Source organism: Sphaeramia orbicularis, chromosome 13, assembly GCF_902148855.1.
Source record: "Sphaeramia orbicularis chromosome 13, fSphaOr1.1, whole genome shotgun sequence".
Classification (NCBI taxonomy): Eukaryota; Metazoa; Chordata; class Actinopteri; order Kurtiformes; family Apogonidae; genus Sphaeramia; species Sphaeramia orbicularis.
Window position 1 is genome coordinate 50,878,012 of NC_043969.1, and position 131,070 is coordinate 51,009,081.

The 131,070-nt window shown below is 39.0% G+C and overlaps 2 protein-coding genes across 7 annotated transcripts in view; both read right to left on the reverse strand.

Moving 5' to 3' along the window:
• Positions 1 to 6,717, reverse strand: part of chp2 (calcineurin-like EF-hand protein 2) — a 38,580-nt gene extending 31,863 nt beyond the window's left edge. For 2 of the 6 annotated variants that reach the window (XR_003937180.1, XM_030153153.1), the window contains exon 1: positions 6,538 to 6,708. The gene's annotated coding sequence lies outside the window, so the exon portion shown is untranslated. Of the gene's footprint in view, positions 1 to 6,537 lie in introns of all 6 variants that reach the window. The other 4 variants (XM_030153148.1, XM_030153150.1, XM_030153149.1 and 1 more) reach the window with 4 other exon arrangements.
• A 41,732-nt stretch (positions 6,718 to 48,449) lies between these two features.
• Positions 48,450 to 121,187, reverse strand: dlc (deltaC). The gene is made up of 10 exons (XM_030152792.1): positions 120,910 to 121,187; positions 120,276 to 120,509; positions 119,177 to 119,237; positions 109,000 to 109,257; positions 94,526 to 94,717; positions 76,436 to 76,605; positions 76,123 to 76,339; positions 53,798 to 54,530; positions 53,557 to 53,671; positions 48,450 to 49,767 (listed from the first exon to the last, which is right to left on the reverse strand). Exons 1-10 carry the CDS (start codon positions 120,958 to 120,960, stop codon positions 49,762 to 49,764), a joined length of 2,037 nt encoding a protein of 678 aa, XP_030008652.1. The 5' UTR covers positions 120,961 to 121,187; the 3' UTR covers positions 48,450 to 49,761.
• Positions 121,188 to 131,070: the final 9,883 nt, after the last annotated feature.

Below are 131,070 nucleotides of genomic sequence, written 5' to 3' on the forward strand. Positions count from 1 at the left end.
TGGGGGATTCTCTTCTGCAGTGCTGATTACAAAAATAATCAACTGCAGCTCTAGAATTCCTGCCCTGAAATGTTTGTCGAGTCCAGCCAGAACAAAACAAGAATTAGTACATTAGTATCCGAAGGTCCATCACCAGTGACAGAACCAGTAACAGAACCAGTGACAGAAGCAGTGAGATCACCAGTAACAGAACCAGTGACATCACCAGTAACAGAACAGTGACATCACCAGTGACATCACCAGTAACAGAACCAGTGACATCACCAGTAACAGAACAGTGACATCACCAGTGACATCACCAGTAACAGAACCAGTGACATCACCAGCGACAGCTCCAGTGACATCACCTGTCACATCACCAGTAACACAACCAGTGACATCACCAATAATAGAACCAGTGACATCACCAGTAACAGAACCTGTGACATCACCAGCGACAGCTCCAGTGACATCACCTGTCACATCACCAGTAACACAACCAGTGACATCACCAATAATAGAACCAGTGACATCACCAGTAACAGAACCTGTGACATCACCAGCGACAGCTCCAGTGACATCACCTGTCACATCACCAGTAACACAACCAGTGACATCACCAATAATAGAACCAGTGACATCACCAGTAACAGAACCAGTGACATCACCAGCGACAGCTCCAGTGACATCACCTGTCACATCACCAGTAACACAACCAGTGACATCACCAATAATAGAACCAGTGACATCACCAGTAACAGAACCTGTGACATCACCAGCGACATCATCAGCAACGTCAACTGTGACATCACCAGTGACATCACTGGTGTCAGCTCCAACCCCCTCCATATTTGACTTCAAAGTGATTGATTTACGACAGCTGATTTATGACAGCTGATTTACAACTGAGTCCTGGCTGGATGTTTCCTTTGGCACCTGCCACGGCTCTGATTTACTGTCACATACTTTACAGATGATGTCGTTCTCACCTAAGTGTTCAAAAACGGGACTTTTACTGAGGTAAGAATCAGTATGAAGGAAGTACAGCTGGCACTACACCACTGTAATATGTGATTGACAGCTCACGCTTCTATGGGTTTTTTGGATTTTCCCAAACACTTGACTGAACAAAACTAAGGAAATGATCCAACCCAGACAGGCCCTCCCCCTCAGAGACCATCTCACCTGACACTAATGTTTCTGCAGCATTTTAAATGATGACGGCGTCCTACGTTTACAAATAAATGCTCAGAAATAAACAGGAAACCCTTTTCCTGAGTATGTGATGCCTTCCCAGAAGCAGACAGCAGTTATTCCTCAGGCCTGTGCTGATGTAAACAGAGCAGTTTTTGTCACGACTCTGTAAACTCTATCATACGTCAAACTGATCCTACCGTTAAATGTTGAGTCATTTGAAGACGTTCTGTTGAGTAGTAGAAGTAGAATGGGAACACACAGACAGAAACATGATAAAACAGCAAAACAATCACCATGGGCTGAATTCTAGGATGTTTTTTGTTTTTATTTACATTATTTTAGACTTTTTTCTTTTGGGGTAATAATTCTAATAATTCTACCTGGTAACTTTAGGCATGAACACCATAATGACGCCTGAAAAAATTAACCCATAAAGACCCAGAGCTCCTTTTATGGCAGTTCTCAAAAGAATTTTCCCTATTTTTAACATTTAATAAGTGATTTATTAGCATTTATTATAATATTTCCCTCTGTATTTTACATTTTAAGTTAAATTAATATATCTTCCTATATTTAATTCACTGATCATGCAGATGTTCATTAAGCTCAGAGTAAATTCAAAGGTTATTGAATCAAAACAGAGAAAACTGAAGAAAAAGTCCGTTTTTCAGTCCAATCATTAACTAAACATAAATCAAGTGACTTTTTATTCATTTTATATGTTTTTGTTCATTTCGTTGCCTATCTTATTATTTTTCTGTCTTAAATTTTGTTTGGCTTATTGCTTATTTTCTTAGTGTCACTTATTATTTTGTTGATTGTTCATTTTATTGATGACTTTGGCTGTTTTTGTTCATTTTGTTGCTTCTTTTATTTTTTTTAACTTCACATTTTGCAGATATTTACACATTTTTTTTGCAGATGTTTTCATTCATTTTTGTTCATTTTATGTCTTATTGATCATAAACCCAGTGTGGACATTTGGGTCTTTAAGGGTTAAGGATGGACGTTTGGGTCTTTAAGGGTTAAAGGTGGACATTTTGGTCTTTAAGGGTTAAGGATGGACGTTTGGGTCTTTAAGGGTTAAAGGTGGACATTTTGGTCTTTAAGGGTTCAAGGTGGACGTTTGGGTCTTTAAGGGTTAAAGGCGGACGTTGAATCATGTGTAAAAAGACTCATTAAATCGTCTCCATCAGTATCAGTCTGTTATTGTAGTTAATGTTGCAATAATTAGGTTCTAATAAAGACAAAGAAGGTGATAAAAAGATTAGAATTGGAGAACTTGTATATTTGAGGGAGATAATACTTCATATCAGTTGCTTTGAATGTGATAACGATGATACAACATGTTGTAAATATGCAGAATGTCTGACATATAAATAAAACGGTCCTTCTGATAAACATCCTCCGCCTTAAAGCAAACACTCCAAATGTGACCTCATTTCACAGGAAGCGTGCACTCCTGCTGTTTCACAAACACTGAACGGCTTTTATGATTGTGATTCTTAGCCTCGATCAACTTCACCCTTAACTGTCAGCTCGTGTTTCAGTTTGTCGTCTTGTCAAACCAGACACCGTCCTGTCCTGCAGCCAACGCTCATGACATCATCAGTTCCACCTGCGACAACCAAGACTGACAGAAAAAAGCCCAAGAAGCTAAATGCTACTAAACTAAACAGCTAAAATACCAACGAGTCAAAGGTAAAACAAACAGAAACACTAAATAAAAAAAAAAAACAGAAGTGAAGTTTCAGGAATGAAGGAAGGCAGGTTTAAAGACAACATGAAAGTGAAAGTGGAAGTCTGTGCTGTATCTGTGTGACCTTTAGCGCTGCTTTTGTTGGATAATTGGAGTAAATTTGCACAGTGCAGTTGAATAGACTGGTTCACACCCTCATACAATCACTGACCAACAAAAAAAACTATAAGTAAACATCAAGTATTTGATCAAGTGTTAGTGGGCGGGGCCAAGGCAGTGATTGGTTGAGAATGAAATGACTCAACAAGTATTGGAGGAATTATTAATCCTTTATCAGGCAAGTGACTATTTTTGGTAATTTCCACAACCATTAAATATGGGGCCAATCTCGTGCCTCAGTGAGGTTGAGAGGCATGTTGATTTTTCTAACATTATACCATGATTCAGACAGATTTTATAGACATTTTGAAGCTGTAAATAGTGAATATTAGCAATTTAAGTCAGTTTATGACCTTATAACAGTTGTTTCATTGCTTGTGTTTGCTTTTTAGCAAGTGCTGCTCGGAATATTTTAGGGCAAGAGGAGGAATATAATGATTTTCAAGAACACAGAAAGGTTGAAATTTTGAATTTCAGAGTATTTCAATGAGTGCCCTATCAAGGGTTAAGGACTGGTGTTCAAAATATGCATAAATAAAGAATAAAAAAACAAATAAGAAATACACTACTGGATTTCCACTCATGTCAGGTGTTCAAATCGCAGGGTGATAAAAAAAAAATGCCATAAATGCAGAATTACTTTTTTTTCCCTCCTTCTTTCTTTGTATTATGAATGCTGCTTTGTGTGTATACATATATATATTTATGCATCCTTTTTTTTTTATTTTGTCTTGTTTCCTGAAAGTGTGGTTGGCTAAGTGTACAAGTTTGTTAATATAATTTTCACAATTCATTTTTTACATACTTATTTAATTTACTTATACTACCATTTTTTCCCCCTCTTTCTTCCTTTTCCTCCCTCCTCACAGAGGGTGAGAGTGGGTCCCCACACTTCAACACTCAGCCTCAGCACTGGCTCCCCACAGGGCTGCGTGCTGAGCCCCCTTCTCTACACCCTCTACACTCACGACTGCACCCCCTCCCACCAAAGCAACTCCATCGTCAAGTTTGCTGATGACACCACAGTGATGGGGCTCATCTCGGGGGGGGGGTCCACCTACAGGGACAAGGTGGAGAAGCTGGCAGTGTGGTGCAGGGAGAACAACCTGCTGCTCAACACATCCAAAACCAAGGAGCTGGTTATAGACTTTAGAAAGAATAAAACGGACAGGTCACCACGAATCATCAACTGGGACTGTGTGTATAATGGGACTAGTACAAAGGCTGAACCCAAATGCAAGACCAGAACGCAGATGACCAATTGAAAGTGTTTATTAAACACAATCACAGTGGGAAAAACACAGCACAGAATAGTTAACACGTCTGTGAAGGCGTGTGAATCAGGACTCTTCGTCCGGGCTGTGAGCGGGGAATATGGATGGTCAGCACGGCCGAGCCGGAGGATTCCCGACAACACCCTGACTAGGGCAAAACAGAGGATAGTCAAAAAACAAGCCAGGTCATACACAGGAGAGCAATTCAGGAGGCAACGAGACATGAGGGATAGGCTACTCACCGTCAAAGTCCAGGCGAGGGTCGAAACACAAGGTAACACGTTGGAGGCTGAGGTAAACAGGGAACAGGCAGAATCAGAAGTCGGATGAACGAACCAGGTCAGAACCAGACAAGCAGGCAGACGAGGAACAGGCAGAATCGGTGGTCGGAAGGCAAAACGGACAGACAGGTATCCAAAAACGCTGGTAAGTGAGCACACAAAGGTAGAACACAAACTGGCAGAGAAACAGGGGAAGACACAGGGTTTAAATACACAAAAGGGCGGGAAGACAATTGGACACAGGTGGAGACAATCAGGGAGGAGTCAGGTAATCAGCACAGGTGGAAACAATCAAGGAAGGGAAGTAAAGACACCAGACATGACACATGAGGGAAACTTAACAAAATAAAACAGGAAATGACAGACAGAACAGAAAAGACAGACAAATCCAGACACAGTCTGGGAGCAGTATTGACAGTGTGGAGAGGGGGGCAGACTTCCACTTCCTGGGAGTTCACATTGAGGAGGGCCTGACCTGGGGCGTGAACACCGCTAAGCTGCTGAAAAAGGCCCAGCAAAGACTATTTTCTGAGAGTGCTCAGGAAAAACAACATTGCACAGAGGCTGCTGGTGTCCTTTTACCGCTGCTCCATTGAGAGCATACTGACCTATTGTATCTGTGTTTGGTACAGCAGCAGCACAGCAGCCCAGAAGAAGGACCTCCAGAGGGTCATCAGCGCAGCCCAAAAAGTCATCAGCTGCACCCTCCCCAAGCTGGAGGAACTGCACAGTTCCCGCTGCCTCAAAAGGGCTCAAACATTATCAAGGACCCATTTCATCCTGATCACAGCCTGTTTGAGCTGCTGCCATCAGGAAGACGGTATAGAAGCATTAAAGCCAGAACAAACAGACTGAAAAACAGCTTCTACCCCACTGCAGTTAAAGCACTGAATGCTGCTAAAAGATAGTGCAATAGGATGTGACTGTGTCTGTGTGTTTTTGTCTTTAATCTATTTTATGGTAGTGTGATTGTGTCTGTTTTTTTATGTCAGGGATTGTACCTTTTAGGATCACACTTTTTAATTTCGTTGTACAAATGTACAATGACAATAAAGATATATTCTATTCTATTCTTTTAATGAGCATTATTGATACCCTTTTTTCTTCTTAAAAAAGTGAACAGTGTACTTTGTATGATTGATGTCATGTATAATATTTTAAAACTGTTCTGAATTAACATTTGAATTATTAAAAAAAAAAAAAAAAAAAAGCAGATTTACTTAAAAGACAACAGCAGGAAAGTCCACCAAAACTAGTCCCAGTGTCCCTGTCCATCAGCATCTGTTCTGTGTGGATCAGAACCAGGTAAATGTGTGAGGTTGTCAGGTTCTGTTCTATGTTCCAGTCCTGTGGTCTGGATGCACATAAATATAGAAGTGGGCGGGACTTTGACTGGAGGAGAACTCTACTCATCCAATCACAGTCCATATATGACTTCTATCAGTGACCAATAGGAACTAGACTGATATCTGGAACCATTTACATGTTCTAAACCATCAACAGATGGACCAGTAGAAGGAAAGGAACAGTTTCAGTATTTCTTCATCTTTGCCATCATCAGTCGTCGTCTTCGTTGACTTTTATAAATGACAGTGGATGGAGATGCTTGTTTTTATATTTCATTACTGACAGATTTTGCTGAAAAACTCCCTTTTAGTTCATTTCAACATAAAAACCTTGAACATCTACATTATCAGTGAATTATATCTAAAAAACACAGGATTTACACTGAAAACATGCAGAGGATGATGTTAATAAATCAGTGAATAAATAATAAAAGTAAAGGTTCTGTGTGGGTCCAACATTAGTTTGTAGTTTTAATGGTTCAGTAAAGTGGACTCCTGAACCTGCTTCAGATCTTCCACCTCTGGTTCATGGTTCATCTTATGGACGTGGAAACCCAACCCTAACCTCCACAGTGGAAATGAGAGCAGACGGGCCTCCTTACCTCCCTGCTGTCTAATGGACTCAGAACCAGCAGAACCTCCTGGACGCTGATGTTCCCGTCAGGTCCAATCACACACTGACAATACAGACGTTTTCCAGCGGTGGTCCGAGCCTGGACTGGAAACAAAAGCCACGTCAAACACACGCCACAGTGGATCAGCTGGGTCTACCATGACACGTCTAGACATGTTGTGTACATGTGACAGGCAGAGTCCCATTAACCCTTCATCCACCACAGTCTGGAGCTCCACAGACAAACAAGGGTCAGAACCAGCCCCGTTCAAAACAGTGTGTTTATGACACTGCTGTCATTTAATCATGTTACAAATAATTATCTATATTATAAGAGAAGTGGACTGTGTGTGTGTGTCTCAGGCATCACACTAACTCAGTACACAGCTGACTCCTTCAGTTTGTCATACTTGAGGGCATCCATGGCTCAGGAGGTAGAGCGGGCAATAACCGAAGGGTTGGCAGTTCGAATCCAACTCTAGTCAGTCTGTTGTGTCCTCTGGCAAAACACTTCACCCTCCTTACCTCCAGTGCCACTCACACTGGTGTATGAATGTGTATGAATGTTTGGTGGTGGGAGGGGTGGTAGGTGTGAACTGTCAGCCAGGCTTCTGTCAGTCTGCCCCAGGACAGCTGTGGATACAGACGGAGTTGAACTCCACCAGAGGGAGAATGTGAGAGCGAATGAAGAATGGATCAATAATGTAAAGTACTTTGGATGCCTTGACAAGCACTATAGAAATCTAATCCATTACTATGAACTAGTGAAAACAGTATGTTGACCAATACTTTGGCAGATATTAGTAACTAGCTTGTTGACTGGTGGAGAACCACAGGTTCTAGATCCTCTGATCCAGTTCATACCTTTCCTTTCTTGGAAAATTCCACAGTCATTTTCAGCTGAATAACCTCTCAGCTGACGTGTCTGTTTCTGCACAGGAAATCTGAAACCATGGCATGGGGCGGCCATGGCTCAGATGGTAGAGCGGGTCGTCCAATAACCGAAGGGTTGGCGGTTCAAATCCCGCTCTGTCCTTGTACTGTTGTGTCCTTGGGGAAGACACTTCACCCCCCTGCCTCCAGTGCTGCTACTCACACAGGTGTGTGAATGTTTGGTGGTGGTGGGAGGGGCCATAGGCGCAGACTGGCAGCCACGCTTCTGTCCGTCTGCCCCAGGGCAGCTGTGGATACAGTTGGAGTTGAACTCCACCAGACTGAGAATGTGAGAGCGAATGAATAATGGATCCTCTGTACGCGCTTTGAGTATGCTTTCATAGAAAACTGCTATATAAATCTATTCCATTATTATTAACGTGGTCCTATTGTTTATCTGTTGCTAGGTAACACTTCAGCGATGATTCTATGATGTGATTGGCCAGTGGGAGGACACTTTATTCCAAAATTACTAAAATCTCCCAAAACATTAGTCCATATTGGTTTCACTAGTCTGTTTGGGTCTAAAGAGGGGCCAAATGACCTGGTCAGGTGGTTTTATTGTAATATTTTTTAAATGAAAAGTTGTTATTATTTCGTATTCCAGGTAATCATCAAAAAACATAATAGAGGGTATGCACATACATCACTTCCCCCCCAGGCCACGCCCCTCTAAGTCAGGCTGAGTGGCAAAAACCAACCTGCTCAACATGACGGAGTATAGCAGTAAACACAGCATTTTAAACTTTTTAAAAATATTTAACAAAAATAAAAAATATTTAAACATGTAGTCATTCTTCTTTTGTGGACCAAATATAACACAAAGGATTATTTTTAACATGAAAAAATAACAGAAGTGTAATAAAAACAAAAACCCCTTGAACACTTAATTATTCACTCAGTTTTGATAACGAGGCTGTGGGCGTCGACAATGACTGTTTCCTCTGGTAAATCAACGCGTCACATGGGAGAAGATTCACTGAAACTCAGAGAACATTGAGGGAAACCTGATGAGTTTCACTGAGTCAAACTCAAACCCAGATCCAGACCTGAGCAGCGCCAACAGGAAGACCCCATGATCTGACAGGAAGTGGACCGCATCCTGGACCACTTTAAATAGAAACACCAGCATTAAGTCTGAACAGACAGAGAAAGGACGGAGGTTTACACAACAGGCAAAATACAGAGAATACTAGGATACAGGACAAATACTAGAGTACAAGTATGAAGAGGATGCAGAGTACAAGTACAGTATGTATGTGTGTAATGTACTAATACTGTGGAATTAAAATACTGTGTTACAAACAGGATGTGACTTTAACCCTTAAAGACCCAAACGTCCTTGTTTAACCTAAACCATCTACTGATCTACACTGTTTAATTCCTGTTGATCCACTAATCCTATCAATCCATGTCAATAATTGGTGTAAAATACAGTTCTTTATCTTTTCACGGTCATCAGATATGACCATATTTGGACATTCAGAGGCTCCATAGTTACTGTGGAAACACCATCATCTTCTACAACATTGATTCACCAGTCAAACCCATGGAGTTGGATCAATGACAGTGGATGGAAACACTGGGTTTATGGGTTCAGTTAATGATAGATTTGCTGAAAAAGACACTTTTTCATCGGTTTGCTCTGTTTTTGATTTAATAAACCTCAACTTAGAACTGAGCTTTAATGAACATCTACATGATCAGTGTATTAAATACACTGCTCAACTATTTCGTAGTAAATATCTGCGACAGACATTAAATGTGTTCAATCTGACATATTTTAATCAGATTAATTGTTAAACTAATGACCACAGTGCTGTTTAGTTCATGCTTTAATCTGTATGATTGTCTATTCTTCCACATATATGTTTGTTTGTGTCCATTTATCCAACAGATGTCTAAATGTTCCGCTAATAGAACCTGTCTAGTCCATGTATTGTCTTGTGCAGACAGTGTTGGAAGTAGATCTGGTAGATCTGACACTAATATTCCTTTGGACTTAAACCCATTCTATCACTCATTTTACTATTTCACACTTGGAGCCCAGACTGTATCTGTGAAAGTACAACCAACCAGCATTTAGGACTGGATTAGTCTGGATCAGAGAAAGGTAAAGTTTAAGTACTTTTATTCTGGAAATATTTAGCAACATTTAGATATAATTACATACATGATTTTCACTGAAAAACACAAAATACAAGCTCTAACCCTCACATAGGTTTTAATGTACATAATCTGTTTGCTTTCATGTTTACTAAGGATGTCAGCTGTAAATCTGTGGAATTTAGAATGTCCAGAACACAAGCGTCAAACGTACGGCCCCCAAAGGGTCCAGTCCGGCCCTTGGGATGAATTTGTGAAATGCAAAAATTGCACAAAGATATGAACAATCCTTTTAGTTCAGGTTCCACATTCAGACCAATTCAATCTTAAGTGGGCAGGACCTGTAAAATACTATCATAATAACATATAAATAATGTAAACTTCAAATGTTTCTCTTTGGAAATGTAAATATTTTCATGTATTTACTCTAAAACAAAGTATAATTTCGCAAAATGTGAAAAACCTGAACAAATATGAACAACCTGAAATGTCTTAAGAGAAGTACGTGCAATTTTAACAAGATTCTGCCAGTCAGTAAATGTTTTGTGTTTGTAAATCTACTGTGATCTGTAAGGTATAATGTACATGTGTAAATGATAAACTGAGGTATAACATTGTTAAAATTATACTTATTTTTTTCAGTTTGTTCATGTTATTCGCATCTTTTGAAAGGATAGTTTGTAGAAGTAAACCTTTTCATAATATAAATTATATATTTTTTTGCTCTAAAACATAGTGAAAAGTTTGGAGTTGACATTATTTATATATTACGTTATTATTTTAGTGGTTCGGCCCACTTCAGACCAAATTTAGCTGAATGTGGCCCCTGAACTAAAATGAGTTTGACACCCCTGGTCCAGAATGTACCGGAACAACTAATGTGTTTAGGCGACGTAAAGACAAAGGAAAGAAACGAAAAAAAAAAACGCAAAATACAGCTGACAATACGGTAATGAATGGAGATAAACCACCTGAGGAAGGTTACATCTGGACAAAAACCTCATTTGGTAGTGCCATAAAAGTAGGTCTGGGTCTTCATGCGTTAAAAATAGGACCTGTATCTCACCAGTATGTTGTAGAAAAACTCCAAACAGATGATGTGAACCCAGAGCTCAGGGTCCTGGTTCTGCTCAGTTTGACTCAGTGTGTTTGGACCGTGTGAGTGACAGGTGAACAGGTGAGTGTGAGGAAGCAGCAGGACCATGTCCAATCAGCACCTCCTCCTGTGGCCATGGAAACACACACTAAAACACACACACACATACACACATACACTAAAACACACACACACACACACTCTCCACCAGTGTCTCTGAACGTCTACACATCTGTACAACACAGAACTCCATCTAACCCTTCGTTATCGCGCCCACACACATCCTTAATCTGCAAATGTGGAGACGGAACTAGTTATAAAACAGAACAAATCTGGCAGGAATTCAAACAGGTTGTAGAAATCCACTGGATTTTTGTCCAAATTAATCTAAAGATAGTTTTGCAGCAGCTGGAGGGTTCAAATTCAAACTGTATGAACTATTAGGGTCCAAATACACAAAGAAATGAACCACAGACTAAGAAAAGTGGATTTAGACAAACATGAACCCTTTAAAGGATGAGTTTAGTGATTTAATATAATTACTGACAAATGTTCAGTCCAGATGAACACACTGCAAAAAATCTAAACCTTAACCAAGTGTATTTTTCTCATTTCTAGTCCAAATATCTCATCACGCTTAAAATCAGACAGAATCACCGACAGAGGAACTTTTCAGTGAGATATAAGAACTGATTTATAGACAATAGATCTGGAAAATCTGATTTATAGAAATCTGACCAAGATCATTTTCACTTGTTCCATTGGCAGATTTTTTTTCTTAATTCAGGATTTTTTTTTTTTCTTAATTCAAGATTTTTTGCTTAATTCAAATTTTTTTTCTTAATTCAAGATTTTTTTGCTTAATTCAAGATTATTTTTTTTTTATCAATTCAAGATTATTTTTTTTGCATAATTCAAGATTTTTTTTTTGCTTAATTCAAGCAAAAAATCTGCCAATGGAACAAGTGAAAATGATCTTGTTCAGATTTCTTGGAATCAGATTTTCTAGATCTGTTGTCTATAAATCAGTTCTTATATCTCACTGAAAAGTTCCTCTGTAGGGGATTATGTCTTATTTTAAGTGTGATGAGATATTTGGACTAGAAATGAGAAAAATACACTTGGTAAGATTTAGATTTTTTGCAGTGTAGGTGGAATTCTCTCATGGTTTAAAACCATTTAAACCACATCATGGCGCTTCATCGTCAAACTGAAGAAGACGTTTCTCCCTAAAAACCTCCACAGTCTGATCATGAACCTGACTTTTCACCGGCACAGTGCAGATACATGTGAAGGAAAACAGTGTCACTATTCATTCCTCTGTCAGTGGAAGTCTTTTTTCTGCACAATGGGATCAGATTATCATCGCCGCGGCAGACAAAACAGTGTGAACACATGCTGAAGACATCAGCAGCCTATAAATCTAAAAGGTGGAACACAACCCAGGCCAAAGGTCAGTGTTAGAGCAGTCAAAACATCCTGGGCCATCTCCATCTGTAACATCAGGACTGGTTTACGGTGCTAACCCACCACCGCAGGGCCATGGATGCTTCAACTCACATTATTCCACTGAATACACTGGTCCACAATCTTTTAGAAATGATCTGCCTCAGACATTAAATATGGTAAATCTGACATATTTTAATCAGATTAATTGAAAACTAATGACCACAGCGCTGTTTAGTTCCTGTTTTCATATATATAACCGTGTGTTCTTCCACATATATGTTGGTTTGTGTCCATTTATCCAATAGATGTATAAATGTTCCACTGATAGAACCTGTTCAGTCCATGTGTTGTCATGTGCAGACAGTGTTGGAAGTAGATCTGACAATAATACTCCTTTGGTCTTAAACCCATTCTATCATTAATTCTACAGTTTCACACTTGGAGCCCAGACTGTATCTGTGAAAGTACAACCAACCAGCATTTAGGACTGGATTAGTCTGGATCTGTGGACCCTTTTCCTCCGCACTTCTGTTGTGGGAATATTCTACCTTTATTCTGGAACGACATCTGTAAATGAAATGGTGGATCATTCGGTTCCACGTCTGTATCAGAGCCCTATAAAGAGAGTTACGACACACTTTGATGTGGTTGCTCTGGTGATCACATGGTTCACGTCAGCCTGAATAGTTCCAAACAAACCCAGCGCTGTCATGTTCTTCTGTGGGACAAACAGCAGTGAGAGTGTTATTACAGGTAAATATAAACCAAATAAGCCCCACCCACCCGTTGTGTCCCTACTGCGTGTCCTGTTGTGTGTGTTCTACTTCTGAGTAGTGGGGTTGACCACTGAAAAGACTGATTTTATTACTATGAAAACTGACATTTAGGCTAAAGTTTGGTGTTAGCTTGGGAAGGCTACTTCAGTGAGTGGTGCTAACTTTACCTGTTCATTCATTCTGTAATTGAACTGGACTGGTACGGAGACAGACCATGGACCAGTTGAACTATTCTAGGACTCTGGTCCAAACAGAAAACAGTGTTTATCTGTGAACACTGTGTGTCTGCCAAGCTCTGCTCTGACAACACACACAATAAGGCATTAACCACAAGATAGCATACAGGCTAACTTAGCATGTTAGCATTAGCATGGACACTAAACTCATCAAAAAGTCAACATTAGCAAACTCAAACTCAGCAGAATTCTTCTAGGATGAGTCAGATCTTACAAACACAGTGACAGAAGTTTGCCCTCCTTTAACTCATGAAAAATAACTTTAATGAACTTTTATTTATCAGAGCTCAGCTCTACAGGAACTGTCCTCCTAATGATCACATGACCCCAGCTGACAAACTGCACCCAACACCAGCAGGTTCAACACAACAACTAAAATAAACCCACAGAACCACATTTGGACTTACAGTCCCTTACTTTAGAACCTCCATCATTGTAGTTCTAGTGGTTCACTGTGAACAGCTGGATTGGTCCAACTATCTAATGCCGCGGTTCCACGATGTGGAACCGGCTCGATTCGACTCAGGTACCAGGTCCTATTTCTGGAGACCATTACCATTACAGGATACTACCCACTTTACAGTACCTGGACATCATAGCGATGCGGCGCATTACTTCCGTGTCGTCTGCTCAGAGTTGCTGATAAACTCGCTCGTTGCGTGTTGTCTCGTCAAGCTCATGCTGAATTTTTACATCTGAACCTCCTTGACAAACCATGGTGTAGCTTTGCGGGCTGTCATCATGTGGATTAACCTACCGCTATATTGACTGTAAACTTCCGCATCTGTTTTTTTGTAAAATGGTGGGTCACGGAGACGAATCTGACCAATCAGTGGTCTGCAGTGTCTATACGTCACCTTTTAGTATCTGGTCCCCAGTCCTGGAACCTCGGCGCAGGTGATACCAAAAAACTAGTACCGGGTACCAGATTCCAGGTCCTTTTCCGTAATGGAAACGCAAAAAGGCCAAGTCAAGTCAAGTCAAGTCAAGTCGAGCTGATACCACGTAGTGGAAACGCACCATAACTCTAGGACTACAGCTGAAAATCCACCAGAACAGTTGGATCAGACAGAAATGAATCCAAACGCTAACACAGACCAAAGAAAACCGAATTTACAACAGAAATGTCACTAATACAGGAAATACACTGGATCAGTGGAAAGATGACCATATGTGATCAACTTAGAGCTGGAGTTGGTAGATCAGCAGAAATCCAAATGAATGTGTTCAGATGGTGTTACAGTCTGACTCCGATGATCTTGGAACATGTTTTCACGATGGCGTGCAGACTGTTCTTGTCTTTCATAGTTAAACCATTGAACCAACGGATAAAAGAAAATGGTAGAAGGCCTTCAATGAATGAACAATAAAAGTTCCTTAAAATCTTCTCACTGATATTAAAAGAGTTCAGTCTCCTCATCAGATGGATTCTCTGTCGGCCCTTCGAACCACAGAGTCAGTATTTTGGCATCAAACCTGAGCTGAGAAAGTGTCTAATGACCCACACCTGGTAAAATTTCACTACCTTTATTCCAGAAGCATTTACTTGCAGACCAGTGTTATCTGACGGACAATCATTTCCATAGTTTTCTGGCAGCTTCATGATTCAACTGCTTCAAGAGAAAAAAAAACTGTAATCAGAGGACATTTACAGGAAACACTGGAGGAAGAATGAAAGTTAAGATGCCATCGAGGCAGTTGATATAAAGATGGGAAAGAAACAGAGGCAGAACTCCTACACATGTAAAAGGAGGAGGAGGAGGTGTTGAATTAATCAGCTGATCTGCAGACAGAGGTGGTGGAACAGTAGGAACACATACATCTGACAAAATATCCAGGCTTTACAGCAAGAGTGAACCCCCCAAACCTCTACTATATAATAAAGCAAATAACAGTCCCTCCAGGATTTCGCAGGCTTTTTTTTTTTTATTGTTGCGGGCTAAAATCGCTGATTTTGGGCAGCTTTTCCAAAGAATTGCGGTGAAAGTTGCGATGATTTGAGGCTTCTTTTACTAAAGTCACAGGAACAAGGGAATTTGCAAATTAACTAGAACAGTCTTTTTGAGTTTTTAGCCTTAAAAAGCTCCAAGAAGTAATGATTTTAAACAAAATAGGCTTTATTTCCAAAAAGCCACAAGTGCAAAGAACAGCGAAAATATCAGTGACACATCCAAACATGTTCCTTAGGTACATGGTAAATAAAAGCAGATGATAAAATAAGTACATTTGGAAGTATAATAATTTGTTTAAGAAAGTGCAAAACCCTAACCCACACAGAGACACACACACACACACACACACACACACACCGTCTGTCCTCTTCCAGTTTTGGTCGTTCTCTCTGAATGTTATGCGGTTTCAAAAGTGTCAGTCGAGTGACAACTTCCATTTGTGTTCCACCTAGGGGTGTAATGATTACCGGTATAACGATAAACCACAGTAAAATTCCCAACGTGTTTGATTACTGCACTTTCAACTCCAACTTGATCTGGAAAATGGTCAAACAATGGCCATAAGGTTCCATCTTTAATGCACATTTGTATGTTTGATGTTTACATGTTAATATTTGAATGTTTCTGCCAACAGAAAGTACATTGTGCCTATTATTTTGTTTAGATTTTTTGTTTGTGTTTTTTTCCAAAATACAACTTGGTTTAATTATTTCAGTGTGTGTATACTCAGTGCCAATGAAAACGCAACACTTGAAGATTCTTATATATTTTTTTAAATCAATGAGGATTTTTATTCCATAAGCTCTTTGGAATTAATCATAGGCCATTTCTATACAATAAAAAAAAAAAAAATCACATCCAAATTTGTTGACAAAAAATAAGGATAAAGAAAGAAACTCAAGGACCCCCAAAACCAAAAGTCACAAAATTCAGTTCTAGAATTCAGTATGGAATATGACCTCCGTTTGCATTCATACAGGCTGTGATACGCCTTCTTATGGACCTCACAAGCCTTCTGATGTTGTCCTGGGGTATACTGACCCACTCTTCCTCCAGAGCCGTAACCAGTTCCTGTCTGTTCTGTGGAGCAGGAGTCCTATTGGCAACACGGCGCCCAAGCTGGTCCCTGCAGTTGGGCCAGTTTCTTCATGCCTCTGTTGCATCCTGACTATGTTCGACACATTGCATCCAAAACGGCGCGCCACCTGCTGAGCAGAGATTCCAGCCTCCAGGAGCCCCATAGCATGGCATCTTTGGTCACGTGTCAGTCTAGGCATTGCTGAGTTATTGCAAATGATTTTGGTGCTTTTCAGCTTGTCTTTACATACAGAACATGACCACTCCTGAACTGACCACAGTTCCTTAAGTTGAGCAGTTCATTGCTGAGCAATGAGAAAAACAAGTCTTATGAATGCAGACAAGTTCATTCAAGCGTGACAATAGCTCAACCCGTCTCAGGTTGTTAAGAAATTGTCTGGGATTATCTTATACAGGTGAAACTTAAACATATTGATGCAGCTCAGGAACAATACAACACATTCAAGTGTTGCGTTTTCATTGGCACTGAGTATATTAGTACTTTTTGATCATTTTGAGCACATTTCAATAATACCACGATAATAATGATAACCACGATAATTTTGGTCACAATAACCGGGATATGCAATTTTCATATTGTTACATCCCTAGTTCCACCACAGTACAGTGCAGAACAGTTTACCTCCACTTTCATTTAACACATCTGGAAACTGACGCCCACAAATTTTGGTGTGATATTTGTCGATAAATGTGAGCGTTTTGCGTTGCATGTGTCTTCATCTTCTCAACCATCAACTAGGAAGTGAATGTGATGACGTACATGTCACATAGAGGGGGTGGGCAAAAGGGGGCTAAGGTGATTGGTCAAATTTGCTGGACGTTTGCGGTGACTGGACGCAATTGCAGCGCCTCTCAGAATTCACGGTAATTGATTGAATTTGTGTTAATTGTTGCGATCGCAACATCGCAAATTCCTGGAGGGACTGAAATAAACGACACAATGAACAAAAGCCACCAGTTTCACTGTTACTCAAGAAGCAAATTTTGGGTAGATTTAATATGAAAGGTGACATTGTACAAAAACTGTTCATTAGATATTTTCAGAACATTTTAAACATGAGCTGATGGGACAACGAAAAAATTACTCGTTATTTCATTATTCATGTACAAATCAAAAATTAAAAAGCAAGTTCTTTTGATTGTACGCACAAATTAAAAATTGAAAATAATCAAATGGACCAAATGTTGGGTTTCATGTTGATATTTTTGATATCTGATTTGGTTTGACCTGGAAGTTATTATTGATGATTTATGTCCAAAAAACTGATGTTCGACTACAAAGCCCCCATGTGGATTACTTATAATACTGATAGAAGCTGAAGTCCATAGGGTTCTTCCACTAGGGGTCCACTATGTTGGTTACCAAAGAGAAGAAATCCAACCACATCTGTCCAAGTTATCAACAAAACATCAAGGAGATCTGACGGTGTTCAGGGTAATACCAGTATATCCCTGAGACTCCATTAAAGGAATATAAAAACAAACAAAAAACCCAAAAGATGAGTAAAAGTACAACTGATTCTATGTCTTCACTGTAAAACCACTGAACCCGTTTACATCTACACTAATAATGTGATTATTATCTGATTTGTGGAGCCTGTTTGAAGACATTTCGCACATGTTTAGGTTTGTTTCGTTGTTTAGAACCAAACAGATTCGACTGACATGGTCGACTGTAGGGCTAGCACTGGAACTGGAAACTCTGACACCAACAAGGCTAAAAGCTTACAGTTTATAAAATTATGACTTTTTATCGCACTATTGTGAATTTATCTTCAAACTAGAAGCACTCGGAGAGCGCAGACCTCCGCCAAGGCTGATCAGTGCCCCCCCCCGTGGGCCCCCCCACGCCAAGGAGGTTATGTTTTTGCCAGAGTTTGTTTGTCTGTCTGTTTGTTTGTTTGTCTGTCCGTTAGTGTGCAACATAACTCAAAAAGTTATGGACAGATTTTGATGAAATTTTCTGGTCTGCGCCCCCCCCGTGGGCCCCCCCACCCCCGATCACCACCAAAATTTAATCATTTCTTCCTCATCCCATTTCCAACAAACCCTGAAAATTTCATCAAAATCTGTCCATAACTTTTTGAGTTATGTTGCACACTAACGGACAGACAAACAAACAAACAAACAAACAGACAAACAAACCCTGGCAAAAACATAACCTCCTTGGCGGAGGTAACTATTATGACTTTAATCTCATAAGTACATTATTTTTGTTAAATTATGTTGTTTTTTTTAACTATGACTTTATTCTCATAATATTATACAACTTTATTCTCATAGTGACTCATGTTTTTATTTTTCCTGTGGCACTAATACGCCTTCGTAGATTAAAACGAAGGAGCTAAAGGAAAAAAGGCATCTTAAAAATAACAGATGACAGAAATAATACAGTAAATGTCAACTGTAACGTATGCAAATATATTTAATTTCAACATGTCTGTGAAAAGAACATGAGTCACATCTAAAGTGATGAATGATGACATTTAATGGGCTGTGAAACCACAGGATTCTGTCATGACTTTGTTCATAGAACCATTTACTGATCGGACTGGGTCTGAATATTTGTTCTGTTAAAAGGCTTTGTCTGGTTGCGCTTAAAATACTTTAGTTTCAGTTGTTCTGTGAAGGTTTCTCCCATGAGGCAGAAGTTAACGGTCATGAAAGAGTGAAATATGGAAGGATTTACAGTAAAACACTTGGGCTGAGGTGAAAAGGTCGTCGTAAACAGATACTCGGAGGTTATTTCGTAATAATCCAAGAACAAACAGGATGAAGGTCAGAGCAGAAGGAATGGGTTTAATCTGTTCCTGTCAGACGAAGGAAAAAAAAAGCCACAGAGTTACTGCTATTGTACATTTGAGGAAATGCACTAAATATAATAAATAAATAAATAAATAATCTAATATAATCTAATATAATAATACAATCCAAGACACAGCTTTATGTTTTTAGGCTTGGACAACAAAAGCACTTAAGTGAGGGATTAATTAACTGTGAAATGGTGAAACTATTTTTATCTTTATTTTTAATTTCAGATGCATTCAAATCACCTGCCATGGTGACTTGGTCCAGAGGTCAGAAACATGTCATAATAATAAATTAAAACAAGTAATCCTTTAAAAGACTGTAAAACAGTTAGATTAATTAAAGTGCTGTTTCTGGTTGTCATAGTAACAATTTAAAAACAAAGGCACCGTCCAATGGTGAGTGGACGAAGGAGGCAGAAATGACAACAATTAAAAGAAAAATGGAAAATGTTGATAAGAGACAAACAACTTATTTTTAAAATTCCATAAAAACTTTGAAATGGATCCAGCCGGTAGTTTTATTGAAAAAGATGTTTGAAGAAATTCTTAATGAAGACGACGACAGAACCCAACGATAAACCATAAAGGGAAAAAAAAAGAAAAAGAAAACCATAAAGGGAAATTAATTAATCAATTAATTAATTAATTAATTAATTAATTAATTAAACATAAAGGGAAAAAATTAAATAAAGCATAAAGGGAAAAAAACAAAGGAAAAAAAAACATTTTTAAAAAATATTAAGGGAAAAATAAATAAAAAAACAAATAAATAAATAAATGAAAACCTTAAAGGGAAAAATAAAGAAATAAATAAAACCATAAAGAGAGTAAAAAAAAAACAACCTAAAAGTAAAATCAACTATGAATGAAAGGAGAAGTCATTGTTTTGTGTTCAGTGTATAAAACCTGAAACGCTGATATTACCCAGAAAACCTCAGGTCAAAGACAGAATGAACACAGTCATGAGTCTCTGGTTTCAATCACAAAACCACAACAATGTTCACTTCCTGTTTAACCACGGTCCAATGGGAAACGGCGCCATATTCATCTGATTAATAGGGTCTCTTATTTCCTGTATTATTATTATTATTGCATTTCCTGTATTCCTGCATTGACACTTTTTACGTTATTGTATAATTTTTAATGTAACTTTGTATTTATTTATTTACTGACACTTTATGTTTATAAGATATTTACGTGCAGACAAACACAGACCAATGAAGCTGAAAAAACCCAAATTTAAAGATTCAACATTCACAGTGTTTTATTGTCATGTGAACAGTAGAAACAGGTTTCCCAGTACAACGGAAATCTGACTCTGTGGTTCAAACTGAATGAACAAGAGAATTTAAGATTTTTTTAAAATTAAAAACTGATAAATTTGACTAGGAAATGAAAAAAAAAACAAAAAAACAAAGTGGCATTTTACGACGGCGTATTAGGGCAGCATCGGAAAAATTAAAACACTCATCACTATGAGAATAAAGTCGTAAGATTTCAAGAATAAAGTCATAATATTATGAATAAAGTTGTAGTTGAAAAAAAAAAAACAACTAACAACCAACAATTTAATGAAAATAAAGTCGCACTTTTATGAGAGTAAGGTCAAGGTCAAGGTTACTTTATTTATACCCGTAGGTAGAATTGTTTTGCAGTCTAGGTGATTGCCTTGGCATTACAACAACAGTAAAGTAAAGTCGGAATATTTTGAAAATAAATTCGCAATTGTGCGACAAAAAGTCATAATTTATAAATCATAAGCCTTAAGCCTTGTTGATGACAGAGTTTCCGGTTACAGCGAACGCAGCAAGTGAAGTGATGGTGGGCGGGCCTAATAGGCTCAGTATTTGGTGGGCGGGGCTAATAGGCTCAGTATTTGGTCTTCGTGCGTAAACCCCAAATGAAAGTAGAACCTCACAGAATGTTCCAGTTCTACATTATGAGACCAGTGGGTACAACTGTACTCTGGTAAATTACGATACTACTCCCGCCTGTTTTTAAATTATGACCTTATTCTCATAATATTACGACTTAATTTTCATAAAATTATGACTTTTTTGTATTCAACTTTATTCTCATAAAATTATGGGTTTTATCTCAATATGTTACGACTTTATTCCCGTAAAGAAGTGTTTTTATTTTCGCATGTTGCTCTAATACACCGCCATACCATTTCAGAATGGTGTGCAAAAGCAAATTAAATCAAATATAAAAATATAAAATACTATTACTAGGTAAATAAATGGAATAAATAAACTGTCAGAGACGATATTTGTGCAAAATCATCATGTTATAATCAGATTAAATAAACTCAGATATGTAAGAGTTGAATATTTCAACAAATATCTCATATAGAAAACAGTAAATATTTAATCCATTCAAAAATGAGGCAGCAGAAAAATGCACCCAACAGTTATTGCTGAGTCCAGTAGAAACAGAAAAGTGCAAACAGAGTTGATCCAAAAATAGACTGATTCAAGGAACTAAACGCTGGCTCAAGACTCTGGTTGAAACAGGAACAAAAGCAGATGTTTTTTTTTTTGGAAGTGATCGTATCTGAAACAGTTTTACTGACGAAACTGTGAAGCAGCTGAATCTGTGAATCAATCGTGTGTGATTCAGTTTTACTGGTACGAAGCTCCAAGGAAACTCCGATCTGTTGTAAGAGGAGAGCGGACGTCCACCATCCAAAACAGGAAATAAACAAACCAAATATTTACAACAGATCCAACGAAACCACAGGAACACCGTCTGAGTTGTGGAGGTGGACTGGAACCGATGAGGACACACACGAAGTCCAGTCTGTCACTCACTTTATTCTTTTTTGTCCATTTTTTTGCTTATTTTTTTCCATGTTTAATAATTTTTTGTAAATTTTTTCATTAATTTTTGTTAATTTTATTTCTTATTGAACATAAACTCAGTGTGTCCATCCACTGTCACTGAATCCGTTTACATCCACACCAATATTATGATCATTATCTGATTTATGGAATTATCTGATTATTACTGATCATGTAAACAGGATAATCTGATTGCCTTTATCTATCCTATAACGACAGTAATCTGATTAGGAGAAACCAGATTAAAACATCTACATTTCTCCCCAGTATTCCGATGTCTTCACATATGTCAACAGGTTCATCTCATTTATATAGTTTTTTTTTTTTTTTTTTTTTTAACATCTGTGCATGTGTCAAAAAAAACAAAAAAAACAATTCTATATAAACACAAGATACACAGCGATGCCATGAGCTGAAGGAAAAAGGGAAACAATGAAATGAAAAATAATGGCTAAAAAACCCAGGAGATGCCCTTCTGTCAGATACTGAAGCAGTATCATCTGCTCAGTTTAGATAATGTTATAAAATGATCAAACCTAAAACTGGTTTTTAACCCTTTGATGCATGAATTATGAGAACCTTAGTCAAGATTCTTTCCTGAGTTTTTTTTATTCCTCTTTAGGCATGAAAAAAACATTGAGATTGATTTTTTTTTTTATTAACCTATTTTTTCATGGAGTTAAAAAACTATCCACTCATTTGGACGCCATGTGTTTAATTTTTGAAGCAAAGAAACATGTATTTAAAGCGCAATATCCGAAAGTGATCAACTGTGTGAAAACTATGAAACAAAAGCATTTTTAATGCAGTTAATCTGATGTTTTCTCACCTTTGATCAAACTTTAATACTAGATCTTACTTCACGGAGATATTATATATATATATAAACATATAAACTTTTTGTTTAAGAAAACTGTTAATTGCAGTCTAATGACAATTAGCAGTTGATTTATACTCAATTTAGTGCAGATCAGGTTTATCAAGAACATAAAGTTCCAGTCATGGTATGAATGTCAGTGTATTATGGGATGGTGAATAACTGTCCACTGTGTCGGCTGATATGGAACTAAAACAACCAAACCCATGAAAATAAAAGAGAACAGCTGTAGAATATCTGTCCACTGGCATGACCAGTATGAATGAAAGGGTTAAATGTTTACACAACTTTGCATCAGACATTTTCTGCAAAGTTTTCATGAAACAGAATAATGTCAGAAACAGCAGAAGTGCAGCCGGTGGTCATTAGAAAAGCACACATGGACAGACCTCTCGGGGGGTGGGGGGTGACACAGATGTGAGCATTTTTAACGATTCTGAATTTACTGTTTTAATCTTTATGTGACTCATCAGTTTGTTTATAACAGAAGGTTATATGACGTCATCTGCTCTGTCCCTGTCAAATAAACTACAGAAATAAATAAGTACAATAAAAAATAAATGACGGATAGCAGCCACATGGGACCTGTTTTGTCATCTTATTAGCTCCTCCCACATTAGGACAGCTAATGCTGACACCATAGGCATTGCCAGGGTAACAAGACAAGACCAGATGTTTTGGAAATGATGGAAGTGTACATCTGACGTCATAACGCACGTACGTACTCCAAAAGAAATCAAAAAATGGACTGAAACATGTAAACCAGGGTTTTTAATTATTGCATTTCTGAAGTGACTGTAAATGCATCACATCTGATTACAGTAATTATGGGATTTATATGGTCAAGTAAACGGGCTCAGTGTTGTAGAAGACAGTGTAACAGTGTAACTAAAGAGCTCTGAACGTCCAAATATGGTCATATCTGATGACCATGAAAAGATGAAGAACTGTATTTTACACCAATTATTGACATGGATTGATTGGATTAGTGGTTAGGTTAAAGGTGGACGTTTGGGTCTTTAAGGGTTAAAGGTGGACGTTTGGGTCTTTCAGGCTTAAAGGCAAACGTCTGGGCCTTTAAGGGTTAAAGGTGGACGTGTGAGTTTTTAAGGGTTAATATTAACATGAAATTAAGTAGAAATGGGAGTTTGCATTTCACCACCATGATTCATGGTTCTTACGTGGAATGTTGTGTGAGTTTCCCGACAGAACAGCATCTATAATAAACATGTCCCTGCAGGTTAACCAGAACATTTATGTAAACAAATCAAAACAAAAGCCACGTTTCACCTGTCAGTGACTCAGGACATTCTATTCATTCAGTAAACACTCACAAATAACTGCACTGCATCAGCCACAGGACTGATGCTGCGTTTGGACACACATGTACATGATGGGAAATCCCAGCTTCTTACTAGGAACAAGGAAACAATGTGTTCTTTGTTTGGACTTGTGCTGAAACACTTTATCTCAAACAAATAGTTCTAATCACTCACTGCACATATCAATCAACAGCAGCTCTACAGTTTATTAGTATTTATTGATAAGCCCTATTTCCAGAAAAGTTGGACGTTTCCTAAAATACAAGACCTTCTTGTTTATACTGATGCATCCTCAAACCACCACAGATGCTGTTTTTGACACTAATAATGTTCTGGAGCACAGGTGTCAAACATGCGGCCCGGGGGCCAAAACCAGCCCGCCAAAGTTTCCAATCCGGCCCACAGGACGAATTTGCAAAATGCAAGTTAGGGCATCACACTCAAAAATAATATCATAATAACCTATAAATAATGACAACACCAATTCTTTCTCTTTGATTTAGTGCAAAAAACATTAAATTATGAAAATATTTACATTAAGAAACTATCCTTTAACTATCAACAAAATGTGAATAACCTGAACAAATATGAACAACCGGAAATATCTAAAGAAAATCAAGTGTAATTTTAACAATATTTTGCCTGTTACTAAATGTTTTGTGCCTCTGTAGATATGACCTGTAATATACATGTATAAACGATAAGTCAAGGCATAATATTGATAAAATTGTACTTATATTTCTTAACAAATTTATTTTTTCAGGTTATTCACATCATTTTTGTTTGGATAGTTTGTAAATGTAAATATTGGTATAACTGAATGTTACTTTTTGCACTAAAACAATTTGGAGTTGTCATTATTTATTGGTTATCGTGCTATTATTTTACTGGTCTGGCCCACTTCAGATTAAATTGGGCTGAATGTGGCCCCCTGGAAGAAAACGAGTTTGACAACCCTGGTCTAGAGGGTCATTTTGATCTTTAATTTGTCAAAGTTTACGTCCATTTGCCCGAAAACAAACAGAAAACGCTTCCACTGTGTTTCAGTTCATCACCTCAGTTCCAGACAAATTACAAACATTTCTGCACATAGATGATAAACATTCACTGTCACTGTTCTAGTTTACATTTTTGGATACAGCTGTGGATTATGTAAGCAGCAACTGTTTCCAAAAGTCTTCATGAATCCATGTGTCTACAGTCATCATCATATTACAACAGGTTTGTGGTGCAGTTCTGTCTGAGGGTCAAATGTCGTGTCCATCCAACAGTTTCCATCCTTTTCCTGTCCACACTGAGTCAGTCTGATACGACTGGATACTGATTTACAAAATACTCTAAGGTTTTAATTGGTGTTTTGTGTTCAGTCATGATCCTCTCACTTGTAACTAATGAACCTGTAGCTTTTGAATCTGACAGGACACTTTTGCTGCGTTTTCACTGTGTTATCGGCTCGACTTGACTCGACTCGGCCTTTTTGCGTTTCCATTACGGAAAAGGAACTGGAATCTGGTACCCGGTACTAGTTTTTTGGTATCACCTCCACTGAGGTTCCAAGACTGGGGACCAGATAATAAAAGGTGACGTATAAACACTGCAGACCACTGATTGGTCAGAGTCGTCTCTGACCCGCCCTTTTACAAAAACAGATGCGGAAGTTGACAGTAAATATAGCGGTAGGTTAATCCACATGATGACAGCCCATAAAACTACACCATGGTTTGTCGAGGAGGTTCTGATGTAAAAATTCAGCATGAGCTTGACGAGACAACACGCAACGAGCGAGTTTATCAGCAACTCTGAGCAGACGACACGGAAGTAAAGCGCCACATCGCTATGACGACCAGGTACTGTAAAGTGGGTAGTATCCTGTAATGGAAATGGTCTCCAGGAATAGGACCTGGTACCAGAGTCGAGTCGAGTTGAGCCGAGCCGGTTCCACGTAGTGAAAACGCGACATTTTACTTACTATCAACTTTTCAGTGTCATTTTGTTTGTCCAGATTTGTTTTGAGTGTATCACACGTGTCAAAATGTAGATATTATGTTTAAAAATTACTATTAATTTGGAACAGGACCAACTTGCATTACAGTGAATCAGGTTCATAGTTTTTGTGTGAATATCTGAATATCTGAATAATAAATTGATATACTGAACTTAATCTCTTGTCCTTTGAAGGTTACTCTGGCCATGACAAGTTTAAAAGGAAAGCTGGAATTGGAAAAAAAATAAATACTTTTGTTAAATTAACAGTGGATTCTCAAAAACATTCTATTCTTCTTGAGAGCTTTGAGGCATCAAACTGATTTTTTTTTGTTTGTTTAAGAAGTTGCCATGAAATCAGACATTTAGAGGCCGAAACAACACGAAAACAGTCTAAATATGAAAACAGTCTAAACATCTGTGACGTCACCTCCAGGTCAAACTTCATTTCCCAAAACGACTTCACTTACTCAAACATGAACAACATTCTCTTTTCCATCGAACATCTGCGCAAAACTATCCATATTTACTATATGTCAAAAAAACTGAAGTGTGTAATGTTGGTTTTTCCATTCAATCCTAAATGTGCTGATTAGTTTCTTTCTTCTGGTTGATGTCAGTGTCAGTCCTTCCATAAACAGGAACATAAATCTGTGTTGTTTTGAATCTAGAATGCTGGTTCCTCCTCTATCTCCTACTGAATTCTAAACTGATGTGGTTTCCTGCTGTGTCCACACATACACACAGACGTTTGGGTTCAACTCTTCTTCTCTTGTTCTAACATCCATCCACATCTGTTTGTTTGGGTCATGTGGCTCTAGTTGGACTCAAAGGTCTTTCCATTACAGTTTTGGGTCATATACCAATTTAACTACGAAAAAACACCTCTAACAACAAAAGCAATCCATCAAAAAATGAGAGTTTTGGCAAAATTGTCATTTTTTTCAGTAGGCAAATTTTTATGCGAAAGTTATATTCGTGCAATTTCAGGATCAATGGAAAAGAGACTAATGACAAATGTTTACCTGTGTGAACTTAACGAACAGATCTGTTGCCATGGGAACTAAGACCAATAACTCATCTGTTTAATGTCACTGTTGTATTTTTATTGTCTGTTTATTGTCTCCTCAACACCTGCTGTTTATAGTTCTATTCTATTCTATTCTATTCCATTTTTTTGTGTATTTTTTCTACTCTGTTCATTTTGCACTGCGGGGCCATAAAGTTTTGTCATTTCAGTTTTCTGTATGTGATGTACATGTAACGGAGTTAATGTACGTAATGTGTGATTCCACTCGCCATCTCTCACACTGTTATTGTATTAATTCTAATTTTATTTCATTGTCATTGAACGCAGCACCCCTGCTGACCAGGGTTGTGCACCCCAGGAGGATAGCACCAGTTTAGCTGCGCTGTCTACCTGGTAGTAGGGCTGTGTATCGGCAAGAATCTGGCGATACGATACAAATCACAATACGATGATCACAATATGATATATCACGATATATCATGATACTGTTAAAAAGGCAATTTTTTGTTTGTTTCTTTTTTAAAAATGATTATTTCCTTGAATAACTGAATTACACCAGAAATATGAACAAATACTAAACACATTTTTATTTGATCACAACAGGATCTAATGCTATATCACCTAATGTTCCTGTGTTCAAACTGAAATTCTGTTTTACAGACATTACAGTTTAAGATCCTGTTCAAATGTTCATGTTCTATTAGTTCAGAACTAACATCATAATATTATTTTTGTCCCAACAAAGGAACTACCATCTGCCTCTCAGACAGTAAAAAGTGCTTTTAGGATGTTTCAAATAACCATTATTTAATAAAACAGTTTTAAATAATAATAAATAAGACATAAACAATAAAGAAAACCAAAAGGCAAAAATAAACCTCCGCCATATCTGCATTTGAATAAATACCTAAAAATATCGATACAATACTTTTTAATATCGATACAGTATTGTGAAATGAAATATTGCGATATTGTGGAATCGACATTTTCTAACACCCCTACCTGGTAGGTACACTTATTGTTAGTCCCGTCATTATTTTACATTATTTATCTTAATTTCATATTTAAGTGATTGTTTCACATTATTATATTTGTGTAATGTTTCGCTCCCTATCGGTTGAGCATTTTCTTGAGTGAAAGTGACTGTTTTTACTTATTTGTTCATAGCACGGTTAACACGTGGTGAGTTAGCTAACTTGCAATTTTTTATTTTAGCTGAACAGTGTGAGAAGTCGTTGGGGTTTTACTGATGACACTGTACGCTCTTCTGCCAGGAATAAACAGCGAGTGTCTGAAGTGGTTCAGTTTCTGTTCTATTTAACACAACGCACTAATACAACTGCTACACACATATGGACAAACTGACAGTGAAACGGACTTTGACTACTACAGATGAACAGTTCATGGATGACTGTGACCAACAGAGATGGAAAACACAGAAACTAAGAGACGGAAGACACTCAGATCATAAACATAGAACTCTACAAGAGAAACTTAAAAACCTCAGTGTGTCCCTAACACCCCCACCCCCCAGGAAAAGCCCCTGATTGGTCTGTACAGATCCTTATCAGTGGACACAGTCAGGCTTCCTCTTCCTCTTTTCTCACAGGCCTGTTTGTGCCGCTCAAACACTGCAAACGTCAACATGAAAATGACAAATGATGTCTCAGTTCACGAATGATGGTGCGTTTACTGAACAAACCATGTGATGTAAAATAATACATCAAAGCCATTTCAGGGAGAAAACGACAAAAAGATGCTCTGTGGCCGTTTCCCAGTACACGTTCTTGTCTGTTCTTCTGATCATCATCATTTGCAGCCCAAGTTATGTCCCATTTAAAACTTAATACAAACCTAGAACTAGGGATGCAAATTATTGATTAATTCATTAATCATTAGTTGGTTGACCTTATCAATCGATTAACGATTAATTGATAAGCGGCGATTTTCCTGAGAACCTGAATTTCTTTTTCAATATGGTCTATAAGAATAAAAGCTAAATATTGTTTCTATATTTCATGAAAAAAATCATGTCATATTCCTTAATGACTGATTTACTGAACCAGTGGATACAGTCAGTGTTTCTTGTGGAATTCATCTGTTGATGTGGCGGTGTGTAATGGGGGGGTGCACGCGCGTGCTTTTCGTCGGGCAGGGGGGGGTTACTCGGCCGCACACACGCAGTACGGCCAGGGGATGTGTGCGTGTTGGATGGTAAGTGCACGCGTGCTTGTATTACTTTCCGTCCTACTTCTAATACTCTGGGGGTACGGGGTGGTGTAGTCCATGCCCCCGCAGAAGTGAAAGTGACACTTTTCACTCATTTATCTTTTCCTCCTGAAGCTTCGCAAATGCCTCACATACCTGTGGCCCAAATCAGGAGCCTGGAGGATGTTTTCAACTTCTGTCTCACTGATCGTGGACTACACCAACCTCCAGGGAAAACGATACTGACCCCTCATTTGTGCGTGTATTTATTCGGGGGTGCACTGCTCCCACAAACAGACAGGTCGGTCTGTGTTTGGCTCCACCGTGTCCATAAAGACATTCTAACTCATCAACCCCATGATCCAGTTCGATGACTGGCTATCCCAGCCACAGCATCGCAGTGCGGACAAACTGGCAGCCTTCGGACAGGTGTGGACGGGCGGAAAAGGGCAATTAACCGACAATTAATAATTTAATTGAGCAAATTCTTATCGACAATTAATCGTTAGTTAATTAATCATTTACATCTCTACCTAGAACCCATAGAATACCCAGATGTTGTTGTCTGCTAGCTTAAACCAAGAATGCACTGGTTGGTGAATGATGTAGACTTGACTGTAAATATCCCAGGATGCATTTCATGTTACTGTTACTGTTTCTTCCAGGGTACATTTAGGGGTCTAGGGAAAAGGTTTTTACCTGGTGAATTTAAGTGGAAATGCACTAAGGTTTTTCTAAATCCCAGGTAAAGTTCAACATCCAGGACCAGAATTCACTGACTACAACCAAGTCCACAACAAACGCATCTTTTCTGATCGATCTTTTTCTTTGTCATTTTCAAAAAAGTGCTCCATAAACACAGAGTCATTTCAGGAACGTGAAGCATGAGCATAAAGTTTACTTGGTTCTACCGGGTCTGATCCAGGATTACCTCCTGGTTTCCCATCTCCATGGTCGATCCAAGAGCATGTAGTGAAAATTGTTGCTGTGAGGTTTTTTTGTTGCTCATTGTAATGAAAGAGGAAAGAAAGAGGAGTGTTCTTGTTATTGTTGTTGTCGTTGTTGTGAAGTGGCGGCTTGCTTCTAGGGTAAAAGGTTAGAGAGGTGGGGTTATGACATCATTGTTACAGAAAAGTTGCCGTTTGCCGGTGTCGAACAGACGAAGGCGTGAAACCGGTGTTTTCAAATGTATCCACTCTGGACCCATATCCGTCTGTGTCTTTAACGTTACTTTTGTCACTGTCATTTATTTCATTAAATCTCCACACTGCTGACATTACTCCTCCTCCTCGTACCTGCTGCACTGTACTGTGAATGTCACGCTGCCGTAAGTGGTATCGGTGTGGTTGTATCGAAGTACTTTTACGAGTACAAGTACACACGCTGAGTATCGGACCCGATACTCGATACTGGTATCAGTATCGGTGCACCCCTAATATGTATACTAGCAAGGAATGGATGACAATATAAGTGTAAACCTTGAGACTGTTACTTGTTACTTGTTAAACACAAGCTGTAATTAAAAATAAAGTTGTCCTCTAAGAGGGGGGTGGTGATGGGTTAAAAGAAAAAATTATCAGTGTTTTTCCATAAAGGACTGTTAATAAAATGTGTTTGTCATGTGGTTCTATATCAATAAACACATACATGAGTGAATCAGCTGTTTTTTTGGTCTGTAATGTAGCCGTGAACTGTCGATTTCCAGTTATGCGAGTTCAGCAGAACCGCTGACACAGGAAGTTGCTCCGCCCACTTCTGTCCACAGATAACCTCTCACCTGACACTCATCAGATTTAAATTGCGGATTTGCATTGTGAAATATGGCAAAGGTGTCTGGGAGAGGGTCCAGAAAGGGAAGTTTGTGTGGATGAACTGAGATAAGATGGATGATAGGAGGAAGAGAACCATCTGATGTCAGCACATAGACATGGGTTTGATCCAAAGTGTGTATTAAACTTTCATTTTTGTCTTTAGATATTTGGAACAGCTGACAGGACGGGGAAAGGTGGAGGTCTGGGTTGAACAAACAAACTGGATCAAAAGGTTAGCATCACTTCTGTCCTCTGAGCAAAACTGGAGCCAAACTTCAGCATTTACAGAAGCTGCTGACATACGAACCCATATTCACCTCCTCTGGAACTTTTTATAGTGTTGAATCAGTAGTTATCATGTACGGCTGTATGGAGTTAAACAGATGTCCAAAAAGCACCTGGACTGATTCAGAAAAAAAAGAAAAAAGAGCCCAAAACTAAAACTACTGGGCCCAAATTCAAATCCTCTTTGTTTATAACTTAATTTTTTCATGTCATTCATTATTTTGTAAATATTTCATTCTTTTTTTTTTTGCTTATTTTGTTTATTTCTCTACATTTTGTTTTTTTTTTCTTCTTAAATTTTGTTCAGTTTGTCTCTTATTTTGTTCATGTTACTTATCATTTTGTTGGTTAATTATTCATTTTTGTTCGTTTTACTAATCACTTTGGCTGTTTTTGTTCATGTTGTTGGTTATTTTATTCTTTTTTTTTTTTTTTTTTTTTTTTTACCGTGAAACTGCTTTATGAAGTTAAACAGGTGTCAAAAAGCAGCTGGACTGATTTATTAAAAAAAGACCCCAAAACATAAACTACTGGGCCCAAATTCAAATCCTTGTTGTTGTTCAGTGTGTTCCAGTTCACAGTTGATGTTCAGCATCCTAAATCTCTTATTGATGTCCATTCTAGTGCCTTCTTTAGTCCAAACCTGTCAAACTTCAGTTCCTCTCTTTGTCTTTCTCTGTTATTCCACCTGTTTTGACCCTAAAACACACAGTAAAACAAAACCACTGAAGAAAACGAATACAAGCACATACTCACAGCAGCTTTATAATGGACATTAAAAGGCAGTCCTGATAACCCAGAAGGTCTATGGTGGGCTCAGCTTCATGTGTTGGACTTAAAGCTGGTCCAGACTCCTCTGTGGACACGCCTGGGTTCACCAGAGTTGGAGCAGACAGAAAGAAAAAAGGGAGGAGGTCTAGTTCTATATGTAAACAACAGGTGGTGGAACCCTGCTCATATTAATGTTAAAGGACAGATCTGCTGGGAGGACACGGGACTGTTAGCAGATGGTCTCAGACATTACCATCAACCAGGGACTTCTCACACATCATTGTCCTTATTGTTTACGTCCAACCCACAGCAGTGGACCAACGAACCAACATCTATTACAATATCCGGACATTTCAATCACACCCTCTAATGGCTAGCAGCTAACAGCCAACAGCTAACTGCGCTACTGCTCCACCACCACTGGGTCGTATGTCCACCACTGGTTATGTCCTTTATGCACCTTCATCCTTCTGAAAATTTACATTTGACTTGAACATGACTTCTTATTATTAGATCTTACTGTTTAATTATCCAGTTTTTATATTTATAATTTATTATATATAGTGTTTTTGCTCTTGTATTCTATTTTTACCGAGTGTCAGGATGCTGCTGCTGCACTGTTTGGGATCAATAAAGTCAGTCTGTCTGTCTAATCAGGCAATTATAGTATGAGGCTAATGATATATAAGATCAAAAGAATTGGGCCCAAAATGGAGCCTTAGGGTACTCCAGAGGCTGGAGAGGGGCCACTGCAGGGTCATAGGGACCTAATTTATCACTGACGGACCCCTGAAACAGACACACCACTCCATGTGACTCCAACAGTACAATGTGGGGATGCAGGAAGCACAATTAGGCCAAAAATATGACTTAGGTAATTATGCCAAGAGGCTAATGACACGCTTTGACAGTGTGTAAATGTAAGACAGGGACAGTGAGACAGTGTAAATGTGAGATGGGGACACTGAAACAGTGTAAATGTGAGACAGTATATATATGTGAGATGGGGACAGTGAGACAGTGTAAATGTGAGACAGTCTTTGGTGTCCAACAGCTGGGTCCTAAACTCCACTGTTCCCACCACATTCCTGACTAACGATAAACAAACACCTATAAATCACAGCTGATTGGCTGGTGGACGTTCCACCTGAAACACACAAACACACAGGATTTATGGCAGGGGTCAGACATACAGCCCATGGGCCAAAAGTGGCCCTCCAGAGGGTCCAAAAGCGGCTCTCCAAAGGGTCCAAAAGTAGCCCTGCAGAGGGTCCAAAACCGGCCCTCCAAAGGGTCCAAAAGCAGCCCTGCAGAGGGTCCAAATCCGGCCCTCCAGAGGGTCCAAAAGTAGCCCTGCAGAGGGTCCAAAACCGGCCCTCCAGAGGGTCCAAAAGTAGCCCTGCAGAGGGTCCAAAACCGGCCCTCCAAAGGGTCCAAAAGCAGCCCTGCAGAGGGTCCAAAACCGGCCCTCCAGAGGGTCCAAAAGCAGCCCTGCAGAGGGTCCAAAACCGGCCCTCCAGAGGGTCCAAAAGTAGCCCTGCAGAGGGTCCAAAACCGGCCCTCCAAAGGGTCCAAAACCGGCCCTCCAGAGGGTCCAAAACCGGCCCTCCAGAGGGTCCAAAAGTAGCCCTGCAGAGGGTCCAAAACCAGCCCTCCAAAGGGTCCAAAACCGGCCCTCCAGAGGGTCCAAAAGTAGCCCTGCAGAGGGTCCAAAACCAGCCCTCCAAAGGGTCCAAAACCGGCCCTCCAGAGGGTCCAAAACCGGCCCTCCAGAGGGTCCAAAACCGGCCCTCCAAAGGGTCCAAAAGCAGCCCGCCAAAGGGTCCAAAACCGGCCCTCCAAAGGGTCCAAAACCGGCCCTCCAAAGGGTCCAAAAGCAGCCCGCCAAAGGGTCCAAAACCGGCCCTCCAAAGGGTCCAAAACCGGCCCTCCAGAGGGTCCAAAACCGGCCCTCCAGAGGGTCCAAAACCGGCCCTCCAAAGGGTCCAAAACCGGCCCTCCAGAGGGTCCAAAACCGGCCCTCCAAAGGGTCCAAAAGCAGCCCGCCAAAGGGTCCAAAACCGGCCCTCCAAAGGGTCCAAAAGCAGCCCTCCAAAGGGTCCAAAAGTGGCCCCCCCAGAGGGTCTCATGGGATGAACTCGCACATACAAAAATGACACTGAAGACACAGTGGACAGCATCAGTGAGTCTGAACTAGCTCTGTTTCATCTGTCACTGTAATCTCAACTTAATTTATCTGAACTTAACTTAACTTGTTTGTCTTATCTAATGTGCCTTAACTTAATTTATCTTATCTTACCTTATCTAATACTGTCTTCACTTCTCACTTAAATATAACGTGTAAAATCCTCCGTGTGTTTACTTTACTTCCAACGCTGTGTGATTGATGTGTGTGTGGTTGATGTGTGTGTGCGGTTGATGTGTGTGTGCGGTTGATGTGTGTGTGGTTGATAACCCAGGGTTAACTGTAGTGTAGATTTTATTCTAAAGGGAGTTTTTCAAGTACTGTGGGTACATAAAAAAGCTTTTATGAAGCATTAACATTAGAGGAAAATGAAACTGTTTGACTGCACTTGTATTTCATTTTAGTTTGTGTTGAACTGATCTACATCATCCATGAACATTTCAACAACTTTAGAAAAACAGGGGTTTGTTGTTTTTTTTATTTTATTTTTGTTTCATTGAACATACTTTTTTAGTCCTTGTGTTTTGTTTTAGTTTTACTGTTCAACCTCCTCTGTACTCTGAGGTGTGTGTGTGTGTGTGTGTGTGTGTGTGTGTAAGACAGGTGTTGGGGGTCTGTTAGACTCATCATTGCCGTGGTAATGTCCTCCCCGTTGTCACGCCAACTCATCCTCCTGATGGCGTTCCCACGATGGGCGGGGTCAAAGGTCAGCTCCTGGACGGATGTAGGAGGAGGAGGACGGTGGGAAACACACACAGGAGATGGACGGATATTTAATTTTATTTTACAGATAAAATGTCATAAATATCAACCAATGAGCTCAGAGTTCACATATGATATCACATCAGATCAATAATAAGAGGGTGGGGTTAGGATGGGGGGGTCACCCAAATCAATCAGATAAACAGGTTAATTTAGTTTATTTTTAATTATCCAAAAATCTATGGTAGGGGTACCCATACCCCCAGGGGTACTTGAAAGAAGCCCAGGTGGTATTTAAATCCATTAAATAAGTCATCATGTACCGAATATAAAATAAATAAATAGAATTAATGCAGAAATATAAAACACAATAAATACATTCATATAATAGTTTTATTGTCTTTGGTAACATTTGAAAAACATTTATATTTTATATGATTCAAAATGAGTTCATTTGAGTAGATAAGGAATTATTTTATGTTGATGAAAGGTTCATTTATTAATTAATGACCTTTTTTTTTTTTTTCTTATCAATGACAGAGGGCACTTTTAGTTTAGATTTTACACAAAATTTACTGTAAAAAATGTCTATATATATATATATATATATATATATATATATATATATATATTACAGTTAAATACATGTTGTTTGTTTACAAAGTTTTGTAAATATAAACAGACACCTTTGGTACAGGAACACATTTGGACTAATTTTATTCAATTAAAAATGTTGAAGTGAAAGTTGGGGGCACTTGGATAAAAAAGTCTATTTCAGGGGTGCTCCACTGTAAAAAGTGTATTTTAGGGGGTACTCCACTGTAAACAGTCTATTTCAGGGGGTACTCCACTGTAAAAAGTCTATTTCAGGGGGTACTCCACTGTAAAAAGTCTATTTCTGGGGTACTCCACTGTAAAAAGTCTATTTTATGGGTACTCGCTGTAAAAAGTCTATTTCAGGGGGCACTCCACTGTAAAAAGTCTATTTCAGGGGGTACTCCACTGTAAAAAGTCTATTTCAGGGGTACTCCACTGTAAAAAGTTAGAGAACCACTGGTCTATGTGAACCACAGAGCACCCTTCAGTTGTCCAAATGGAGTATTTAACCCTCCGGTGTCCAGGTGAGTATATAAAACACATTTAAAATTTCCTGTTATTAAAGGTCAGATTATTTTGTTTTAGGTCAGAATTCAGAAGTTGTTCATTTTTGCATGATTGTTTAAAATTCAGACCCAGCCACTAAAATCCTCACATTGTAAACCACAGGTGTCAAACATACGGTCCACGAGCCAAAACCGGTCCACCAAAGGGTCCGATCTGGCCCCTGGGAAGAATTTGTAAATGCAAAATATTTCACTTAAGATATGAACAATGATTTTAGTTCAGGTTCCAGTTCAATCTGAAGATGCTCAGATCAGGAAAATACAACTAAACGGGCACCTCTGAGGGTTTTTTTAAAAACTACAACTTTATTCTCATAATATTCCGACTTTATAATTAGTAGTGACTAGTGTTTTTATTTTTCCTATATGACCCTAAAACGCCATCATAATATACTGTATGAAAGGGCAAAATTTTAATGAATGAATGAATGAATTTCGAACGAGCGTGTCTAAAATTTAGAAAAAAAAAACATATTAAAAAAATTATAAATAAATAAGTAGATAATAATAATAATTATTATTACTATTATTATTATTACCATTATTATTATAAGCATCATCAAATCATAATATGAACAAGTTCAAAAAAGGAGTGGGAAGAAGTATGTAAAATTTAGAAAATATAATAGAACAAAAATGTGCAGATGCAGTAGTAATGTAAACAATGTAAACAAACATGTACCAGCGTAAACAGTGCAAATGGACAGTTTGCCAATGTAAATATTTTTATCATTTATTGTTATTTTTTGCTCTAAAATAAAGAGAAAATCTTACAGTTGTCATTATTTATACGTTATTATATTATTATTTAACTGTAGCTCATATTGGTCTGAAAGTGGAGCCTTCGACCCTGGTTTAATGTTTGTTCTTTGTTATTTATTGTCTAATAATGAATCAGTTTAATCATAGAAACCATGACATTTGTGGAATATTAGCGTCATATGGGAGACATGGCACTAAACCTCAGACGCCGGTTTGAACTGTTGACATTCGTCCTCACCTTTCTGTCTGTCTCCCAGGTCCACTTCCTCCTTAGACGACCTTTGACCCCCAGGGTCACAGCGGCTGGTTCTGGGAGTTTTGAAGCTCTTTGTGTCAACGCCGTCCTGCTGTGATCCAACACAGACCGGAACCACTTTGGCTTTTACTCAATCTGCGACGAAAAAAAGAGCAGTCAGTGAAACAGCAACAAAAGTCCGATCCACAACCAGAAGAAAAGCAGGTCTGGGTCTAAACCAAGGTCTGTATTTAAACCAGGGTCTGTGATTAAACCAGGGTCTGTGTTTGAACCAGGGTCTGTGATTAAACCAGGGTCTGTGTTTGAACCAGGGTCTGTGATTAAACCAGGGTCTGTGTTTGAACCAGGGTCTGTGATTAAACCAGGGTCTGTGTTTGAACCAGGGTCTGTGTTTGAACCAGGGTCTGTGTTTGAACCAGGGTCTGTGATTGAACCAGGGTCTGTGATTAAACCAGGGTCTGTGATTAAACCAGGGTCTGTGTTTGAACCAGGGTCTGTGATTAAACCAGGGTCTGTGTTTGAACCAGGGTCTGTGATTAAACCAGGGTCTGTGATTAAACCAGGGTCTGTGATTGAACCAGGGTCTGTGATTGAACCAGGGTCTGTGATTAAACCAGGGTCTGTGATTAAACCAGGGTCTGTGATTGAACCAGGGTCTGTGTTTGAACCAGGGTCTGTGATTAAACCAGGGTCTGTGATTGAACCAGCGTCTGTGATTGAACCAGGGTCTGTGTTTGAACCAGGGTCTGTGATTGAACCAGGGTCTGTGTTTGAACCAGGGTCTGTGATTAAACCAGGGTCTGTGTTTGAACCAGGGTCTGTGATTAAACCAGGGTCTGTGTTTGAACCAGGGTCTGTGATTAAACCAGGGTCTGTGATTGAACCAGGGTCTGTGATTAAACCAGGGTCTGTGATTGAACCAGGGTCTGTGATTGAACCAGGGTCTGTGATTAAACCAGGGTCTGTGTTTGAACCAGGGTCTGTGATTAAACCAGGGTCTGTGATTGAACCAGGGTCTGTGATTAAACCAGGGTCTGTGATTGAACCAGGGTCTGTGTATAAAACAGGATGGACAGGATTTACACTGAAAAATACACAATATCCAGAGGATAATATTATAATAACTGGTGATGAAAGACTAAAGGTTAAAGAGACAATCCTTCATGTGTGAACTGATATAAAAGTATCTAAGGGTCTTTAAGGGTTCAATCCTGTTAAAGGTACCTTTGGGTGTTTAAGGGTTAAATTCAGTTAAAAGTACCTTTGGGTCTTTAAGAGTTAAATCCGGTTCAATCCAGTGTTTTTTTTTGGGTTTTTTTTGGGAGGGGGGGGGGGGGGGTCTGCTCAGTCCTGGATCTGTGTCTTCATCATCTTCATCACAACTCAACGCTGTGATTGATGTTCTCTGGGTTCCTCTCACTGTTCCGTTTCTCACACACGTCGGTTCTCACGTCAACTCGTGGACGGACCCAGTGTATCCAAAACAACCTGGGAACGGAGGGGGGCGGGGCCGGGTCAGAGGTCGCCACGGTGACGGACTGATGACAGCTGTGGTTTCATGTGTGTGTTTGAAACCTGATGGATGTTCACACCGCTTCCATCCCTGATGCTTTTATTTATGCAGAAATAACCTGATTTAACCCTTCAAGACCCACTGTTACTGCTGCTGTTTCTGGTGTAGTCCTCTATACTTAACCTTTTAATCCCCTTCTATTCTAATACTATCCTCTGCATTCTTCAATTTTCAGTGTAAACCCTGTATTTTCTATGGGGATGGATAGTGTGACATCATGAATCACTTCTGGGTCCAAACCCCTGCTGCTAACGTCAACAGCCAACGAACCAGTCACCTTTTTCAGCCACATCCTACTCTACTGACTTCCCAAAGTCACTTAAAAGGCTCATATTTATCTAAACCCACTGTTATTAGTCTTTGGCACTGGAAAAAATCTAAATTTTACCAAGTGTATTTTCCTCATTTCTGGTCTAAATATCTCATCAAACTTAAAATAAGACAGAATCACCTAAAGAGGAACTTTTCAGTGAGATATAAGAACTGATTTACAGACAATATTTCTGGAAAATCTGATTTCAAGAAATCTTACCAAGATAATTTTCACTTGTTCCAACGGCAGATTTTTATGATGAATTCAAGATTATTTTTTGCTTAATTCAAGCGGTGGTTCGTGGGCTGTTAACGTTAGGAGCAGGGGTTTGGACCCAGAAGTGATTCATGACGTCACACTATCCATCCCCATGGAAAATACAGGGTTTACACTGAAAACTGAAGAATACAGAGGATAGTATTTGAATAGAAGGTGATTAAAAGGTTAATTATAGAGGACTACACCAGAAACAGCAGCAGTAACAGTGGGTCTTTAAGGTTAAATCACGTTATTTCTGCATAAATAAAAGCCTCAGGGATGGAAACGGTGTGAATGTCCGTCAGGTTTGAAACACACACATGAAACCACAGCTGTCATCAGTCCGTCACCGTGGTTTTTTTTGCTTAATTCAAGCAAAAAAATCTGCCAATGGAACAAGTGGAAATTACCTTGGTAAGATTTCCTGAAATCAGCTTTTCCAGATCTATTGTCTAAAAATCAGTTCTTATATCTCACTGAAAAGCTCCTCTTTAGGTGATTCTGTCTTATTTTAAGTGTGATGAGAAATTTTTACTAGAAATGAGAAAAATACACTTGGTAAGGTTTAGAGTTTTGCAGTCAGTTCATTTATTTGTGCATTTGAACCCTAATAGTTCAGACAGTTTGAATTTGAACCCTCCAGTTGCTCCAAAACTATCTTTAGATTCATTTAGACAAAAATCCAGTGGATTTCTACAACCTGTTTGAATTCCTTCTTAATTAGTTGCGTCTCTAACTCGTTCCGTCTCCACATTTGCTCATATCAGATCCAGACTTCAGTCCAACATTTCTCCTGTTTTTCTCCATAATTGTTTGTCGTCATCAGCGGTTGTAGTCCAGACTGAAAATATGTCCAAACCTGGAGCCCATTACCTCAAATGTTCAGTTGTTGGTTGAACGGGACAGAGCAGCACAGCTAATAACCTGGAGGGGGCGGGGCCTGAAGTGGCTCATGTGCATTTAAAGGGCCAGCGCTCCAAACCACCTTTCTGGTGTCATTACTCAGAAACAGGGTTGAAGATGGACCTGTGGAGTTGAATGAATGAAGAATTCAGAGCCAAGCAGAGCATTTACAGTTTATGGAGACCACAGGGAAACGTGGGAAAATGAAGAATTCCATTTAAAACTAGAAAAGCACTCAGAAAGCGCAGACCTCGTAGCCCATCAAATAACAATGGCAGTCCCACGGATGTGGTGTTTATAAGAACTGTTTACTAAAACAAGGTGTTACTGTAACATAATTTATCCCCAAATGTTCTGCATAATCAGCAGCTGCTCTAGCGTTAGCTACACTACCAGTCAAAAGTTTGAACTCACCTGGTTTGTCTTTATTTTCATTTCCATTGTAGATTCTCACTGAAGGCATCAAAACTATGAATGAACACATATGGAACTAGAAAACCACTTGGAGAGCGCAGACCTCTGCCAAGGCAGATCAGTCCCCCCCCACCCTCTCCCCCAATCACCACAAAAATTTTATCATTTGTTCCTTGTGCCAGTATCAACATTTCCTGAAAATTTCACCAAAATCCTTCCATAACTTTTGGAGTTATCTTGCTAACAGACAAAACAAACAGATAAACCCAGAAGAAACATAACCTCCTTGGCGGATGTAAAAAGACAAAAATCACTGCTTTAATTGAGTCATAAGAATTAGTTTAATGGTAGGTGGAAGGCAGACAGGAAAAGTTCAGTTTTAATGTAAAAAGAACGACGAGGTTAAAGTGAGAGGGAGTAGCTAGCAAACATAAGGGTGTAGCAATAAAGCTAACGTTTCTGTGCCCGGGTAACGTTAGCATTTCATTAGCTATATTAGAGTAAGTAGCATATGGTTAATGGGCAACGTAACTGACAATACACACACACAGAGCATTTTGCTTTAAAGTTACATACAGACAGGTAACATTATATAAGCTAACGTTTAGCGCTAGTACAAGCTAGCGAACGTTAGCTACAGATGCTAGCTGACACTAAACTGTATTGTTCATTATTTTAGATCCGACTTACCGAATGAACTTCAGACATCTTCTCTTCTCCGTCGGAAGAAAGTGATAATAGGAGTTTGTTTTATTGACATCATTTCTGCTGTTGGAACACCGGACTGCACCATTTTACAACAATTGGAAATATTCTGTCACTGGACACGGAAGTAACATTTAGACTATGATGAGGCAGAGACCAACCATCCCATAATTTAATTCACTGATCATGTAAACGTCCATTAAAGCTCAGAGTAAATTTAAAGGTTATTATATATAAACAGACAAAACTGAAGAAAAAGTGACTTCTTATTTCAAACCTTTCATGAACTGAACATAAAAAGAAACATCTACAACCTTGTTTTCCTCGTTTTTGTTCATTTTACTTACTATTTTATTTGTTTTTGTTCATTTTACTTACTATTTTATTTGTTTTTGTTCATTTTACTTACTATTTTATTTGTTTTTGTTCATTTTACTTACTATTTTATTTGTTTTTGCTCATTTTAGTTACTATTTTAGTTGTTTTTATTCATTTTACCTACTACTGTATTTGTCTTTATTCATTTTACTTACTATTTTATTTGTTTTTGTTCATTTTGTCTACTTTATGACTTTTTTCCCATTTTTGTTCAGTTTGTGCCTTATTTTGTCCTTGTTATATATAATTTTGTTGATTTGTTTTTCATTTTTGTTCATTTCATTGATCACTTTAGCTGTTTTTATTCATTTTGTGGCTTATTTTAGTCTTTTTTTCTTTTTTCCACATTATTAATTATTTTGTACCTTTTATTTATTCATGTTTGTTCATTTTATTTCTTGTGGATCATAAACCCAGTGTGTTCGTCTACTGTCATCGATCCAACTCCATGGGTTTTACTGGTGAATCACTGTCATCATGTCTTATGGAACCAAGGGAACGTGAAGTATTGTGACTTGGACATGTTTTGCTGAAATGCATCATGGTAGTTACAGTCTCACATAGTTTATGTTTGTAGATATACAGCAGGGATTCCCAAATGTTTTCATCTCAATAGTCCCTTTTCCATTGTCCATGTGAGCTAAACTTTCCCCATATTTATTAAATGTGTTCCAAACAGAAGTGTGTAATGTTGGTTTTTCCATTCAATCCCAAATGTGCTGATGAGTTTCTTTCTTCTGGTTGATGTCAGTGTCAGTCCTTCCATGAACATGAACATAAATCTGTGTTGTTTTGAATCTAGAATGCTGGTTCCTCCTCTATCTCCTACTAAATTCTAAACTGATGTGGTTTCCTGCTGTGTCCAACCGACTCAATTCCGCCAGTACTACTGAGTATTGATTCATGTAAAGTCAAACGGGACCGCATTTTGGTACTTGAATGCATCCTCTGTCTGTTGAGGAGAGAGTGGAGGAGTGTCTGCCTGATGAGGTGACGACGACAGTATCTGGGATGGTAAACATAAAGGCAGCAGCAGTAATAAAGATTTAATGAAAAATAAATAAATGTAGCCTTGGTAATAAAGATATAATAAATGAATAAATAAATAAATAAATAAATAAAGGTAGCCACGGCAATAATGATTTAATGAAAAAAATAAAAAGTAAAGGTAGCCACGGTAACAGCTCCAACCTGAAGAAGAAGAAGAAGAAGAAGTGGAAAAGTAAAAACAAACAAACCAGTCAGTCAGTGTGGAGCGGTCTGGGCTCAGCCACAAAAAGGAGATCCTGAAAAGAACTGAGCATGTGCAATACAGTTCATGAAGGGGGAGGGGTTTGTTTTAGTTTGGAATACTTTACTTTGATAAATGTTATATCTGTTATATTTATTTTGAAGTTATTTTCCCTTCCCACACACACCTTTTTTTTGTTTTCTCTGATGTTATTTCACTTGTGACGTTGATAAATAAATATTCAGAATTCAGAAGTTTTTACTATTTTTTTTTTACAGACAAAATGACTAATCACCACATATACACACAAAAGTAATGAAAACAGAAAAACAGGTACTGTTGTATATCGGTACCAGTTCCCAGGAACTGAGTATCAGTTTAACTGTGAAAGCTACCGTTCATATTCACGTTTGAAAGTGAAAAAATTACTTCAAGAAAATGTTCACATCTACAAACTCTCCTTTAAAACAATGTCAATAACATGAACCACCATGAAAAACATGACATTTTAAAAGAAAAGTAAGTGTAATTGTACCAATATTCTTCCTCAGTTGATCATTTCTACATGTTCATTCTAACGTACAGATACAGTGGATCTACAAATACACACAACATTTAATAACAGAATATTGGTACAAATACACTGACTTCTCTTATGAATTCCAGGTTGTTCATGTTTGTTCATATTTGTTAAGGATATTCTCTGTTTTTTTGAAAGGATGGTTTGTAAATGTAAACATTTTCATGTAATTTTACTTTAAAACATTTTTTTACCGTGAGAGAAAATGTTTGTGTTGCATTTATTTCCAGGTTAATGTCATAGTATTTTACTGATCTGACCCATTTGAGATTGAACTGGGCTGAATTTTACTCCTGAACTAAAATGATTGTTAATACCTTAAGTGAAATTTTTCGCATTTCACAAATTCATCCCATGGCCGGAGTGGACCCTTTGGCGGGCCGGTTTTGGCCCACGGGCTGTATGTTTGACACCTGTGCCCTGAACAAAAGACAATACTCAAAGTAATGACTCATGACTAAAGGAAAGTTGTTTTAAATTGACTATAAATTCTTTAAATACCGCTCATAAATATTCCCAGTATTTATTTCCACTGTTTGTCCAATCAGCTGCTGTTGCTGTGCAGAGGAAGCCAATCAGAGCCGAGTATTCAAAACATGACAGACTTTCAGCCGACGACAGTAACATCAGTTTTCTGTTCAATATGATCATGATACTCTGTGACTGGATGTAGGTCAGTGAAATGCATCCTGGGAAATAATACATACTAACACAAGTTCATATGCTGCAACTGCTTTTCCACAAGTTGACGCACACAATGTGGACAAAAGTATGTGGACGCTTTGAATCCAGGTGTTTCTTATATAACAGGGGACTGGGATCCAAAACAATAAGGATTAATTTCAGAATATAGTTTTATATTATGGGATAGATATCAGTGCATTGGTTAGTTTGGTTTGGGTTTATGAAAAAAATGACAAAAAAAAGACCAAAATAATCAACAAAATGAACCAAATAATCAGAAAATGATTTAAAAAAAAAAAAAAAAGAGAGACCAAAATAATCAACAAAATGAACATAATAATCAACAAAATGAACAAAATTACCCAAACAGTTATTTAAAAAAAAAAGACAATCACCAAAATGAGTAAAAAAAAAAAAAAGACTTTAAATAATCAACAAAATGAACAAAATAATAAAAAAAATTAGTGAAAAAAAGACCAAAATAATCAACAAAATGAACAACATAATGAACAAATGAATAAAATAATCCAAAAAATAAGTTAAAAAAGACCAAAATAATTAATGCAATGAACAAAACAATAATAAGAGTAAAAAAAAAAATACATAAAAAATCAACAAAATGAAGAAAATAATAAAACAATTTGTTTAAAAGAAAAAGACCAAATTAATTAACAAAATAAACAAAATAATTTTTAAAAATTGGTAAAAAAAAAAAAAAAAAAAAAAAGAACAAAAATGAACATCATCTTTGAAGGTGTTCACCGTGACGGAAGTGAAGCACAGAAAGTCTAACGGATCAGAGATAATTAGGATCTGACGGGTTGGACACATATGAACAAACATCTGGGATCAAAGTCAGACGACGATTTGAGCGAATACTGATGTTTCTCTGTCTGATCCTCATGTGATGAAAGAAGACGGTTAGATGAGGAAGAAAATGATTATTTACAGTCAAAACAGGAAAAATATTAGAGAGTTTAGAGGAAGAATATGTAAAATCAGAGTCAGGGAGAAAAAAAATAAATCACTGTTGATATAAATTCAGTCCAAACCATCTGTAAGCCATTTTACAAACAAAGATAATAATTGAACCCAAATGAACCAATGCACTGATATCTATCCCATAATATAAAACTATATTCTGACATTAGTCATTATTGTTTGTAAGAAAAGAACTGGATTCAGCGGGTCCACAGACTTTAGTTCATATCGTGTAGCTCCTCCCACTCAGTTTGCGACACCGCTGCAGGCCTCTGTGACCTTTGACCTTTGTTCAGCTCGCTCCCTGGTTTCTGTTTCCACAGGTGAGTGTGGGCGGAGTTGACGGTTCAAGCTGAGGACAGGTGTGTGTCTGAGACAAAGGCGTCCAGGTGAACAGACGGTCAGCCAGAGTCCAGTCTCTACACTGCCGGGTTTGACCGTTCGACACGTGGCCACGGTTACTCATTAACCAGGAGACGGCGTATCGATGATCAGCACAGCGAAACTGGAAACGCACACAGCGAAGGGACGCAAAAACGAGATGACTTTAGGGAATGAAAGACAGAAAGAAAAGGAGGAAAGTGGACGTTTGGACAGAAGAGGCTGAGTTAAACAAAGGCCAAAGTTCAGAGAAGCATGTAAATGGAACTACTGTTCTGCTCTGTCTACGATGGTTACGACTGTTGATATTAGTATTATGATGCATGTCCTGCTTGTTTGCAAATATGTTCAATTTCACTTCATGTTCACAATAAATCACTAAATCAAAGTCACATGTTTATTAGAGTCTGTGAGGCTCCGCCCACAGCAGGTCTGAACGCATGATTCAGATATTTTTGGTGAAATCTGATTTTTTCATGTGTTGGTTCATATTCCACATTAAATGCGACTTCTATCAGTTTTGAGTCTGAACTGAATGTGACCCTGAAGTGACCCACATGCACTAAAGAGGTCCTGAAGTGACCCACATGCACTAAAGAGGTCCTGAAGTGACCCACATGCACTAAAGAGGTCCTGATGGAATACGAGACCACGCAGACACACACTGTGTTTATGGAAGGAAGTATGGTTTTCCTCCGCTCCTCCTCCTGGGATGAACAACTGGGACGTTTGTCGCATTTCAATGATGTAGAGGTCGGATAAATGCGACCTGGACATTCAGACTGAAGTCACACTGGAAAATATCAGATCTGGATCAGATTTAGGACCACATATGAAAATGGTCCGGGTTGGATTTAGGACCACATATGAAAGTGGTCTGGGTCAGACTAGTGCTGTTCAGACTGTAACAGATCAGATCCAGGTCACATATGGACACATTTACCTTCAGTCTGATCATTTAAAACCAACCTCAACTCTAAGCAAACATCATGCATCAAAGGTGTTGGTTTGGTTCGGTTACGTTTCCAACAAATTCAAAATCCAGCAACTCATGGACAGAGGTGGCAAATTATGGAAACGACACAAACTGAACAAAAAACACAAAAAGGAGTCAAAGCGATAACAGGTCCTTTCATGGGTTCTAAAAGGACAGTTTATAATCAGCCACTGAGTCCATCACAGACACAGGATTCAAAACGGGAGTCAGCAGATAGGATGGGGGGTGGGGCTAACTGAGGGACAATCTCCTTTTAAAGACTTCAACTGACCAATTACAGGCAGGTGAGGAGGACCATGACAGGTGCACCTGAGAACCACTAACGACCTGTGGACCAGAACCAACCAAGAACCAACACAACTGTGGGAGCAGTAGTCTCTTTTCCAAAACTGTGTGAAAATAACTCTGGGGCACTGATAAGGGGGTGGGGGGGGTGGGGGGACATGACAAATTCATGGGGCCTAGCATTTGTGTGTGTGGGGGTGGTTCCAGTGTACACGGGTTCAAAGTTGTGAACATTTTGTGTAAGATCTGCTGAGAGGCACAGAAGTCAATAATTGGATGTTGAAGGCATGTTAAGTTTAAGTTTCAGTTTCATTTTCACGCTTGCGTACACGACGTTACGTATGGACCAAGGTTCTAATAGTTTTGGATTTTTCATTATATTTTAGTTTTATTTAGTTTTGACTTTTTTTTCTCTAATTCAGTTAGTTTTAATTCATTTTTAGAGCAGGTTTGCTAGTTTTTATTAGTTTTCATTTTTTTCTAAATGCTTAGTTTTAGTTTAGTTGTAGTTCAGTGGTCTCTTTTCTCTTCTTCTCTGTGGTCGTATTCAAATCAATCCCAGACAGGACTCTGCTGCTTTAGTCTCCATGTTTCCAGGTAGAGTGGGGACCAGAAGACGACTGGAAACCACAAGTGAACACAAGTGATGGACCAAAAAGGGTCATATGATGACAGCAGAGAAAATCGCTCGAGTGAAATAAATCGATTTTGTATCAATCCAACATTGACAAAGATGAAAATGAGGGGAATTTCATCCATAATTTGTATACGTTTTAGTTAGTTTTGTAAACACACAATACAGTTTCAGTTAGTTATCATTATTTTCTTTCAAGTATAGTTTTAATTTGTTTCAGTTAATGAAAATGTTTTTTCAGTTCAAGTTTTCATCATTTCCTTAGTTTTCGTTAACGATAATAACCTTGGTATGGACCCCCCCCCCCCCACACACACACACACACACACACACACACACACACTCTGACAGATTGACAAGATACTGAATTTTATGAATGGGTCCACAAAGTTTAGCTTTCATGGGGCCCACAGTTGGTAGCGGCGCCTCTGATATAACTTGTGCAGAAAAGTTTGTCTTATGGAAAAATGACAATTTCACCAAAACAATCATTTTTTGATGAAAAGCTTTTATTCTTGCAAGAGATGGTTTTTCAGGTGTTGGGAAATTGATTTATCGCACAAAACTGCAATGAGTCTAGTCAGGGATTAATTTGAATATTAAATTAAAGATAATTGTGAAATAGATTCAACTAAATCACTGTTTTTTCAGTCAAACATTCAGTCCAAGTCTTAACTTTCAAACTTTTTGAAAAATATTCAAACATTTGCAGAATCCAAAATTGTTAATTTAGCCACTAAACTCTGCACTGCACACCTTCAGGAGGTGAAGAAAATGTTTGAAAAGAAAAAAATCTGAAAAGAATCAGGTGACAAAATTCTTCTTCTTTTTTTTTTTTTTAATTTAAAAAATCAGTTGGACAAAAATCTGGGACGGACAGAATTCCTGGTATAAACTATTTGAAAAAAAAAAAGAGTATGAGATGACACATCAGAATACTTTTCTAATTTATTTATGAAAAAATATATTTCTTGATTTTGACAGAAACAATAGGCACATAAACATAGACATATGTACAATTCTCTTTCATAAATACATTATTTACCAAAAAAAAAAAAATTAAATAGGAAAAACTATGTTCTAGAGGATATGTACACATTGCATTGTTTTCTTAAATTACTGACGGTGTGACTACACAGGAACACATATTTTTGGTATCAACTGGAGGATTAAAAGAGGAGGATGAATAAACTCTCTTTGGAGTCCTTCGCTCTTTTAAATATTGAAGCTGGGACGGTTCTGGAGTCTGAGACCCGGTCCGAACGGTCTGGGTTTCGGACTCATTTTCCTGTTTACGTACTTCAACAGCAGTGGTTAATAAAGGCAGCTGGTTTAGGTTTGGATTAATGATTCATAAAAAAAGAATTTAAAAAAAAAAAAGGTGGGAATGGCAGGAAGTACATGTACACGAGAAAAAGAATTACAACATAGAAATTGTCAAAAGCAGATTATCTTTTATGATGTGAAAATGGGATATTGATGATTGTTGATGCTTAAGATTCACTAGAAACTGTTTTTAAGACTGAGACCAGGACTTCCTGTTCCACTTGGACTTTCTCTAAAACTAGTCCCTCGTTGTTTCTTTGTGAACGTTTGCTTTAAGTTCTGTTGCAGTTGTTTTTTTTTTCTTTTAGAGGCACTTCAGAGTTCACAGGTTTGGACGGTGATTGTAAGGCTCATGTTCAGGCCACAGCGGGATGCTTCGCTTTCAAAGAATCCACACAAAGAAATCAGTGTGGGTTAAAAGCACTGACAGCGGAAAGTCACGCAAAAAAAAAAACAACAACAATAACAACAACAACAAGGAGCTGTAAAGTCTTCCTTTGATGATTTGATTGACATCTTTTTGAGAAATCTCACAGGAAACAGTAGATTTGTAGTTTTTCCTAAAGGTACCGGTCTTTCCGATTGGTGGATAATTCCAGTTTTTAATTCCTCTGTTTCTTGTTCGATCCCAAAAAAATCAGATGTAGTTACAAAAATTATATTAAGATTTCAGGTATAAAAAAGATAAATAGTGCAAATAATGCCAGACATTCAGTCTGTCCTTTTTCTCTCGTCCACCACTGCCTTTTTTCAGACTCATCCAAAGATTGAAGCAGAAAAGAAGGAAAAAAAAAAAGTCTCTTCACTGAGCAGCACCAATAAATATTAAATAAAAAAAAGTCTGTAGAATCAATCCTCTGGCTGAACTGTCCTTCAGCGTTCCTCCACTCTACTGGTGGGGCTGAACGTTGGACAGTTACACCTGAAGACGACACAGAAATACAGCAGTTAGTCATCTGCAAACACACCAGCACTTCTTTATTTGTCACACTTAAACCTTTTTCTGCGTCTTTCCCTTTGTTGAGCTGATGCTGCGTTCCAGGCAGGTGTTTGAGTCTGCAAGTCACAACTTCAAACCACAACTCATGAATTTGTAACGTTCCAGGCAAGTCATGCCAAACTGCCTGAGCGCAAGGAATTGTGGGAGCTACATGTAAACAAACCAACATGGTGGTTTTGTTCTTTATGTTCATTTAAAACAGGGGTCTCAAACATACGTACTGGGACCCAAATGTGTCCCTCCAAAGGTTCTAATCAGACCCCTGGGATGAATTTACAAAGTGTAAAAATTCCAGTCAAGGCTGTGGAACTCATTTTAGTTCCGGTTCCACATCCAGACCAATCTGATCTATAGTCAAGTAATAACAGCAGAAGAACCCACAAAAAAGAATGACTGCAGATTTTCTTCTGGTTCGATGTGAAAAAAAAAAAATTCCATTATGTCTATAAATAATAACAACTTCAATTTTTTTGTCTTTGTTTTAGTGCAAAAATAACATTAAATTATGAAAATATTTACATTTACAAACTATCCTGAAACAATAAAATGTGAATAACCTGAACAAATATGAACAACCTGAAATGTCTAAAGAAAATTAATAAATCTTCAAATAAGTAAAAAAAAATCTTGAATTAAGCAAAAAAAAAAAAAAAAAAAAAAATCTCAAATTTAGCAAAAAATCTTGAATTAAGCCAAAAAATTTTTCAATTAAGTAAAAAAAAAAAAAAAATCTTGAATTAAGCAAAAAAAGTATTCAATTAAGTAAAAAAAAATCTTGAATTAAGCAAAAAAAAAAAAAAAAAATCAATTAAGTAAAAAAAAAATCTTCAATCAAGCCAAAAAAAATCTTCAATTAAGTAAAAAAAAAAATCTTGAATTAAGCTAAAAGAAAAAATTCAATTAAATAAAAAAAAAATCTTCAATTAAGCCAAAAAAACTTCAATAAGTTAAAAAAAAAAAAAAAAATCTCAAATTAAGCCAAAAAAAAAAAAAAAAAAATCCAATTTAGCAAAAAAATCTAGAATTAACAACTTAAAATTTTTGTCTTTGTTTTAGTGCAAAAAATAACATTAAATTATGAAAATATTTACATTTACAAACTATCCTGTAAAAAGAATGTGAATAACCTGAACAAATATGAACAACCTGAAATGTCTAAAGAAAATTCAGCCCTAATTTTTAGTCCTTTCTTCCTGTTCCTCAGTGTTTAGTGTCTTTGTAGATCTGATCCATAATGCACATGGAGAAATTAGAAGTTGAGGCAGAATATTGTTAAAATTGCACTGATTTTTCTAAAGAAATGTCAGTTTTTTCAGGTTATTCACATCTTTTTTGTTTGGATAGTTTATAAAAGTAAGTATTTTCATAATTTAATGGGTTTTTTTGCACTGAAACACAGACAAAAAGTTGCAGTTGTCATTTTTTCTAGGTTATTCTGTTATTATTTGACTGGTTCGGTCCACTGCAGATCAAATCAGGCTGAATGTGGAACCTGAAAGAACACGAGTTTGAGAACCCTGGTTTATAGTCATTTCTATCCCAGAGGGGTTTGTTCTTTGCTTATTTGAGGGAAACAGGAGGAAAAACAGTGCATAAGGAAAGAGAAGCTGTTCTACCTTTTATGTTACATTATTTGTATATTTGGATACATATTTGGTATTAATTTATTCTTGTCCTCAATGGACTGAAAACTACTCTACCAGTCCGAAGTTTGGACTCACCCTGTTCATTTAACTGACATTAGATGGACCTCAGATGTCCAACCAGTGCTCAGCATCACTGGGAACTCCTTCAAGACTTTTGGAAAATATTTCAGGTGAATACCTCATGAAGCTCCTCAAGAGAATGCCAAGAATGTGCAAAGCAGAAATAAAAGCAAAATGTGGCTATTCTGAAGAATCTAAAATATAAAACATGCTTTGAGTTATGTCACAGTTTTTTAATCTATAATTTCTTCCGCCCAAGAGGTTCTGTTGTCTTCTGGGTTTATCTGTTTGTTTGTTTGTCTGTGTGTAAGATAACTCAAAAAGCTATGGAAGGATTTGGGTGAAATTTTCAGGAAATGTTGATACTGGCACAAGGAACAAATAATCAAATTTTGGTGATGATGGGGGGGGGGGGGGGGGGGGGGGGGGTTCTACTTGTTGTAGTTCCATATATGTTCATTCATGGTTTTGATGCCTTCAGTGAGAATCTACAATGGAAATGAAAGTAAAGACAAACCAGGTGAGTCCAGACTTTTGACTGGTGGTGTAGCTAACACTAGAGCAGCTGCTGATCCTGCAGAACATCTGGGGAGAAATAAAGCTAGAGCAATACTTTGTTTTAAGTTGTTTTAAACATTGTGCATAAACACCACATCCATGGGTCCGCCATTGTTGTTTGACGGGCTACATGACGTCACAACTCCGAACTGGGAGAACATGGATCTAGTATGAGTTCCCAGGTGGGAAATCACAGGTTTGACTGACATTCAGTTCATTTTCACTTGTAGAAGTTTGGAAAAACACGAGTTACAGGTTGTCTGGAACGCAGCATAAGCATCCAACTGTATTTCTTCAGTAAATGCACCGCCCAGCCAAAAAAAAAAAAAAGTCACACATGTAATATTTGACGGCACCACCTTTGGTTCTGATTCCAGGAGACGTTCACTGTCACATAATGTTTATGTAGCGTCACAATAAGGTTGATAATATTTTCTCCATCCATAGTCGTATTATTTTTGATTATTGATGATGGAGAATCCACCGCTGCATCATGTCTAAAGGATCGGACGATACCAGGACTGATCCGGATCATCAGGTTTGTGACAGAACGGATCAGGGAGGATCAGACCTTGTTAAGTCTCCATGAAGGCCAGACTCTATTATGGGATGTGATGAAGAGTTGATGCAGCGGTTCGATTCTCCATCGTGAATAATGGATGATGTCACACATTCAAATACTGCATGTGTGACTTCTCTTTTTTGTCCGGGCTGTTTATGATCATTTCTTCACAGCTTGAGCTAATTTCCTTCATACTTTAAAGCTGCGGGAGACTTTCATGACCAATTTTTCATCATATCTGTCAAACCTCAGTCATATCGTCAGTATCATGAATCTGTAAGTCTGTCTGTCATTACTCACCTGAATCGCTTCCCTCACACTGAACAGTTTCTTAGTTCCATCCACCAGAAACAAACCGTGTGTTTACAAACAGACCCGGGACATCACTCGGGCATCTTTGGAATTTTGTCGCTACGTGCATTGTGGGAAACGGAGGTTTGCGCAGCCACCTGAGGGCGGCAGCAGCAGTGTGACGATATGGTATTATATGGATGAAAAAAACACGCGGAAACGGCTGGAGGAATATGCATAGAAGGAAGGGAGTTCCTGCAGTTTCCGATCATGTTGCGACAAAATTCCGAAGATGCCCGAGTTCCCTCCCGGCTCATTCGTAAACACATGGACCGCACTAAGAAACTGTTCAGTGTGAGGGAAGAGTTTCAGGTGAGTAATGACAGACAGACTTACAGATTCATGATACCGAGGATACGACTGAGGTTTGACAGATCTGATGAAAAATTAGTCCGGAAAGTCTCCCGCACCTTTAAAGTTGTCAACACCATCAGTCTGTCCGTCTCAGAGTCTGAACACACTGAACACGCCTACTTTGTTCAAGTCACCATCACTTCGTTTTGCTGCTGATCGTCTACATGAGTTGATTCTTACCTCGGTTGCGAACACACACTGTTCCATCTGCTCAGGAACGATGAAGACCGGGTGGTACAGGTTGTCCTTCGCAAAACTGAGAGGAGGGACGATGATGGACGAGTCAGATTTCTTACTGTTTTAAAGAATGAGAGAAGGTTAAAACATCGGCACATTTGACCGAATCCTCAAATGTTGATACAAGACAAACAAGACAAACAACCACGACACACGAAGTCATCAAATGGAATGAGATCCTTACAAGTCGAACTTGTTCTTATCCATGTGCTGTTCCTCCTTCACCAGGTTACAGTCGACCATTTTGTTTTTGTAAATGGCTGCGTTGTCGCCGCCCTTCTCCACCAGCGCTGCATCCTTATTGGACATTTTCAGCTGCCCTCCAGGGATGAGGAACGCCTCCTTCTCCTTTAAGCTGCCCAGCGGTGCTCCCGGTAGGCCCCCGTTCATGGCTCCGCCCCCGCCAATCACAGCATTGCGGTTGTTCACTGTCTCCAGGTCGTTTTTAACCGATGTAGAAATGGCCGTCAGCTCCCTGCTGCGGCGGAGTTGACGCAGAATAAAGACGGTGGCGCACATCAGCAGAGCGAGCGTCACCAACCCGAGGGCGAAGGCCACCATCACCACGGGGGGAGGGGGAGTCGGAGGCATCTTGGTGGTCGGCTTGAGCTGGTATTCGCAGCGCGCACCCACGAAACCTGTCGGACATTGGCACACAGGGCCGGTGAAGTGGGTGTAACACGTGCCGCCATTTTCACACGGGAACTGGGAACAGAGGCTCGTGCGCACCGAGCAGTCTTTGCCGGCGAAGCCAAGGGTGCACGTACAACTGAAGTCATTAATCCCGTCAACGCAGGTGCCAGCGTTGCGGCAGGGGTTGGAAGCACAGTCGTCAATATTGGTCTCACAGCGAGAAGCGGTGAAACCCGGCCGGCAGCGACACATGACCCGACTGCCGAGGTCCAAACACTGAGCACCTGCACAAAGATAGGACGGTTAGCTTAGCAACACAAAACCCCGATGGAGTTCATAATATGAGCAATTCAAACCAAATACTAGAAACAGACGTTTTCAGTGAATGTTTTGTCACAATCAATTCTGAAAACTTGCAAGTGTAGTGTAACTGAATACCCGAGACAGAATCTGGCATACGATGGGAGGAGTTAAGGGGAGAAATTAAGACATGTCCATCCAGCATGTCCATGTGGGCCCCAGAAGGGTCCCATGTGGGTTTGTCCACAGTTTCCATGGTGACCCCACGTGTTTGACCAGATCAGAATCAGAATCAGAACATCTTCATTGTCATTGTACCAAGTACAGCAAAACTGAGGTAAAGCTCTCTGGTTCAGCACAAGAATTTACAGACAGACAACAAATATCAGTAAAACAATAAGAATTATCAGTAAAACAACAACAAGAAAAGCACTTGGAGAGCGCAGACCTCCGCCAAGACAGATCTGCCCCCCCGTTCACCACCAAAATTTAATCATTTCTTCCTTGTGCCAGTATCAACATTTCCTGGAAATTTCATGAAAATCCGTTGATAACTTTTTGAGTTATCTTGCAAACAAACAAACAAACAAAGCAAAGCGATCACAATACCTCTTGGTGAAGGTAAATAGCACTAAAACAACAAATATCAGTAAAATAATAACAAATATCAGTAAAACAACAAATATCAATAAAACAACAACAAGAAAAGCACTCGGAGAGCGCAGACCTCCGCCAAGACAGATCTGCCCCCCCGTTCACCACCAAAATTTAATCATTTCTTCCTTGTGCCAGTATCAACATTTCCTGGAAATTTCATGAAAATCTGTCCATAACTTTTTGAGTTATCTTGCTAACAAACAAACAAACAAACAAACAAACAAACAAACAAACAAAAACACACACAAAGCAAAGTGATCATAATACCTCCTGGCAAAGGTAAATATCAGTAAAATAACAACAAATATCAGTAAAACAACAAATATCATTAAAACAACAACAAATATCAGTAAAACAATAACATATCAGTAAAAACAACAACAAATATCAGTAAAACAACAAATATCATTAAAACAACAACAAATATCAGTAAAACAACAGCAAATATCAGTAAAACAACAACAAATATCAGTAAAACCACAACAAATATCAGTAAAATCACAACAAATATCAGTAAAACCACAACAAATATCAGTAAAACCACAATAAATATCAGTAAAATCACAACAAATATCAGTAAAATCACAACAAATATCAGTAAAACCACAATAAATATCAGTAAAATCACAACAAATATCAGTAAAATCACAACAAATATCAGTAAAACCACAATAAATATCAGTAAAACCACAACAAATATCAGTAAAACCACAACAAATATCAGTAAAACCACAACAAATATATAGTAAAAGGCAGTTATTTACATTAAAAAAATAAAAAGTATTGCAAACTAAGATATTTGTAAAACATAGAATTTAAGTAGTGCAAATGACATGAAAGATAAATATCGTGGGATAAATAGTGTGAAGAATTAATAATATGAGATACTCAGATCTCTGATTCTGATCTGGTCAAACACATGTGGGGTCACCATGGAAACTGTGGACAAACCCACATGGGACCCTTCTGGGCCCACATGGACTGGATGCTGGCTGTTGACTTAAACTGAGACGTACCCACAAGTTTTTTTGCACATGTTGTCAGTGTTAGACCTCAGGATACGAGGAGGAGGATAATTTGAACAGAAGATGGCTACAGTAAGAGGTTTTGGGAAAACCAGTGGATACTTAATGTTTGGCTGCATACTAATAAAAACAAGTTGAAAAAAATGATGCTACGTGGACATAGTCCGAAATAGTGCCCCGCAATCTGAAAATATTAATCTTATCATAACTGGTTAGTAAAAGAGGACCCAGAATAGAGCCTTGGGGAACACCACCAGCTAATGTGTGTCATTAATTGTATGAGACACTTTAGTAAAAATATATCAAAACTGTTAAACACTTTGTGCATTTAGCTTTAAGACAAAGACAGGGTTTCTGCAGATATTGGCAAATCTAATTTAATGCTTTTTAACGCTACTTAAAACTAATGCCCATGTCCAACTGCAGATACAGTTTAATATATACCCTACAAACAAAACATTAAGGATATTTTTAATTTTTGGGCTTTTTTTTTTTTTTTAGTTGGGATTCTTGCACAGTGCTTTTTACTTTTTTGGGTGTGAATTGAAGCAGATTTTTTTTGAGGACCAGACATAGTTTTATTTACAAATGGCAAAAATGACCAAAAAAAAAAGACAAAAAAAAAAAAAAGAAAGAAAGAAATATCCTTAACTTTTTGTTTGCAGTCCAGTTTAATATCTACATTTACCGTCCACAGGCTTTAACCAGGGGTACGTTTCTGGGTTCAATAGTGAACGCAGCCGTTTGTTCGCCCTTCAGCGCAAATAGAGAGTGAACGATTGGTCGGCGAACGCAGAGGCTTAACGAACTCAAAATCCGTTTCTGCACTCGTTGCGTTTGCTAAGCCATCGTCCGCTCACTATTTGCGTTGAAGGGTGCGCTAAACAGGTGCGTTCACTATTGAACCCAGAATGAACGCCTCCGCTCCCAGTGTTTCCAGTCATCTGATCTGACAGCATTATGGGTAGAATGAAGAAGTATTAGAGGATATCTGTGAGCTCCTCCCTTACCCTCACCTGTCTGGATGGACCTCCTCACCCTCACCTGACTATAGATGGACCCCCCCAGCTGTCTGCACCCCCCCCCCCCCACACACACACACACACACACACACACACACACTCTGAACTGAATTATTTACACATATATATCGTGCGTCTAAGGATGAGCCCAGTTATTCCACTGGTGACTTTATGAACAGAACTCTAAATGGTCACTGTTGATCGTAACCACGGCAACAACAGGACAAACAGATTGTAGAAAAACTGAACGCTGTTCCGTTCCTCTGCATCACACGCTCATATCTCATTAGGTGCACGCACAGACCCCCCCCCCCCCAGCTGGTGTGTGTGACACCAGTTCACTGGCTCTGGTCCCATATGGTTCTCATTCATTCATTCATTCATTCATTCATTCACTCATTCATTCATCTCTCAAAGCCACACACACTTTGTCCTGAACTAATCTATATTTACCTCCGCCAAGGAGGTTCTGTTTTTGCCAGCGCTGGTTTGTCTGTCTGTCCGTGTGCAAGATAACTCATAAAAGTTATGGACAGATTTGGATGAAAATTTCAGGAAATGTTGATAGCGGCACAAGGAACAAATTATTAAATTTTGGTGGTGATGGGGGCGGGGGGGGCTGATCTGCCTTGGCGGAGGTCTGCGCTCTCCGAGTGCTTTTCTATTTATCCATAAATCCATAGAAAATAAAATTCAGTGAGTGGATCAGTCCTCATTCGGTAAATTAATTTTTATCAGTGCAAAATGTCCGTGGGAAAAATCTGATATCATTACAGATATTGTCAGACTTGTGTTAAAATCTTCTTCTACAAATGTAAATAATATTTCAAAGGAAATACATGACAGAAACGAAGTGAAATGAATCTACAAGAATACATCCTCCTTCTAACGCAGACCTCTGAGGTTCGCATTAAAATCAGCTCTGTAACGAGGAACTGGGCGAGCGCACACTTTTAATGAACGAGCCCAGAAACGGGATAGCACATTTTGCGTTGCATTGGGGTTAATGAACTAACGAATGAACGCATTTTGCATTGCACTAGTTGTGAACGAACAAAGAGCGAGCCCAGAAACGGGATAGCGCAAAATGCGTTAAATAGATGCATTTTGCGTTGCGCTGGGCTTAACGATTTAACAAACTAGTGCAGAAACGGGCCCCAGGTTCTGAATAGTTCTTCCTCCAACCACTTCTGCTGAAACTTTCGTTTTCCCATTTTTCCCACATTTGCTAATATTCCCTCCACTCCTTCACCACACCATGAACACACTCACAGCACATTACATTCCAAACATCTGGTGTTGGGACTTCATGTATCAGCCATAAACAATAGATAATTAAAGGATTCCACTTGCCAATCATCACACTATACTGACGATCAAAATTATTAAATGTTTATATAATCAAAATAAATTGTGAATAACAATGTTTTTTTTCCATCAAGTGTATTTAATTTTTTTTAACACCTCTGGACATCGAATTTAATGCTTTTTAATGCCATTCAAGGCTTTAATTTTCACAAAATCTATTTAATGACTTTTAATGCTTTTTAATGACCCGCAGAAACCCTGAAAGAAATAAAACTGAGATAGTTCATGTGTTACTGATAACTGCAAAAGCAACACAATTAATGAGCTATAACAGTTTAAAAGAGGCAAAGTTTAATAGAAATGCAAGAGGAGGGGTGGAGGAGGGAGCGGAAAAGTTGTTTATAGCAACTTTTCCTCACAACAGATGCTGCCCGTCAGGATAAATGTTTGTTATTAGACACATCCTGTGGAGATGTTTTCAATCAGCAGCTCACAAGTGGAAAAAACCTGGAGATATTCATGAAAAAAAAACAAAACAAAAAAAAACCAACAACAAAACAGATTCTATATGGTTGTTTCCTGAAGACTATCCACGGTCAGTTGGTAGTGACAGTAATCTGCTGCTGGGGCAGATGAGGGGCTGTTGAACCAGGACCTTTGGGGGTATTTGGTGCAACACACCGCAGGGTAAACACTGTTGGGTGGAATCAGCTCCATATTTGGTGGTTGTTCGCTGCTGCTGTGTTGCAACAGTCCAAACAGAGCGGTGTCAGGCTCACTGAGAAGCAGGAATGAGTGCAGATTGAAGATAAGCTGGCGGCAGTTTCTACACACTAATGAGGACCTGAGGGAGGACTGCAGGCTGGATCGGATCCCACTCGTAGGTCAACGATAACAGCATCCACGTTAATGTCATATTCAGTGATAAGGTCTGGTTTTGTGTGTCTGTGCAAACTTTAGATCCTGATTATTAGTGTGATTTTCTGTGCAAACACTACAATGTTACAAAGGTCCTCCAAAAACAACTTCCATGTCTTCAAAATATTCAAACACACCGTCACTCCAAGCTTTTCTAGTGAGAGGGTTTGTGTTTCTTCGGTGCTGTTGTATAATCTACTGCTGGGCCCTTTTCCAAACCCACTGTGTTCTTCCTTCCTGGTAACCTGGCTTTGAAGTCCATTTCACTGTTGATAAAATCAACTTGCAGAGACATGAAAGTTGTATGAAATCCAACGTCTACTGCACATTCACAATCTTTTAAAATGATCATGCAAGAACTATTTTGAAGAGTCTGATGTCTTCATCCAAAAATTCTAAGACCATGTTCACACAGCGTATCCGAGTCCGTACCGTACTTGGATACGTTCTCACCTTTCTTGCAGATGTTGCGTTTACAAGTGCATACCGTGGCCCGAGTACAAGTGGGTGTTCCAGGGCTGAAACAGTAGGTGGCGCTGTGGAAGGAATTCTGTCACTATCTGTCGAATGTGAGCGACTGTTCTGTTCATTTGTCTACAACGGCGGTAATACTTTTCTATCTGTTTGAAGCAAAGTGAAGAAAAGAGACCTTCGTCATCTCTGATATTTCACCGAGTGGTTCAGTTGATAAGGTGAGCCTGTGCCGTGTGGATCTGAGGCTTTTTCAGGAGACAACAGGAGCGCCATCTATGGTCTTGTGGTGATTAGGTCACTTCTGGTCTTGGGCATGGATCGCATTCACACGGCAACGTACCGTACTGTAGTCCACACAGTCTGGACCCAGGACTACCCTCTCAGCTGGACTCGGGTACTCGAGCACGGAACGTTTGCTTTCACATTGATAAAACTAGAAAAGCACTTGGAGAGTGAGACCTCCGCCAAAGCAGATCAGCCCCCCCGATCACCACCAACATTTAATCATTTGTTCCTTGTGCCAGTATCAACATTTCCTGAAAATTTCATCCAAATCCGTCCATAACTTTTTCAGTTATGTTGTTAACTAACCAACCAACAAACAAACAAACCCTGGCAAAAATGTAACCTCCTTGGTGGAGGTAATTAAGTGGACTTCGGGGTCAAACGGACTCGGGTACGCTGTGTGAAAACGCCCAAAGTTCTCACTAACCAACATGACATCATGACTTGCGTAAATATATTCGCTACTTTTAACTGAAGTTAATTAGTGTGTTATCTGTTACGCATTATAACCTTTCCACGTGTATGTTCACGCCGCGTCAACTACCACGCACTGAGGGTTAGGGTTACGTGGATTGGAGATCTTGGTGTAAATTGACACGTGATGGGACAAAAATGCGTACGTATAACACACCAAACGCCATAACAACTGGCGTGACATACAACACGATTTCATGAGCTCCGTCTGCACTAACAATAACCAGTCCGTTCTGAAAGTGGTGACTGTTAGCGCTCCAAGAATCTGAACTCGTCCAGGCCAGTTTCTCTAAACAGTGTTGAGTGTGATGGATTAGCTCTGCACAAACTTTCTATTCTCTGCGAGTTGATGGTATGTTTTGGAAAGTGGCCGTCAGGAATATCAAGTGTACTGCACCATAAATCCAGCGAACAGAGATTCAGACGACTTCATGTGCTTGTAAAGTAAAACAGAAGGTGGTCTTATAAATACAAGATGGGACCGGCTCTGTATTGTCAGATAGAAATGAGGCGTGCATCTTCCAGTTGCTGCAGCGGCAGACGACGACTGAAGGGTTTCTGCTAAAACAGGCTTGTTTACCTCCGCAACACTGAGCAGCAGAATATTTTTGTCGTCAGATGGGAGGTGATAAGACATGTTTGGAGGCTGTTTTCGTGACAGACCCGGAGATTATCTGACCTCTGACACATAAACCTCAAATATGAGCCGGTAAACATCCACTTCTATCCCAAAGTGTTTGTCCAGTGAACCTCCTGGTAGGTGATTTGGTCGGTCAGTCCTTTGTTTTTCTACCACAGGTTCCTTCGTCCCACAGTGACCTTCTTTAATATGAATTCACTCTAGACCAGGAGACCCTTTACTATCATATTCAAACCTGGACTGAATAAGGAACATCAGCTTTGGCAGTTGTTTGGATTCAGTGGCATGACTGATTCTCCACCTGAACACTTTTATAAACTCTTCTAGTTCCATTAATCAGTACCTAATATGGATCTGCTCCAACACCTTCATCCCTGTTTCTCACAAACGGCCTTTAAACTGAAGCGTTCAGCTCAAGGTTATTATTGTTGATGAAAACTAACGAAATGACGAAAACTAGAATTGTAAAAACATTTTCATTAACTGAAATAAATAAAAACTATAATTATAAGAAAAAAAAGAAAACTAACTGAAACTGTATTGTGTGTTTACAAAACTAACTAAAACGGATAAAAATTATGGATAAAATTCCCTTTGTTTTTGTCTTTGTCAATGTCGGATTGATACGAAACCAATACATTTCCCTCAAGCAATTTTAGCTAGTGGCACCATATGATATCTAACGGTCCGTCACTTGTGTTCACTTGTGGTTTCCAGTCGTCTTCTGGTCCCCACTCTGCCTGGAAACATGGAGACTAAAGTTGGGAGAAAGCAGCAGAGTCCTGTCTGGGATTTATTTGAATACGACGGAGAAGAAGAGAAAAGAGACGACTGAACTACAACTAAACAAAAAATAAGCATTTAGAAAAAAATGAAAACTAATAAAAACTAGCAAACCTGCTCTAAAAATGAATTAAAACTAATTGAATTTGAGAAAAAAAGTCAAAACTAAATATAACTAAACTATAATGAAAAATCCAAAACTAGTAGAACCTTGGTTCAGATCTCGTTAACCTCTAAGAACAAAGCATGGCCTGTACATCCAACCACTGTGCAAATGGTTCTGTCTTGTTCTTTTGGACTAAACATCTGTAAAGTGTGTAGCATCTGAAATATACACGTCTTCAGACAGCAATGGAGTTCAGCAGGGATACACTCTGGAGCCTTATTTCTTTTGGCTTGTATCAGGAGGTGTGAGTTTAGATGTAATTATCGGTGGTGGAATGTAACAAAGGTAGGGCTGGGCGATAAAACAATAACAACACTGCATATATATCGTGGTATAACTTTTCCTCGATAGAAATATGAGACACGCTCAATACAATTTCGATAGAATTAATTGGTCTATGTTTTGACACACATCAGAACAGCCAATCGTAATTAAGTTGTGCCGCAATGAACCAATTACGCTGGAGCCACGGCAAGTTAGGTCGACGCCCACAGCACAGGCGTAAGAGCAGCCGCAGAACAGAAGCTAATGTTTAGACTGAGGCAGGAGGTGATGAGTGTTCAGGTGACCGAGTGGATGAACAGTCGGGTGGAATCGTTTAGGTTCAGGACCTTCACTACACAGATACATGTAGACTATGAAGAACGCAAACACTCACCGCGGTAAAGTTAGCAAGAGATTCACACATTCACACTTCACAGCTCAACAGATCATCAGTCAATAACCATTAAGACTCAAATGACGGCTCTATGTGTCTTTGGTAACACAGAGGAAACTACAGTCGTTTACATCCAAACTAACGGTCCTCAACGATCAGCAGACGGTATTACCTCGAATGTGGAGCCAGTTAGTGAGTGAAGGTTTAGGGACCGTCTGCAAAGTGCGAACTGGAAAATTTATACATATTTAAAATTCAATAATTTTGCTTCTCCTCAGTGAAATGGCACCAGATTTCTGTGACCTACCCATGAACCCCTTCTGCACACACTACAGCACTGAGACTGGACAAATATCAAACACAGATTAGAGAAAATAGAATATGAACTACATCTGTATTTAAATATGGGTCTATATATTCTGTCACCAAATGAAGGACTGTTTGATTATTTGTTTAAACAGTTGCATAATGTTCTTCAGCACATCTGTCATGTTCAACCACTGACAGAAGATTAATCAGATTTAAATTAAAAATAACCTTCTGATGTCTTCACAACTAACTTATGAGGAACAGAAAATTGAAGCTTGACAAAAAAGTGATTTGATTTATTTTGTGATACATATTGATATCATCTAATATGAAGAAAAAAAAATATTGTGATATTATTTTTTTTTCCGTATCGCTCAGACCTAAACAAAGTATTTGTACTTTGTTACTGTACGTAAGTTAATTTTTACGTATCTGTACTTTACTGAAGTAAAAATAATAATAATGCATACTTTTGATTTTACTCTTTAATCTGTACTTTCTACTCCATTACATTTCTACACTTTATGCCGTTACTCGTTACATTTTATGAACATAATTTCCTCAAACTCTTGCATGTACAGATATTTATCCTACTGGTTGCATCGTTTCCGTTGCATCAGGTGACTCTATTCGCTTCAATGACGGCAGAGCATGTGTTTGTCTGAATCTGTGTTTGTGGAAAGTGCAGATGTTCAACTAATTCTGTCAAGTCAATCATGTTAAAAGACAAACAAAACCAAACTTAGGACATACAATAAAAACAGGATTTCACAGTGATAGTGTCATTATGTTTGGTTCGACTTCAGAGCAGGTAGAGATTTGTTGCAAACAGGAAGCGCTTGCATGAAAGAAAACATATCACCGTGTTTCTATTGGTGGAAAAGTGCATGACATGGACCAATCAGAGACGTCCATACTGCGTTGTGGAAGTAACAGCGACGGAAAAGAGACGCAATAGAATTAAACCTTCAAGATTTCAAGTGTTGTGTAATTAGTGTGTAGTTCAGTGTGAGTCTGTGTGTAGTTGGGTTTTGTTTTTGTGCGTCTGAAAAATGCTGCACTTTTACTGCTCTGAACACAACGCAATGTTTGGAATAATTAAAGTAAATATACTGATTTACAGATATATTATCTCTGAATTAGTTTAACTTAATGGTAAATTAGTGGGTAACACCTGTAGATAACTGGTCATCCACAGAGTTATAATTTTAGAGTACGTACAATACTGCAGAGAAGTATGTACAATAAGTACACCACCCTTTCAAATACACATCCACTGTACAGCTGGTGGTAATTCTAACAGCAGTGACATGGGCAGAGGTCAGAGGTCAAAGGTCAGAACATCTACATTCAGCCCAGACACTGACACAACCCACTGAGTCAGTACTTTTACTGTAAACAAATATTTTAAAGTACATTTAAAAGTAAGTACTTAGTACTTTTACTTAAAGGAGTGATATTTTGCTTTTTTTTTAAATGGGATTTGTTCTTTTATTGAAGCTTCAGGGGTGAGTCTGGATTCATCTCAGTCTCAAAGTTGACAAAAGTTATTCAGATCACAAATCAGATGGACACTCAGCACCGAGGACTCAAAGAACAATGACCGAACATCAGATGGACTGTACATTTATTTTCCCTATGGGGTGGGGTTCTCCGAACAAATGGGTTGGTCTTTAACTTAGGGTACGTTTACACGGCAACACTAGGATCTAATTCCGCAAAGATTTCTCTTTTGCGTTATAAAATCATTCCGCGTTAAGATGAAGCCGCTATGATAACGATCTGCGTTAACATGAGTCCGCGAGGACGGCTGAATACGCTGTAGTGGCCATGTCAGACCAGTAGCTGGCAATGTAGAGCTGTAGTGAAACAGTGGCGGTAAAACACGCACCTGCACACAAACGATTTCCGGTTTAGACAGCCTTTAAATGAGGAGAAGAAGAAGAAGAAGAAGAGGCAGTGGTAAGAGTGTAGACGCAGTAAGTCTAACTTTTGGTGGAGAAGCGACAGCAAACTGAGCACAGTTAGCAGCACGTATGTTGTTCTGAAACCGGCCATTGTTGTTGTGGTTGTTCCTTCTTTTTCTGCAGCTTTATTGTGTCATAGAGGCTGGCAAACCAGCTTGGAGGCGCATTACCGCCACCAACTGGCCCGGAGTGGGTTAACTGGCGGTTCTTGGCTGCGCGCGCATGCGGTGACGTCATATTTTACCCCGGAACGCTCCGATTCGCGTTAACACGGAGCTGAAATGCGGAGCGTATCGATAACGTTCCACCCTGGACCCTGGTATCAAAAGTTTCCGGATTCAGGCACTCTAGGCACCGTTTCCATGTTAACAGAAGGCTAATCCGCCATGAAATCTTCCCGGAGTCGACTGAATCCTACGCTGTGTAAACGGCCCCTTAGCGTCATCTGAACAGGTCAAACAGAGGAGGGGCCTCAACTCTGAGTAAACTTACACCAACAATAAGTTGACTTCTTATCACCTATGTTTGACAACACTATGTGTGTGTTTAGACGTGTATCTAAAGGAAGAAAATACTAAAATCCTGTGCAGACAGATGTTTCAGATCTTGACAAGCTTAATCTGCTGACCAAACATTTTAGAGCTGCAACCAATTAATCGACTCAAAGTGATCCAAAAAAATCATTCAACCACAATTCTCCAGAATCAAAGCTTAGTTTCCTTCATTTCTCTGCTGTTAAACATTGGTTCCACTGTTGTGTTTCACACAGACGCTTATTGTGACGCACAAAGAAGCTTCAGTTCAGGGAAACTGCAATAGAATATCTCCCTTCAATCAGTTCAAGTCGATTAATCGAATCGTGACTTTTTGCATTCGCTTCAAGCACCTAATCGATTAATCGGTTGCAGCTCTAAAATATTTAAACTAAAACAGGGTAAAACATAAACCCTGGTCACAAAGAACTCACTACTAACATTACTTAAATAAAACAGATTAAACAAATGAATCCTATGTTCAAACATTAACTACTAACTAATAAAACAATTCATCCTAAAACTTCAATATCTAGATTAAAATATTATTTCAAATTCTTCCTTTTCCCACATTTCCCTGTGGTCTCCATAAACTGTAAATGCTCTGCTTGGCTCTGAATTCTTCATTCATTCAACTCCACAGGTCCATCTGCAACCCTGTTTCTGAGTTATGACACCAGAAAGGTGGTTTGGAGCGCTGGCCCTTTAAATGCACAGGAGCCACTTCAGGCCCCGCCCCCTCCAGGTTATTGGCTGTGCTGCTCTGTCCTGTTCAACCAACAACAGAACATTTGAGGTAATGGGCTCCAGGTTTGGACATACTTTCAGTCTGGACTACAACCACTGATGACGACAAACAACTATGGAGAAAAACTGGAGAAATGTTGGACTGAAGTCTGGATCTGATATGAGCAAATGTGGAGACGGAACGAGTTAAGAAGGAATTCACATGAAAGAAAACAAACAAAAATTGAGCAAAATAATGAAAAAAATGAACAAAACCATTAGGTGCAAATGTCGTAACTAGTTATAGACGGAACTAGTTAAGAAGGAATTCAAACAGGTTGGAGAAATCCACTGGAATTTTGTCCAAATGAATCTACAGATAGTTTTGCAGCAGCTGGAGGGTTCAAATTCAAACTGTCTGAACTATTAGAGTCCAAATACACAAAGAAATGAAGCACAGACTAAGAACAGTGGGCTTAGACAAATATGAACCTTTAAAGTAAGACTGTTGATGTAGTGCTTGTACTTTTACTTGAGTGTATATTTTGCCGTATATTTGTACTTTTACTTCAGTACTTCCGTCACCACTGGTAACTGTGGGTAGATTCACACCTACTTTGTTTGGTGTTTTTAAAACGGACCAGAGTTTGTTTCCCTGGAATGTCCAGACTTTTTTTTAGGTGTGAAAAAAAACATGTGAACTCTGATTCAAATCAAACAAGTGGACCCAGACCATCTTGAAGAGGTGGTCTGGGTCCACTTCCAAACGGACTCTGGTCCGGTTCAGTTCTGCTGTGAACAAAACCGTCCTCCAGTCCAAACAAACCACAGAACCATGAGCCTTTTGGTTCTGGATGGGCCACCGTAGCCTCTGGAAGTAGCCGAGCATCATTGGTAGTCAGAGCTGATACCAGCAGCAGCCATGAGCCGAGGACAGACGTGGACCAATGAGGACACTGAATGTCTCATGGACATTTGGTCACATGTCCATATTATGAAACTAGCTCCAATCCGCTGTTCTGGACAGTGAACGTAATGTTCGTAAATTTGTGTCTATAAAAATAGAATACATATTCCAAAAACGATAACTGTTTGTAGGACCTCCATGTTTGTTTTCATCAACACCCGCCCTCTGATTGACCCCGCCCCTGACTTTTCTGTCCAGTACCAGCACAGTTTGTCACATGTGTGCTTCTGTTTACAAATTTTGGTCCATTAGCAAAAAGTACAATGAGAATGCGATCTGACCCAAATGAAAAATCAACTGCACATTTGATCTGAATCAAACAAGCGAACCAAAGGACTGTCCAGGTGTGAATACAGTCTGCATTTCCAGAACATACTGGTTTTACCCTGAACACCACTGGATCTCCTTGATGTTTTGTTGATACCATAGTGGACCCCCCCCCCCCCGTAGAAGAAGAACCCTATGGATTTGACCTTCTATCAGTATTATAAGTCATCCACATGGGGGTGCTGTAGTTAAACGTCAGTTTTTGGACATGAATCCTCAATAATCGGCTGAATCAGATCAAATGTGGTTCATTTTGATGTTCTTCCATCCAGAGTTCATCTGGGCTCAGTTTCAGTCACCAGGTGGAGTTTAGGGTTCAATGAGTTCATTCTTCTGACACTATCAGGTCCATGGAGCTCAGACTGACCTCAGATCCACTGTCCAACAGTTATGGAGGATAGATTGATATACAACAGAGGTTCAGGGGGGATTTTGGGGATACATTCTTGGTGTCGGCCCCCGACAGTGTAAGCCTCGTTACACTAATTACATCCAACAAATGCAACTAAAACTAGAAGCACTCGGAGAGCACAGACATCCGACAAGGCAGATCAGTGCCCCCCCCCCCCCGATCACCACCAAAATTTAATCATTTGTTCCTTGTGCCAGTATCAACATTTCCTGAAATTTTCATCCAAATCCGTCCATAACTTTTTGAGTTATCTTGCACACAGACAGACAGACAGACAGACAAACCAACGCTGGCAAAACCAGAACCTCCTTAGCCGAGGTAAAAACCATTTCAACCATCACACAGTCAGACCTACGTTAAAACTGTTCCTGTTTCCTCTGATTCCAAACCTCTGTTGTGTCATAATCATTATACTGCATTCTGTGGGACTGACACTGCATGAACTCTAAATAAATGACTGAACTGCTGTTTACACGACACAGGTCTATGGCCAAGGCCGTCACAAAAACAACAGGATGAGGGCACAACATCCACTGGTTTCACATCAACAGAAAACAAGCGGAGAAGCCAAAGAATGCAGCAGTCTGACGGTTCACAGATCAGTTATCTTTGACAAACACAGACAGATCACAGAATGTTTCCAAACAACCTGCAGCACTAAGAGGAAAAACTTTCATACCCACTAAACAAAGTGAGAATTGACAGAGATCTGAACGACCAGATTCCACTTGAACAACCTCAGAGCAGGTTGGTAGTTCCAAAACCCAAACACCAGAACCATCAACACCTTTGCACATGCGCATTAGGGTGTGTCTTCAAAATCAAGCTTGGACTTTTTATGGGCCATGCCCCAAAAATGTTCCAAATGAGCAAAAAAAACATGTTTTATAAAATTTGATCGCAGTACTATTTGTTTAAGTGGTGGCGCACAGCAGCGTTAGTTTACATAAAGCAAAATGTATTGACCTTAGGAGGTTTTACACTGGAACAGTGTACAAATACTTAAATGAAATAGCTTTATTAAGTTGACAGTTATTTTGCACAACATTAGTGTCACTGAGACAGTTTTTTTCCAAATGTTTTTACTCAAAATTTGCAATTGTTCTCATTTTAATGGGCTAGATTTCCATAGTCCACCCAAAGTGCTTTACCTTATTGGTCCATTATTCATTTGCTCTCACATTCTCCCTCTGGTGGGTGGAGTTAAACTCCCTTTGTATCCACAGGTTGATGGAGGCGTGGCTGCCAATCGGCCCCTCCCACCACCACTGAACATTCATACACATTCATACACCAGTGTGAGTGACACTGGAGGAAAGGGGGGGTGAAGTGTCTTGCCCAAGGACACAACGGTACATGACTAGAACAGAGTGGGATTCAAACCGCCAACCCTTGGGTTATTGGACGACCCGCTCTACCTCCTGACCCTTTGCCACCCCATTTTGAGGTAGGCTTGTCTTTTGTAGTGCCAGGATCCTGGTGCCTGTGGGCCTCAACCACTTGTAGGAGTTACTGTGGCTGTTCTTCCTGTTCAGTGAAGACAGGGTTGAAATCCTGAATCCGTTTTACAGCCGTCTCTGCACAACTATCGACAACTTTGAGATTCTGAACAATGTTTTTGGCAAAACACCTCTGCTTTAGGGATGTCCTGATCCGGTCTAAAGATCGGTATCAGCTGCTGATCTGGCATTTTTTAGAAAATCGGATCGGATTTAGTCTCGAGATTGGGCCGACCTGGGGGGGGGGGGGGGGGGTGACAGAGGGGTCAATACCCCCTTAAACAAACGTCCTGCCCCCCAAATTAAAGTTTCCAGAGCTAGGGAAAAGGAAAGTGAGCTACACAACAGTGGAAGCCTTTGAGGAATTAGTAAAGTGCCCTTGTGCAGTCGTACAGTCTACGTGTACTCACTGTGAGGTACATACCACCCCCCATGCCCCCGTATAATCCCTGGACAGACCTGTCCATAGACGCGCTACAGCAGGAGTGGCAAACATATGGCCCAGGGGCCAAAACTGGCCCACCAAAGGTTCTAATTTGTCTCACAGTATGAATTAGGAAAGTGCAAAAATTAAAGTTATTCAGAATCAAAAGTGTCATAGTTGTTTTAGTTCAGGTTCCACATTCAGACCAACTGTGATCAACAGTAAAATAATTGAATAATAACCTAGAAATAATGACTCCAAATTTAAATCAAAATTTCATGGGAAAAAGTATCGATATTGGATCAGTACCGGTAAAACTAATCATTAAAAAAATTGCATCGGGACATCACTACTCTGCATCAGACCAGTCTTTTGGATCCATGTCAAAGAAACTTTAGGAATGTTGTAGAAAGTGAACAGATGAACGCTGTTGTTGGTGATAGATACTAGCAGTATTATAGTAGTAGTAGTATTATAGTAGTACTAGTATTATATAGTAGTAGTCCTTGCAGTAACAAAGGAACAAACAACATCCATTGTGTACACAAATACGTGCAGAACCAAAATAACATCTATTAATTACCTCCGCCAAGGAGGTTATGTTTTTGCCAGGGTTTGTTTGTTTGTTTGTTTGTTTGTTTGTTTGTTTGTTTGTTTGTTTGTTTGTTTGTTTGTTTGTCTGTTTGTCTGTCCGTTAGTGTGCAACATAACTCAAAAAGTTATGGACAGATTTTGATGAAATTTTCAGGGTTTGTTGGAAATGGAATAAGGAAGAAATGATTAAATTTTGGTGGTGATTGGGGGTGGGGGGGCTCAAGGGGGGGCCCATTTCCAACAAACCCTGAAAATTTCATCAAAATCTGTCCATAACTTTTTGAGTTATGTTGCACACTAACGGACAGACAAACAGACAGACAAACAAACAAACAAACAAACCCCGGCAAAAACATAACCTCCTTGGCGTGGGGGGGCCCACGGGGGGGCCACTGATCAGCCTTGGCAGAGGTCTGCGCTCTCCGAGTGCTTCTAGTTATAGTGGAAATGGACTAAAAGTTTATGTGGCAGTTTTTTTTAGTCAAAAGGAACATAATTACAGTCTGGCCCATTTAAAATAATAATATACATTTTTTTGGTACTTTTAAGACACGCCCTAATGCGAATGCAGAGATACACGACAGCTGTGGCAGGATATTGTACAACACTGCAGATATTAAAACAAACGGCTTCACCTGCAATGAAGAACAAAACGGATTACATCAAATGTTTGGATGAAGGTCGCCGGCAAGTCTGAACGTCTAAAACTCACCCAGGATCTAGATGTAATCTCATAACTGGAAAAAAAAAAAAAAAGAAGAAGAAGCTTCCTGGCAAACGCTGATAGAGGTATCCATGATACTGTCAAATACTTCATGACTTACAGTTTTCTTAGTCAGTTTTAAATTTGTCTGCAGCTCGTTCGGGATAACAGCAAACATTTGAACTGCCAAACGTACAGTCCTATTTCAGACTGTGGTTTTTTGAGTTTTTACCTTCACAAAACTCTAATAGAGTTCATAATGTCAGAAATAAAACAACATTAGAAAAGGATTACGGTATAAGATGGGTGTCACACAGTTTAATGAGAGAGATTTAAATTTAGACAAGTTGAATAAAACCGAAAAGTACCCTGAAGTTTGTCGCACAGGTTGTCATGAGCCACTTTTACACAGAGATCGTGGAAAAAAGGTCAGATGTTGATTCCACACTCTAAGAAATAAAACATTGGAATTTGTTGGAATTAACTGAAAATGTTTTGCAACTTGTTCCATGAAACATGGTTATTGAAATGTCAAAAGATGTTGCAGTTAATTGCAAAGATAACCTATTAATAAATCCAAAGTTATTGTGTCAATAAACCTAAAGTAAGGTGTTGTTTTAATGCTACAACTCAAGAATTACATTTTCTAATCAACAGTATTGGTTTGGATTTACACACATTTTGTTGTAAATTTAGTGATGGAAGTCTGATTCTTTGAACTAACTCGATTGTTTCGGTTTGTTCGTCTGTTGCAAATTGATTCTGAATCGATGCAGGATGTTTTTTTAATTAATGAATTGATTGAGAATCAATTGACAACAGACGAACGAACCGAAACAATCGAGTTAGTTCAAAGAATCGGACTTCCATCACTAAATTTACAACAAAATGTGTGTAAATCTGAACCAATACTGTTGATTAGAAAATGTAATTCTTGAGTTGTAGCATTAAAGCGACACTTTACTTTAGGTTTATTGACACAATAACTTTGGATTTATTTGTAGGTTATTTTTGCAATTAACTACAACGTATTTTTACATTTAAATAACCATATTTTGTAGAACAAGTTGCAAAACATTTTTTACTAAATCCAACAAATTCCAACATTTTATTTCTTAGAGTGCACCCTTTTTCCTCCATTGTCTGATTTCCACAGAAAAGACAAAGGACGAACAGAGGTGAGAGAGGCTGGACTTTTACATGGTGGACCTGTGTTCCAGAATCAAAGGGGCGGAGCCACAGCACAGTGTAGAGTGGGACATAGAACTTGCATGTCGAAAATGCCCTCAGCAGGGCCGGTTCTAGCCTGTCATATTAGGGTGGGCTGGTTGAAATAACGGGGGCAACTTGGTTGGTGTGTACAGACAATAGCAATAGTGTCCTGAAGGCTGACAATTTGAACTGCAGTCCTGACGGCACTGAACAGAAGTGGTTTGGGGGTTTATGTACATATAAGAATCACTTTATTGATCCCCAAAGAGAAATTCAGTTGTCGGGCAGCTCATATGTGTTCATTTACTCTAATATAAAATAAAAATGATTTTAAAAGTCCTTCGTGCATATTTCTTTTCATTGGATGAGCTTGGAAAATAAAAGAATGAATACTAAAAACTCATAAAATAAATTATTCTCACTGTGGCCAGAATTTATACAAACAGAAGGCACTCTACTCTTGTTCAAACTCAGACTGAAAAGTGGCACAGATAGAACGACCACACAAACAACTGAAACTGGGCCAAAAGTAACAATAAAAATAAGTTATTTTTTTTTATATTTCACAAACCAAAAAAGTCTCATTCAAATTCAATCTGAAAAGTGACAAATGACAAAGAGAACAACAAATCTTTTTTTCATCTAAAACCCTGAACTTTAGACTCAAATGTCAGAAGAACTATATACATTCAAACCAACAGGACAAAACGATTAGAATAATTAATATAATTTAGTGACAGATCATTTGCCCCTCACTCAGTTTTTGTCCCTTCCTTGGGTGACGGCTGAGAGACTGTGTATGTGTATGTGTGTGTGTGTGTGTGTGTGTGTGTGTGTGTGTGTGTGGGTGTGTGTGTCTGTGTGTTTTACTGGCGTTGTATATGTTTTTTGGTTTTACTGGCGTTGTGTTGCCCAGTGTGTGTGTTTTATTACCTCCACCAGGATGTATTGTGATCGCTTTGCTTTGTGTGTTTGTGTACGTGTGTGCATGTTTGTTTGTTTGTTTGCAAGATAACTCAAAAAGTTATGGACAGATTTTCATGAAATTTTCAGGAAATGTTGATACTGGCACAAGGAAGAAATGATTAAATTTTGGTGGTGATTGGGGGGGGGGGGGGGGGCAGATCTGTCTTGGCGGAGGTCTGCGCTCTCAGAGTGCTTTTCTTGTTGGTGCTGCTTCAGTTAGTGTGTGCGCACATAACGTGACTGGGCCGGCTGCTCTGCAGGAGCCCAGAGACAATGCTCAGCCCAAGAGCACGTCAACAAGCCACAGATCCAGTGAAAGTCCAACAGAGAGAATGGCGGTATTAAACAGAAACCCTGACAGGTGCAGCAGTGACCTCGACAGGTGCAGGAGAGACCGAGGAGGGATGTTTAACTCCCCACAGCCCAGAGCCAGACTGAGCTGCTGTACGAGCCAATGAAGCGCTCAGGAAATGCACAACAATAATGATGACAACCAACCACTGACGGAATAGGGCGGGCTGTAGGCTGCCCATCCAATCGCAAATAAGAGCCAATTGTAGTGTAGCCTGTTATGTTTTTCTATTGGATAAACGTTTTCCCTTAACTTTTGATTGGGTGGGCAAGATGGACATTTGGGTGGGCTAAGTCCACCCCTGCCCATGCCTACTGCCGGCCTCGACCCTTAGCATAGCAGTGTTGCTAACCTCTGCAGAGTCTTTCACCATTCAACGAATGTTCTCATGGATACAGTCCTCCGCCCTAAGTGCCAACAGCTGGTGGAAGTGGGCGTGTCCCCAGTTCCACATTTGTCTGGTGGAAGTGGGCGTGTCCCCAGTTCCACATCTGACTGGTGGAAGTGGGCGTGTCCCCAGTTCCACATCTGCCTGGTGTATATGTTTGTTTACTCTACACAACCCACGCTCATTTTTAAACCCCCCCGGCGCGGGGGTGAGACACGCAATACGTCATCAAAACGTCACATCTTGGTTGTGGAACCAGAGGTGTTCCTTTGACACAGTGTTCCAGAATCCTGATTCCACCTTTATCAGTTCTTACTGTAAGGTAGTGTATATGTTACGCTGATAGATGCTGCTATTACACCAGAGTTTCATCTTAAACTCCCGTTTCGGTAGTGCTTTTTTGGTCCTTCTGTGACCCCGTAGGTTGGTACCGGTAGTTTAGGGCACCATGTTTTCTTTAGTACGCTGTATCACTCTACAGATGACTATTGGGCAAAATAAACAGTCCCGCCACAATTCTGAACTCCTCTCCGCCTCGTTTCCTACGGACTGTACCCCCGCTAGCATCCCATAAACACACACACACAACACAGAGCCACGTAGCTGTGGCAGTGTACGAAACCCAGGAAGTGGGACAGGGACAGAGATAGGGCTACATTAGCACTGCTGCTATGTGCTGCCCTTTACCATTAGTGGTACTGTAGTTTTTTTGTTTTTTTCTTACCATTGTTGGTATATAATTATCATAATGTAACTTGACAGTTAACTGTTACCCATAGTAACACCACCAGGAATGTAATTTGCTTCTATTTTTCACTCACATTTTAGTTCTATAATGTAAATACTGTTGAATGAGTTCATTCTAATGTGGAACAGGCCTATTTTGTTCATTGTCCGTGCTTGAAGTCAAAGGACAGGAGTGAGTATTTAACCTCCTCAGACCCAGCTATAGCTTTTCTGTCCACATTTGTGGACAACAGTTTCATAACTTTATAAAAAAATAATAATAAAAAAAAAAATTTAAAAGAAAAGAAAAGAAAACTGTCCACCACAAAGGACATTCTATAAAAATTTTAAAAACTGTATCTGAAAAAAATGTTGCATCATGATGTTTCCAATACAGGCCCTTATTTAATAAAAAAACAAAAAAAAAGCTGGTACTTTGCTGACATTTCCTGGGTCTTAGGAGGTTAAAACATTATTATGTTCAGTTATTTGATGATGAGAATGGGGGTGGGATTTGCATGCATTTTGTAAATGCTCAAAATAAACAAACAAATGAATGAGTGGATGAATCAGGGCTCTGTTCCTGCCTCCAGAGGAGTTCCAGAGATGGAACAGAGGTGGAACCAAATGATCCACCATTTCATTTACACAGACGATGGGACAGAAGAAAGGTGGAATATTCCCCTAGCAGAAGTGCTAGTGTTAACTCTCAGGATATGAGGAGAAGGATAATTGGAAAAGATAGACGGCCACAGTAAGAGGTTGTTGGAAAACCAGTGGATACTTAATGTTTTGCTGCATGGTAATAAAAACAAATTGAAATGATGCGATGTGGACGTATTCCTAAAAAGTGTCCCACAATCTGCAAATATCAACTCTATGATCACTGGTTAGTAAGAGGACCCAGGATAGAGCCTTGGGGAACACCGCATTAGTCGAAATATACCAAAATGGATGAGTGAAAGAAAAACTATGAAATGACTAAAATTGAGATAATTCATGTGTTATTGATAATTGCAAACGCACAAAACATGCTCTACAACAGTTTAAAACCAACGTACCGTTAGCACAGGGGTTGCTACTGCATCTGCCGATCCTCTTTTCGCAGTTGGAGCCGGTGAATCCAGGTAAACAACGACAGCTGTACCCACCGCCAACGTTCTCCACACAGGTTCCATTATGAAAACACGGGTCGTCTGCACATGTGAGGGCAATGATCTCACAGTTCTTTCCATAGAAACCCTGAGGACACGTGCACGAATAGTCATTCACCAAGTCCTAGGGATAAGGAGGGGACAAAGATGAGGAGGTTAAGGTTCGGAAGGTTTGGGTAAAGTTGTTTTAAACCCGTGAAGAGTCGGTGCGTTGACTCACGTTGCAGCTTCCACCGTTCTTGCAGGTGTTGCTGTCACACTCGTTGGTTTCGATCTCGCAGTTTTTGCCGGTGAATCCGGGCCGACAGGTGCAGGTGTAGCTGCCCTGGCCGGTGTTGGTGCAGGTGGCGTCATTTTGGCAGGGCTTGTGGTTGGTGCAGTAGTTCAGGTCTGGGTGGAAAAAACAGAATTAGAGAAACAACAGGATCTGACACTGAACTCAGTCAAATCATATATTTGAAGGTTTTGCAGCCACTACTTATAAGAAAAACAAATATTGAAATACTTAAGAAGTTCCTCAACAAACTGAACAGTTTGGGTTATTATTATGGTGTATTATCAAGAGATCCATCAGCCTTGTAAGGACAATGTACGGTAAAAAGTTGTCAACATCTCCGGAGGAACATCCCAAAGGTCGGACATTTTTGACACTAATAAATAATTTCAATTTCAAGTATTTTCACAAGAGGATGCTTTAAAAAAAATGACATATCTGAGTCTACGTTTCTATGAGACTGGCAGTTTCAGCACGGAAGTATTTCAATGAAGAGAAAGAACTGAAAGGTAAAAGGGAGCGTCATCTGCATACAGTCACATATACACCCAGACCTTTAGAGACTTATTAAGAGTCTGGTCTAGACCAGCTCAAAGATAACTAGTCATGAGTTGGTGCGATATAAGTACAATTTGATTGGTTGAATTAGGAAGTAAAGAAAAACATGGAAAAAGAAGAGGTTGAAGAACCTTCACGTTTAGAAGTAACCTCATCCACAGACATGCTGCAGAACGCCCACAAAAAAACACAGTGGAGCTTTATCCTGGAATTATGCAAGTTTTATTTGTGGGATTTTTCATTTTCATTTACAGATTATAAACTCATACTGGTCATAAAAGCTTATTCTTTGTCTTACATTCCTTTTATTTTTGTCTGATCTCTAAAATTATATTGAAACTAAACCAGATGAAACATTCACTCTCACTATAAGACAAAGTTATTTCAATGACCTTCTTTGGTTTATACTTTATACTATTGTTGCGTTACAAATACAAAAGAATCATTCAAAATAACAATAATAAAAATTATAAAAACAAAAGCCAAAGCCAGTATATCCTTCAGTCATTTTGATTTGATTTGATTGTAATGTTTTTAATGCTTTTATTAATTTTGTATTGTGCTTTTATTCTTCTGTACAGCACTTCGGTTCACTGTGGTTGTTTTAAAGTGCTTTATAAATAACAAAAGCACTCGGAGAGCGCAGACCTCCACCAAGAGAGATCTGCCCCCCCCCCCCCCCAGTCACCACCAAAATTTAATCATTTCTTCCTTGTGCCAGTATCAACATTTCCTGAAAATTTCCTGAAAATCCGGCCATAACTTTTTGAGTTATCTTGCTAACAAACAAACACACGCACACAAAGCAAAGCGATCACAGTACCTCCTGGTGGAGGTAATAAAGTTGGATTGGATTTGGCTTCATGTAAACACACCAGAGCAGCTGCAATGACGAGTCATTACCAACCTGTCAACAGTAATTTAGTAATTGATGGGTCGTTACTGATGTCACTGTGTTTATTCCAATAACATGTTAAACAATGTTTGATTGTAGCCGATTGAAGAAGCTCAGAGTCAGACGTCTGACTTCAGCCAAATCATGTTCATGTTAAAGGAAAGAAAATGGATTTTATTGCTGCAATAAATTCCAGTCAGAGCCACTTGTGTGTGTTTTTATCAGTCGACTGTTGAAATAGTCATTAGTTTTATACGCAGCACTCACACTCAGACACCTGATTCTATTATAGATGCAGCCCGACAAACAGATGAAAAAGCTTGTGTGTTTTCCAAGCTCCAACTAATGCAAAACAAATGGGCGGAGCTTCAAAAGAATAGATTTGTTTCATGAAGATAAGTTATATGGGGGGGGGGGTAATATCAAATACCACATTAGCCCTGATTTTCTGATGCAACAAGATGTTCTAAGCACTCCTGTGTCTTTTTTTTTTTTTTCGTCCAAAATCCCCCCCTACCCCAAAAGTTACTTTTTAAACTCTGAAAATCACATTTTTCACAGCTTCTCCACTCTTTTGTCCAGTGCAGTGTATAAATATGTTCATGATGGGCCATTTAATGATCTTGTAAGTGCCATAGTGTATCGTAAGAGTACTTTGTACTATGAAAAGTCTAATGTCAAGGTCATGTTGGAGGTTAAAGGTCACCAAAATGCCTAGTTTTTTTCAAAAATTCATACCATTCCGACATTTTATCAAATATGTCCTCAGTTCTGTTCCCTCTGGTTTCCTGGTGGGATCCCCCAAGGCCTTTGGCCCTTTCAAAGACACATTAGAGACTAAATACTGCAACATGTACAGGGGTTGGACAAAATAATGGAAACACCTTAAAAAATCAACAAAATATAATTTAATATGGTGTAGGTCCGCCTTTTGCGGCAATTACAGCCTCAATTCTCCGAGGTATTGATTCATACAACTTGTGAATTGTTTCCAAAGGAATTTGAAGCCATTCTTCAGTTAGAATACCCTCCAACTCTTTTAGAGACGATGGCGGTGGAAATCGACGTCTTACTTGAATCTCTAAAACTGACCATAAATGCTCAATAATGTTGAGGTCTGGGGACTGTGCCGGCCATATGAGATGCTCAACTTCATTAGAATGTTCCTCATGCCATTCTTTAACAATTCTAGCTGTATGGATTGGGGCATTATCATCTTGAGGTGAAGGTGTTTCCATTATTTTGTCCAACCCCTGTACATTCCATTTGAATTTGCCGCCATTAGTGTGGTGGGAATCACTAACACTTCTTTCATTCATTCTGGAGCCTATCCCAGCTACTTATGGGTGAAGGGCGATGGCATTCACACCTATGGGTGATTTAGATTAACCAATTAACCTATCAATGCATGTGTTTGGATGGTGGGAGGAGCCAGGGTACCTGAAGAGAACCCATGTAGACACAGGCAGGAAAAGGTCCCCTGGGGCCCCAAGCAAAATAAATAAATAAATAAATATAAATATATAAATATACACACACACACACATATATATATATATATATATATATACATACACACACACACACACACACAGGTGGGGGAGGGGCAATTTGGACTCAGGGGGCCCCTTCAGAGAATTTGAGACAGCTAGTTGTTACTGCAACTTCTCACTGCCGCTGTGTAATGAACTTATTCTTTAGACTGTTTGTGTCATGTCTGTTGGTCCTTTAGGGGCCCCTGCTGGCTTAGGGGCCCCAAGCAGCTGCCTGCCTTGCCTAATGGCAAGCAACACCACTGGACACAGGGTCCCATCCCCATTGACTGGTGTTGGAATCAAACCCAGGACCTTCTGTCTGTGAGGCACCAGTGCTATCCACTGCACCACTGTGTCGCCCATCACTAACACTATATTATAAGCCATTGTCATGGAGCTATGAGTATTGCAACAGGACATTTTCATGTAAATGTCAAAGCAGTGGCGGCTGCTCGTCTTTCAGACAGAGGAAGCTCATTGTCAGCTTACATTAAAAAAAAAAAGTCAAGTTATTTAAACATAAATTCGGCCCTCCGTTACTTTTTAAGAAAATGCTCAGTGACCTTATCGTAACAACTAAACAAGAAAATGTTTAAATTATGTTAAATTGAAACAAGGAAGTAAAATGAGTGTGTTTTATTTACAGTGCAAGAAATGAACAGTTAATTTCGTAGCGTTGTCTCTCTCGATTTCACAGCAGAATGTGTGACGGTATTAAACTGAACTGTGTCAGTGAAGGAGCAGATCTGAGAAGAGCTGTCAATCAAACAGGATTCAGCTTTTGACCGATCCTCCAATCAGCACATGGAAGCCTGGCGTCCAGCCCAGCAGAGCTCCACCCACAGCTCCATTCACCCCCAGAGACGCTGAGCGTCCGGGGGCAGGACAACATCGTGGCATTTATCCAATTACCGTCCAGTTTTGAGGCAGTGAATAAACCAGTCCCACTCAGTCCCATTGAAGTGCATGGACGCTGAGCGTCTACGGACAAATGCACTGAGCAGAGATGGAGGAGAAAACAGAGACATGGGAATGGAGGAGAAGTGAACAACATCGAGTACGATGATTTGTGATAAAGCTGATTCTGAACGAACTCATCTCTTCTAACACATTTGGAGTCAATGAAATGTCAACACAACTGAACAGATTTGACCATTTAATTTGAGTCATTTTTGGGGAAGCTGAGCTTCCACTGCAGTCTGACAGAAAACACCTCTGTGTCAAAGTCATGTGAAACTACTGTTTATTCTTTTCGACATGTCTATATGGATAAATTATAGTCCACCCTTAAATTCTTTAGACCCAGAAACCACAGAGTTGACTATTGAGCCATCTGGTTTTATGGATTGCTTTTCTCCCATACAGATCAGTCAGCTAACTTCGATAGTCTCTTCATCTAAATCGTCTGCCTGTCTCTTAGACCCAATTCCAACAAAGCTCATCAAAGATGCTTTACCTTTACTTAGCTCCACCTCACTGATATGATTAACCTGTCATTATCAACAGGCTATGTACCACGGTCCTTTAAAGTAACTGTAATTAAACCTCTTCTTAAAAAACCCAGCCTCGACCCTGCAGTTTTAGCTAACTATAGACCCATATCCAACCTTCCATTCATATCTAAGATTCTGGAGAAAATAGTAGCCAGTCCGTTCTGTGATTTCCTTCAAGCTAACAGTATATTTGAGAACTTCCAGTCAGGTTTTAGGGAACATCATAGTACAGAAACGGCACTGGTCAAAGTTACCAATGACCTTCTCACTGCTTCAGATAAGGGTCTGGTTTCTATACTGGTTTTATTAGACCTTAGTGCGGCTTTCGATACTGTCGACCATCACATCCTTCTACAACGTTTGGAAAAATCAATTGGTATCAAAGGATCGGCATTAATGTGGTTCAAATCCTATCTAACAGATCGTTCTCACTTTTTTAACATTAATAATGAATCCTCTCAGTGCACTACAGTTAGTTATGGAGTACCTTAAGGCTCAGTTCTTGGACCACTACTGTTTATCCTATACATGCTTCCTTTAGGTAACTTAATGAGAAAACATTCCATCAACTTTCATTGCTATGCTGATGATATCCAATTATATTTATCCATTAAACCTGATGAAGCCAATCAGCTAGCCAAACTACAGGAGTGCATTAACGATATTAAAGATTGAATGACCAACAACTTTCTGCTGTTAAACTCAAACAAAACTGAAGTCATTGTGTTTGGCCCAAAAACTGTTAGGGATGCAGTGTCCAGCGAAGTAGTCACTGTGGATGGTGTTACCCTGGATCCCAAAACCACGGTGAGGAATCTAGGCATTATTTTTGATCAGGATCTATTGTTTAGCTCTCACATAAAACAGATTTCTGGAACTGCTTTCTTTCATCTGCGTAATATTACTAAAATTAGACATATTTTAACACAGAACGATGCAGAAAAATCAGTCCATGCTTTTATTCCATCCAGACTAGATTATTGTAACTCACTTCTCTCAGGCTGTCCCAAAAAGTCCTTACAGACCCTCCAGCTAATCCAAAATGCTGCTGCCTGTGTACTGACTAGAACCAGTATCAGAGACCATATTTGTCCTGTGTTGGCTTCTCTGCACTGGCTCCCTGTAAAAGCTAGGATAGACTTCAAAATACTCCTCCTCACTTACAAAGCCCTTCATGTCCAGGCACCTACTTATCTGAAAGAGCTTTGAGTTCCATACAATCCATCTACAGCACTACGCTGTCCACATGCAGGTGCACTGGTGGTCCCTAGAATCTCCAAAAGTAGGACGGGGGCCAGAGCCTTCAGCTATCAAGCTCCACAATTGTGGAACCACCTCCTGCCTCTGTCCGGGAGGCAGACACCCTCTGTATGTTTAAGAGGAGATTCAAAACGTTCCTTTTTCATGAATCTTATACGTAGGGCAGCTCAGGCTGATCTGAGTTCTGCTGCTATAGGCTGAGACTGATGGAGACTCATCTGGATACACTGAGCTCTGCTCCTCTCTGCTCCTCCTCCTCTCTGACCTCCTCTCTGCTCCTCCTCCTCTCTGACCTCCTCTCTGACCTCCTCTCTGCTCCTCTTTCTCCCTGACCTTTTCTCTCCTAATTTTCTCTTCTATTTACGCCCCAGTGAATACATGTTACTGACTTGACTTCTTCCCTGGAGTCTCTGCTTTATCTCCTCACAGGTTTTCCCTGGATCATCTATGGATCTGCCGCTGTGGTCCTGCCTCTCTCCTCCTTCGTCGCCATCACTCACTTATCCATGTAGTTATGATAGTGTTTATTCTATAGTTCCATAGATGTTCTAGTTCAGTTATCTGTGCATCAACTGCATCCATGCGTCTCCCCCTACCTCCCCCCTTCTCCCCCAGTGTCTCTCGATCTCTGTCGCTCTCTCTTTTCTCCTCCTTTACTCTCTCTCTTTAACCTCAACTGGTCAAGGCAGATGGCCATCCTCCACAGTCTGGTTCTGCTCCAGGTTTGTGCTGTTAAAGGTCCTCTTTCCTTCCACTGTCTCCACTCACTAGTGTTAGCTCCTGGAGGATTCTGTTTGGTTTCTGTAAATTGGCTTCAGTCTGGTTTGGACCAACTCTATATGTGAAGTGTCAGGAGAGAACTTTTGATATGATTTGGCGCTATGTAAATAAAATTTGATTGATTTAATTGAAAATACATTGAGTAAACAGTTGTGTTTAATGTGTCTTATTGAATGTCAGTTGTTTGTGGTCAGTAGATGTGTTCTGAGGAGAGAACCTGAGTCCAACATTTGGAAGAACCCACATTAACAGCTCACTTCCATCAAACATGCATTTTGGACCATTTGGGTGACCTTTGACCTATAATTTGACCTTGACTCTACACCTTTTGTAGTGCAAAGCACTCTGAAGACATGACATGTCTCTAGGGATGGGAATCGTTAAGAATTTAAAGATTCCGATTCCATTATCGATTTTGCTTATCGATCCGATTCCTTATCGATTCTCATTGGGTGAGGGAATAAAAGAGTACAAACAGGTGTGTTTGCATTAACTGTCTTTTATATTTCCATCTCTGCACAGAAAATAGAACATATACAATATGTACAAATAATAAGAACAGATGACACATGGCCCGGTTCAGGGGGGCGGTGGCGGCATGCAGTGAAAGCGAAACTTAAGACTTACTAATTCCTCTGTTGCCACATTTTTACTACGTGGAACCGGTTCGACTCTGCTCACTCCCGTTGTTGTGCACCTCATTTCCTTTCCCCTACCTTCAGAAACTTGTATTTGGGTACGACGTTTGTTGCCCACACCGGAACCGGAACTGGGCCCGGCATTCACTCTGCCGCTACGTTCACAAGCGCCGCTAAGTAGCAAATGAAATACGTGACATTCCTGTAAATGACTCACATGATGTGGACAAATGTTTGAGAAGATTGGAGGGATTTCACTCTTTTGAAGACATGGACGCTTTGACAGAGTTCCAAGTAAGTGGACCTGGTGTGGTCTGTTTGGACCTGGTGTGGTCTGTTTGGACCTGGTGTGGTCTGTTTGGACCTGGTGTGGTCTGTTTGGACCTGGTGTGGTCTGTTTAGACCTGGTGTGGTCTGTTTGGACCTGGTGTGGTCTGTTTGGACCATTTCTGCCTCAACGCCATGTTGGTTACGTTCTGACCAAAACAATGCAGCGTACGTGTGACGTCATCGCGCATGCACAACGAAGGCGGAATCGATTAGCAGAATCGTTAAGCAGGCAGGCAAACGATTCCAAGGAATCGAGCTACTGGGAACCGGTTCTTTTTGAGAACCGGTTCTCTATTCCCATCCCTACACGTCTCACAAAAAAACATTGAAGGGCCCAGCATGAACATAGTGATACATTGTACTTTATCAAAAGTGAAGAAGGTTTGAAAGTTGCCAAAAAACCCAGGTTTTCAGGGTTGAAAAAGTAACTTTCAGGGTGGGGGGGTTTGGGCTTGATTTGAATTTTTTTTTCACATTTTTGTATTGTCAAGACGTGGGAGCATTAGAAAATCTGGGCTAAAGTTGAATCTGAAAATGTTCTTGAAATAACCCCCCCCCCCCCCCCCCAGTTATATCACATTTGAACTTCAATGTTGCACCTTTATGGACTATTTATTGTCTCCTCAACCCCCTGCTGTTTATAGTTACATTGTGTTTATAGTTACAGTGTGTTTATAGTTACAGTGTGTTTATAGTTACATTGTGTTTATAGTTACAGTGTGTTTATAGTTACATTGTGTTTGTAGTTACATTCTATTCTGTTTTTTTCTACTTTCTTCATTTCGCACCGTGGGGACTTCTGTATACTTCCATGTACTTCTGTTTACTTTTGTATACTTCTGTGTACTTCTGTATATTTCTGTGTACTTCTGCGTACTTCTGTGCACTTCTGTATACTTCTGTGAATTTCTGTACACTTCTGTGTATTTCTGTATACTTCTGTGTACTTCTTGTACTTCTGTATACTTCTGTGTACTTCTGTATATTTCTGTATACTTCTGTGTACTTCTGTGTACTCCTGTATACTTCTGTGTACTTCTGTATACTTCTGTGTACTTCTGTATACTTCTGTATACTTCTATATACGTCTGTGTACTTCTGTGTACTTCTGTATACTTCTGTGTACTTCTGTATACTTCTGTATATTTCTGTGTACTTCTGTGTACTTCTGTATACTTCTGTGTGCTTCTGTATACTTATGTGTACTTCTTCATACTTTTGCGTACTTCTGTATACTTCTGTGTACTTCTGTATACTTCTGTGCACTTCTGTGTACTTCTGTATATTTCTGTATACTACTGTGTACTTCTTGCACTTCTGTATACTTCTGTGTACTTCTGTATATTTCTGTATACTTCTGTGTACTCCTGTATACTTCTGTGTACTTCTGTGTACTTATGTATACTCCTGTGTACTTCTGTATACTTCTGCGAACTTCTATATATTTCTGTATACTTCTGTGTACTTCTGTATATTTCTGTATACTTCTGTATACTTCTGTGTACTTCCGTATATTTCTGTATACTTCTGTGTACTTCTGTATATTTCTGTATACTTTTGTGTACTTCTGTGTACTTCTGTATATTTCTGTATACTTCTGTATATTTTTGTATACTTCTGTGTACTTCTGTGTACTCCTGTATACTTCTGTGTACTTCTGTATACTCCTGTGTACTTCAGTATACTTCTGTGTACTTCTGTATATTTCTGTGTACTTCTGTATACTTCTGTATACTTCTGTGTACTTCTGTATATTTCTGTATACTTCTGTATATTTCTGTATACTTCTGTGTACTTCTGTGTACTTCTATATATTTCTATATACTTCTGTGTACTTCTGTATACTTCTGTGTACTTCTGTGTACTTCTGTATATTTCTGCATACTTCTGTATACCTCTGTATACTTCTGTATATTTCTGTATACTTATGTGTACTTCTGTATATTTCTGTATACTTCTGTATACTTTTGTATATTTCTGTATACTTCTGCATACTTATGTATATTTCTGTATACTTCTTTGTACGTCTGTATATTTCTGTATACTTCTGCAAATTTCTGTATACTTCTGTGTACTCCTGTATACTTCTATGTACTTCTGTGTACTTCTGTATACTTCTGTGTACTTTTGTATATTTCTGTGTACTTCTGTATACTTCTGTATATTTCTGTATACTTCTGTGTACTTCTGTATACTTCTGTGTACTTCTGTGTACATCTGTATATTTCTGTATACTTCTGTATACTTCTGTGTACTTCTGTATATTTCTGTGTACTTCTGTATATTTCTGTATACTTCTGTATACTTCTGTGTACTTCTGTGTACATCTGTATATTTCTGTATACTTCTGTAAACCTCTGTATACTTCTGTGTACTCCTGTATACTTCTATGTACTTCTGTGTACTTCTGTATACTTCTGTGTGCTTCTGTATACTTCTGTATATTTCTGTGTACTTCTGTATATTTCTGTATACTTCTGTATACTTTTGTATATTTCTGTATACTTCTGCATACTTATGTATATTTCTGTATACTTCTGTGTACTTCTGTATATTTCTGTATACTTCTGCATATTTCTGTATACTTCTGTATACTGTATATTTCTGTATACTTCTGTGTACTTCTGTATACTTCTGTATATTTCTGTATACTTCTGTGTACTTCTGTATATTTCTGTATACTTCTGTATACTTTTGTATATTTCTGTATACTTCTGCATACTCATGTATATTTCTGTATACTTCTGTATACTTCTGTATATTTCTGTGTGCTTCTGTATATTTCTGTATACTTCTGTGTACTTTTGTATATTTCTGTATACTTCTGCATACTTATGTATATTTCTGTATACGTCTGTATATTTCTGTATACTTCTATGTACTTCTGTATATTTCTGTATACTGTATATTTCTGTATACTTCTGTGTACTTCTGTATACTTCTGCATATTTCTGTATACTTCTGTATACGTCTGTATATTTCTGTATACTTCTGTGTACTTCTGTATATTTCTGTATACTTCTGCATATTTCTGTATACTTCTGTATACGTCTGTATATTTCTGTATACTTCTGTGTACTTCTGTATATTTCTGTATACTGTATATTTCTGTATACTTCTGTGTACTTCTGTATACTTTTGTGTACTTCTGTATATTTCTGTATACTTCTGTATATTTCTGTGTACTTCTGTATATTTCTGTATACTTCCATGTACTTCTGTGTACTTCTGTATATTTCTGTATACTTCTGTATATTTCTGTATATTTCTGTGTACTTCTGTGTACTTCTGTATATTTCTGTATATTTCTGTGTACTTCTTTGTACTTCTGTATATTTCTGTGTACTTCTGTGTACTTCTGTATATTTCTGTGTACTTCTGTGTACTTCTGTATATTTCTGTGTACTTCTGTATATTTCTGTATACTTCTGTGTACTTCTGTATATTTCTGTGTACTTCTGTATACCTCTGTATACTTCTGTGTACTTCTGTATATTTCTGTATACTTCTGTGTGCTTCTGTATATTTCTGTATACTTCTATATACTTTTGTATATTTCTGTATACTTCTGTATACTTCTGTATATTTCTGTATACTTCTGTGTACTTATGTATATTTCTGTATACTTCTGCATATTTCTGTATACTTCTGTGTACTTCTGTATACTTCTGTATATTTCTGTATACTTCTGTGTACTTCTGTATACTTTTGTGTACTTCTGTATATTTCTGTGTACTTCTGTGTACTTCTGTATATTTCTGTATACTTCTGTATATTTCTGTGTACCTCTGTATACTTCTGTGTACTTCTGTATACTTCTGTGTACTTCTGTATATTTCTGTATACTTCTGTGTACTTCTGTGTACTTCTGTATACTTCTGTATATTTCTGTATACTTCTGCGTACTTCTGTGTACTTCTGGATATTTCTGTATATTTCTGTGTACGTCTGTGTACTTCTGTATATTTCTGTGTACTTCTATATACTTCTGTATATTTCTGTATATGTCTGTGTACTTCTGTATATTTCTGTATACTTCTGTATACTTCTGTGTACTTCTGTATATTTCTGTATACTTCTGTGTACTTCTGTATATTTCTGTGTACTTCTGTATATTTCTGTATACTTCTGTGTACTTCTGTATATTTCTGTATACTTTTGTATATTTCTGTGGACTTCTGTGGACTTCTGTATACTTCTGTGTACTTCTGTATATATCTGTATATTTCTGTGTACTTCTGTATATTTCTGTGTACTTCTGTGTACTTCTGTATATTTCTGTGTACTTCTGTATACTTCTGTATATTTCTGTGTACTTCTGTATTCTTCTGTATATTTCTGTGTACTTCTGTATATTTCTGTGTACTTCTGTATACTTCTGTATATTTCTGTATACTTCTGTGTACTTCTGTATATTTCTGTATATTTCTGTGTACTTCTGTATATGTCTGTGTACTTCTGTATATTTCTGTGTACTTCTGTATACTTCTGTATATTTCTGTATACTTCTGTATATTTCTGTGTACTTCTGTGTACTTCTGTATATTTCTGCATACTTCTGTATATTTCTGTATACTTCTGTGTACTTCTGTATATTTCTGTGCACTTCTGTATATTTCTGTATACTTCTGTATACTTCTGTGTACTTCTGTATACTTCTGTGTACTTCTGTGTACTTCCGTATACTTCTGTGTACTTCTGTATACTTCTGTATATTTCTGTATACTTCTGTATACTTCTGCATACTTCTTTATACTTCTGTGTACTTCTGTATATTTCTGTATACTTCTGTGTACTTCTGTGTACTTCTGTATATTTCTGTATACTTCTGTATATTTCTGTGTACTTCTGTATACTTCTGTGTACTTCTGTATATTTCTGTATACTTCTGTATATTTCTGTATATTTCTGTATACTTCTGTATACTTCTGTGTACTTCTGTATATTTCTGTATACTTCTGTGTACTTCTGTATATTTCTGTATACTTCTGTATATTTCTGTGTACTTCTGTTTATTTCTGTATACTTCTGTGTACTTCTGTATATTTCTGTATACTTCTGTGCACTTCTGTGTACTTCTGTATACTTCTGTATATTTCTGTATACTTCTGTGTACTTCTGTATACTTCTGTGTACTTCTGTATATTTCTGTATACTTCTGTGTACTTCTGTATATTTCTGTGTACTTCTGTATATTTCTGTATACTTCTGTGTACTTCTGTATATTTCTGTGTACTTCTGTATATTTCTGTATACTTCTGTGTACTTCTGTATACTTCGTTGTACTTCTGTGTACTTCTGTATATTTCTGTATACTTCTGTGTACTTCTGTATATTTCTGTGTACTTCTGTATATTTCTGTATACTTCTGTGTACTTCTGTATATTTCTGTATACTTCTGTGTACTTCTGTATATTTCTCTATACTTCTGTGTACTTCTGTATACTTCTGTGTACTTCTGTATATTTCTGTATACTTCTGTGTACTTCTGTATATTTCTGTATACTTCTGTGTACTTCTGTATATTTCTGTGTACTTCTGTATATTTCTGTATACTTCTGTATATTTCTGTATACTTCTGTGTACTTCTGTATATTTCTGTGTACTTCTGTATATTTCTGTGTACTTCTGTATATTTCTGTATACTTCTGTGTACTTCTGTATATTTCTGTATACTTCTGTGTACTTCTGTATATTTCTGTGTACTTCTGTATATTTCTGTATACTTCTGTGTACTTCTGTATATTTCTGTGTACTTCTGTATATTTCTGTATACTTCTGTGTACTTCTGTATATTTCTGTATACTTCTGTATACTTCTGTGTACTTCTGTATATTTCTGTGTACTTCTGTGTACTTCTGTGTACTTCTGTATATTTCTGTATATTTCTGTGTACTTCTTTGTACTTCTGTATATTTCTGTGTACTTCTGTATATTTCTGTGTACTTCTGTGTACTTCTGTATATTTCTGTGTACTTCTGTGTACTTCTGTATATTTCTGTGTACTTCTGTATATTTCTGTATACTTCTGTGTACTTCTGTATATTTCTGTGTACTTCTGTATATTTCTGTGTACTTCTGTGTACTTCTGTATATTTCTGTATACTTCTGTGTACTTCTGTATATTTCTGTATACTTCTGTGTACTTCTGTATATTTCTGTGTACTTCTGTATATTTCTGTATACTTCTGTGTACTTCTGTATATTTCTGTGTACTTCTGTATATTTCTGTATACTTCTGTGTACTTCTGTATATTTCTGTATACTTCTGTATACTTCTGTGTACTTCTGTGTACTTCTGTGTACTTCTGTGTACTTCTGTATATTTCTGTATATTTCTGTGTACTTCTTTGTACTTCTGTATATTTCTGTGTACTTCTGTGTACTTCTGTATATTTCTGTGTACTTCTGTGTACTTCTGTATATTTCTGTGTACTTCTGTATATTTCTGTATACTTCTGTGTACTTCTGTATATTTCTGTGTACTTCTGTGTACTTCTGTATATTTCTGTATACTTCTGTGTACTTCTGTATATTTCTGTGTACTTCTGTATATTTCTGTATACTTCTGTGTACTTCTGTATATTTCTGTGTACTTCTGTGTACTTCTGTATGTACATATGGATAATACAGACAGTAAAACTGTCTTCGTCCTGTGCGTGTCAGACATCCGTTACTTCTCCTCACACTGGGGGAGCAGAACTTGGGCGGCTGTGGCTCAGTTGGTGAGCGCTGGTTCCAGTCCTGGTTCTGACTGTCCACATGTGGAACCCTGAACAGTTGGACCTGGTAGAGCCTTAGATGGCAGCAGACGCCCACTGGTGTATGAACGTGAATGGGAGTGTTTGTAAACCACTGTGGGCTCCATGAAGGTTAGAAACGGCACTATCGACCTTCTGCGCGTTACGTCACGCTCTGTTCGCGCCACAAATGAGCGCCATGACGGACGGTGGAAGTGCCAGACTGCACACTGAGCAGTAAACCGGCTAATATGGAATTTGATCTGAACGTTGTCGTTTTTGTTGGTTTTTTAACCTGCTTTCCACGTCCAGCGGTGGCACACAACAGTTCCATCCATGGTTTCAGCTGGTTCCAGACAGAGCCTGGATCTGATGGAGCTGATATTACAGACAGAACAGGCTGTGTTTGTGTCCACAGCATTAGCATTAGCTCCACCTAATGCTAGCTCGGTGGTAGACTGGGTTACCTCCTATGATCCACTGTGTTCCAGTGTGTGTCATCAGTCCCTTCAGTATCAGCTCTGCTGTTGTCCTGTCTGCCTTTGGACCAGCTCCACTATGTTCTATGTCCTACTGTTCTTGTCCTGATGCTGTTCCATGTGTTCTAGTGGTGGAACTGTTCATATGACTGTGTGTAGACAGTAGAACAGCAGACACTACAACAGCAGAGCTCATACTGAGGACACACACTCACATTATTACACAGTGTTGGTTCATTAGAGCTGCTTTTGGTTCCAGTCTGTTTGAGTTTGGATGGCATGATGAGGAAACATGTTCAAAACATACACAGCTAGCAAGCTAACGTTAGCTGTATCTGACCTTTACCATTATGAGATCCATTCCTCTGCCATGAGCGCAGTACAGCGACTGGGGAATCGAACCTGAGACTAAGAACTGGGATCATCCAGACTGTAGTCTGCTTTAGATCACACCTGTGTATGGGGACACTGCATTTAGAACAGAATGGAACAGATCGTCTGCTTTAAACTGGAGGATTTTGTTAGATCCGTAAACACACCAGGAGGCAGAAGGTATGGGTCTGTAGCTAGCCCTGCTATCGCTAGCTTCTCCAAATAGTGTTCTTTGTGCCGTCCACTAAGGTGAGTCACTTCGCAGGACAACTCCAAAACGTTATTTTCAGTGCTGTAGACAGAATCCGTCGCTCATTCGTTTGTTTGTTGTGTTGCTTTTGCCGTCCACCATGGAACTGCAGCCCTAGTCACATGATAACTGTGACGTTGGTGCAAAGGGTCAGTAGAAGTTCAGTTTATTTACTATTTTCTCCATAAAAATTTGTCTAATGGAAAAATGACAATTTTGCCAAAACTTGTTTTCGCGGAAAAGTTTTTGCGCTTGCAAGAGGTGGTTTTTCAGGCGTAGCGAAATTGGTATATGACCCAAAACTGTACTGGAAAGACCTGTGAGTCCATTTAGAGTCACCTGACCCAAACAAACAGATGTTAGAACAAGAGAAGAAGAGGAGTTGAACCCAAACATGTGTTTATGTGGGTTCTAATAGTTTGGGATTTTTTAGCTTACCGGCCAACAGGCCGTAAGCTATTGTCGTCTGTCACAAAAATTTCAATCATCTTCTTCTCTGAAACTACAATTCCAATTGACGTCAAACTTGGTATACAGCTTCTTTATGATGATGTCAACAAAAGTTAGTGAAATTATTTCGATCTGGATCTGATTCTGGATTTGGTGTGACTTTGAAAAATTTTCTCATTTTAAGAGATAGGAAGTGGATTGATCCAATAAATCAGTATCAATGATATCAAGTGTGAATTAGAATTTTTTACAGATCTGATTGGAATATGACCAAAACATGGACTATTTCTGTAATAGAATAAATACACAGAACTGGGGGAGAATAAATGGATCTGGATACATTTCCCAAAGCTTTGAATTTGGCCGGTAAGCTACAGGGCCATTGGTCCTATTTTTCATTATAGTTTAGTTTTATTTAGTTTTGACTTTTTTTTTCTCTAATTCAGTTCGTTTTAATTTGTTTTTAGAGCAGGTTTGATAGTTTTTATTAATTTTTGTTTTTTTTCTAAATGCTTAGTTTTAGTTTAGTTTTAGGATTAATTTCAGTTCAGTCGTCTCTTTTCTCTTCTTCTCTGTCGTCGTATTCAAATAAATCCCAGACAGGACTCTGCTGCTTTCTCCCAACTTTAGTCTCCATGTTTCCAGGTAGAGTGGGGACCAGAAGACGACTGGAAACCACAAGTGACGGACCGTCAAGTGTCATATGGTGCCACTGGATAAAATTGCTCGAATGAAATAAATCAATTTCATATCAATCCGACATTGACAAAGACGAAAACAAAGGGAATTTTATCCATAACTTTTTTCCGTTTTAGTTAGTTTTGTTAACACACAATACAGTTTCAGTTAGTTATTGTTTTTTTTTTCTTTTAATTATAGTTTTTATTTATTTCAGTTAACGAAAAGGTTTTTACAATTCTAGTTTTCGTCATTTCGTTAGTTTTCGTTCATGATAATAACCTTGGTTGACACACCAGGAAACCACATCAGTTTAGAATTTAGTAGGCGACAGAGGGGGAACCAGCATTCTAGATTCAAAACAACACAGATTTATGTTGGTTAGGGCGGCCATGGCTCAGATGGTAGAGCGGGTTGTTCAATAACCGAAGGGTTGGCGGTTCGAATCCCGCTCTGTCCATGTGCTATTGTGTCTTTGGGCAAGAAGTGCTACTACTCACACTGGTGTATGAATGTTCGGTGGTGGGAGGGGCCGTAGGCGCAAACTGTCTGCCCCAGGGCAGCTGTGGTTGTAGTTTACCCCCACCAGAGTGAGAATGTGAGAGTGAAAGAATAATGGATCCACTGTGCACCGTTTGAGTATGTGTTCATAGAAAAGCGCTATATAAATCTAATCCATTATTGTTATTATTATTATTCGTGTTCATGGAAGGACTTCTACTGACATCTACCAGAAGAAAGAAACTCATCAGCACATTTGGGATCGAATGGACAAACCAACATCACACACTTGTGTTTGGAACACATTTATATAAATATGGGACAGTTTAGCTCAGATGGACGATGGGAAAGAGACTAATGACTCGTTCTGCATCTGATTCCGTCTTAATGCGACTCGATCTGGGTTTACAGACAATAGATCTGCAAAATCTGATTTCAAAAATCTTACCAAGATTATTTTCACTTGTTCCAGAATAGCATTTATTGTCATTTGCCAGCACAGTACAGTGTACAGTACATCAAACGAAATTCAGATCGATGATTAGGGACATCGAGCCGCTGGAACCTAATTGCGCCACCACCGAATCCTTTCTTCGAAATTTGCAGTGAAGAACAGAGAGGATAATGCAAGCACATGCACTGGCAGATTTTTGGTTAAATCAAGATTTTTTTCTTTTTTTTTGCTTAATTCAAGATTTTGTTTTGCTTTATTCAAGATTATTTTTTTCTCAATTCAAGATTATTTTTGCTTAATTAAAGGTTTTTTTTTGCTTAATTAAAGATTTTTTTGCATGGTAACAAGCAGTCTAGATTCAAAACACAGATTTATGTTTGTGTTTACGGAAGGACTTCTACTGACATCTACCAGAAAAGACAAGAAAAACTAATCAGCACATTTGGGATTGAATGGACAAACTTGTGTTTGGAACACGTTTAGGAAACATCGGTAAAGTTTAGCTCAGATGGACCATGGACCAAAGGCACTACGGATGGGCCTGGGGTCCACACTTCATGAACAGCCGGTCTTTGTGGACCCGGGTCTATGGACTCAGCGGTCCTCTGGGGTTCTGTACACACCTTGGTTGCAGTACAGGCCTCCCCAGCCCTCCTTGCAGTTGCATTGCCAGGGTTGTTGGCAGGTTCCGTGGACGCAGCCGGGGTGTCGGGCGCACTCGTCGCATCGGTCGCCCTGCCAGCCCTGGCGACACACGCACTCCCCGGGAGAGTCGCAGAACCCGTGCATGTCACTGCACCCTGCGGCACAGATGGCTGATGGGAGGAGGTGGAGTTGGGGGGGGGGGGGGGGGGGGGGGGGGGGGGGGGGGGGGTCAAAGGAAGAGAGGGAAAAGGAGAAAGGGAAGGGTGAAAGAAAGAAAATGACTATGAGTGCATGTGTGTGTCTCATGTTCCGCAGTCGAAACACAAAACAACGAACCCCCCCCCCCCCCCCCAACACACACACACACACACCACACCTCCCTAACAAGTGCTGTTAAGTAGGTGAAACGAAGCAGCTGGCCCACACAACAAAGCAAACACATGCCGTCTCTTTTCACGCAAGGCAGCGCACATTAAGCTCCAGCGCGTGCCCCTGTTAAAGCTGGCGGGTTGAGGGGGGGGGGGGGTGCCTGGGGGGGGCAACCAGGGGCCCATTGTTGAGCTCAAAACAAAAGAGCCAACACACACACACTGCAAACGACAAGAAGCCGCTCAGATCTTTGTTGTGGTCTTGGTCTTCCACCAGGGCCAAGGACGGCGTCGACAACTGCTTGACTTAACAATTTACAGACCGCTGGAAAAAAAAAAAAAAAAAAAAAGAAGCGCCAAAGCTCCCATTATTCAGCCCCCGTCCGCCTTCCTCCCTCCTCCCTCCTCCCTCCTCCCTCCTCCCTCCTCCCTCCTCCCTCCCCCCTCTCAATCTGAAGAAACGTTAGAGGCAGAGTCAGGAGGAGGATGGGGTCACAGTACTGTAAAAAAAAAAAACTATGTAGGCTGATGTTTTTACTGTTGACATGCAATGGATCAACCAGCAAAAGCATGTCAACACCCACAACTGTATCAGCTGTGTCAACTGTGTCAACTGTATCAACTGTGTCAACTGTGTCAACTGCATCAACTGTGTCAACTGTATCGACTGTGTCAACTGTATCAACTGTGTCAACTGTATCAGCTGTGTCAACTGTGTCAACTGTATCAACTGTGTCAACTGTGTCAACTGCATCAACTGTGTCAACTGTATCGACTGTGTCAACTGTATCAACTGTATCAACTGTATCGACTGTGTCAACTGTATCAGCTGTGTCAACTGTGTCAACTGTATCAACTGTGTCAACTGTATCAACTGTGTCAACTGTGTCAACTGCATCAACTGTGTCAACTGTATCGACTGTGTCAACTGCATCAACTGTGTCAACTGTATCGACTGTGTCAACTGTATCAACTGTGTCAACTGCATCACCTGTGTCAACTGTATCAACTATATCAACTATATCAACTCTATCAACTGTATCAACTGCACCAACTATATCAACTGATTTAACTATGTCAACTGCATCAACTGTATCAACTATATCAACTGTATCAACTGCATCAACTATATACACTTCACCAACAATATCAACTGTATCAACAGCACCAACTATATCAACTGCACCAACTATATCAACTGTATTAACTTTATCAACTGCACCAACTATATCAACTGATTTAACTACGTCAACTGCATCAACTGTATCAACTATATCAACTGTATCAACTATATCAACTGCATCAACTATGTACACTTCACCAACAATATCAACTGTATCAACAGCACCAACTATATCAACTGTATTAACTTTATCAACTATATCAACTCTGTCAACTGAGTCAACTATATCAACTGTATCAACTGCACCAACTATATCAACTGTATCAACTATATCAACTTTATCAACTGTATCAACTGCACCAACTATATCAACTGCACCAACTATATCAACTGTATCAACTGATTCAACTATATCAACTGCACCAGCTATATCAACTGTATCAACTGCACCAACTATATCAATTATATCAACTGTATCAACTGCACCAACTATATCAACTGTATCAATTGATTCAACTATATCAACTGCACCAACTATATCAACTGTATCAACTGCACCAACTATATCAACTGTTTCAACTGCACCAACTATATCAACTGTATCAACTGATTCAACTATATCAACTGTTTCAACTGCACCAACTATATCAACTATATCAACTGCATCAACTATGTACACTTCACCAAGAATATCAACTGTATCAACAGCACCAACTATATCAACTGCACCAATTATATCAACTCTGTGAACTGATTCAACTATATCAACTGTATCAACTGCACCAATTATATCAACTGTATCAACTGATTCAACTATATCAACTGCACCAACTATATCAACTGTGTCAACTGCACCAACTACATCAACTATATCAACTGTATCAACTGCACCAACTATATCAACTGTATCAACTGCACCAACTATATCAACTGTTTCAACTGCACCAACTATATCAACTGTATCAACTGCACCAACTGCACCAACTATATCAACTATATCAACTGTATCAACTGTATCAACTGCATCAACTATATACACTTCAACAACATCAACTGCATCAACTGTATCAACTATATCAACAGCACCAACTATATCAACTGTATCAACTGTATCAACTGCACCAACTATATCAACTATATCAACAGCACCAACTATATCAACTATATCAACTGTATCAACTGCACCAAATATATCAACTACTGTATCAACTATATCAACTGTATCAACTGCACCAACTATATCAACTGCACCAACCATATGAACTGCATCAACTGATTCAACTATATCAGCTGATTCAATTATATCATCTGCATCAACTGCACCAACTATATCAACTGTATCAACTGCACCAACTATATCACCTATATAAACTATATTAATTGTATCAACTGTATCAACTAGATCAAGTATATCAACTATATGAACTGTATCAACTGCATCAACTTTATCAACTGTATCAACTGATTCAACTATTTCAACTGTATCAACTGCACCAGCTATATCAACTGTATCAACTGATTCAACTATATCAACTGTATCATCTGCACCAACTATATCGACTATATCAACTGTATCAACTATATCAACTATATTAACTGATTCAACTATATCAGCTGTATCAACTGCACCAACTATATCAACTATATCAACTGTATCAACTGCACCAACTATATCAACTCTATCAACTGATTCAACTATATCAACTGCACCATCTGTATCAAATATATCAACTGCACCAACTATATCAACTGTATCAACTATATCAACTGTATCAACTGCACCAACTATATCAACTCTATCAACTGATTCAACTATATCAACTGCACCAACTATATCAACTGTATCAACTATATCAACTGTATCAACTGCACAAACTATATCAGCTATATCAACTGTGTCAACTATATCAACTGTATCAATTGATTCAACTATATCAACTATATCAACTGTATCAACTATATCAAATGTATCAACTGCACCAACGATTTCATTTCATTTTATTCATTCATTCCGATCTAAATGATTGGAAAGGAACAGGATGAAGAAAACTTATAATACCTGCCCCTTTCTTGAAACATCTGCTTCCATCAGATAAGTTGCCATTACCGTTATTACAGTAAACCGTTTACATGATAGTCAATTCAAATAAAACAATTCTAACATCCATAAGTTAAATTATTTCATTACATGCTTTTATAAAGCTTCTCTATTCTTTCCTTATACAAACTCTTAAACTGAAAAAAATATTTGTCCAGCTCTTCTCTTCCTCTGCCAAAGAATTCCACATTCTGACAGCCACAACACAAATACACATTTGCTTCTCATTAGTCCGAACCCTTTGCTGTTTAAAATTAAACCTCCTTCTATGTTCTTCATCCTGTCATACTAAAACAAATCATCTCTGCAAATTTGCAAAAGTCCGTTTCTTGCTCTAAAGACAATCAACAATGTCCTTAATTCAGATAATTCTTTAAACGTAAATAATCCTGATTTAACAAACAACTCATTTGTATGTTCCCTGAAATTAACATTAGAAACAATGGCTTTGTGTTCCTCATATATGTGTTGCCCCATACTTCAATACAAGAACTCAAATATGGCAGAATAAGTGAACAACTATATCAACTGCATCAGCTGATTCAACTATATCAACTGCATCAACTATATACACTTCACCAACTATATCAACTATATCTACTGTATCAACTGCATCAACTGATTCAACTATATCAGCTGCATCAACTATATACACTTCACCAACTATATCTACTGTATCAACTGCATCAACTGATTCACCTATATCAAATGCATCAACTATATACACTTCACCAACTATATCAACTATATCAACTGTATTAACTGCACCAACTACATCAATGATATCAACTGTATCAACTGCGCCAACTATATCAACTACATCAATTGTATCAACTGTATCAACTATATCAATTGTATCAACTGCACCAACTATATCAACTATATCAGCTGTATCAACTGCACCACCTATATCAACTGTATCAACTGCACCAACTATATCAACTATATCAACTATATTAACTATATCAACTATATCAACTGCACTAACTACATCAACTCTATCAACTGATTCAACTATATCAACTGTATCAACTGTATCAACTACATCAACTGCATCAACTTTATACACTTCCCCAACTATATCAACTATATCAGCTGTATCAGCTATATATACTATATCAACTGTATCAACTGCACCAACTATATCAACTGTATCAACTATATCAATTTTATCAACTGCACCAACTATATCAACTGTATCAACTATATCAATTGTATCAACTGTATCAACTGCACTAACTGTATCAACTGATTCAACTATATCAACTATATCAGCTGTATCAACTGCACCACCTATATCAACTGTATCAACTGCACCAACTATATCAACTATATCAACTGCACTAACTACATTAACTCTATCAACTGATTCAACTATATCAACTGTATCAATTGTATCTACTACATCAACTGCATCAACTTTATACACTTCACCAACTATATCAACTGTATCAGCTATATATACTATATCAACTGTATCAACTGCACCTACTATATCAACTGTATCAACAATATCAACTATATCAATTGTATCAACTGCACCAACTATATCAACTGTATCAACTATATCAATTGTATCAACTGTATCAACTGCACCAACTGTATCAACTGATTCAACTATATCAACTATATTAATTGTATCAACTGTATCAACTAGATCAAGTATATCAACTATGTGAACTGTTTCAACTGCGCCAACTATATCAACTATATCAACTATATTAATTGTATCAACTGTATCAACTAGATCAAGTATATCAACCATATCAACTATGTGAACTGTATCAACTGCACCAACTTTATCAACTGTATCAACTGATTTAACTATTTCAACTGTATCAACTGCACCAACTATGTCAACTGTATCAACTGCACCAACTACAACAACTATATCAATTGTATCAACTGCACCAACTATATCAACTATATCAACTGCACCAACTATATCAACTGTATCAACTATATCAATTGCACCAATTATATCAACTATCAACTGTATCATATATATCAACTGTATCAACTGCATTAACTCCAACAACTGTATCAAAAGCATCAACTGTATCAACTATATTAACTATATCAACAGCATCAGCTATATCAACAATATCAATTGAAACAACTATATCAACTATGAGCTGTATCAAGTATATGAACTACATCAACCCTATCAACTGCACCGCCTATATCAACTGTATCAAAGGCATCAACTGTATCAATTATATTAACTGTATCATCTCTGTCAACTGTATCAACTATATCTACTGTATCAGCTGCATCAACTATATCAAAGGCATCAACAGCATCAACTGTATCAAAGGCATCAACTGTATCAACCGTATCAACGGAATCAACTATATCAGCTGCATCAACTGTGTAAACTACATCAACTGTATCAATTGCATGAACTGTATAAACTGTATCAACTGCATCAAAGGCATCAACTGTATCAACTATATCAACTGTATCAATGGCATTAGCTACATCAACTACATCAATTGTATAAAATACATCAACTGCATCAACTGCATGAACTGTATAAACTATATTGACTATATCAAAGGCATCAACTGTATCAACTATATCACCTGCATCAACCATATCAACTGCATCAACTGTATCAACTGTTTATACTGTACAAGTTGTATCAACTATACCAGCTGTATAAACTGCATCAGCTGTATAACCTATGTAAACTATATCAACTGTCTCAACTATATCAACTGCATCAACTGAATCAACTGTATCAAAGGCATCAACTGTATAAACCGTATCAGCGGAATCAACTATATCAACTGCATCAAAGGCATCAACTATATCAACTGCATCAACAGCGTCAACTGTATCAAAGGCATCAACTGTATCAACGGAAACAACTATATCAGCTGCATCAACTGTATAAATTACATCAACTGTATCAACTGCATCAACTGTATAAACTATATCAACTGCATCAAAGGCATCAACTCTATCAACTATATCAGTGGCATCAGCTATATCAACTGTATCAACTGTATAAACTACATCAACTGTATCAACTGCATGAACTGTATAAACTATATCAGCTGTATCAAAGGCATCAACTGTATCAACTATATCAACTGCCTCAACTGTTTAAACTGTACAAGTTGTTTCAAATATACCAGCTGTATACACTGCATCAACTGTATAAACTATGTAAACTATATCAACTGTCTCAACTATATTAACTGCATCAACTGAATCAATAGTATCAGCTGAATCAGCTATATCAACTGCATCACCTATATAAACTATATTAACTGTATGAAGTATATCAACTTTATAGAAAGATCTCATATTAACCCTTACACCTCCATGGACAGAAGACTTTTATTTTGCATTATTCAAACTATTGTTGTTAACTGAACCATGAAAACTGAACCAGGACACTGGTGTCAATAAAGGACAATTACATGTAATATTATTATTATTATTATTATTATTATAAACCCTGATGAACAGATTTTAGAAATGTTTCCACAGCTTGGTTTTACGTTGTTTTTTCTGAGAGTCTACATTTTTCTGATACTCCCTGTATATCCACTCTATCAATTGCATCAACTGCATCAACTACATAAACTGCATAAACTTTCAACTATATCAAGTGTATCATCTATACCAACTGTATCAACCTTATAATCTATATAAACTCAATAAACTGTATCAACTGCGTCAACTGTATCATCTATATCAACGATATAAACTGTATAAACTATATCGATTGTATCAATTGTATCATCTATATCAACTGTATCAATTGTATCATCTGTATCAACTGTATTAACTGTACCATCTACATCAACTGCACCAACAATATCAACTGTATCATCTATATCAGCTGTATCAACTACATCAACTGTATCAACTATATTAACAGTATAACATTTATCAGCTATATCAACTGTATCAACTATCATTTATATCAACTGTATAAACTTCATCAGCTGCAACAGATGTACCATCTATATTAACTGTATCATCTATATCAACTATATAAACTGTGTAAAGTGTATAAACCATATCAATTGTATCATCTATATCAACCATATAAACTGTGTAAACTGCATCAACTATATCAACTGTATCATCTGTATCAATTGTATCATCTGTATTAACTGTATCATCTATATCAGCTGTATCAACTACATCGACTACTTCAGCTGTATAAACTGTATCAACAGTATTAACTGTATCATCTATATCAATTGTCTAATCTATATCAAGAGCATCAGCTGTGTAAACTGAATCAACTGCATCCACTATATCAACTGCATCATCTATATCAACTGTATCAACTGTATAATCAATATTAACTGCATTAACTGTGTAAACTGTATCAACTGCATCAACTATATCAACTGTATAATCAATATCAACTGCATCATCTATATCAACTTTATAATCAATATCATCTGCATCAACCGTGTAAACTGTATCAACTGCATCAACTATATCATCTGCATCATATATATCAACTGTGTAATCAATATCAACTGCATCAACTGTGTACACTGTATAAACTGCATCAACTGTGTCATCTAAAATGGTAAACACCTTCATGGAGCCTAAAGTGCTTTCCAAACCCTCACATTCACCCATTCACACACACACACACACACACACACACACACACACCAGTATGTGCCAGGTCCTACTGGGAGACATTAGGGTTCAGTGTATTGCCCAAGGACACTTCGACAGGTGGACAGTCAGAGCCAGGATTTGAACCACTGACCCTTCGGTCATTGGACAACCTGCTCCACCAACTGGACCACAGCTGCCCTGTTGTATACATCTGAATCAACTGTGTAAACTGTATCAACTGTTCATCTACATCAACTGTGTCAAATACATAAACTGTATATAATACATATCCATCCATCCATCCATCCATCTTCTGCTTTATCCGGGGCTGGGTCATGGGGGTAACAGTCTCAGCAGGGACGCCCAGACTTCCCTCTCCCCAGACTCCTCCTCCGGTTCTTCCGGGGGGACCCCGAGGCGTTCCCAGTCCAGCCCACAGACATGGTCTGTCCAGCGTGTCCTAGGTCTTCCCCGAGGTCTCCTCCCGGTGGGACATGCCTGGAACACCTCCCCGGGGAGGCGTCCAGGAGGGATCCGAAACAGATGCCCGCGCCACCTCAGCTGGCCCCTCTGGATGTGGATGTGTATATAATCTATCAACTGTATAAACTGTATCTATATCAACTGTATCAACAGTATCACCTACATCAACTATATCAACTGTATATAATAAATCAATCCTATAAACTGTATCTATATAAACTGTATCAACTATGTATACTGTATAAAGTGTATCTATATCAACTGTATCATCTATATCAACTATGTCAACTGTATCAACTATGTAAATTGGATCAAATGTATAAAATATATCAACTGGATAAACTTTATTAACTATGTCAACTGTATCGACTGTATCATCTACATCAACTGTGTCAACTGTATCCTCTATATCAACTATGTCAACTGTATCAACTATGTAAATTGGATCAAATGTATAAAATATATCAACTGGATAAACTTTATTAACTATGTCAACTGTATCGACTGTATCATCTACATCAACTGTGTCAACTGTATCAACTGTATCAACTGTATCATCTATATCAACTATGTCAACTGTATCAACTATGAAAATTGGATCAAATGTATAAAATATATCAAATGGATAAACTTTATCAACTATGTCAGCTGTATCAACTGTATCATCTACATCAACTGTATCAACTATATCAACTGGAAAAAACATATCAACTATAGCATCGATATCAACCGTCTCATCTATATCAACTACATCAACTGTATCATCTATATCAACTGTAACAACTATATAAACTGTATCAAATGTATAAAATACATCAACTATGTAAACTGTATCAACTATGTCAGCTGTATTAACTGCATCAACTGCATCATCTATATTAACTGTAAAAACTACATAAACTGTATCAACGGTATCAACTGCATCATCTATATCAGTTTTATCAACTGTATAAACTGTGTCATCTGTATAAAATGCATCAACTGCATCAAATGTATCAACTATATTAACTGTATCAAGTGTATAAAATATATTAACTGTACTAACTGTATCGTCGACATCAACTCTATCAACTATATCAATTATTTCAACTTAATCATTTGAATAAACTATATCAACTGTATCAACTATATCAACTGCACCAACTATATCAACTGTATAAATTGTATCATCTGCATAAAACGTATCAACTGCATCAATTGTATCAATATATCAACTGTATCAAATAAATCAACTATATTTTCTATATCAACAGTATCATCTACATCAACTGTAACAACTATATCATCAATATCAACTATAACAACTGTATCAACTGTATAAAATACATCAACTATGTCAACTGTTGCAACTGCATCACCTGTATCATCTATATCAACTGTAACAACTGTATAAAGTATATCAACAGTAATAACTGTATGAACTATAGCAATGGTATCAATCATCTATATCAATTGTTTCAACTGTATAAACTGTATCATCTGTATAAAATGAACCACCTGCATCAACTGTATCAACTATATCAACTATATCAAGTGTATAAAATATATCAACTGTGTTAACTATATCAACTGTATCATCTACATCAACTGCATCAACTCTATCAACTGTATCAACTATATCAAGTGCGTCAACTGTATGAACTATATCAACTGTATCAACTGCATTAAACGTATAGACTGTATCAACTGTAAAAATTGTATCATCTGTATAAAACATATCAACTGCATCAACGGTATCAATTGTATCAACATATCAACTGTATAAAATAAATCAACTGTATCAACGGTATCATCTACATCAATTGTAACAAGATCATCTATATCAACTGTATCACCTATATCAACTGTAACAACTGTATCAACTATATCAATTATATCAGCTGCATCAACTGTATGAACTATATCAACTGTATCAACTATAGGATCTGTATCAACTGTATCATCTACATCAGCTGTAACAACTACATCAACTATATCAACTGTACCAACTGCATCATCTATATCAACTGTAACAACTATATCAACTGTATCCGGTGTATCAACTGTATAAATTGTAACATCTGTATGAAACATATGCACTGCATCAACGGTATCAACTGTATCAACATATGAAGTGTGTAAAATAAATCAGCTGTATCAACTATATCAACGGTTTAATCAACATCAATTATAACAACAAGATCATCTATATCAACTGTATCATCTATATCAACTGTAACAACTGTATCAATTATATCAACTGCATCAACTATATCAGCTGTGTCAACTGCATCTATTGTGTCAACTGCATCAACTGTATCAACTATATCAATTGTATTAACTATATCAACTGCATCAACTATATAAACTGTATCAACTGTATAAATTGTATCATCTGTATAAAACATATCAACTGCATCAATGGTATCAATTGTATCAACATATCAACTGTATAAAGTAAATCAACTGTATCTACTATATCACCTATATCAACTGTATCAGCTACATCGACTGTAACAACAAGATCATCTATATCAACTGTAACAACTGTATCAACTATATCAACTGCATCAACTATATAAACTGTATCAACTATATCAGCTGCATCAACTGTATGATCGATATCAACTGTATCAACGGTATCATCTACATCAACTGTAACAACTATTTCATCTATATCAACTGCATCATCTATATCAACTGTAACAACTATATCAACTGTATCCGATGTGTCAACTGTATGAATTGAATCATCTGTATAAAACATATCAACTGCATCAATGGTATCAACTGTATCAACATATCAGCTGTGTAAAATAAATCAGCTGTATCAACTATATCAACGGTATCATCGACATCAATTGTAACAACAAGATCATCTATATCAACTGTGTCATCTGTATCAACTGTAACAACTGTATCAGCTATATCAACTGCATCAACTGTATAAACTGTACCAACAATATCAGCTGCATCAACTTTATGAACTATATCAACTGTATCAACTATATCATCGATATCAACTGCATTAATGGTATCATCTACAGGAACTGTAACAACTATATCATCTATGTAAACTGTATCAACTGTATCATGTATATCAACTGTATCAACGGTATCATCTACATCAATTGTAACAACAAGATGATCTATATCAACGGTATCATCTGCATCAACTGTAACAACTATATCATCTATATAAACTGTATCAACTGCATCATCTATATCAACTGTAACAACTATATCAACTGTATCCGGTGTATCAACTGTATCCGGAGTATCAACTGTATAAATTGTATCATCTGTATAAAACATATCAACTGCATCAACGGTATCAACTGTATCAACATATCAACTGTGTAAAATAAATCAACTGTGTCATCTATGTCAACTGTAAAAACTGTATCAACTATATTCACTACATCAGCGGTATAAACTGTATCAACTATATCAGCTGCATCAACTGTATGAACTACATCAACTGCATCAACTATATCATCTATATCAACTGTAACAACTACACAAACTATATCAACTGCATCGACTGCATCATCTACATCAACTGTATCAGCTATAACAACTGTATCATCTACATCAACTATATCAACTTTATCAACTACATCAACTTTTGCATCTACATCAATTGTATCATCTACATCAACTATATCAACTGTCACAACTATATCAACATTATCAGCAGCATCAGCTCTATCATCAATATCAACTGAATCAACTGTCACAACAATATCAACTCCACCAACTGTATCAAGTTTATAAAATATACCAGCTGTATAAACTATATCAACTGCATCAACTGTATGAACTATATCAACTGTATTAACTGTATAAAACATATCAACTGTAGTAACTGTATCAACTATATCAACTGTCTAATCTAAATCAACTGTATGAAATATATTAACTGTGTGTACTGTATCTATATCAACTATAACAACTGTATCATCTACATAAACTGTATCAACTATATCAACTGTATAAAATATATCAACTATATCAACTACATCAACTGTATCAACTGTATAAAGTTCATAAAATATATTAACTATATCAACTGTATCAACTGCATTAACTGGATCACCTACATCATCTGTATCAATTGCATCAACTGTAACAACTATATCAAATGTATCAGCTGTATTGACTGCATCATCTACATCAAGTATATCAACTTTATCAACTGCATCACCTATATCATCTAAATTACTGAACCAACGATATCAACTGTATAAACTGTCACAACTATATCAAATATATCAGCTGCATCAACTCCATCATCTATATCAACTGTATCAACTATATCAATTGCACCAACTGTATCAAGTTTATAAAATATATCAACGGTATCAACTATATCAACTGCATCAACTGCATAACATATATCAACTGTACTGACTGCATCAACTACATCATCGACATCAGCTGTATCAACTTTATCACCGACATCAACTATATCAACTGTATAAAATATATGAACTGCATCAACTGTATCATCTATATCAACTATATCAGCTGTTCATCTATATCAACTGTATCATCTACATCAACTGAATCACCTGTATCACCTGTATAGAATATATCAGCTGTATAAACTGTATCTCTTTCAGCTGTATCAACTGTGTCATCTATATCAACTGTATCACCTATATCACCTGTATAGAATATATCAACTGTATAAACTGTATCTCTTTCAACTGTGTCATCTACATCAACTGTATCAACTATATCAACTGCATTAACTGTATCATCTACATCAATTATGTCAACTGTATCAATTGCATCAACTGAATCACCTATATCAACTGTAACAACTACATCAACTGTAGCATCTACATCTCCTGTATCAACTATATCAACTGTGTAAAATATATCAACTGTATGAACTGAATCAACTGTATAATCTAAATCAACTGTAACAACTATATCAGCTGTATCAACTGTATCATCTACCTCAACTGTATCAACTGTGTAACATATATCAACTGTGTCAAGTGAATCAACCGTATAATCTATATCAACTGTAACAACTATATCAACTGTATTAACTGTATCATCTACATCAACTGTATAAAATTAATCTACTGTATCAACTGCATCAACTGTATCATCTTTATCATCTTTAAATAATATATCAACTGTATCAACAATATCAACTGCATCAATTATCACCGGTATCAACTGTATCAACCATATCAACTGCATCAAGTGTATCATCTACATCAACTGTATCAACTTTATAAAATATATCAACTGGATCAACTGGATCATCTACATAAACTGAAACAACTGCATCAACTGTGTTAACTATATTAACTATATCAACTGTGTGAACTGCATCAATTGCATCAACTGCATCACCTGTATAAACTGTATCATGTTTATGAACAACATAAATTGTTTCAACTGTATAAATGATAAACTGCACCAACTGTATAAACTATATAAGTTGTATAAACTATATAAGTTGTATAAACTATATAAGTTGTATAAAGTGTATACATAAGATAAGGACATGGAAGTGATGGATGAAACAGCAAAACAAGAACATACACAGATTACATTTTTGGGTTAGGTATTTGAATGTATATTATATATAATTATATAATTATATTATATATGGTGTGAGGATAAAGAAATAGAGTAAAATAAATAAAATAACAAAATAATAAAATTAAGTAAAATAAAATAAAATAAAATAAGGCAGATCACCCCCCCACACCCCCCAGAATGTCATCATGTGTTCCTTGTGCCAGTGTGGGAGGCCTCGGTGTGCAGACTTACGGTCAGAGCAGTACTCCCCCCTCCACCCCTCCAGGCACCGCCGACTCCCCTCCTCGTCGCAGGTGTAGTGTCCGAAGGTGTCGTTCCGTGGGCGGCAGTAGGCGGAGCATGCGTCACCATGGTAATACTCGTTACATACCACGTGGTAGGAGTAGCGCAGCTCGCTCTGGTTCCCAAAGTGCACGTCCTGGGCCCAGTCCTCCCCCACTGTCAGCCTGCGGCGCGTGGCCAGGCGGCTGATCAGGTTGTTCTGGTTGCCTGGATACGGGACGGAAGAGGACGTTTAGCGCGTCCGTCCGGTATGACGACTTTATTCACTCCTGTCACATTTATCGTAGAGTGCGTATTTAACGTAAACACAGATAAACCCAGCATCCCAAACACAGCAGTGGTCTGTTCACCCTGGAACAGCTGAGTCTAGCCTCACTTCTGAACTAGTACAGGACAGTCAGCCCCAGGTCTGAGGTCCAATGTGGTCTACAGGGTCTGGAAGGTCCAATGTGGTCTACAGGGTCTGGAAGGTCCAATGTAGTCTACAGGGTCTGGAAGGTCCAATGTGGTCTACAGGGTCTGGAAGGTCCAATGTAGTCTACAGGGTCTGGAAGGTCCAATGTGGTCTACAGGGTCTGGAAGGTCCAATGTGGTCTACAGGGTCTGGAAGGTCCAATGTGGTCTACAGGGTCTGGAAGGTCCAATGTGGTCTACAGGGTCTGGAAGGTCCAATGTGGTCTACAGGGTCTGGAAGGTCCAATGTAGTCTACAGGGTCTGGAACGTCCAATGTGGTCTACAGGGTCTGGAAGGTCCAATGTGGTCTACGGGGTCTGGAAGGTCCAATGTGGTCTACAGGGTCTGGAAGGTCCAATGTAGTCTACAGGGTCTGGAAGGTCCAATGTGGTCTACAGGGTCTGGAAGGTCCAATGTGGTCTACAGGGTCTGGAAGGTCCAATGTGGTCTACAGGGTCTGGAAGGTCCAATGTGGTCTACGGGGTCTGGAAGGTCCAATGTAGTCTACAGGGTCTGGAGGGTCCAATGTGGTCTACAGAGTCTGGAAGGTCCAATGTGGTCTACGGGGTCTGGAAGGTCCAATGTGGTCTACAGGGTCTGGAAGGTCCAATGTGGTCTACAGGGTCTGGAAGGTCCAATGTGGTCTACGGGGTCTGGAAGGTCCAATGTAGTCTACGGGGTCTGGAAGGTCCAATGTGGTCTACGGGGTCTGGAAGGTCCAATGTGGTCTACAGGGTCTGGAGGGTCCAATGTGGTCTACAGGGTCTGGAAGGTCCAAAGTGGTCTACAGGGTCTGGAAGGTCCAATGTGGTCTACAGGGTCTGGAAGGTCCAATGTAGTCTACAGGGTCTGGAAGGTCCAATGTGGTTTACGGGGTCTGGAAGGTCCAATGTGGTCTACAGGGTCTGGAAGGTCCAATGTAGTCTACAGGGTCTGGAAGGTCCAATGTGGTCTACGGGGTCTGGAAGGTCCAATGTGGTCTACAGGGTCTGGAGGGTCCAATGTGGTCTACAGGGTCTGGAAGGTCCAATGTGGTCTACAGGGTCTGGAAGGTCCAATGTGGTCTACAGGGTCTGGAGGGTCCAATGTGGTCTACAGAGTCTGGAAGGTCCAATATGGTCTACAGGATCTGTCAGGTCCACCTGCTTTGTTCAGTTCCATGAAATCATGGAACTAATATAAGGAATGATGTTCAAAGAGATCATGTGGATTTGGACAGGGGTCTGGACCAGCATGCATAGGGGTCTAAGGGGACCAAAGGAAGGTTGTAATGGGATCAAATACAGGTTCTACTGGGACCAAAGGAAGGTTCTGATGGGACCAAAGGAAGGTTCTAATTGGACCAAAGGAAGGTTCTGATGGGACCAAAGGAAGGTTCTAATTGGACCAAAGAAAGGTTCTAATGGGACCAAAGAAAGGTTCTAATAGGGCCACAGGCAGGTTCTAATTGCACCAAAGGAAGTTTCTAATGGGACCAAAGGAAGGTTCTAATAGGACCAAAGGAATGTTCTAATGGGACCAAAGAAAGGTTCTAATGGGACCACAGGCAGGTTCTAATTGGACCAAAGGAAGGTTCTAATGGCACCATAGGAAGGTTTTAATGGGACCAAAGGAAGGTTCTAATGGGACCAAAGGCAGGTTCTAATGGGACCAAAGGCAGGTTCGACTGGGACCAAAGGAAGATTCTAATTGGACCAAAGGCAGGTTCTAATGGGATCAAATGCAGGTTCTAATGGGATCAAATGCAGGTTCTAATGGGACCAAAGGAAGATTCTAATGGGACCAAAGGCATGTTCTAATGGGACCAAAGGAAGGTTCGAATGGGACCAGAGGAGGGTTCTAATGGGATCAAATACAGGTTGTGATGGGACCAAAAGAAGGTTCTAATGGGACTTAAGGCATATTCTAATAGGACCAAAGGAAGATTCTGATGGGATCAAATACAGGTTCTAATGGGACCAAAGGAAGGTTCCACTGGGACCAAAGGCAGGTTCTAATGGGACCAAAGGAAGGTTCGAATGGGACCAAAGGAAGGTTCTAATGGGACCAGAGGAAGGTTCTAATGGGATCAAATACAGGTTCTGATGGGACCAAAGGAAGGTTCTAATGGGACCAAAGGCATGTTCTAATCAGACCAAAGGAAGGTTCTGATGGGATCAAATACAGGTTCTAATGGGAACAAAGGAAGGTTCTAATGTGACAAAAGGAAGGTTCTAATAGGACTAAAGGAAGGTTCTAGTGGGACCCAAAGGAAGGTTCTAGTGAGATCAAAGGAAGGTTCTGATGGGACTAAAGGAAGGTTCTAATCGGACAAAAGGAAGGTTCTAATGGGACCAGAGGAAAGTTCTAATGAGACAAAAGGAAGGTTCTAATGGGACTAAAGGCAACTTCTAATGGGACCAAAGGAAGGTTCTAATGGGAAAAGGAATGTTCTAGTAGGACCAAAGGAAGGTTCTAATGGGATCAAATACAGGTTCTAATGGGACAAAAGGCAAGTTCTAATGGGACCAAAGGACAGTTCTTATGGGACCACAGGAAGGTTCTAATGAGACAGAAAGAAGGTTCTAATGGGATCCAAAGGCAGGTTCTAATGGGACCACAGAAAGGTTCTAATGGGACCAAAGGGAGGTTCTAATGGGACCAAAAGAAGGTTCTAATGGGACCAAAGGAAGGTTCTAATGGGACCAAAAGAAGGTTCTAATGGGATCCAAAGGCAGGTTCTAATGGGACCACAGAAAGGTTCTAATGGGACCAAAGGAAGGTTCTAATGGGACCAAAAGAAGGTTCTAATGGGACCAAAGGAAGGTTCTAATGGGACCACAGAAATGTTCTAATGGGACCAAAGGAAGGTTCTAATGGGATCAAAGGAAGGTTCTGATCGGACCAAAGGAATGTTCTAATAGGACCAGAGGAAGGTTCTAATGGGACCAAAGGAAAGTTCTACTGGGACCAAAGGAAGGTTCTAATGGGACCAGAGGAAGGTTATAATGGGATCAAATACAGGATCTAATGGGACCAAAGGCAGGTTCTAATGGGATCAAAGGAAGGTTCTACTGGGACCAAAGAAAGGAAATGGGACCAAAGGCAGGTTCTGATCGGACCAAAGGAAGGTTCTGATGGGACCAAAGGAAGGTTCTAGTGGGACCCAAAGGAAGGTTCTAGTGGGACCAAAGGAAGGTTCTAATGGGACCAAAGGACGGTTCTAATGGGACCAAAGGACGGTTCTAATGGGATCAAATACAGGTTCTAATGGGACAAAAGGCAGGTTCTAATGGGACCAAAGGATGGTTCTAATGGGACCAAGGGAAGGTTCTAATGGGAAAACAGAATGTTCTGTAGGACCAAACGAAGGTTCTATTGGGATCAAATGCAGGTTCTAATGGGACAAAAGAGAGGTTTTCATGGGACCACTGGAAGGTTCTAATGGGAAAAAAGGCAGGTTCTAATGGGACAAAAGGCTGTTTCTAATCGGACCAAAGGCAGGTTCCAATGGGAAAAAAGGAATGTTCTATTGGGATCAAATACAGGTTCAAATGGGCAAAAAGGTAGATTCTAATGGAATCAAATACATGTTCTAAGGGGCAAAAGACAGGTTATAATGGGAGGTTTTAATGGTACCAAAGGTAGGTTCTAATGGTGCCGAAGACAGGTTCTAATGGTACCAAAGGTAGGTTCTAATGGGACAAAAGGCAGGTTCTAATGGGACAAAAGGCAGGTTCTAATGGGACAAAAGGCAGGCTCTAATGGGACAAAAGGCAGGTTCTAATGAGACAAATGGCAGGTTCTAATGGGACAAAAGGCAGGTTCTAATGGGAGGTTCTAATGGTACCAAAGGCAGGTTCTAATGGTACAAAATACAGGTTCTAATGGTACCAAAGGTAGGTTCTAATGGTATCAAAGGCAGGTTCTAATGGGACAAAAGGCAGGTTATAATGATACCATTGGCAGGTTCTAATAGGATCAAATACAGGTTGTAATGGTACCGAAGGCAGGTTCTAATGGTACAAAAGGCAGGTTGTAATGGTACCAAAGGCAGGTTCTAATAGGATCAAATACAGGTTGTAATGGTACTGAAGGCAGGTTCTAATGGTACAAAAGGCAGGTTGTAATGGTACCAAAGGCAGGTTCTAATGGGACAAATGGCGGGTTCTAGTGGTACCGAAGGCAGGTTCTAATGGCACAAAAGGTAGCTTCTAATGGTACAAATGGAAGGTTCTAATGGGACAAAAGGCAGGTTCTAATGGTACAAATGACAGGTTCTAATGAGACAAATGGAAGTTTCTAATGGTGCAAAAGCAGGTTCTAATGGTACCTAAGGCAGGTTCTAACGGCACAAAAGGCAGGTTCTAATGATACAAAAGGCAGGTTCTAATGGTAACGAAGGCAGGTTCTAATGGTACAAAAGCCAGGTTCTAATGGTAAAAAATGCAGCTTCAAATGGGACAAATGGCAGGTTCTAATGGTACCAAAAACAGGTTCTAATGGTACCAAAGGCAGGTTCTAATGGGACAAAAGGCAGGTTCTAGTGGTGCAAATGGCAGGTTCTAATGGTACCAAAAACAGGTTCTAATGGTACCAAAGGCAGGTTCTAATGGGACAAAAGGCAGGTTCTAATAGGACAAAAGGATGGTTCTAATGGAACAAATGGCAGGTTCTAATGGGACAAAAGGCAGGTTCTAATGGTACCAAAGGCAGGTTCTAATGGTACAAATGGCAGGTTCTAATGGGACAAAAGGCAGGTTCTAATAGGACACAAGGATGGTTTTAATGGAACAAATGGCAGGTTCTAATGGGACAAAAGGCAGGTTCTAATGGTGAAAAAGCAGGTTCTAATGGTACCTAAGGCAGGTTCCAATTGTACCGAAGGCAGGTTCTAATGGAACAAATGGCAGGTTCTAATGGGACAAAAGGATGGTTCTAATGGTGCAAAAGCAGGTTCTAATGGTACCTAAGGCAGGTTCTAACGGCACAAAAGGCAGGTTCTAGTGGTACAAAAGGCAGGTTCTAATGGTACCAAAGGCAGGTTCTAATGGTACCAAAGGCAGGTTCTAATGGTACCGAAACCAGGTTCTAATGATACCGAAGCCAGGTTCAAATGGTACGAAAGGCAGGTTCTAATGGTACCAAAGGCAGGTTCTAATGGGACAAAAGGCAGGTTCTAGTGGTACCAAAGGTAGGTTCTAATGGGACAAAAGGCAGGTTCTAATGGTACAAAAGGCAGGCTCTAATGGAACAAATGACAGGTTCTAACGGGACAAAAGGCAGGTTCTAGTGGTACAGAAGGCAGGTTCTAATGGTACCAAAGGCAGGTTCTAATGAGACATATGGCAGGTTCTAATGGTACCAAAGGCAGGTTCTAATGGTACAAAAGGCAGGTTCTAATGGTACCAAAGGAAGGTTCTAATGGGACAAAAGGCAGGTTCTAATGGTACTGAAGCCAGGTTCTTATGGTACAAAAGGCAGGTTCTAATGGTACCAAAGGCAGGTTCGAATGGGACAAAAGGCAGGTTCTAATGGGACAAAAGACAGGTTCTAATGGTACAAAAGGCAGGTTCTAATGGGACCAAAGGCAGGTTCTAATGGTGCAAAAGCAGATTCTAATGGTACCTAAGGCAGGTTCTAACGGCACAAAAGGCAGGTTCTGATGATACAAAAAGCAGGTTCTAATGGTACCAAAGCCAGGTTCTAATGGAACAAAAGGCAGATTCTAATGGTATTGAAGACAGGTTCTAATGGTACTGGAGCCAGGTTCTAATGGTACAAAAGGCAGGTTCTAATAGTACCAAAGGCAGGTTCTAATGGTACGAAAGGCAGGTTCTAATGGTACCAAAGGCAGGTTCTAATGGGACAAAAGGCAGGTTCTAATGGTACTGAAGACAGGTTCTAATAGTACAAAAGGCAGGTTCTAATGGTACCTAAGGCAGGTTCTAATAATATAAAAGTCAGGTTCTAATGGGACAAAAGGCAGGGTCTAATGGTACCAAAGGCAGGTTCTAATAGTACCAAAGGCAGGTTCTAATGGGACAAAAGGCAGGTTCTAATGGTACCAAAGGCAGGTTCTAATGGTACCAAAGGCAGGTTCTAATGGCACAAAAGGCAGGTTCTAATAGTACCAAAGGCAGGTTCTAATGGTACCTAAGGCAAGTTCTAATGGGACAAAAGGCAGGTTCTAATAGTACAAAAGGCAGGTTCTAATGGTACCTAAGGCAGGTTCTAATAATATAAAAGGCAGGTTCTAATGGGACAAAAGGCAGGGTCTAATGGTACCAAAGGCAGGTTCTAATGGTACCAAAGGCAAGTTCTAATAGTACCAAAGGCAGGTTCTAATGGTACCAAAGGCAGGTTCTAATTGTACCGAAGGCAGGTTCTAATAGTACCAAAGGCAGGTTCTAATAGTACCAAAGGCAGGTTCTAATGGTACCGAAGGCAGGTTCTAATAGTACCAAAGGCAGGTTCTAATAGTACCAAAGGCAGGTTCTAATGGTACCTAAGGCAGGTTCTAATGGGACAAAAGGCAGCTTCTAATGGCACAAAAGGCAGGTTCTAATAGTACCAAAGGCACGTTCTTCAAGGTAACTTCATTGACCTTGATAATCTACAGGATAATAAAAAAAATGGTTTAATGGTATAAAAGGCAGGTTCTAATGGTCACAAAGGTAGGTTCTAATGGTAGAAAAGACTGGTTCTAATTGGACAAAAGGCAGGTTCTAATGGCAGGTTCTAATGGTACCAAAGGCAGGTTCTAATAATATAAAAGGCAGGTTCTAATGGGACAAAAGGCAGGTTCTAATGGTACCAAAAGCAGGCTCTAATAGTACCAAAGGCAGGTTGTAATGGGATAAAAGGCAGGTTCTAATGGTACCAAAGGCAGGTTCTAATAGTACCAAAGGCAGGTTCTAATGGTACCAAAGGCAGGTTCTAATGGGACAAAAGGCAGCTTCTAATGGCACAAAAGGCACGTTCTAATAGTACCAAAGGCAGGTTCTAATAGTACCAAAGGCAGGTTCTAATGGTACCAAAGGCAGGTTCTAATGGGACAAAAGGCAGCTTCTAATGGCACAAAAGGCAGGTTCTAATGGTACCAAAGGCAAGTTCTTCAAGGTAACTTCATTGACCTTGATAATCTACAGAATAATAAAAAAAATGGTTTAATGGTATAAAAGGCAGGTTCTAATGGTCACAAAGGTAGGTTCTAATGGTAGAAAAGACAGGTTCTAATTGGACAAAAGGCAGGTTCTAATGGGAGGTTCTAATGGTACCAAAAGCAGGTTCTAATGGGACAAAAGGCAGGTTCTAATGGTACTGAAGACAGGTTCTAATGGTACAAAAGGCAGGTTCAAATGGTACCGAAGACAGGTTGTAATGATACAAAAGGCAGGTTCTAATGGGACAAAAGGCAAGTTCTAATGGTGCAAAAGCAGGTTCAAATGGTACCTAAGGCAGGTTCGAACAGCACAAAAGGCAGGCTCTAATGATACAAAAGGCAGGTTCTAATGGTACCGAAGGCAGGTTCTAGTGGTACAAAGGGCAGGTTCTAATGATACAAAAAGCAGGTTCTAATGGTGCAAAAGGCAGGTTCTAATGGTACCAAAGGCAGGTTCTGATTGGGACAAAAGGCAGGTTCTAATGGTACCGAAGACAGGTTCTAATGGGACAAAAGGCAATTTCTAATGGGACAATAGGCAGGTTCTAATGGTACCAAAGGCAGGTTCTAATGGGTCAAAAGGCAGGTTCTAATGGTACCAAAGACAGGTTCTGATGGTACAAAAGGGAGGTTCTAATGGTACAAAAGGCAGCTTCTAATGATATAAAAGGCAGGTTCTAATGGTACCAAAGGCAGGTTCGAATAGGAAAAAAGGCAGGTTCTAATGGTACCAAAGGCAGGTTCTAATAGTACCAAAGGCAGGTTGTTATGGTACCAAGGGCAGGTTCTAATGAGACAAAAGGCAGCTTCTAATGGTACCAAAGGCAGGTTCTAATGGTACCGAAGACAGGTTCTAATGGCACAAAAGGCAGGTTCTAATGGTACCAATGGCAAGTTCTTCAAGGTAACTTCATTGACCTTGATAATCTACAGGATAAAAAAAAATGGTTTAATGGTATAAAAGGCAGGTTCTAATGGTCCCAAAGGTAGGTTCTAATGGTAGAAAAGACAGGTTCTAATTGGACAAAAGGCAGGTTCTAATAGGAGGTTATAATGATACAAAAGGCAGGTTCTAAAGGGACAAAAGGCAGGTTCTAATGGTACAGAAGGCAGGTTCTAATGGTACCGAAGGCAGGTTCTAATGGTACCGAAGGCAGGTTCTAATGATACAAAAGGCAGGTTCTGATGGGAGGTTCTATTGGTACAAATGGCAGGTTCTAGTGGAACAAAAGGCAGGTTCTAATGGTACAAAAGGCAGGTTCCTTTCACCCTATATCTGTTTTTATTGCATTTTTTATTTTGGCTAAAATTTCCTTAGGATCAAATGAGTGTCCACGTTTGTCCAAAACAGTCGTCATAAATGAACAGAAGTGTGTGTAAATAATGCTAACACATTTGTGCACAGACTGCTGATATTCTCTGACAGTGGAAGCTCTATTTTCATAAATATTGGATTTGGAATAGCACGTGTGTGTGAAAACTTTTGCTGGTGGACGGACGTGACATTACCCATGATGCTCTGGTCAGTCCCAGTACTTTATTAGGAATAAACTTCTAGACTTCCTATTGCTAATTGTGCTCTTCTTCATAAATGTTGGTATTGTGGATCTAAAACAATCCCAGCTGACACAAAAACACTAAATGTGTCAGTGGACGGATGTGACATGGTTGTTGTGGATCCCATCATACTGATGCTCTGCAGCCATGTCAGCGTTTACACTAATGATCCCTGTGCAAAAACTAGGAGCACTATTATTTATTGGATAGTTTATCATCAGACTAAAGAGGAAAGAACAACATAGAATTGTTCTTTGTGTCTAAAAATGCTTCTTATTGTAAAAGTGTTGATGTAAACAGTGCTGTGTGCCATTCTTCATGTATGTATTGGTGGAACAGAAGCAGGATGGATCAGCACCATACTCCAGATTGAACCTGTACAAATAAAACATGTGATATGGAGGAGAGAATCTGGGAAGAAAAACTGGGGAATCTGAAAGAATAGAATATTTGTTTTTCAGCTCAGTTCAGTTGAAATAGAACTTGTCCATTTGTGACATGAAAATATAGCATTAATTGTGCTGAAATGGTTCATTTTTGAGCTGAAAACATAGTTCATATGAGCATCAACATGTTGAACAGAACTGAAATCCTGTCCATTTGAACAACTGTCATTATCAACACAAAGTTCCTTTGGATTCACTTCATTTGATTTAATATGAACAAAGACACAAATAAAACCTCTAAGCACATTTTAGCCGATACAGACTTCTTGGATTTTATACTTTTTTTGCCACTTATGGGTAATGAACCAAATATGGTAACTTCATTGACCTTGATTTTCTACAGCACAATAAAAAAATGTGAAAAGTGTCTGAAAAGTAAAAAAGTCTTGTTCTGTTTTCCACAAACACACTGAGGTTGAACTTTTGTATTTCACTGTAAAGAGTTAAACTTTCCCATTTCCTCTGTGCATGAGCGCTGTGGCCGCCTGGTGGTGACACAGTGACACTGCAGCTGCAACAGTTTACCTGTGGAGTCCAGTCCAGAGGATTCAGCATTCCACGCCTCAATGATCAGAGAGAAAGTGCCCTGAAAGAAGCACAGAGGGCCGTTAGTGGGGATGGATTATTGGTTAGGTCTGTGCTGGGGGGGTACAGACTAAAGCAGGGCTGTCAAACTCATTTGAGTTCAAGGGCCACATTCAACCCAAAAGGATCTGAAGTGGACTGGAACCAGTAACATCACAGCAGTCATATATAAATAATGTCAGGTCCAAGGTTTGTATTATACACTTCTATGTTTTAGACTGAAAAAAGTACTTTTATATGATGAAAATGTTTATATCTACAAATGAGCCTTTGTGTATATATATAAATATATGTGTGTATACATTTATATGTATACATATATACGTATACATACATATAATATACAGTTATATATACACATACATTCAACAAAAAATAGATAATATATATATACACCTACACACATACATACATACATACACATATATATGTGTGTGTGTGTGTGTGTGTGTGTGTGTATATATATATATATATATATATATATATATATATATATATATATATATATATATATATATATATATACTAACAAACTCTCCTTTAAAAAAATGTGAATAACATGAAAAAATTTTAATCTATGAGGAAAAATCTGAGTTTACCATTTCTACGTGTTCATTAGTACGTACAGATCCAGTGGATCTACAAACACACAACATTTACGAACAGACTGAACACTGGTACAAATCCACAGATTTATATGAAGACAGTTCAGGAGGTTCAGATTTCATCATATTTGTTCCGGTTATTCACATGTTTTGTGAAAGGATAGTTTGTAAATGTCAGTATTTTCCTGTCATTTTCCTTTTTGGTCAGTGTTTGTAGGGTTAACCCTGACCCTGACCCAGAAGACTGGACTGGACTGGACTGGACTACAGTGACTGTTCATATTTTCAGATCCATCCCATGGGCCGGTTCTGGCCCACGGACCGTATGTTGGACACCTGTGGACTGAAGTAAACCCACGCATATTTAAGGTAAAGGTTCATTAACATGAACCCCCAGAGGTTTGGGGGGGGGGGGGGGGGGGGTAGACACTTACCGGCCATTTAAAGTGAAATGGAACCCTGACGGGCGCGCTCTCGGATATGGAGTTGGAACCGAAGATCTCCGTGAGCGCGGTCCCGTAGGTGCACGGCGGCTCCGGACTGATGACGTCCTGAGAATGTTTGAGGCACACGCGGAAAAAGATCTGACAGTCCGGGGGAGACCGACAGACGGCGCGAGAGCTGCTGAAGGAGTCGATCTTCAGCTCGAAAACACCGGAGGAGAGGACCTGGGGGGGGGGGGGGGGGCAGACACAGGCTTTTAATCTATACAGTCATGCGAAACAAACAAACAAACAAACAAAAACAACAACTACAAAGTAATTTTCACAGGAATAAAATGTGCGTGAACGGACGTCAAACAGTCAACCTTCATTTGTTTTCACACATGTGACCTGAGCTCCTGTTCACCAGCCTGCTGTCCGCAAACACACTTCGGCTACAAACATGAACAGGCAGAACACATGCACAGGTCCGCTGGGGGGACTCAGCCGCAGAGGTCCGCGCGCTGTGCGTAAAAGCGCACGCACCCCCAAGAAACCAAAAGGAATCCAATAATAATACAACACACACATTAGTGTGTGTGTGTGTGTGTGTGTGTGTGTGCGCGCGCGTGCAGGTGTTACTCACCGTCTCCACGGACACGAGCAGGAGGACACACGGCAGTAACGGACGCGCCATGGCACGAGGGCACGGGGGTCCAGACCGGTCCAAAAAAACACAATCCACACGGGACCGAAGGACACGGAGCGCGTGAGAAAGACACGGACACAGACCAACCGAACCCGTGGACTGTTCCGAACCAGAACCAGAACCAGGTGTGGAGAACCGACCCGAGCAAAGCAGGAAAACCACGCGCGTGCAGGCAGAGATCCGCTCCGCGAGTGGACTGTGGACTGAGGATCTGAGTGGCACCTCCGGCTTTATAAGAGGAGGAGGAACAGAGGGGGGGGGGGGGGGGGGAGGAGGAGGAGGTGGAGGGGCAGAAAACATCCACCTGAGGCAGAGAGAGAGAGAGAGAGAGAGTGTGTGTGCGTGTGTGCATGTGTGTGTGTGTGTGTGTGTGCGTGTGTGTGTGTGCGTGTGTGTGTGTGTGCGTGTGTGCATGTGAGTGTGTGTGTGTGCGTGTGTGTGTGCATGTATGTGTGTGTGTGTGTGTGTGCATGTGTGTGTGTGTGCGTGTGTGCATGTGAGTGTGTGTGTGTGTGTGTGTGCGTGTGTGTGCATGTATGTGTGTGTGTGTGTGTGCGTGTGTGCATGTGAGTGTGTGTGTGTGTGTGCATGTGAGTGTGTGTGTGTGTGTGCGTGTGTGTGTGCATGTGTGTGTGTGTGCGTGTGTGCATGTGAGTGTGTGTGTGTGTGTGCGTGTGTGTGTGTGTTGTTTGTTGTTAAATGTGACGCAACGTATTTGATTCAAACCGAAACTTTCTAATCAGATTTTTTTTCACTTCCAGAAAAAAACCAGAGATGAAAACTGACAAGACTGAACAGAAGGAGCAGGTCAGCATCAGCCCTGGGCGTCTGGACCAGGACCAGATCCAGAACCAGGACCAGAGCCAGAACCAGGACCAGAGCCAGATCCAGAACCAGGACCAGAACCAGATCTAGAACCAGAAGCAGATAGATGATATTTGTTACAGTGTGTGTGTGTGTGTGTGTGTGGGGGGGGGGGGGGGGCGTAATTACAACAGGGCAATAGAACAAACTGTCAGGCGACAGAAGCAGGAGACAAATGCTGCTTTTATGACACACACACACACACACACACACAGCGCTGACACCAGAGCCACGCCCCCTTTCCTCCAACACTTGAACTCATTCATATTTAAACTCTTTAATATTCATTAACTTCATCCATTTGTTAATGTTTCTTTTTTCATCTGTTCCACATGAACCTCAGTAGTTCTGGGTTGAACAGTTAAACACTCTCCAGTTTCTGTTTTTATATTTGAACTTGTATTGATTTGAGTTGATTGTTTCTTTATCCTTTAATTTTCTTCTTCTCTTCATCTCTTCGGTTTAAATACAGTTGCACTGGGTTGGATTCAACCTTTTAAACTACATGAATATTTACAAGAGCTGTAGCTATTGATTACTTTTGTAATCAATTAATCTATCGATTATTTTCCTTTGATTTGATTATTGATTCTTTCAATAGATGAAAAAAAAGGTCAAATCTGAAAATGACAAAAAACTTGTCCTTTATTCTAGAACCAGCTGAAACAACAACCACTGAAAGTATAAAGGGACATATATGTCTCTCTCTCTCTCTCTCTCTCTCTCTCTCTCTATATATATATATATATATATATATATATATATATATATATATAAAGCGTCTAAAAGTCTATATACTGTTGTGTTTCACCAGCAGTGAAACAATGTTTAAGCACCAAAATTAAGGAAATGGAGCTTTGAATCAGGAAAATTGGAATCAAACTTATTAAATCAATTAGAGTTGATTAATTGCTTAATCGTTCCAGCTCTAGTTTTTTTTTTTTTTTTAAATAGTATACTTAAACGTATACTGTGGAGTCAGGAAACTGTAATTATCTAAAAACAGGAGTGTGTGAGTTATTTCATTGTCATCTGAGGACAAAAAATTAAAAATCAAACAAAATGAACAAAAAAAATTATATAAACGAAATGATGAAAATAACAAATCCAAAAAATGAGCAAAAATGGGGAAACAAACTAACTAAAGAAACAAAAAATATACAAAAATTGACAAATTAATCAGTAAAATGAATGAATGAACGAATTCAAACGAAGCTTCAACTGCAGAAGACTGTGAGTAAACCCATGTTTGAACGGACTGAACTGAAGAGACCTTCTGAGGTGGACAGCAGGACTTTAACACCAGGACTTTAACAGCAGGACTTTAACACCAGGACTTTAACAGCAGGACTTTACACCAGGACTTTAACAGCAGGACTTTAACAGCAGGACTTTACACCAGGACTTTAACAGCAGGACTTTAACAGCAGGACTTTACACCAGGACTTTAACAGCAGGACTTTACACCAGGACTTTAACAGCAGGACTTTACACCAGGACTTTACACCAGGACTTTAACAGCAGGACTTTACACCAGGACTTTAACACCAGGACTTTACACCAGGACTTTAACAGCAGGACTTTACACCAGGACTTTAACAGCAGGACTTTAACAGCAGGACTTTAACACCAGAACTTTAACAGCAGGACTTTACACCAGGACTTTAACAGCAGGACTTTACACCAGGACTTTAACACCAGAACTTTAACAGCAGGACTTTAACAGCAGGACTTTACACCAGGACTTTAACACCAGGACTTTACACCAGGACTTTAACAGCAGGACTTTAACACCAGAACTTTAACAGCAGGACTTTAACACCAGAACTTTAACACCAGAACTTTAACAGCAGGACTTTAACACCAGAACTTTAACAGCAGGACTTTAACACCAGAACTTTAACAGCAGGACTTTAACACCAGAACTTTAACACCAGAACTTTAACAGCAGGACTTTAACACCAGGACATTAACAGCAGGACTTTAACAGCAGGACTTTAACACCAGAACTTTAACACCAGAACTTTAACAGCAGGACTTTAACACCAGGACATTAACAGCAGGACTTTACACCAGGACTTTAACACCAGAACTTTAACAGCAGGACTTTAACAGCAGGACTTTACACCAGGACTTTAACACCAGGACTTTACACCAGGACTTTGACAGCAGGACTTTAACAGCAGGACTTTACACCAGGACTTTAACACCAGGACTTTACACCAGGACTTTAACACCAGAACTTTAACAGCAGGACTTTAACACCAGAACTTTAACAGCAGGACTTTAACAGCAGGACTTTAACACCAGGACTTTAACACCAGAACTTTAACAGCAGGACTTTAACACCAGAACTTTAACAGCAGGACTTTAACAGCAGGACTTTAACACCAGGACTTTACACCAGGACTTTAACACCAGAACTTTAACAGCACGACTTTAACACCAGAACTTTAACAGCAGGACTTTAACAGCAGGACTTTAACACCAGAACTTTAACAGCAGGACTTTAACACCAGAACTTTAACAGCAGGACTTTAACACCAGAACTTTAACAGCAGGACTTTAACACCAGAACTTTAACAGCAGGACTTTACACCAGGACTTTAACACCAGGACTTTACACCAGGACTTTAACACCAGGACTTTACACCAGGACTTTAACACCAGAACTTTAACACCAGGACTTTACACCAGAACTTTAACACCTGGACTTTACACCAGAACTTTACACCAGAACTTTAACACCAGGACTTTACACCAGGACTTTAACACCAGAACTTTAACACCAGGACTTTACACCAGGACTTTAACACCAGGACTTTACACCAGGACTTTAACACCAGAACTTTAACACCAGGACTTTACACCAGAACTTTAACACCAGGACTTTAACACCAGAACTTTAACACCAGGACTTTACACCAGGACTTTAACACCAGGACTTTAACACCAGAACGTTAACACCAGGACTTTAACACCAGAACTTTAACACCAGGACTTTACACCAGAACTTTAACACCAGGACTTAAAGACCAGAACTTTAACACCTGGACTTTACACCAGAACTTTACACCAGAACTTTAACACCAGGACTTTACACCAGGACTTTAACATCAGGACTTTAACACCAGAACTTTAACACCAGGACTTTAACAGCAGGACTTTACACCAGGACTTTAACACCAGGACTTTACACCAGGACTTTAACAGCAGGACTTTACACCAGGACTTTAACACCAGGACTTTACACCAGAACTTTAACACCTGGACTTTACACCAGAACTTTAACACCAGGACTTTACACCAGGACTTTAACACCAGAACTTTAACACCAGGACTTTAACACCAGGACTTTACACCAGGACTTTAACACCAGGACTTTACACCAGGACTTTAACACCAGAACTTTAACACCAGGACTTTACACCAGAACTTTAACACCAGGACTTTAACACCAGGACTTTACACCAGAACTTAAACACCAGGACTTTACACCAGAACTTTAACACCAGGACTTTAACACCAGGACTTTACACCAGAACTTTAACACCAGGACTTAAACACCAGAACTTTAACACCAGGATTTTACACCAGAACTTTACACCAGAACTTTAACACCAGGACTTTAACACCAGAACTTTAACACCAGAACTTTAACACCAGGACTTTACACCAGGACTTTAACACCAGAACTTTAACACCAGGACTTTAACACCAGGACTTTACACCAGGACTTTAACAGCAGGACTTTAACACCAGAACTTTAACACCAGGACTTTACACCAGGACTTTAACACCAGAACTTTAACACCAGGACTTTACACCAGGACTTTAACAGCAGGACTTTAACACCAGAACTTTAACACCAGAACTTTAACACCAGGACTTTACACCAGGACTTTAACACCAGAACTTTAACACCAGGACTTTACACCAGGACTTTAACACCAGAACTTTAACACCAGAACTTTAACACCAGGACTTTACACCAGAACTTTAACAGCAGGACTTTACACCAGAACTTTAACACCAGAACTTTAACACCAGGACTTTACACCAGAACTTTAACACCTGGACTTTACACCAGAACTTTACACCAGAACTTTAACACCAGGACTTTACACCAGGACTTTAACACCAGAACTTTAACACCAGGACTTTAACACCAGGACTTTACACCAGGACTTTAACACCAGGACTTTACACCAGGACTTTAACACCAGGACTTTACACCAGGACTTTAACACCAGAACTTTAACACCAGGAATTTACACCAGAACTTTAACACCAGGACTTTAACACCAGGACTTTACACCAGAACTTAAACACCAGGACTTTACACCAGAACTTTAACACCAGGACTTTAACACCAGGACTTTACACCAGAACTTTAACACCAGGACTTAAACACCAGAACTTTAACACCAGGACTTTAACATCAGGACTTTACACCAGAACTTTAACACCAGAACTTTAACACCAGAACTTTACACCAGGACTTTAACACCAGAACTTTAACACCAGGACTTTAACACCAGGACTTTACACCAGGACTTTAACACCAGGACTTTACACCAGGACTTTAACACCAGAACTTTAACACCAGGAATTTACACCAGAACTTTAACACCAGGACTTTAACACCAGGACTTTACACCAGAACTTAAACACCAGGACTTTACACCAGAACTTTAACACCAGGACTTTAACACCAGGACTTTACACCAGAACTTTAACACCAGGACTTAAACACCAGAACTTTAACACCAGGACTTTACACCAGAACTTTACACCAGAACTTTAACACCAGGACTTTAACACCAGAACTTTAACACCAGAACTTTAACACCAGAACTTTAACACCAGAACTTTAACACCAGGACTTTACACCAGAACTTTAACACCAGAACTTTAACACCAGAACTTTAACACCAGGACTTTAACAGCAGGACTTTACACCAGGACTTTAACACCAGGACTTTACACCAGGACTTTAACACCAGGACTTTACACCAGGACTTTAACACCAGAACTTTAACACCAGGACTTTACACCAGAACTTTAACACCTGGACTTTACACCAGAACTTTACACCAGAACTTTAACACCAGGACTTTACACCAGGACTTTAACACCAGGACTTTACACCAGGACTTTAACACCAGGACTTTAACACCAGAACTTTAACACCAGGACTTTACACCAGAACTTTAACACCAGGACTTTAACACCAGGACTTTACACCAGAACTTAAACACCAGGACTTTACACCAGGACTTTAACACCAGGACTTTAACACCAGGACTTTACACCAGAACTTTAACACCAGGACTTAAACACCAGGACTTTACACCAGAACTTTAACACCAGAACTTTAACACCAGGACTTTACACCAGGACTTTAACAGCAGGACTTTAACACCAGGACTTTACACCAGAACTTTACACCAGAACTTTAACACCAGGACTTTAACACCAGAACTTTAACACCAGAACTTTAACACCAGGACTTTACACCAGGACTTTAACACCAGGACTTTAACAGCAGGACTTTAACACCAGAACTTTAACACCAGAACTTTAACACCAGGACTTTACACCAGGACTTTAACACCAGAACTTTAACACCAGAACTTTAACACCAGGACTTTACACCAGGACTTTAACAGCAGGACTTTAACACCAGAACTTTAACACCAGAACTTTAACACCAGGACTTTACACCAGGACTTTAACACCAGAACTTTAACACCAGGACTTTACACCAGAACTTTAACACCAGGACTTTACACCAGAACTTTAACACCAGAACTTTAACACCAGAACTTTAACACCAGGACTTTACACCAGGACTTTAACACCAGGACTTTAACCTGGAACCAAACTGATCCAGGATAAACTGAAAGACTGAAATTATGTCCAGACCACAGACCTGGAGAAGAGAAGAGAAGAGAAGAGAAGAGAAGAGAAGAGAAGAGAAGAGAAGAGAAGAGAAGAGAAGAGAAGAGAAGAGAAGAGAAGAGAAGACAGGTGTGTTGTTTTGAATCTAGAATGCTGGTTCCTCCTCTTCCTCTTTCTCCTCTTCTTCCTCCTCCTAAATTCTTCTGGGCTTTCCTGCTGTGTCCACACACACACACACACACACACACACACACACACACACACACACACACACACACACACACACACGTTTGGGTTCCACTCTTCTTCTTCTCTTCTTCTAACTTCCATCCACATCTGTTTGTTTTGGTCATGTGACTCCAGTTGGACTCAGAGGTCTTTCCAGTACAGTTTTGGGTCAGATACCAGTTTAACTACAACAAACACCTCCAACAACAACAACAACAACAACAACTATTCAGAGAAAAAACTAGAGTTTGGGTGAACTTGTCGTTTGTCCATTAAACAGATTTCTATGAACTCATTATATTCACACAGTTGAAGGATCAATGGAAAACAGACAAATGAAAAGACACTGGATTCAGAAATTTAAAAAGAAAAGTTCATGTCACAAGATCCAACACAAAGTTATCTGCGAATAATAATAATAATAATAATAATAATAATAATAATAATAATAATAATAATAATAATAATAAAACTGTACAAAAAAATGCATAAACTGGAGTTAACAGACAGTGATGGTTTAACACTCAGATCACACACACCGGCCTGTTGTTGTTGTTGTTGTTGTTGTTGTTGTTAAAACAAATAACCGCCATTGTTGTTCCGTGCGCGTGCGCCTTCTATCATATTCATTCATCTGCTGCTTTTGTCTCGCGCTGCGCCGCCACGGGAAAATACGTCTGCAACACGAGGACAATAGGAGGCTGCGCGCGCGTGTGGGGGACAGATGAAGCGTGCCTCGTGCCGTGGGTGTGGTTGATAATAGTGAAGGGGGGGGGGGGGGGGGGGGGGGGGCACGCGCTGCATGCATTAAAATGACAATTGGGGGCGAGGTGGGTCGCGAGCGTCAGGAAGATGAAGAGCAACAGTTTGAAAGACCTGCACGCGGGTCCACGAGGACACCTGGTCCACGAGGATCCACGAGGACACCTGGTCCACGCGGGTCCACGAGGACACCTGGTCCACGCGGGTCCACGAGGACACGTACTTTAAATGTTTTTTTCCTCCTGAATAAGAAAGTAAAACTGCAGACGGAGCTGATGTTTCCATGAGTTGAACTCTACTAAACCCACACATCTGCTGATCTAAACTGTTCAACCCCTGCTGATCCACTAAACCTATCAATACATGTCAATAATTGGTGTCAAATACAGTTTTACTTCAACTGTTCACAGGCTAAAGTGTACAAAAACTTGTAAAATGAGAATAAAATGAGCAAAATGTGTGGAAAAATGAACCAAAAAACCCCTGAAATCTGACATAAAAGTGAATAAATTCCTTAAAGGTCAGGAGAAAATGTGCAAAACACCTAAAAAACGAGAATTCATTTTGCCATAACATCCAGAACCCTGTATTTAGTCTGTGAACCTTCACTGATTCACCAGTAAACACACTGGCTTTATATTCAATAAGACATATAATGAACACAAATGAATAAAAACTTGACAAAATAATAAGTAACATCGAACAAGGCTAAAACAAACAACAAAATTAAGTTAAAAAAATAAGAATAAAATAAAATAAGCAACAAAATCAGCCAAAGTGATCAATAAAATGAACAAAAAATGATAATAAAACAACTAAATATTCAGTAACATGAACAAAATCACCACAAACTGAACAAAATTGATGGAATAAATAACAGACAGTGAACAGACACATTATGTTCAATAAGAAATAAAATGAACAAAAATTATCCTAAAACTGAGAAAATCCTAAATAACATGAAAAAATAAGCAAAAACTTAACTAAAATGAAGAAAAAACAACAAAAATAAGCAACAAAATGAACCAAAACAGCCAAAGGCATCAATGAAATGAACAAAAATGAAAACTAAAACAACTCAATATTAAGTAACATGAACAAAATCAGCCACAAAGTGAAGAAAATTTATGAAAAATTAATGAACCAAAGGAGTTTGATTAATGACAGTAAATGGACAAACTGGGTTTCTGTTCAGTGAATAATAGATTTAACTGAAAAAGTCACTTTTTCTTCAGTTTCCTCTGTTTTTGATATAATTAAAAAAAAACAAAAAAAAACGTAGAGTAGATAATACTATAACAAATAGTGATAAATCACTTAATAAAGACTACAGAGAATATTTAATTTGTGAACTGACATAAAAGTTTAAATGTTAATATTATAAATTAAATCAACATGAACAACTTAACAGCAGTGACTTTTGTTTTGATTTTTGTTTTGCTTTTTTTTTTTTTTTTTTTTTTCTTTACCATTTTATTTATGAAGTGCACAGAATAATTTGGCACATTAATGAAATGAAGTGTAGAAGGCCCTCAGAGAGAACCAAAAGGCAGAGGTCATCTAAGGCTAAATATTACTGAGGAAAAAAGTAACAGAAAAGGAAGCCTTAAAATAAATAAATAAAAGAGCTTTTAAAAAATGGAGGTAAATATGCGCGTCCCCGAGCCTGTTTGACATAAATACAGACTTTTTTTCCAGAATAATCCACTGAAATCAACCCCACGAGGACACCCCCAGACCCGCGCGCGTCCCCGCGGCCAGCGTCCGCTCCCTGGAGAATCCGGGGGACGCGTGCGTACACACCGCACGAGCCAGCGGGGAGCATCCGCGCCATCAGCCCCAATATGCACATATTCGATCGCGCGCCATCTGCTTATCGACCCCCCCCCCCCCCTTCATGTACCACAGAGCCCACGGACGGCCCTGCCACGCGCACGTGCTCAGATTTCTGTCGGAGGTCCTTTGATGTGAACTAATGGCCCTGTCACTTCAGTCTGACACGCGCACGCACACGCACAGCGTCACGCCGCGAGACCAAACGAAGACACGAGGAGTAGAAAGTCCTGATTGTGGGTCTGATGGACCCTCCTGGACCTGGACCGGATCCTGGACCCTTCCCCTCCTCAGACCCAGATGGGTTTGTTTATGTCCCAGAGTTTCACAGGTTTGTCCAGAAGCAGCAAAGAAACCTGCATCTGAACACACTGTGGCATCAGGAGGTTTCCAACAACAGCAACAGCAACAGCAACAACAGCAACAGCAACAACAGCAACTACAACAGCAACAGCAACAACAGCAACAGCAACAACAGCAACAGCAACAACAGCAACTACAACAGCA

Excerpts from the sequence above, each read along its gene's own strand:
- dlc (XM_030152792.1), bottom strand. The coding sequence starts at position 120,960 with ATGGCGCGTCCGTTACTGCCGTGTGTCCTCCTGCTCGTGTCCGTGGAG. Across the intron at positions 76,606-94,525 it reads AGGCCTGTACTGCAACCAAG|ACCTGAACTACTGCACCAAC; the intron begins GTGTGTACAGAA and ends TTTTCCACCCAG. Across the intron at positions 53,672-53,797 it reads GATAAGAACAAGTTCGACTT|TAAGAAATCTGACTCGTCCA; the intron begins GTAAGGATCTCA and ends TCTTTAAAACAG.